The sequence below is a fragment of the Sebastes umbrosus genome, chromosome 14, assembly GCF_015220745.1.
Source record: "Sebastes umbrosus isolate fSebUmb1 chromosome 14, fSebUmb1.pri, whole genome shotgun sequence".
In the NCBI taxonomy this organism is placed as follows: Eukaryota; Metazoa; Chordata; class Actinopteri; order Perciformes; family Sebastidae; genus Sebastes; species Sebastes umbrosus.
The window spans coordinates 13,148,620-13,292,302 of NC_051282.1; the positions used below are offsets into that span (position 1 = coordinate 13,148,620).

The following is a 143,683-nucleotide window of genomic DNA, read 5'->3' on the forward strand; positions in this document are numbered from 1 at the left end:
GCGGAGACAGGAAGAGGCAGGGCTGTGTACCCCCGCTGCACAGTTCCCGTGTTATTTATCTCATTGTTTTTTCCCCTCCCGGCCCATAGTCCAGCTGGGGCAGCCACAGCACAAAAGGGGCTGGCGCTCAGTCAAGCCCCCCAAAACCTGGCCTCCAGTCAAGGGTCTGCTACCTCTGACAACCTCTTACACAACACATTAGTTATTGAAACATTAGTAGATACAGGCATGCTCTTCATTGTGTTTCATGTACAGTCAGATTGCACCGAAGTCTCCTGCTAGTCAGCCAAACCACACAAGAAAGCACTGGGAGACACACCCATCACATCAGACACTCAGTCGCCATCTTTTTCAAGAGGTATTCACTAATCGAACCCCTCTCAGCACAATTGGCTTCTAAAAGCATGAGAGATATTACTACTTCACACTCTAATGCCGCAAATATTAGTATAATAAATCAATTAATTTATAAATGTTGTGTGTGTGTGTGTGTGTGTGTGTGAATGAATGCCAGGCAGACACAGGTTAGCACACGCGGGCGCAGCTGCTGCTCTCTGTGCACAGCGTGGACTCCCTAAAGAGCGCAACGTGCCAGCACAGCATGTCATTAACATGCAGCATGCTACAGCGCTCACCGACAGGCAACACATGAAGAAGAGGAACGATGCACAGGCAACATAGAAGAGCCTGAGCAATACATTTATCAGTACATCATGTGTGTTCTCCTGCAGTGTGTGGGCTCAGGCACTGTATACATACGATGATGATCTTAATGCAAATGCAGATAAAGAAACAAGGATCAATCAGGGATGTTTCTGATCTCTCCTAAAGGGGTCTGAGGGCGCCGCAAAGCTGGGCCAAAGCGGGCTCAGTTTTAATGGTAGTGATGATCCTCATATCATATGAAACTAGAAAACCTGAGGAATCCATCGGTACCAACCATGTCATACTAGCTTGTTGCAAAGTAGGTTAAATATCGCTCCAGCTGAAGTTTGGGAAGGAAAACCTGTCATGGCCATTTACAAAGGGGTCCCTTGACCTCTGACCTCCAGATATGTGAATGAAAATGGGTTCTATGGGTACCCACGAGTCTCCCCTTTACAGACATGCCCACTTTATGATAATCACATGCAGTTTGGGGCAAGTCATAGTCAAGTCAGCACACTGACACACTGACAGCTGTTGTTGCTTGTTTGACTTGGGTTTCCATTGTTATGATTTGAGCATATTTTTTATGCTAAATGCAGTACCTGTGAGGGTTTCTGGACAATATTAGTCATTGTTTTGTGTTGTTAGTTGATTTTCAATAACAAATATATACATACATTTGTATAAAGCAGCATATTTGCCCACTCCCATGTTGATAAGATTATTAAATACTTGACAAATCTCCTTAGGTAAAGAATAGAATTCGAACAGATAAAAAAGATTAATTTGCGATTAATTTGCGATTAATCATGGACAATCATGCAATTACTCGCATTAAATATTTTAATCAATTGACAGCAATTATATATATATATATATATATATATATATATATGGAGAGCGAAAGAGAGAGAGAGAAAGAGAATGAATAATTGCATAAATACAATTTCATATCCATAACTACAAAATGAAACGATGACCCTGCTGACCCATTCTGGAGGTCCCTGACGGTGCTCCGGTTATGCTTCGCTGCCAGTGGACAGGGCGACGCCCTCCCTTGACTTTAAAATTATTATTACTGTTATTATTATTATAATTGTTGCTATTGTTATAATTGTTGTTATTGCTATAATTATTATTATATTATTTATCTCATTTATTTATTAAGTTATTCCTTCCCAATGCTTTCCCATATAAATGCAGTTAACCAGGATGGGAAACCAGCAGCCAGCCTCTGTCCTACTGTAGTTTATGTATGTTTTCTCTATGAGCCTGTTTAATCATCTTTACCCTGAAGGAAGGCCAGTTCCTGTCAGTCTGATTCTAAGTGCTTCGTCTCAGCCCCGGTTGCATCCTTGAGTAAATAATGCATGCAGGTACTGAGGATATTGGACAGCTCTTCTGCACTAAGAGGAGTGAGTGTGCACGTATCTGCCTTGATCTTTGTCCATCCCATATTCTCTCTCATTTCTGTCCATCTCCAGTGTGTTTTTCTCTGGCTGGTACAGCCTGACCCTGACTCTACGCCCATTTACCTTGTGTTGAGAAAATGAAGTTGGTGGTAATGGTAGACTTAAAGGTTAAGCACTTTACTTCTACAGTCAGCATTATTTATCTTTAATGAAGGCAACAAACCGCTCCCTTTCTTAATGTTTCATTCACCCTCATCTCCTCCTTAAGTATCTGTGTTTTTTATCTTCCTATCCTATTTCTTCTCTGGCTCTGCTGGATTGTATTGATTTCCTGTGACTGGTTGCTTGGTGACTGCAGACAGAGCCTGCTCTCTCCCTCTAGTGGTGCCAGACCACCACGACACACTAAGGGCTCATCAGCTTCATGCAATCCAAGCTTTGTATCATATCTATTATTTTCTATAGCAGCCTATCTCAGCACACAGTGCAGAGTACACCTTAGAGCACACCTTTGGCAGATCTTATGTATTAAATTTCAATAGCATTATCACTGTGAGCATGTTTGCGTTCCTATATTAGTTTTTTGTTTAAAACACAACTGTGTTTTAACTTCCTTTAAAGTTGACCTTTGACCTTTGGCCTACAGATTCTCTCATTACTGCTTACATTGCTGAAACAGTGAGGTTTTTCTGGGTATTTTTGGTGGCAACGGTGTAAATAATAAAAGTATTTTAAGCAAACATGATGCTTATCTCAATAACACTATGACATATCATTGTGGTGATAATATTTTAGATGATTGAATATCATATAAACAGCTGGTCCTTTTATTAATTATCTTGAACACACAGACTTGGAAAGTGAATTTAGAGATGGTTGATATGCTCTTCTACTAGGAGCAGGATGGAAGCCTTGTTACCTCGCTTTATGTTGACTATGGTGGAATGAAGTTGGACATTGGTGATTACTAGATGTCGGAGAAACATTTTTTAAATGTATTATTAAATGTATTTATTATTTTTGTATATATTTTTATTGATTTATTGTTTTATTTCTATTTATTTAATAATTAATATATTTTTTGTTTTGTTTTACATTTGTCTTGTGTATGTTTTTGTATTGATATAGTTATGTATTGTTTGTGTCTTTAAAATCAAAATGTTATATATAATATATATATTTTTATTAATTAATTTAGTTTTATTTCTATTTATTAAATTTTAATGTATTCTTATTTAATTGTTTCTTTGTCATGTGTATGTTTGTATATTGATATAGCTATGTCTTGTTTGTTTATTTAAAATCAAATATTTATATATATGTATATATATAAATATATATTATTCATTTATTTTGTTTTATTTCTATTTATTTAATTTAATGTATTCTTATTTTATTTTTTTCTTTGTCTTGTGTATATTGATATAGTTATGTCTCATTTAAATCTAATGAAGTATAAAAAAAAAAGAAAAAAAAAAAAGAATTTGAGCAGCTGACTGTTAAAATGGACACAAAATGTGTCTGCTGTGTTGATACCATAACACTGGCCTTGGGTTACTTATCTCAACAATATTGACACAATTTCAGAGTCTTTCCAGTTTATTTGCGTGACGTGTACTTCAGAACTTCAGTACTTCATTCAGAAGGCAGCATCGTCACAGAAAAAATTCAATACAAATGAGGTTCCTCCTATACAGAAACGTAGAAACTTCCTTTCAGCCATTACTTGCTTCTTTATCAGAACGAGGTAAAAATAATTAAGACAGCATAAAATATAAGGAAACAACTGTAAAGAAAAACACCGTTAAATCAAAGTGCCATTGAAGAACCTTCCCATAAGTGTCAGGAAAACACCAACAGATGCACATTACTTACAGTATATAGTGCTTTGCTCCCATGTGACACATTTAAATCAAGTGAAGCTGTACATCAGTCTCCATTAAGTGCAAATAAGTAAGTGTGAATAAACATTCATTAAAAGTAAACACATGTTGTCGTGACTGTAAACAATATTCATTCATTTAAGGTAGCATGTCAGTGAAGTGAACAATATAAAAAAGTACCCTTTAGTCCTGAAACACATTTTGTCCATTGAGCAGTGCCCTTCATGTGCCTCCACGCAGCGTGCTGGAACGACATTACTGCTTCAGTAAATTTCTATAATAAGATATTCTGAATATAATTTTTCTTTTAAAAGGGTGAATGAAGAAGTGCTGGGTTGCAGAGATGCCCTATAGATAATAAAAAAAGAGTTATTACCCTTTTACACATGGCCTCAAAGTCTGACACATTATATAAAATATAGACAACTCTCTAAGCTGCATACGCACTAACCTAAAAAGCCAAAACACTTTAACTACATATTTGGTCAAAATGTATGTAAAACTGCATCTGACTTTCTGACATTTTACCGTACCATAAAAATGCATGAAAAATTCACAAGAACTAAAAAAATGTAAGAGGTAAAAACCAATTTGCAGTGACTGCACTCCAGCGAGCCTTAACTTCAAATAATTCACCCTCTTGTTCCAGGAAACTCCTTTTCTCTTTCTGCCAAAACGTAACACCAGATAAACTAAGCTTAGCAGAGTAGCAGTAACTAGCACCTCTGCAGCGTCTGACTCTAGTGGAATTTGTGTGATTTCATGTGGTTAAACTACAGTTTAATCATGTATTTACAGGTATTTTAGTTACAGATTAATTATTAAAGGTGCTAAATGCCAGATTGGGAGCATTTGTATTGCCTTTGCATGGCTCTCAACATGGCGACGACTGAGCCAGGTGCTCGTAGCTAACAGCGCAAACAGTGAAAACAAAGGCAACAGCCGGCCCGGCTATGTCAACAAAGCACAGAGAAGCTCTGATTAAAACACACACAGAGAGAGAGAGAGACTTCATTCTCTGTTCAGATAGACATTACTCCTCTATAGAGAGGCAAAGTCTTGCCCCTTCCGGTGGACCCCATGGGACCTTATTATACGGAAGAAATATGAACGGTACTCAACGACGAGAGACAAGTAATTTTTTTAACCTGAATTGTGCCATGAATCAGACATACGACGTTTGTCAATTTAACAGATTACTTTGCAAGTCAAGAAAGACGCAGTTTGTTGTAAAACTGTTGAAGTGTCAGACTGTGAAAATACATAATTAGAATAAGACTACACACCCAAAAGTCGTGTGTAAGTGACATCTCTCTCTCTGAAGCTACGATGTCTGTGTGTTTCGTACTGGGATGTACTCACACCAGCAACAGGTCTTACTCTTTCTTTCTCTTTCCGGCTGATAAAAATACCAGGAGTTGCTGGATAAAACCAATCAGATAAGATAATGTTTCATCTGTGCGTGAAACATCGCTAAATTAGCTAGCTAGCTAGTGTTGGTGACGTATATTGTTTGAGACGAGAGATGTAGTTCACTGAGCGGTTTCACACAAAGCTAAATGGTACTACGACAAACTGGGACTTTCTTGACTTACAAAATGATCTTTTAAATTGACAAACATCATATGTGTGATTCATGGCGCAATTCAAACGGGACCAAAAAAATATTTGTCTCTCGCCGTTGACTACCGTTCATATTCTTTCCGAAACGAGGTCCCCTGGGGTCCACCGGAAGAGGAGTGACTTCACCTCTCTATATCTTAACATACCAAATAGTTGTTTGATGCTATATTAATGCTCTGGATATTATATAGAGCACCTTTAAAGTAGCTCATTGGTTCAAATGGACAAGACAGCTGAAGAAGAATCAAGAACATATCTTGTTTGTAGATGTGTTTTCCCTGCGTCTTCTCGAAGCGTGTGATGATGACTAATAATCAGCATAAAATTAAAAGTTTTATCATTTATATATATATCTTTTACCCTCTTTTCTCAGCTTCACTGTTTCTGTAGTTACTGCTCTCTGCCTTTAGAAGGCTGTATATAGTCTAGCACAATGTGCAGCTCATTGTTTGAATCCTAAATTTTCTATAGGAATATTATTTTGCAGCACTTAAAACCAAACAGTAAAGAGTCTCTGTCTTGATGTGCATTAGTCACCTGGCTCTGAAACAGTTCATACATATTGATGACTAACTGGTTGGCTGAGGGGCTCGTCCTTCCTCGTGCAGCCATCCTCTCCCTCAGGTCAGAGGTGGATGTGAACAAAGCAAAGAATGAAAACTGGAGTGGAGGAACGAAGCTAATGCATACGCACGGCGGTTAATGATCCTTCTTTTTTTTCAAGCCATCTCGTGTCTATTCTACCTCTGCTATGAAGATTCAGAGGATGTACACATATTTACATAATCAAGAGGCAACAAAAATCCTGTAACCTAGGTAGCCATGTGGACACTAAAATGATAATAAATACCCTGTGTGTATAGTGGATCATTCAAGTGAAAATGCGCATCCATTTTACTTGGTGGACCTTGTGTCCAGTCTAAAGCAATGAATACGTTTACTGGCATCTACTCGTCATCAAAGCTCTAACAAACTGACATCTCAGGAAGAGACGATAAATTATTCATACAGTACAAAAAGCCGAAGCAGGTAATTGGGCTTGAGACTGTGCGGTGCGCTCGGCCGTTCCACTACAAATCTAAATGCAAAATTCAAACAGAGGACAACCTGGTCCAAGGTCAGTCTGTTCACCCTCAAGGCATTTATCGTCCCTGCTGGGTATTTGGAAAAAGAAGCGCAATTGCAGACAGCTGTCACTAGAGTGGAAATATAGTGCTTTAAAGAGAGACAAAAATCCCACTGCTTACTCCCTCTGTGCATCCACTTCTTCTTCTTCTTCTTCCTCCTTCTTCCTCCTTCTTCCTCCTTCTTCCTCCTCCTCCTCCTCACCACTCACAGCAGCAGAGGAAGGAGCACGACGACCCTTCGGGCCCGCGGAACTTGCCAGAGCTGGGTGTGTCCGCGCACTCCGCAATGAACGCGTGCAGATCGGAGACTCGTACCTGCTCCTGTGTTTGAGCCTGTAGGAAGACAACGTAAAGATGAACATTTTCTACAAACTAATGATTCACAACCATGTTGCTGAGTTTAATTTGGACTGATGACGGCCGCTGGCATAACGGCTGAAAATTAAGGCCGTCAAAGTTAACGCGATAATAACTCAAATTGTTTTTTAACGCCACTAATTTCTTTAACACTTGTGATTTTTAGGTTGTCATATGAAACTACAAAACCTAAGGAATCCATTGGTACCAACCATGTCATACTAGCTTGTCGGGAAGGAAGTTAAATAAATCTGTCATGGCCATTTTCAAAGTGGTCCCTTGACCTCTGACTTCAAGATATGTGAATGAAAATGGGTTCTATGGGTACCCATGAGTCTCCCCTTTACAGACATGCCCACTTTATGATAATCACATGCAGTTTGGGGCAAGTCATAGTCAAGTCAGCACACTGACACACTGACAGTGTGTGAGTGTGAGTTTGCCATGTTATTATTTGAGCATATTTTTATGCTAAATGAAGTACCTGTGAGGGTTTATGGACAATATATGCCATTGTTTTCTGTTATTAATTGATTTCCGATAATAAATATTATCTCCCTTTAAGGTACATTTTGAACAGATAAAAAACGTGTGATTAATTTGCGATTAATTGCAATTAACTATGGACAACCACGTGATTAATCGCAATTAAATATTTTAGTTGATTGTCAGCCCCACAAAAAAAGCTCAGAAACGAGAGTGCAACCAAAGGAAACTGTACCATAATGGTGTCGTAGGCTCCTGTGATGAGTGCGATGAAGAGGGACAGCACCATGTAGATGAAGAGGGAGATGAAGGTGTAAAGGTAGACCTGGCTGAAGATCCACACCAGCGTGCCGCTGCTCTCCATCTCAGCGAACGTCACAAACATGTCGTCCCCGTTGATCAGAGAAAACAGGCACTCTGACACCTTGGACAGGGAGCGAAACTGTACGCAAGCAACACAATACACATTGATGGAATTAAGGCAAGTTATATTATATATTATATTATATAATACAGTGTTTAAATGAGGATATTACACTGAGGTGAGAGGACAAAGCTTTTTCAGTATGTTAAAGGAACAGTTGTACATTTTGGGAATACGCTTATTCACATTCTTGCCAAAAGTTGGATGAGAAGATCGATACCACTTTCATAGAAATACAATAGAAATATAGAGTGCTGCAGGAGTGAGTCCTAAAACCCGGAAATGAGTTAGCATTTTAGCACTTCCAGTTCCCTCGTCTGGAAGTCAATGGGTTTTTAGTTAGATGCCTGAAATAAGATCTTTGTTTAACACAAGCTTAAGAGATTTTAAAGTTTTGTTCTACAATATAAAATACATCAGTAAATATCCCACTCGTGAATTTTGAAGCTTTTACGTGTCTTAAAAAAGGCGGTTGCTAACAAGTGGTTAAATGAGACTACTAAACGTCATCACCCCGACTCGTCCGCCGTTTACCTCAAGCACCCCTTTAATTTGTAGAAACGCCACAAACTGCCACTTTTAGCACGATTCTTTATGGAATTTAACTTGTACAAAGGGTGTGGATGTGTTTAACTGCACCTTTTCAATTGTATCATCTCACGTGAAGTTTCATTAGTTTTGTAGGGTTGTTTGATTGCTCTCTTTTTGCCAGAACACATTACACCAAGCAAAACCAATCTATCCACAAAATGTTGTCATGATTCATATTTAATAAATGTCAATTTTTCTTTCTCTCATTAATAATACACAGCAAAAAAGATGATATGCTAGAGGGCAGTTGAAGATAATTAGGCTGTTGTGACTGACTGTCTGAATGACTCATGCTTGCTCATTCCTGGTTAGAGCCACCACAGTGTGTGTATGTGTGTGTGTATGTGTACAGTACCTTGGTATGATAGGGCCCCAGCACGATCCATCCACAGAAGCAATATCCCAAATAAATGGCAGCTGCACAGAGGCAGAAGCGGATGACGTTAGGAAAAGCAGCTCTTAGAGTCACGATCAAGATCTGTGAGACAAAGAGAGAGGGAGGGATGGAGGGAGGGAATGACCAAAATATATTCACACAAAGAGCAGTGATGCAGACACACAAGACAAAGAGGATAAAAAGATTATCTTTATGTGTGTGTGTGTTGTTCACCTACATTGTATTTCTGAAAGAAGCTGAGGTAGCGGATGACTCCCACCCACACCAGCAGAGTGGAGGTTCCCAGCAGGATCCCGCATATGTCATATGATGACAAATTCTGCAACAGTGACGTCATTAATTACCAGAAACCGAGCACTGTACTGCAAAGCTGAACATTTTAATTAATTAAGATAATAATTTTTCTGTGACAGCATGCGTCACCTTACCTTGGACTCGATCCCGATTTTGATGAAGCTGCCGATGATGGTGAACATGTCGCTGACGATGAGCAGAATGTACCAGCCGTTGATGAACTCCATTCTCTCTCCCCAGCTCACACAGCGGCCAAGTTTGTGTTTGAAAAACTGCACGTACTCCTGGTTAGGGAGATGGAAGATGATCAATAAGATGAGAAGCTGTTTTTGTTTAAATCTACCTGAATATGTAATGGATACAAACAATTTAATGCTATATCCTGTTTTTTTTAAGTTCATAAAAAATGGCAGTTTAAAAAGGAGAAGCTGTGGTTTCACCAGGGGTTTATGAGCTGGAGCATAGACTGTGTATAAAGATGGACGACGCGTCTCCACTTCCTCCCACTGTACAGAAGTGAAGCCAAAATATCCCGGATGTCTGTCCAAAATGTCAGCACTTCATCTTTTTCTCGTATTACACATTGTTGAAATTGTTACATTGTGAAATTGTCATAATAAGCATATGAATTCTTGAGGTATGACCAAAAACATACGGATGGACGGAACACCAAAACATAGAGTCAATAATCTTTTATGAGGAAGGAAACTCATTAATTTTTTTCTAAAAGAAAACTCCACGGAGCACCTTTACTTTCTGTGTATTTAAATCAACAAAATATATTGTGCAGTCTGATTGAACTTAGAAAAGTGCATGTAAATGGTATGTACAAGATCTCAATGTTCCTGTCAAGGTTCATTTATTGTAAGTGTACAACACAGGTTTGCACAAAGAAATGGAGTTGTAGTCCCTTTATGCTACACAAGAAAAAAACAAAACAAAACCTATTTTTTATGGTGAAGTAAGGAGGATGAGTTGATGAGTCTCACAGCCTAAGGAGAGAAGCCGCTCTGTGCGGTGGTACGACAGCGGATACTTCTGTACCGTTTGCCTGACGGCAGCAGGGGTGGGTGTTGTCTTTTAATATACTTCGGGCTCTGCGCAGGTGCCTCACCTCACCGATATCTTTGATGCTCAGTAGATAGGTACAAACGACTAAGTAAAACAGTGTTTTCACAACATAAACACATAAATGTTGCTTTCTTACGTGTTGCAGGAGGATGCCTCTGAGGATGGAGCGCCCACACAGCAGCAGGGACAGCAGGCAGACGAACGCCACCAGCACATCGAAGAACTCCCGAGCGTAGCTCTCCGCTGACAGAAAAAGAGGAGTGGAATTAGAAAATCACAGAGACAGAGAGTGAATATCTGCACAAATCATGTGTCCATTGCAACTCACCGTGTCCAGACACGTTGGGGTCTTTACACTCCTTTATGGTGGCCTGGTTCTGCAGACTGATCTTAACTTTGCCACTATGCGCCTTGTTATCCATGACGATCTGATTACAACCAGATAAGAACCACAGTAAATATACAACCTCTGGGCCTGGAAATGTTCACACATCTCCATCAGTTTATCTCAACTCTCATCTCAAAAGTTATTTGTCATTTAACATACAACTTGCAAATACACAATTGTGATTAACTAGGCCAGATTTCTATCTGTACTGTACTGTAATGCCGGGTGTTTATTTAAATAGAAATAACAGAAGAGATAGCTCACCGTGATAGCAAAGGTGTAGCAGTCAGGGATTTCATTGTTTATAATCGTCTGAATGTTGATGGCCTTCAGCTGGAAGTCAATTGTTACATTGATCAGCCTGGAAATAAATATGGGAAAGAGAGATAAAATTCAATGTGAATAGTCAACACTGTAAAGAAAAATAACACCTTTTTTTTTTAGGGCTGCAAAAATGTTTTAACGCAACTGATTTCTTTAATGCATTAACGCAACTTACAATTTTTAGGTTGTAGCGGGCTCAGTTTTAAAGCTAGAGTGAAGAGGCATCATATGAAACTAGAAAACCTAAAGAATCAATTGGTACAAACCATGTCATACTAGCTTGACAATAAAGGAGGCTAAATGGCGTGGCCATTTTCAAAGGGGTCCCTTGACCTCTGACCTCAAGATATGTGAATTAAAATGGGTTCTATGGGTACCCACGAGTCTCCTCTTTACAGACATGCCCACTTTATGATAATCACATGCAGTTTGGGGCAAGTCATAGTCAAGTCAGCACACTGACACACTGACAGCTGTTGTTGCCTGTTGGGCTTGAATTTGCCATGTTATGATTTGAGCATATTGTTTATGTTAAATGCAGTACCTGTGAGGGTTTCTGGACAATATTTGTCATTGTTTTGTGTTGTTAATTGATTTCCAATAATAAATATATACATACATTTGCATAAAGCAGCATATTTGCCCACTCCCGTGTTGACAAGAGTATTAAATACTTGACAAATCTCCCTTTAAGGTACATTTTGAACAGATAAAAAATGTGTGATTAATATGCAATTAATAACGATTAACTATGGACAGTCATGCGATTAATTGCAATTAAATATTTTAATCAATTGACAGCCCTATTTTTGTAATTTCCATGTAAACAAAAAAACAAACATAATATCATCTGACTTGTAAAACTTGAGAGTGAAATTCTTGTAGTCACTGTTTCCTGGAGCAGGAATGTAAGTCAGTGGATTCACTCCAACGCATTCTGGAAAACAAATATCAGGAAATAGCATTAGAGGAACTAATAAAACAAATGGGGAATTTTTAAAACCACCTTTTTCCTCATCACATGAAACACAAACCGCACTTCCTCATGGCATTTAAAAGCAGAATCGTCTCCTTGGAAATCTTTTATTTGTCTTACTTTATTTTTGTCACAAGATTTATCATGAAATGCCAGAAGTCATCTCTGCCAAATCAGCAGCTGTATGCAAATAACTCCTTTCCCAAGGCTACTAAAGTCTATGGAAAAAGCTTTTGTGTTGCGTTTTTGGTGATAGGAACTATTTCAAGCCTTTGAAAGTAGGGCAGAGTTGCAGGGCAACTCTTGACATATGTGGAGCAGCAACACAATGACTCACTCACACAGTCATTTCCTCAAGGGCCGAGAAAATACTGGCACTGAGTAAATAACAAGGCTGCCTGGTTTTAATGTCAAATACCCGGGGACACATTCAACGAACACTAAAGAGAGAAAAGCTGGAAGATAAAGGTCATCCTACCGGTGCGAACATGGGGATCAATGTCAAAGGTGTCGTTGACGGGGTCGATGGTGCCCTTCCTGTAGTACCTCTGGCAGAGGGAGAGCGCACTTCCGTTTTCACCCAACCCGTATGCATACAGCCCCAGTGAGATCTGAGGTAGAGCCAAGTACTGAAGCGGACAAGAGAAGCAGAGAATTAAACCTGAACTTGAGACATGTTAACAAAAAAGAACAGAAGCTTAATAATGGTGCTCTTCTTGGGTATCATATCTTCTTTTCAAGGTGAAAAAAACATGTGACACTGAAACTCTCTCTTTAAAAGGTACCTTGTAGTAGTAGTTTTGATTTTATATCCTCCAGATTTTGGGATGTTTCTGCGTCCACCTCAATATAATGGAGGTGAATTTCTTCTATGGTGCCCTCAGCCTTTCAAAATGACATTTAAAGGTACAGTGTGTAGGATTTGGCGGCTTCTAGTGGTGTGGTTGCAGATTGCAACCAACCAAGTACCCCTATCCACTCACTCCTCTTTCCAAGACTGCGTCGTAACCCACTTTACCATAATATATTACTTTAGGAGCAACGGTCAGACGGCAGTACCACGGTTTTGCACTCTGCGGCTCACGTTAAGGGCAGTTTCACAAGCGTATCGGAGAACTACGGTGGCCTTCAGGTAACGTAAAAACGCAAAAGTCTCTCTCTAGAGCCAGTGTTTGGTTTGTCTGCTCTGGGCTACTGTAGAAACATGGCGGACTCCGTGAAGAGGACCCGCTCCCTATGTAGATACGAAGGGCTCATTCTAGGCTAACGATTCTTAGTTTCAGGTGATTATACACTAATGAAAACATAGTTATGAATATTATATTCCATTTCTGCTAATAGATCCCCCGAAATCCTACACACTGCTCCTTTAAACTAACAGCAATGACTCTTTCCAGAACTGTGTCCCTGTTACTCTGGGATCCACTTCTGTGGATTATCCAAAGTTTTCTGTCTGACATGAAACATCTAAACATCCACTACATCATCAGGTCAATGTTTAAATGTGTCTGAATATTTTGGTTTATGACTAAAACTAATAACATTCCCATCAGCCTCAGCTGTATTTTGTGTTTAGTGCTAGTCAGCAAATGTTAGTATGCTACGAAGCTGGTTTTATTGTAGCACATATGCATTATTATATATGTGTACAATTGGTATGAATAGCTACATAAAAAGTGTCTATTAACCAAATATACATTTATGTACAAACTGTGTTAATGTCTGTCGTATAGGTCTAATGTATGTAATGTAATGCATAAAAAAATACATTTGAAGTGGGGATATATTACCAAGATATACGTATAAATATATCCAAGACACATGTGATGATCATGTCTTGCAACTGCTGAAATAGGCTACTGACACCTTTTTTGGTCCAATTCAGGCACTGCTCAGTGTAGGTCAAGTTTGCATAAATAAAAACTGTCCAGAGTGAAGTATGTGGTTAAAAGTGTGTGTCAGGTAAGAGAGAAAATGTGTTTTTTTTTATAGTCTGGGTAAATCCGCCCTTTAAGGCAGTACTATAAAACTCTGAAATGACTCCTCGTAGTTATTATTCGGCTACCTGCTCTATGGCGAAGTCGATGCGGCTGTACAGTTCCTTCTGCGTGTGGACGGCCTGAGGAACGCTGTCCTGATAACCTTTCAGGAAAAGGTGTTTGAATGCAGCCGTGTTCTCCTCTTTAAATGTCACCACCATCTGGTTGCTCAGTCCAAACAGCACCAGCTAAGACAGCAGAGGCAGGGGATGAAACAAATCAGCTTCAAACAACAAACTGGCACAGATCTACACAAACAGACAGACAGCATTCATTCATTGTATTCTGAAGTAATCAACTCATAGCTTAAAGCTTCATCCACCTGCACGGTCACGATGATGATTTTGAGCAGCTGCAGGCCCAGTTTGAAAGGCTTGCGTCCCTTGGCGTGATACTTGTCACAAGGGCTCATGAAGAAGTACTTGAGCTGCCTCCTCAGGGCCTCCTCCTCCTCTTCCTCCTCTTCCTTCTCTTCCTCCTGCTTCTCAGGGGGCTCACAGTCCACCAGAGCGGTGGGTCGAGGTCTCCCATAGCTGGTCACGGGGGACAGGAGCCGGTCCTTCTCTGGTGGGAAATACAAAGAAATCCACGGTTTCAGATAATTAACCTTAAACATCATCCGCATTAATCAAATATTTAAAGAGGCACTCAAGAGATCTAGTATAGAACTTTTTATAACGTTGGGGGACTCACAAGAGACTAAATCAGTCAAAACTGAAGCAGAAGAGGAAGACATATCAGGACTTTTTGTCCCTGTATGAATCAAGTTCAAAAAACACTTCCTATAATACAACTGGATATCATCTTTCATTCAGAGCTGCAACAGGTAGTTGAATAATTGGTTTGTTGATCGACAGAAAATTAATCTGTAACTATTTTGATAATCGATTAATAATTTAAGTCAGTGGTTCCCAACCTGAGGGGGCCAAAGATCACCTGATTGTTGGTGTTTTGGTGTTTAGCTGGCGAGTTGTATTCATTAAAGAAAGTTGATTTAATAAAAAAAAAAAGACTTGTTTAATACAGTGAAATACCTTATTCAAATTGAGGGTATTGTTTAAGGATTTGTAAATTTTGGGTGATGACGTCATAAAATTTGGGGGTGGTGGGGCCCAATGATGCCAAAATCTTTCTGCCTATTGAAGCTTTAATGGTAAAAAAGAATCCGCCTCCCACAAACCCACTTCTTTTGCCCCGTTCTGACTTGGTATTAACATGTGTCCACAGTGATCGGATCACAAGTGGACAGCTTTAAGTACAGGTGTGAACGAACTCAAGACGCATTGGGATCGTGTCTTTCAGACCACATTCAGAGGTGGTCTGGGCCACATATATCCATATTCTGTTAGCAGTGTGTACACCAATGCGTCCTGGGCCACATTAAGGACCACCTACTCATCTGATGTCCAGCTGGGATCTGCACCGCGCCCCTCAGGTGAATAAACAGGCAGACGCGGGCGCTTGTCAGCATGGAAACAGCCTCTGTGCTCTACTGTATTCTGTCGGTACAACTGTATTTTATTAAAATATATCTTGTTTATACTGACACCCGACCGCCCGACCGCCCGCCCGCCCGCCCGCCCGCCCGCGTGTTCTCTTTCCTCCCAGCTCTCTGAGCTCTGTACTCCGCTGTTGTCTGGCAAAAGCAGCGGTGCCGGCGGCGCGGAGGTCCCCGGGGACCGCCGGTACAATAACCTTTTATTTTGATGTTAGTACAATGTACCAGAATTCACGAATATGTAGGATATTACTACTGACATTCATGTAATATTACGTCACAACGTTTGCTGTATTAGCCACGTGTTTACTACGTGTTTATTTGCATATGGAGCGGGGAAGTGAGATCGGATCACAAAGTGGTCACTGGAGACGCATGTGGAGACGCATTCTAATGCCAGGTGTGAACAGACATACTTAAAGCTGTCCACTTGTGATCCGATCACTGAGGACGCATTTTAATAATACCAAGTCTGAACAGGGCCTTTAAAATTTTAGGTTTCAAATCCAATCCGAGATAACCCTGATGACATCATCAGGGTTATCTCGGATTGTATTTGATGACATCATCAGGGTTACTTCCTCCTTCCAGAGCCTCATAAGACCATACAACCATTTTCACCGGCTGGGAAGTAGCCTATAAACTCATGACAACACAAATGTGTAAAATCAGTGTGAGTGTCCCTTTAAGCTTTGACACACCTGTGTCTTTAAATCACTCATTGAATAAATGACATGAGACTTAGGATTGTTGCTTTAACTGGGTAAACGGAGAGATGCAGCAGGAGCATCAATTTAACGTTGATTTTAAGTATTTTCCTTCCGATCACTGAGGACGCATGTTAATGCCAGGTGTGAACAGGTCCTTTAAAACTTTAGGTTTAAAATCCAATCCGAGATAACACCTGATGACATCATCAGGTGTTACTTCCTCCTTTCGGAGCCTCATAAAACAGTACAACCATGTTCACCGGCTGGGAAGTAGCCTATAAACTCATGACAACATGAATGTGTAAAATCAGTGGAGTGTCCCTTTAAGCTTTGACACACCTGTGTTTTTAAATCACTCATTGTATAAATGACCTGAGATTGAGGATTGTTGCTTTAACTGGGTAAACAGAGATGCAGCAGGAGCATCAATTTAACATTGATATTAAGTATTTTCCTTTCATAAGACAGATACATATCAATCACACCAATCGAGACATGAACAGACGTGATTCGACCTGAGCAGGTGAGAGTTTGCGGTGCATTTGGAGCAACCATGAAGCAGAGAAACACAGATCAATTGACGCCAGAGAGATATTAAAGAGAGGAGACGAACCTGTGGCGCTGTCGTGGATGCAAGTGTAACTAGAAGCTGCCATGGTGATGGTGACGGTCACAAGGGGGTGATGGAGGAGGACATTATCAGCACGGATATCGAGTAGTGATTGAATTCATCACATATATAAAGGATGCTCGGTGTCGCAGTGAATGGATGACACCTCTAGGTAAACAGATCTCAGCTTCCTGATAGCCACGTGACTCCACCACCACGTGACTAGTGTGTGTTGCTGTTGCTCTGGTCGCTCCTTGGAAAACATGAGTGGTACCATGACATCATAAGTTTAATATGAGGTGTGGGAATGACTCAGACTCACATGCAACTTTTTCTATTATTACTGTTTTATTCAAGACAAATAAACAATTCAAACTTTATTTCAGACACACAGGAGGGTCCATAGCAATAAAGGAAAAGAAAAGAGAAACAAAAAACATACAAGATAAGACCACAGCAGTTCATCATTCAATTTATATGGAGGCTAAACAGTGCCATCGATGATATCATTAAGCACAAGAAAGCATTATGAGCAGGGCCGTAGCAGCCAGGGTTGGAGATCAACTGAGGTCATCATGAAGTCATCCCAACACTACCCCAAACTAAAGGAATAGTTCAACATTTTTGGGAAATACGCCTATTTGCTTTGAAGAGAGTTAAAGGAGCAGTGTGTGTAACATTTCAGGGGATCTATAAGCAGAAATGGAATATTCCTTGCTATGTTTTCATTAGTGTATAATCACCTGAAACTAATGGTCCCTTCAAATGGGGTCGTGTTCACCGTGTTTTCATGAGAAGAGTCCGTATGAATGCCCCCCCTCTTCTGGTATTCACGACTGATTTCACGAGGTTTTGGCCATGGAAGTTAATTTCTCGGTGCATAATAAGTGAATATATTGTAATTTTAGTCGTATATTGTTTTATATTATATTGTTTATTGTTGATATTCCCAACGCCCTCATTTTTTCCTGTCATTATGCCTTTCCATTTCCTGCATTATGTTACCCGCTTGCTAAATTGTTAGCCTTTATGGCTTCTAGACGCCGAGAGTAACATTAATATTGCCGTTTGTCAGCAGCGGTGTTCTCACGGCTTAACCACTTGAACGCCAAGCATATTATGTACACGTCTTCCCATGTTGTGAACACGAGCTCACGAGTTTCGTTTGAAGGCAGCATAAGAATCGTTGTGTTTCGTTAGCTTAGAATGAGATGTTCATATCTACATAGGGAGCGGGTCCTCTTCATAGAGTCCATCATGTTGCTCCACCATGTTTCTACAGTAGCCCAGAACGGACATACCACCCCTGGCTCTAGAGAGAGCCTTTAACATTTTTACGTTACCTGAAGGCCGTAGTTCTCAAACACGCTTGTGAAACTGTGTTAAAGTGAGCCGCAGAGTGCAAAACTGTGGTACCGCCAGCCGCCGTCTGACTTCCGTTGCTCCTAAAGTAGTATATTATGGTAAGGATGGTCTCTGAGCGAGGAGAACGGCGTTACCCCAGTTTTGCAATCTGTACCTCCCGTTACCGCAGTCTTGGAAAGGGAGGAGTGAGCAGAGGGGAACTCAGTTGGTTGCAAACTGCAGCCACACCACTAGAGGCCACCAAATCCTGTAGTGTCCTGACACTGTACCTTTAGATGAGGATATTGATACCACTCTCATGTCTGTAAGGTAAATATGAATCTAAAACCACATGTTGTTTTTACACAGATCAACACACTATATATTACATTTTAATTAGTGAGCTTGGGAGCTGTTGGTAGGCAGATTTTGTTACCTTTGGACAGAGTCGGGCTAGCTGTTTCCCCTTGTTTCCAGTCTTTGTGCTAAGCTAACTGACTGCAGCTTCTTACTGTACAGACAGAGTGGTGTCAATCTTCTCATCTAACATTGACCACATTTTGGAAAATGCAAATGAGCATATTTCCCAAAATGTCAAACTATTCTTTTTGGGGGGACAGTATAGAGACAGACAGGAAATGAGGAGAGAGGGAGAGGGGTATGTCATGCAACAAAAATCCCCCAGCTGGAATTAAACTGGACACATTGCATTTACATGGTAATGCATCTTAACCACTTGGTCAGCAGGATGCCCCCACCCTCACATACTTTTTATCAGAAACCAAAAAGTTGTGTATTTTAATATCCATTTGGATTTTTTGGATTTTATTCATTCATATTCTCTTTAAATTTCCCAACCTGCAGGTCTAAACTGTGTTTCAATGCCTTCATCATGCTGTCAGGAATAAAATCCTGGGGGGAGATGTGCTGAAGCCTTTCTTCATTTATTATTTTGTTGGCTTAAAAGTATTCAAATTGGTCAAGATACAGTCTACAGATATTGGAGTCATCTAATAAAACACCATGTATAAGTTTTGTTTTTATTTTAGAATCTAAACTCCCATGTTACCAATACCCCCCAAAGTCACACACACAAATTAAAAATAACATAATAAAATAAAATGACCTGTGTCCTCAACGGTAGCTACGGCCCTGATTATGAATCTATGTTACAGTGATGAAACATGCAGCTGGAGTTGAACTGGAATGACACAGAGAAAGAAAACCTTGAGTCTGGTCCTCTGTCTGTTACATAAAACATTTTGTAGCATTAAAAGAGTTGTTGTGAAACTCATTTTTATTAACATCTATTTAGTTGGCCACCATTTAGTGGGTTGTTTTTCTTCAGTTTAACTTTCATCCTATGGCTGCACATCCCAATTACTTTCATTATCAAATAATCTGTTGAGTATTTTTCTGATTCATTGTTTAGTCTATAAAAAGTGTAAATGGGCCATCACGATTTCCCAGAACCCAAGGTGACATTATTTAATTACAATACGTTGACCTGTTGGATTTAAAAATCAGAGCATTACTAATGAAAATACCAACATGATGTGGTGAAAGTATTGTCCAATATGTTCAATCTTTTATGAATATCTGTGGCGTAAAAATGTGACGTGAAACTACAAATTAAAAGTGATCTTCAGTAAACAATTTCGTGCGCACTTCATGAGGTATAACAGGAGTGAGATGATCCACAAAAACATGGAGGAATGAACCAACTAGCTGCATGTTTTCTGCTCTAGACGTGGCTCAGTGTGGTGCAGTCATCCATTCATCCGTCCATCCATAAAGTCTCATAAGTTACCACAAAGAAATTCAGTCAGCAACAAACACCAGCCTGGACCTGGATGATTTAACTTCATCCTGTATTGATTAACATAAACCACCCTCTCCCTCCAGTCCTCCTTATCTGCCATCCAAAGCCTTGTCCCTGGCTATGACTGACTCGTTGAACTTTATCATGAGCGTGGTGCCTTTGTGCCAGTGGGCGGTGACCTTGGCGGGGAAGCCGCTGTGTGTGAGGATGGCCTCCACGATGCCTGCGGTGAAGGCGGCGCAGTTCAAGCTGCTGTTCTCCTTGGGCACGGAGATGTACGCGTTGATAAGTGGCTCCTTCTCTATGATGTAATACGTCTTGTCATCATCGTTGGCCTGCTCCAGCTTGTCAGCCTCCTTCCCAAACAAAGACTTCCAGACATTAACCTAAAGGAAAGAAAACTGTTAGAGTTCAAAAGCCACTTTAAAATCATCAGCTGTGTTTTACCTTTGCATACCTTGATGAAGAGCAGCATATTCAGCACTTTGGTCTCCCTCTTCCCGTTCTTCTCCCGCAGCACCAGCACGTCCAGCAGGCTGGCTCCCACGCTCTGGCCCATGTCTGCCAGGCGAGTCTGCAGCTCAGACACGGAGTACACGCGGCTCTGACAGTACTGGACCATCTCGGAGAACAGGAGGGCAAAAGCGCTCACGCTGACCTCAGTCTTGGGTCGGGTCAGGGGGCGCTCCAGAATGTTGGATTTCCCTCGAGTGAACCGCGTGTCCATTTTCTGTTGGAAGGTGATGATAGTCCACAGCACAGGTTAATATCTACTGACACACATTTGCATATCATTCAGAACTAGTTAGTGTTGTTATCTAGCAGGGGAGAACTGGATACATGTTCTTTTTTAAATGAGCTGAGAGTTTTAAAACATGATCTCTGGCACATGTTTCTGCACATTAGGGCTGCCCCGAATACCATTTTTTGGCCTTTGAAGCTTCGGTGAGAAAAACTCGAATGTATTCGAAGTTTAGTGGAGCAGCGCAGCTGACATGTTCTTCTGACTGTCTGTCTCCATATCCCCTGTTTCAGTCCTGCTGCACTACTGTAAGCACACGCACCTCTGTACACAACAAACAGAGATATCCGTCTGAGAATAACCAATAATAATGAATGTTGAATATAAATAATGAATATTGTTGTGGGATTATTCCTTATTTCATGGACTATTTTGAGATTTTAACATTTTTATATATATATATATATATATATATATATATATATATATATATATATATATACGTATATATAAAAAAATTCAAAAAAAGCATTTGAATGGCAGTTTGGAGGTTGAATACCATGGCAACGGTCGAAGCTTTGAAGCATTCGGGTCAGACCAACTGCACAAATACACGTATTGGCACAAATATCAGCACAATTCATGTATATGACCATTGGCAGTGACTCCCAACCCGGAGTCCTGATATAATGATGCTAACGGACCTCCCACCATAACTGCAAGAACCTGTAAGTTACCCGTGGACACGGTGATCTCTGCTATGTAATGTTAAAAAAATACAATTTAAGGGTTTAACTTTGCCACACTAGTCAAAATATAAATTAAAGCAGTCAGTGATCCTCTGGCTTCCAGGCATCACATTTAACCCTACATGCATCACATTGAACTGTTTCATACCAATATTAGATCTGCAGTTGTAAGATTATAAGGTCTTTTGTAGGCTATCTAAACTAACATAGGGCTGCAACCAGTTTTTATTTTTTTACTTTTTTGTCTACCTGTCACAGTGGCTGGTGGATTCCACATTTTACCAGCCACTTAATAGATTACCACTACTTTTTTTGGCTGGTGAGTGAAGGATAATCCAGCAGCCACTTGCATATTTTACCAGCATTTGGCTGGTAGCTGGAGCTTTATGGCTGGATATACATGACTGGCTTTTCCCAAAAGTTTCTCATCTGGGAAACTTCCATCAAAAGGGCATTGTTTATGGACTTGTCATGGACAATAACAAAGATGACTTTCTCGTGAATAACATTCTCATTCTTGGAAAATGTTATTTGCACAAATCCAAGTATATGAAAGTGAAACCTAGGTGTTTCATTCTGAGTTTCTTTCTTACATAAAAGCCCTTAAAGACATGAAAAACAAAAATGCATTGAAACTTCTTAGCATAACTTAGCATAATAATGAATTACAGCTACAGCCCTATAGCCCTTAATTTCATTTATTATTATTTTCATGTATAATTTTACACATCTTATCTGTTCTTGTTCTGTATGCACCTTTTACTCTAATGCATTGATCTATGAGCCATGTTGTTTGTAAAATTTAATTTGTTCAATAAAAAAAACTTCTTATCGACAGTTCTCCCTACATCACATACACGGGTTGTTTTCATAACAAACACATATTACATGAGCTTTTACCAATACAGCGAGGCGTGCTGAACTCTCTGTGCTGCTACTGAAGCTCAGTTTGAGTCTCAAACACAACAAACAGCTGAGCACCTCCAGATACTAGCAGCTAGCTACCTAGCCAAACATGCTAGCTGCTACTTCCTGTTAAGTAAACTGCCCTCGAGCGCTCCCAGCAGTGGAAACATTTACGTTTTAAAACTGCAAATACAAAGTCAATAACTTGTGATATATTATACGTATTTCGTTGAAGATAAACGAACCTTGTTGGAGAATAAACGAGCGACTGTCCAGCTAATCTTCTTCCTTCTGCTTTACGTCTTCTTCCTCCTGCTTTACGTCTTCTTCCTCCTGCTTTACGTTTGGTTTAAACTGCCCACCGCCACCTACCGTACCGGAGCGTCATTGTCATAGCAACAGAATTATAGTCAACGTGTAAACAAAGACAATAGACTGTATAGAGTATGTATGGTCTATACAGGCTAGAAACACTATATAAATAAGTACATATACTGTTTTTACTAACCCATACACCTATATTTTATTTATTTATTATTTATTTTGTTGTGTATTGTACTTATTTATTTTGTTGTGTATTGTACTTATATAAATAAGTACATATACTGTTTTTACTAACCCATACACCTACATTTTATTTATTTTATTGTGTATTGTACTTATTTATTTTGTTGTGTATTGTACTTATATAAATAAGTATATATACTGTTTTTACTAACCCATACACCTAGATTTTATTTATTTTTTATTTATTTTGTTGTGTATTGTACTTATATAAATAAGTATATATACTGTTTTTACTAACCCATACACCTAGATTTTATTTATTTATTATTTATTTTGTTGTGTATTGTACTTATATAAATAAGTACATATACTGTTTTTACTAACCCATACACCTACATTTTATTTATTTTTAATTTGTTTTGTTGTTTATTGTACTTATTTATTGTGTTGTGTATTGTACTTATATAAATAAGTACATATACTGTTTTTACTAACCCATACACCTACATTTTATTTATTTGTATTTATTTTGTTGTGTATTTGAGAGGATGTCTATTGATTAGCAGGGGAAAAGAACTGCAAATGAGCCAGAGTTAGCCTACTGGGTCACCTTTAGCTCTTGTACCTGGCAAAATGTCACCCTAAAATAGAATGAATGATATAAACAACATAATAAATATGCACAAAAAGTGTAAATTCACTAATAAATGATGCCAAAGTATGTGTTTTCCAAATTTCCTTTTTTTTCCCCCCTTTGGATGATGGAAAAAAAGGTCATGCCCCCTCAACATGTAAACTGATTGCATTTTTATGAACTGGTAGCAATGTTGGGGAAACATAGTCGCAAAAATAGTCCAGTACCAAAACTGCTAGAGTTGTCACATACAAAACCCCAAAGTGGCCTGAATCTGCCACTGAAAAGCTTCATCATATTTTGGCCGCATCATACTGATGTGTGTTGCTTGATGAGCATCACTTGTGGTTCCTGAGTAAAAATCTGTCTTCATTTTTACACTTAACATGCTGTTTGACTTCGAATAAATCTTGCTAACACGAGACTTGGTAATGCTAGTATCAGAGCATCCTTGTGTCTATGCTGTTTCCAAAAGAATCAGATTAACAGACCATTTTCACAGCAGGTATTGTGACTTGTCACTCCAGGAAAATCCCAGATGAAACTCCCAATCTTAACGATGGCTCAGTTCCAGGAAACAGTGCAACGCAGCAGTTATTAATGTTATTATTCACACCAGTGCTTGACAGGCCATTTTAGTCCTGTTGTGAACATACCTTATCTTTCTTGTTCCTCTCTCTAAAGGTCTTTATTATTACAGATTGATATCTTTGACCTTTGTTATTTGCATCCCAGACCTTCTGCAATGTGTTTTCCAGTTCAGCAGGGCACTACATCCACTTCCTGTTCCTGTCCTCGCATGACTGCTGCAGCCTAAAGCACTGATCTGTGTCTTTTGGTCTCAACAGTTTGTGCTCCTCTACAGAGCTGCATTTCCAATATAAACCTGACATGAAATCAATGATGAATAAACCAGTGAGCAGATATAATTTTTCACTGTTACCCAGCAGCACACATGTGATTCACGGTTCTGGGAGTTCCTCAATTTTGCATCATGGCTTTGTGTTCTCTGGTACTTATTGCCTCAGAGAGGACTGCCAAGGATTTGCACAGTAGCGAACAGTTTGCTACTGGCTGATTTTATTCCCAGTAGGTTTGTTTCACAAGCACCAGCCACATTAACAAGATGACTATGATTTATTAGGGAACTTGTGAATTCCTTGAAAATGCCCATGTCCGTCACATCTACGGTGTGTGTTGTACATAGTTTGACCTTGAGCGGTAAGGACAAACGACTTTACACTTACAACACTGCAGGTGCCAGTTTCCCACATTGCTTAGTGGGCCACACCAACAGCCGGAACGCACGCAGGCGTATCTACAGTATGTCCACAACAGTTGCATAATCACCCACTTACTCGGCACGGGAACTTGTATAAATAAGAGAGCGAGACAACAAGGTAGCAGACATTTGGAGCTGTTCACGCCTCAGGATGGATAAAGGCTGCTGGAAAGGGACCCTGGTCCTTGTTGTGGTGCTGGTCAGCACGTATGCAGAAGGTAATGACATTTGTTTTCACCAGTTTTGTGAGATGCACTGGATGTAATGGTAGTACATGTATTCTGATTATTTGGAGTGACAGAAACTGTATTGACTATAGTACATTTTTTCTGTTTCTTTCTTCAGATAAATATTCAGCTGAGATTGTGTACCTACTTGACAAATTTTACTCATTGTTATTCAAGCACGAGCAATAGCTAAAATATTTACTTTTTGTCTATGTATGACCTCATAGAGCCGCATACTTCGCCCACAGCTGAAAGGTCAGCCTGTATGCATCTAGTCATTCCTCTTATCAGCGTAGTGACAACCAGCCTCTGTGAGCCCCTTCCCCTTTTAAAGGGATAGTTCAGGTGTTTTGAAGTGGGGTTGTATGAGGTACTTATCCATAGTCAGTGTATTACCTACAGTAGAATGCGGTCGGCACGCCCCCAGTTTGGAGGAGCAGACAGGAGTACCAGCACGGGAGCTAAGCAATCTACTGCTGTGGATGGGAGCAGCAGCAAAACGCATTTTAGACACCTAAAAGAAAGGCCCACCTAAAAAAAATCAATATCAGTTTAAGTGTACACTATATTTAGAATATTTTCGCTGGTTTACTTTGCCATGAGACAGCTATTCAGTCTATGTTTCCAATGGATCATAGTTGCCAAAGCAACCAGACTCCATTGAAAAAAACAGAATTTTACCACACAGAACACGGGAATTGCTGGTCTACCGTTGCCTTGATCGATTAGTTTCTTTGTGTGACTTTGGTGTTTTTAAAGGGTTAGTTTGGATTCACCAAAGTCACGCAGTAACACAAACAGACTAACCGATCAAGGCAACGGTAACCCAGAAATTCCCGTGTTCTGTGTGGTAAAATTACTGTTTTTTTCATTGGAGTCTGGTTGCTTCGGCAACTATGATCCGTATATAGGTCCTGTTTGTGCAAGTGTGTGTATTTCGGGCCTGTGTAAAAAAAATACTGTGTGTATAAAATAACAGAGTGAAAAAATTGAATTTCCCCTTGGGGATAAATAAAGTGCCTTTCTTCTTTTTCTTCTTCTTCTGCACAATCTGACATCAGCATAAATCAGCCCTCTTTTTCAGCATACTGTAATTACTGTGTGAAGTTTTACTTTAATAGTTTTAGAACATTATTTCTGTCACAGTTTTTATTATACCCTGAGTTTAAATGTAAGGTTGTGCAGGGCTGAAGAGTTTTGATTTTTTTTGGAGAGTTTTTATCTGAAAGATGAAGACATTTATCATGTGTTTTCTGTTGTCGTCTCCAGCTTCATCTTCCTGGCACATGGATGACTTCATCAAGGCGGTGAAGCAGGTGGAGAATGGGGATCCTGGGTCAGAGCCAGTAGCCGTGTTGAGGAGGCTGCGCCGGGCAGCTGGCCTTAATGATGCATTCATTCAGCACTTCCTCGGTAATGCCGACTCCAGTGGTCCTGAAATGAACTCGAACCTCTCAGTTTACATTAACAGGGCTGTGCATCACAGGGTGACTGAAGATGCCAAAGAAGAAGGTGTGGTTCTCACTCCTGATGGCACCACCGTTGCCCTGGCGCCCCTCCTCCTGGGCATCGAGGCTGGTCTCCTCTCCAAGACGACAGGCCGTGTGCGGGGCCTGTACCAGCTCACCCTGGCCAAAGACCTGCACAGCTCTCCTCTCACCCAGCATCTGGGACCGGACGGCTGCTGGGACAGCATCACCTCCCCTCGAGTCTTCACCCTCCTGGACAGGCCCTCTATGCTCACCACCGCTCAGGTCAACGGGGTCATGGATGGCGTGGTTCTAGGTATGGAGGTCTCTGCCAAATCCAGACGTCCTGTCAAGCTCAGCGACCTGCTGACAGAGTATTACTGCCACCAGCTGGAGAGCAAAGGACTGGACGCTGCCCCGCGCCTCACCAGCCGACGTCGCAGGGAGAACTTCGGAGGGCTGGTCGCCCTTCCGGTGCTGGCCAGGCAGGTGGTGAAGTCAGTAGAGCTGTGGCGGACACTGAAGGGGCGCTCCAAGATGGACGCGAAGAAGAGGAAGCAGCTGATGGCGGTGGTGAAAGAGGGAATGAAAGAGTTCACCCATAAGTACATGGGTAAGTGAAAGAATTCTGAAAACAATTGTGGTCTTTCAAATTTAGAATAATAAAGGATCCCTTGACTTAAAGAGGACATATTATGCTTATTTTCAGGTGCATACCTGTATTTGGGGTTTTCTTATAGAACATGTTTACATGCTTTAATGTTTAAAAAACGCTTAATTTTTTTCTCATACCGGATGTGCTGCAGCACCTCTTTTCACCCTCTGTCTGAAACGCTCTGTTTGAGCTCCTGCCCCGCCCTCTCAAAAAGCCCAGTCTGCTCTGATTGGTCAGCTGGCCCACTGTTGTGATTGATCAACCGAACCAAACTCTTCGGACTCCGCTCCAGCTCCGCTCTAACTAAATTTGTTTGAGGGCGTGCCAAACTAGCTTCTAGGCAGGTATTATGCAAATGTGTTACTTGGTGACATCACCATGTTACAGAAGAAAAGGCGGGACTTCAAGCAAGGCTTTTTAGGCAGTTCAGGAGCAGTGTTTCTGTGGGGGAGAGTAACTCTCTTTGGCGATGATTTTGGGCTTTGTCACTTTGCAGACCTTTTACATGCACAAAAACGATATAACACACTACAGGAAAGGGGAAAATAACAAAAGCATAATAGGTCCCCTCTAATTCCAATAACATACACAGACCAGCTCCGGTCATCCATTATTAATCTGTTTCAGATTGCCCTCCCTTCATACCTCGCTGTATGTGGGGTGCAGAGCCGTACAGAGGGACCCCCACCAACCTGTCTCTCCCTCTCTCCTTCATGTTCATCCACCACACTCACTCGCCGGGCAAGCCCTGTCTGACCTTCCAGCAGTGCTCTGCAGACATGCGCTCCATGCAGCGCTTCCACCAGGAGGACAGAGGCTGGGACGACATAGGATACAGGTACAAGCAGATCTCTTGTCAGATATACTGCACATATGTGGCACCAAACTTACAAATGACTCTGTGTTCCCAAAGCTTCGTCGCAGGTTCCGACGGTAACATCTACGAGGGCCGAGGCTGGCACTGGCAAGGGGCCCACACCCTCGGACACAACTCCGTAGGCTTCGGGGTTTCCTTCATCGGAAACTACGCCGCCAGCCTGCCTTCCCAGCATTCCATGGGGTTGGTGAGAGATCAGCTGGCATCCTGCGCCATCGGCGGTGGGAGACTGGTAGCCAACTTCACCCTGCAGGGGCACAGACAGGTGGTGAACACTTCCTGTCCTGGTGACGCTCTCTATAATGAGATCAGAGGCTGGGAACACTATGGGGTACGTACATAGAAAAGAAGACATTGGTGAGCTGATTTCTGATAGGAAACAAAGCTTGATTATCCAGACTAGAACAGGTGTAGCATGCTCCAATGATGCAAATCTCTGCGGCCTTTTTCCATCAGGGCGCGCCGTCCCTCATTATGTCTCTTAAGCCTTAAGACATGTCAGGACAGACAGGGCATGTCTGATGATTGTGACACCTAGGTATTTGGAGTGTTTGTAGTTGCACTCTTTTCTGTTTTCCAAATTACCACAACTGATAGTTCCTACTGTATTTTTGGTGTACAGTTCAGGTGGATAGTACCTTACTTTTAAGTAATGTTCTTACGTATGATGTTGAGGTACTTGTACCTTATTTGAGCATTTCATTTTGGTGTTACTTTATACTTCTACTCCACCACAATTCAGATGGAAATATTGTACTTTTTACTTCACTACATTTATCTGACAGCTATAGTTAGTAGTGATTTTCTCAACCTTTTTTTTGGTTTTGTGTGGTTGGGGCTCCTTGTCTCGTTTCAGATGTCTGTGAGTTGTTAGCAGTTTCACCAAAGAGACATTTCCCCTCTCAACCTCTCAGATAGATTCATTTATATAACTGTTTGAGGGTCAGAGGTCAAATTCTCCAATATTGATTAAAAAAAGGGAAAAGATCAGAGAAAAGTCCAAAAAACAAATATAAATTTGCCTACCCAAACTTTGTTGTTCTTCTTTTTAATACCATCGTTTCATGACCCCTCAGATTTCTCTTGAGACCCTTGTGGAGGGGCCTGACCCATAGGTTGAGAACCAATGGACTAAACTACCAATAACTGTATATAAAGTAGTTCAAACTAGCTCCACCTCGAGCAGCTATACAGTAAAATGATGTTTACACGTTGTATAATAATATCAAAGGGGCTATCTTGCTGCAGAATAAGGAAGTTTGATACTTTAAGTTACTTTTGCTGATAAATACTGTACTTTACTTTTACTGGATTTTTACATTACTTTGATGTATTGTTACTTTTACTTTCGTAAAAGATCTAAATACTTCTTCCACCACTGCATAACTGTTTCACTTATCTTATCTCATATTTCATATTCCCTTCCTTTTAGGAGGTCGAGAAATGAAAACGATCTGCATGACAAGAGGAAGAGCCTTGAATAAACCAAAAGTCAACACAATACATATTTGTCTTATTCTTGTGTTCTGATTGTTGCCATTTTCTTGTTAACACTATGATTTGTGTTGCATGAAATCTTGTATGATTTTACATACAAAGCATATCTGCATCTAAAATATGATGATTTGTTAGAAACAACACAGCAATATATAAAATAGCTCCAATTCAAGCAGCTTTAAAATGATGCTTAAATGTTAATGCATCAGTAGGACCAGGTGACATGATTCAAATAAATATTATGATTTATATTACTGTTTTTTTACAGTAATGATACTGTATATGTCACAATATAGCAAATGTATGCAAAAGCACTTATGAAATAATGAAATTGATGTTCAGTGTAATGCGCTACTGTTCCAGTAGTTTTATTTTTGATACTTTAAGTACACTTTGCTGATAATACTAATGTACTTTTACTTGTAATGAAGTGCCTTTATAGTGTGGTATATTAACTTTTACTTCAGTAAAGGATCGGAATACTCCTTCCCAGTGGTGGAAAGTAACTAAATACATTTACTCCTCTGTACTTAAGTACAATTTTGAGGTACTTTATACTTTTACTCCATTACAATTCAGAGGGGAATATTGCACTTTTTACTCTGCTACATTTATTTGATAACTTTAATTACTTTGCAGATTCAGGCTATTTATATATATATAAAAAAAGTAATCAACAAATTAATTCTGATGTATTATTATATGTATATACTTATAGGTTAAGGTACTTTATTGATTTCTGTGGGATAATTCACGAGCTACCCAGCGGTATATAAAGTAATTAAAATTAGCTCCACCTTAATTAGCTGCAATGCATCAATAATTCAAATCCAATTACATATAGCAATGCATTATAATAATCATAATAATAATAATATGTTTATAAAACGCTTTTCATAATACACAAAGACACTTTACACAAGTTAAATGATCATATAAAACAACACACTAACAATATACAACACACAACATTATTATTCTGAAATGGGCCAGTCTGCATAATGACTTTATATATATATATATATATATATATATATATAGACTTATATAACATATATATACATATATATATATATACATATATATATAAATACATACATATATATATATATACATATATATATATATATATGTATATATATATATATATATATATATAAATACATACACATATATACATATACATATATATATTTATATATATATAATACTTTGTACTTTTACTTCAGTAAAAATTGCAATGCAGGGCATTTACTTGCAACATAGTATATTTCTACACTGTTGTATTACTACTGTTACTTTTTAAAGAAAGAATGTGAGTACTTGGAAAGTGTCATTGATGGCCAGTAGAGGGTGCCACATGACCATGTAATAACCAGTAATAAGGCGTTTATTGATTTCCAACATTTAGGGACATTTTATTACACAAACTAATTGACAAACTCATTCCAGCTGTGCTATTACCTCATAGCGAGGAGACACATCTGTAATAAGGTTTATAAACATGTGTATTACCACAATGGTGGACCAAACTAACTATTAACTGACACTAAATTGGCACAATTAATAATTAATACTGTACCTGTTTCTATAAAAAATGACGCCTGACATGAATAAAGGTCATCAGTGTGACATGTTAGTTCAGTCTCGTTAGAATGAAGTGTATTCATGATTAAAACGCGTCAGAACAGACGCACAAGAGAGCATGCATTAGTGTAAAGGTGATGAAATGAGAATAAAAGCAAAGCAAAGGTAAAAGTTGAACTTATTCAACTTGACTCTGGTGTGTTTTCTACTCGGTAAACTCTTCTCGTCGCCCTCCCTCGTCGACGTTTCTTACGTACGCAGCCGTGGCGTGCCCGCAAGCCAAATAACATGGAGTCCTCTAGTCTGGCATCTTCCAGAGATCCATGAAACGGACCTGAACCTGAGCAGCGACGACACGGAGCGACCTCCTCCTCCAACATGGGAGCAGTCCGAGCCGCCGGAGAGCATCGTCGAGATGCGTAAAAAGCTTCAGCTCCCCCGGCCTCAAACTATGAGAATGAGCGGTGCTTAACCAGCAGCAAGCAGCAGCAGCTCAGCCTTCCTCTGACTGCGACCAGCACACCAAAACCAGGCCGAATTCAGTGAGTATTTATGCACTAAACCTGCAGCTTTCTGGGCGTTTTGTGGGGGGGATGAAATGCATCGTGCACGGATGCATTGTTGTTCTAGTCACCTGACAGCGACTGGATCGATACCAGCACACGTCCTCTAAGGTAAAAGAGAGGCCAGCTCCGTGGGACACCTTGATGTACCCGGGCATTTTCCTGCTGTTTAGAGGGGCCAGCAGGAGAGGACATGGGCCTGAGTGGAAAGGCCACTTATTTATGGAACCATTTGGGCTCCCTATTTCATTCTTTAAAGGTCCCATATTATAAAAAAGTGAGATTTTCATGTTTTTTTTTATTATAAAGCCGGCTTAAGTCCTATATAAATACTGTGAAAGTATCGAAACACTCAATCCACAGGGAAACACACACAGCCCGTATTCAGAAACTCTGCATTTGAAACAAGCTTTCAGGATTTCTGCCCATTTGTGATGTCACAAATATACAATACTAGACCCTTTACACAGATTTTAATGTAAACATTCTAAATGTTTCCCAGTTTATTCCTGGTTGCAGTGTATGTGAATGTCATTAGCTGACAGGAAGTACACATGGACCCAAGCTGTTGCCTAGCAACGCAATTCTGTCGCAATTCCGTTGCAATTCCGTCAAAATGCGCCAAAACGGAGCGTTTCAGACAGATTGTGAATACAGGCGTATTCAGGCCGACAGTATGAGAAAAATTAAGTTGTTTTTTTTAACATTACAGCATGTAAACATATTCTAGTAGAAACACAATATATAAGTATGAACTTGAAAATGAGCACAATATGGGACCTTTAACACCACTACATGCTGAGAAAATAGGCCAAAAACCTGCTGCTGGCAAAAAAAAAATACAGCCAAAAACACAGATTCTGCAGATCTGACACTTTCATATAGTCTAATATGCTTTGTGATTCTTCCTTACAATGTGTAATATATAAGTTACTATAAGTTTGAAGCTGTGAGAAACTTTTATTTTGGTTATATATGACACTTTCATAGAGTTCAATATGCTTTGTGATTCTTCCTTACAATGTGTAATATGTAAGTTACAACAGTATAAGTTTGAAGCTGTGAGAAACTTTTATGGAATCATTTAGGCGCCCTATTTCATTCTTTAAAGGTCCCATATTATAAAAAAGTGAGATTTTCATGTTTTTTTATTATAAAGCAGGCTTATATAAATACTGTGACAGTATCGAAACACTCAATTCACAGGGAAATACACACAGCCCGTATTCAGAAACTCTGCATTTGAAACAAGCTGTCAGGATTTCTGCCCATTCGTGATGTCACAAATATACAATATTTAGACCTTTGACATAATTTTAAATGTAAACATTCTAAATGTGTCCCAGTTTATTCCTGGTTGCAGTGTATGTGAATTTCATCAGCTGACAGGAAGTACACATGGACCCAAGCTGTTGCCTAGTAACGCAATTCTGTTGCAATTCCGTCAAAATGCGCTAAAACGGAGCGTTTCAGACAGAGGGTAAATACAGGCATATTCAGGCAGACAGTATGAGGAAAATAAAGTTTTTTTTTAACATTACAGCATGTAAACATGTTCTAGTAGAAACACAAAATATAAGTATGAACTTGAAAATGAGCACGATATGGGACCTTTAACAACACTACATGCTGAGAAAATAGGCTTAAAACCTGCAGCTGACAAAAAAAAATACAGCCAAAAACACACAGATTCTGCAGATCTGACACTTTCATATAGTCTTATATGCTTTGTGATTCTTCCTTACAATGTGTAATGTGTAAGTTACAACAGTATAAGTTTAAAGCTGTGAGAAACTTTTATTTTGGTTATATCTGACACTTTCATATAGTCTAATATGCTTTGTGATTCTTCCTTTACAATATGCAATGTGTAAGTTACAACAGTATACGTTTGAAGCTGTGAGAAACTTTTTATTTTTGGTTAGTGTTTGTTCATGTTTTCCAGAAGAAGAGGAGGCTGCACAATGTAGGACGGCTGGTCACCAGTGGGACTCCATACTGCTCTCTGGGGGGGCACCATGGAGCCAGAAGGGCGACCCCTAACCCCAGGGACCAGTTATGGGCCCTCACCCTTCAACTCAGCACAAAACCCCGTCACCCCCACCTTCCTCAACTGCACCTTACAGGTAAGACATCATCAAACTACTCATCGTTCGTTGCTGTCATTTCCATCATCTGACAATAAGGCGACCAGGTGTCCCACTTTACTTGGGACTCCTCAGCATTTTTTATCCCTTGTCCCACTTCCCTCAAAATGAGACGATGTCCCACATTTCTAGTTTTCAAAAGTCAAACCACTGGAGGGCAGACGCTTTTTTAAAAATCTGGCTTTTATCCAATGGCTGTGAAGAAAGCAGGGAAGGCTGTCGTCACGGCGCTGTTTGCTCACAAACTTCACAAATGTGGGTCAAGTGCAGGCTGACCTTTCACCGTCTTTGCTACGCTACGCCCAACGGAGAAAATTGCGAGTCACCGTAAAGTCACAATCTATGCAGATTTAGGTGGAATATGATTGAAACTACCACAAAGAAAAAGGAAGAGCAGCTACAACAAAGACTGTGAAACTACTTTTAAGTACTTATAAGCCGGTGGAAAGAGATTCTCAGAGTTTTTTGTGAAATATGCCAGTTATTTTTCAATTTCACACGAGACTCCGGGACATGAAGCGACACGTGAGTCTCACAAGAAACATGCGGCTCAAAAAGAGATGTGATCTATGGATGCATTCGGGAAAGCATAGAGATGTTACAAGATAAGGGGCAGAGTAGAAATGTTTATTATTTAAGTTAGATAAACATTATATCAAAATTGTAGACTACCTTCCAGCCTTGGTAACGTGTCCCACACAAACATACTCTTTGTCCCACATTTGGTTTGGTTGGATCTGGTCTCCCTATCTGACAATAAGATGTGTGTGTTTTCTTTTTATTATTGCCTCTAGTCCTCATGCTCTCCAAATGTGAGAGACGACTTGATGTCTGCCAAACGCTCGTGGGGCCACGCTGGAGATGAGGAGGGCCCAGAGCAGACTGAAGGCACTCAGCCACCCAGTGCAGAGCCAGGGAGGAGCGCACAGAGGAGATTCAGGTCCTCAGCCTTTCCTTCCTCCCTAAGCTGGGACTCTGACTCTGAGAAAGAAACTCTAGATGGTAACACACGGCTTAATATCTACTGGAAACCTGCTGCTCAGTAGTGGTTAGAACTAGTAGTGAATCTAGCTAATACATGATGCCATCAGTGTACCTATCATTGTTGTCCCCCTTATTGTTCTCAATGTTATTCAGTCTGCATGTAGTCAGAAGTCTCTCAGTATGCACTGTATCTTTGTAACCGTTGAGCTGTGAAGTGATGTTCCTGTGGTTCCTGTGTGTTTTGTGTGCTGTTGCGTGTCAGAGGAGGAGCTACAGCACTTTTCTAACCCTCATGGTCTGGCTGCTCACAGCCCAGGATCTCCTTCTTCTGGACTCAGGTGAGAAGGAGGTGCAGGAGGAAGGCTAGCGAGTTGTTTGGTGGTGATGTCAGAAAGGCAGATCATCAGGATTTGAGAAGTATTGAGGTCATGAGTCATAGTGCCTCTTGTTTCCAGCCGCTGTGCCAAGCTAAGCTAAGCTACCTGTGAGACAGCCAGCAAGAATTAAAGAGGACCTATTATGTTTTTGTGCTTTTTCCCTTTCCTTTAGTGTGTTATATAGTTTTTTATGCATGTAAAAGGTCTGCAAAGTTACAAAATACACGCCAAAGGAGTTACTCTCCCCCACAGAAACACTGCTCTTGAACTGCCTGAAACACCTTGCTTGAAGTCCCGCCTTTTCTTCCGTAACATGGTGATGTCACCAAGTAACACATTTGCATAATACCTGCCTAGCAGCTAGTTTGGCACGCCCTCAAACAAAGAGCAGATCAGGCTGGGCTTTTCTTGGGGGTTTTGAACATTAAAGCATGTAAACATGTTATAGTAGAAACCGAAAATACAATATGAACCTGAAAATGAGCATAATAGGTCCTCCTTAACGCTTCTTTACTGACTTTCAGCAAGAAAGTGAATAAACATAATTCCCAAAATGTCAAGTTACTGCTTTACTAACTAAAACACTATTAATACTGCTAAAGTCCAGACTATATAGTTATTTCCAGGAAACCTCCTATGTACTCTTGTATTCAGACCCATAAAATATATCGTTACTTTTTTACTTCCCAACTTGAAGGTCTAAATGCTGCATTGAGGCCTTTTCCTCACTGCAGTGATTGTAATAAGGGGGGATAAATACTTCATCCTATGTTTGTTTTTTTATTTAGTTGGCTTAAAGCTGCAGTAGGTAACTTTGAGCAAATATGATAAAGAGTTATTTTTATAAAATGGTCACTATATCCTGACAGTAGTGCATGAGACAAGTAATCTGTGAAAAAAAATCATGTTCCTCTGTGTGTGTGTGTGGCATTTGCAAGATTTCATTGCAGCTGTCAATCACTGCTCGCGAAACTCGTGAACTCTGATCAAACTGTCAACCTAGGCAGCACTGATCAAATATGAATCAAGATTCTGTTACTGTAATGCCTATTTGTTGCCTGCCAGAAACATATTTTAGTGTGCTGTTTAGCTGTAAAATGAGAAAGTTTGTGACCCGGTCGCCATATTGAAAACAGTCGAGCCAAAACCAAGCACCGCCCACCAGTCGGAGCAAACTTTCAGTAATATATATAAACTCGGAAAAAAAAGTTTGGAAATTTGTGTTTGGTGGATTTTTTATTTCTCTGTTGCTAATTGGCATTGTATTTTACATCGTTGGAAAGCCTTTTTATTTACCTTCACAATGATGTCCAACATGTAAGGATCATGCATTTGTGGGATGAGCAGCACAGCTGATTATGTGGGTAGCGCCCAAGAAAAATTTGCCAAAATGCTCTGCCAATGGTAAACAGTGTATTCTCCTGTTGGTGTTGACTCTTGTTTTGAGTTGTTTGGTGGATTGGATGATTGAACTCTCTATCAGTAACAAGGAACAAACAAGACATATTGGCTATTTTACACTTTATTCATCTAATACACCGTCAGGAGCCTCAGTAGCGGGTGGAAGATCCATACGCAGCCACAACAGCCTGGCACCTCCTCCTCATGCTGGTCACCAACCTGGTTACACATTGCTGTGGGATGGCGTTCCATTCCTCAACCAGGATTCGGTCAGCCAGCGTGGTTGTGTTGGTCACTCTAACACGTACAGCACGCCCAAGCTGATCCCACAAGTGTTGAATTGGGTTGAGGTCTGGACTCTTGGCAGGCCGTTCCATTCTCTCTACTCCCACATTGTGGAGGTAGTCTGTGATAACCCTGGCTCTGTGGGGGTGAGCGTTGTTCCTTGGAGGAGGAAGTTAGGTGCCAGATTGTGGAGATATGGGATCGCCACTAGCTGCAGAATCTCATCCCGATATCGCACTGCATTAAGATGGCCTTCAATGATGACAAGCCTTGTTTTGCCAGTGACATCATTTAGGGAACACACAACCATGCTGGCTGACCTGCAATGAATCCTGGTTGAGGAATGGAACGCCATCTCACAGCAACGTCTGACCAGGTTGGTGACATGAGGAGGAGGTGCCAGGCTGTTGTGGCTGCGTATGGATCTTTCACCGCTACTGAGGCTCCTGACTGTGTATTAAATGAATAAAGTGTAAAATAGCCAATATGTCTTGTTTGTTCCTTGTTATTGATAGAGAGTTCAATCATCCAATCCACCAAACAACTCAAAACAAGAGTCAACACCAACAGGAGAAAACACTGTTTACCATTGGTAGAGCATTTTGACACATTTTTCTTGGGCGCTACCTACATAATCAGCTGTGCTGCTCATCCCACAAATGCATGATCCTTACAAGTTGGACATCATTGTGAAGGTAAATAAACAGGCTTCCAAACGATGTAAAATACAATGCCAATTAGCATTGTAACAACAATGAAATAATCCACCAAACACAAATTTCCAAACTTTATTTTCCGAGTTTATTTTTTTATCAACTGCAGCTTTAAAAGTCATCAAATTGAAATATACGGAGTCTACAAATACTGGAATCAGCATGACAAATCCTCACTATGTGTTCGATTTTGACTGAACACCCCCAGTTTGCTAAAACCCACATCATTTTCAGAAAAATGGACACAACCTCAATGTAAGAATAAGAAATAAGAGCTCACACTTCGTCTGTAATTTTGACTTGTTTCAGGCAGAGATGCTGCTTTCACTTGTTACAAATCTCATGTGATGCCTTTTCTTTCCGATGCTCTCCAGACTTGATAGCGAAGATGACCGAGAACCTGAAAAACTGCAGCACTTGCATAGCAAGACTGACTCGTCTCCCGCTGTGGAGGGGCATGATGACAACAATGAGAGCACAAAGACAGGAGAGCCAAATACGTCTCAGCTTGGCCCAACAGACTGTGAGTACCATAAGGAAGACACCAAATCTGCCTGCACTCGTTATCTATCCATTCATAATTCCTCTGTTTTCTCTTCACAGTGGCAGACAGCAACGTGTGGAATGTATCTGAGGGAGCTGAGCTGTTTCTGTCCAAAGTAAAACCAAAGGAAGGCTGCCAAATGGAGGAGGAGGAGGCGGACCACAGCGAGGGAGAGAAGAGGCCCAAGGGAAAAGAAACCAAGGAGCCTGAGAGGGATGTGTACACCTTCCCTGGAGACTCAGACCCCGAGAGTCCCCCTCCTGCCCCTTGGGCTCATTGCACATTCATTCAGCGGTGCAGAAAGAAGAGGGTGCTGCTCAGGCCCTTCTCCGGACTTGGCACCTTGAAGCGCACATCGCCTGAAACTGGCAAGCGGGCGAGAGGGAGTCCTCAAAAATCCAAAAGCATTGAGACGGCACAGCTGAATCAAGGCGGACGGGTGTATGATTTTGAGGAAGTCGGCTTCGAAGAGGCAGCAGTGGAGGAACAGATGAAGTTCGGAGAGACAGGAGGGAAAAGAGATAAAGAAGAAGAAGAAGAAGAAAGGGGGGGAGAGCCAGGTAAAGAAATCTTCACCTGCGTGGAATGTAGCATTTACTTCAAAAAGCAGGTCCACCTGCAGGAGCACATAGTCGAGCACTGTCAGAGTGGGGGCAGGCGTTTAGGAAAGGGCAGCCGTTTTCGGTGCATTGAGTGTGGCTGGAACCTGTCGAATCGGCTCGCGTTGGCAGACCACCACAGGAGGCACCAGGAGTCCCGTCTAAAGATCTTGGAGGAGATTGAGAAACTGAATGAAAACGGGAATGCTAGAGAGATCCAGAAACTGGACAGTAAGACAGTGAAGCAGATAAGCTCAGACTCGGCTATTATGCAAGATGCAAGCCCAGCCTCGATTCCAGGCAAAATGTCAGACCCAGAAATAGTCGCATCTCCACCTCTTTCCCCAGCCCCAGTTTCAACACCAGACTCAGCAGTTCTCTGCTCAACTCCTCCGAATTCAGTTCGAACTCCAGCTCAGGCCCGAGCTGTTTCCGCCTGCCGCCGCCGTTTCATCTGCACCAAGTGTAACTTCAGCACAAGAACCTCCCAGGCACTGGCTAATCATACCAAGACCCACAATAGAAAGAAACCCGCCCTCCAGGCTGACTCCCCGTCCCCTGGCTCACCATCATGTTCCCTGGCCTGTGGTCACTGTGCCTTCCTGACCTCCAGTCAAACTGTAATGAGGGAACACCAGAAACTTGTTCACCCAGGACAGGCCACCATCAGCGGGGCGAAGGCTGATGAGACTGGCCGGCATTCAAGGTCTAAAGTGGGCGCTCGAATTTCAAAACCCACTTTAGATTCTGACCATCTCTCTGGGTCTGGATCCTCGCCGGATGCAACTCGAGGCGAAAGCCAGCAGGGAGTCACTGCCTCTGAGGACTGCACAACGCCAGACAGCGCTGCAGCTCGGCCCACAAGCCAGGCAGTCTTCAAGCGTGTTGGGAACAGGAGATTCAGCAGAAGAGTGAAGACATGGACTGATCCGGCCAAGTTTCTGGATGATGGCAAGCTGACCGGGAGTGAAGAAGAAGAGCAGGACAAAGATCAGAGCACAGAGCTCGACACAGAGCGTTCCCAACAACACGCCAACTCTCCTGTTGGAGTGAAACCGCACACAAGAGCACGATCCAACACAGGTGAGACTCAGTGTATGACTAAGGACTAGTGCTCAAGTTAGACTAAGTCACCTTTAGACAAGTTATTATGTCACCCAAGACCAGATTATCGTGAGAGTATCAGGTTTGAGCATATGGATAAGACATCAGTCTGATTTCTGATTTCTGCTTGCTCATAGCTTTGTTTTGTAATTGTACTGAAAACCTGATCAAACAAAAAATATTAAAGCTGCACTCATCAATATTTTTTATTATAAATAGGGCTGTCAATCTATTAAAATATTTAATCGCAAATTAATCACACATTTTTTATCTGTTCAAAAAGTATGTTACAGGGAGATTCGTCAAGTATTTAATACATATACTAATATGATGCTTTATGCAAATGTATGTATATATTTGTTATTGGAAATCAATTAACAACACAAAATAATGACAAATATTGTCCAGAGACCTTCACAGGTACTGCATTTAGCGTAAAAAATATGCTCAAATCATAACATGGCAAACTCAGGCCCAACAGGCAGCAACAGCTGTCAGTGTGTCAGTGTTCTTGAGGTCAGAGGTCAAGGGACCCCTTTGAAAATGGCCATGCTAGTTTTTGGAGCGTCATTTAGCCTCCTTTGCGGCAAGCTAGTATGACATGGTTGGTACCAATTTCATATGATGCCTGTTTCTTCACTCTAGTTTTTAAACTGAGCCCGCTACAACCTAAAAATCGCAAGTTGCATTAATGCGTTAAAGAAATTAGTGGCGTTAAAACGAATATGCGTTAACGCATTATCACTTTAACTTTGAAACCCTATTTATAAAAAATGGATTAAATGACTATGAGTAATGTGAAAAGTTTTGCTAGAATTGACAAAATCACAGAGATTTATCACCTGACTCCGCAGTTCCCTTCAGCACTAAGTAGCATTTTAGCATCTTTAAGCGAATTGTTTTCACTTAATGGCCCTGAACTTTACTGTTTAGGCTCACTTAGTGTTGTTTCTATTTTCAGCGAAACAGCTATGAAAACTTACTGTACGCTACCTGCCCAGTACCAAACAGCTGACAGTAAAAGCTAGCAACTAGCTGGTGAACATAACGCAGCATTTAGAAGCTAAAAAGCCAGATCTTTTTTTTCAGGATCTGGTGGAGACCAAAAACAGAGCTAAAAGTAGAGTGAATATTGGACTTACTGTACATTCGCTAGGTGGACTGAACACGACTATATATGAATGCTAATGTTGCTCTGTGACAGCTGGATGTGTAAACAGGCAACTGTTTGCTAACACTTTAGCCATTAACAACTTAAAAGGCAAAAGTATGCCAGTATAATGCATTCCTTCAGCAACATTACAGTCCAATGGTTCAAAACTTTCATTCTGCAGGGTTTTCATGTATTCAAACCCTTTAAGAAAACTGGTTAAAGGTGCTCTATACGATATTAAGAGCATTTCATTACTGCGCTCATACGGCGGTTACAGCTGATAACGGCGTCCTGACCGATGGCGCCGTTGTGGAAGCACAGCACCCACCTTCCAGTTCCCCTTCAGGTTAACACTGTTAGCTCTGTCAGCACTGTTGCCATTGTTTTCACTGTTAGCGCTGTTCCGACTCGGTCATGTCTAGAAGGTAACCCGTAAACTGCGAATACTGATTTGAGATCTGCAAAAACTTGTAAAAAGTCTTGCAAAACTCGCTGCCCGACGACTTATCGTAACCTTAACTATTCAAGATCAATGCCTAACCTAAACCATCTCGCGAGAGTTTCCCCAACTTGCGAGTTCCCTTCTAGACACTACCCGCCGGCTCAGCTGTCGCTATGTTGAGAGCTGTGCGGAGGCAATAGAAATGCTGCCAAGCTCACATTTAGCACCTTTATAAGGGTTTGTATGAGTTATCAAATTTCTGTAGCGAAAATCTAGCCGTGTTGGCATGGTCATTTTTAATCCCTTTACCTGAAAGATAAATTAAATTAATGCAAAAAACAGGGCAATAATCAGATTACTACACTGCATGTAAACAAATTTATATTAGTTCTTGCCGTATTGCACGTCTTTGTAGTGATGTTGTTGCTTTCCAAGATGTCAGCGATTAACTTTATGATTGAAATGTGATTATTATAATTAGGAATGATATGGTTAATGGTCAAATCTATGAAATTAAAACCCAGTAAAAAAACCCTAATAAACCAGAATTATCCTTTAAAGTGTTGAGACATTGTTGAGGTCAAACTAAATATTTTTGACACATTTTAAGAAATGATTTAGGTCAGAAAGACAATAAGAACTTCTCAAAGGAGCCCTACCGGAGCTCTCACCCCAAACCCAATATGCACATGTAGTAGTTAAGGTACGCATACTGTTTCAGTTTAAATAGGATTTGTCTGTTTATTCAGAATTGATTTTTTTTTCTTTATAGAGGACTGCTCGGCACAGCGGACTGCTACATTATCGCTCCCCTCTGAGAAGTGTCTGAAGGACGAAGACAAGCTGGAAGTGGAGAAAGATGGAAAGGTTTTCTTTTTGAGGAGGAGCAACCGGGTTACTGCTGCTACCGCAGAAAATGACAGTGATGATGATGACGAGGACATTGACGAGGAAAGCGTGCGACGTTTCCTGTCAGAGGGCATCTTGGATGAAGACCCGGATGAGATTGATGAGGACTCGGAGGCGCTCAAGAGTGTGGAGAGGAAATGCCCCTACTGCCCTGATCGATTTCATAATGGCATTGGGCTTGCCAATCACGTGAGAGGCCACCTGAACCGAGTGGGCGTCAGCTACAATGTGCGTCACTTCATATCCCCTGAGGAAGTCAATGCGATTGAGAAGAAGTTTTCCTATCAGAAGAAGAAGAAAAAAGGTCAGCCGCTTGTTGCATGTATTTCTTTAGGCTGTGTAGATCTTGTCTGAGCAGATTCTAAAGCCCAGACAGACTGTTTTTGTTGTCTTTGTTTTTAATATATGCTTGACATAATCACCCTGACATGAGCCAGAGGGTATATTAGCTATACCATAATACTAATAATGAATGCCTGTTTCAGCCACAGTAGAACACATTCTGTAAATTTAGATTGTCTTTGCTTTGTGGACTAACTCTGAGGTTCATACTTGTATTTTGGGTTCTACTAGAACATGTTTACATGCTTTAATGTTCAAAAAAACACTTTATTTTTCTCATACCAGTTACTGAAGAAAAGGCGGGGCTTCAAGCAAGGTGTTTCAGGCAGTACAGGAGCAGTGTTTCTGTGGTGGAGAGTAACTCCCTTTGGTGTGGACTTTGTAACTTTGCAGACCTTTAACAGGCACAAAAAAAAACAAACAAACTAAACTAAAACTAAATAACACACTCAAGGAAAGGGAAAAAAGCACAAAAGCATGATAGGTCCTCTTCAAATTTCTGGTGACCAGCTGGGAACACTTGATGTGAACTGCTTTTAGAGGTGGTTACTATAACATAAAGCAGTGGTTCCATCCCTGGGGAAGCAAGGGTCATAACTCTGAGGGACAGCAAGATGATTAGCAGAATAAGAAAATAAAAAAAATGTTTACCATGTTCATCATTTTAGCTGAGCATGCTAACATTTGCTAATTAGCATTAAACACAAAGTACAGCGGGTGATGGGAATGTCTTTAATTTTGCTATTAGGTCATAAATCACAGTTATCTAGCCTAGATCAAGAGTTAAAGGGGACCTTTTTATGCTTTTCCCCTTTCCTTTAGTGTGTCATACAGTTCTTATATAGCCTAAAGTCCACACCAAAGGGAGTTACTCTCCCCGACAGAAACACTGCTCCTGAACTGCCTGAAACACCCTACTTCATGCCCCGCCTTTTCTTCCGTAACATGGTGATGTCACCATGTAACACATTTGCATAATACCTGCCTAGCAGCTAGTTTGGTACGCCCTCAAACAAAGCTAGTTAGAGTGGAGCTGGAGCAGAGTTTGGTTTGGTTGACAAAACAACACAACAGAATGGGCCAGGTGACCAATCAGAGCAGACTGGGCTTTTTGGGAGGGGGAAGCTCAAACAGAGCGTGTCAGACAGACAGTGAAAAGAGGTGCTGCAGCACAGCTGGTATGAGAAAAATAAAGCGTTTTTTGAACATTAAAGCATGTAAACATGTTCTAGTACAAAGCCAAAATACAAGTATGAACCTGAAAATGAGCATAATAGGTCCTCTTTAAGTGGTCATCAAAGTGATTACAATTAATCCGGAGGGGAACATGAATGTATGCACCAAAGTTAATGGCGATCCATCCAATATTTGTCGAGACATTTCACTTAAAATCAAAAATGTTAACCTCCTGGTGGAGCTAGAGGTAAAGTCAGGCGATCACCAAAGACAGTAGGATTCACCCTCAGGGGGCCATGATTGTCTGCAATAGTTGTTGAGATAATTCAGTGTGGACCAAAGTGGTGATCAAAGACATGGCTGTGATTCAAGGGGTCATAGGCCAAACAGGTTGGGACCACAGCACAGCTGTTGTTCACAGCTGTAAAGTATAAACAGTATCAGTATCACATTCAGTCACATGTCTAAACTTCCACTTGTATTGCCTGTCCTCTCCCGCAGTTGCCAACTTTGACCCCGACACATTCAGCGTGATGCACTGCGAGTTCTGCAGCGCCGGCTTCGACACCCGGGCCGGCCTGTCCAGCCACGCCAGGGCCCACCTCCGCGACTTCGGCATCACCAACTGGGACGTCACCATCTCGCCCATCCACATCCTGAGGGAGCTGTTCTCCAGCAGGCCCGACCTCGTGATCCCCACGGCTCCCCCCCGGAGCCCCGGTTCCTCACCGGAGGAGGGAGAGGAGGAAGAGGAAGAGGAAGAGGAAGAGGAAGAGGAAGAGGAAAAGGAAGGGGAGGAGGAAGGGGAGGGAATCATCGAGGTAAAGCTAGAGAGGGAGACAAGTGAAAGGACGCCGAGCGCTGCTGTTTCTGACGCGCTGCCTTCAGCATCTCCTCAACGCTGCAAGAAGGAGGACGGTGGGGAAGAGTGTGAAGGTCAGTTTTGCATTATTGATCCATCCTTTAAAGGTAGTATTGGTTGTTATTGTGTTTGATGCTGACAGTTATTACCTGGTGATCTGGCACTTTGAACTTGGCACAGGTTATATAGTAGTGAGTAATGATGGAGGGATGGAGAAGATTGTAACAGATGCATAAAGCAGTGTGAAATATGAGTGTAGATGCTGTTACTGTTGTTTTAAGTGCTTTTTGCTTTTTTACTCTGAATAAAAATCCTTAAAAGTAGTATTGGTTGTTATTGTGTTTGATGCTGACAGTTATTACCTGGTGATCTGGCACTTTGAACTTGGCACAGGTTATATAGAAGTGAGTAATGATGGAGGGATGGAGAAGATTGTTACAGATGCATAAAAGCAGTGTGAAGTATGAGTTTACTGTTGTTTTAAGTGCCGTTTGCTTTTTTTTACTCTGAATAAAAAAAAAGTAGTATTGGTTTGTTATTGTGTTTGATGCTCATAGTTATTACCTGGTGATCTGGCACTTTGAACTTATTGGCACAGGTTATATAGAAGTGAGTAAAGAATGCCTGGAGGGATGGAGAAGATTGTTACAGATGGATAAAGCAGTGTGAAATATGAGTTTACTGTTGTTTTAAGTGCTTTTTGCTTTTTTACTCTGAATAAAAATCCTTAAAAGTAGTATTGGTTGTTATTGTGTTTGATGCTGACAGTTATTACCTGGTGATCTGGCACTTTGAACTTGGCACAGGTTATATAGAAGTGAGTAATGGTGCCTGGAGGGATGGAGGAGACTGTTACAGATGGATAAAGCAGGGTGAAATATGAGTTTAGATGCTGCTACTGTTGTTTTAAGTGCTTTTTGCTTTTTTTACTCTGAATAAAAATCCTTAAAAGTAGTATTGGTTGTTATTGTGTTTGATGCTGATAGTTATTACCTGGTGATCTGACACTTTGAACTTGGCACAGGTTATATAGAAGTGAGTACTGATGGAGGGATGGAGAAGATTGTTACAGATGTGTATAAGCAGTGTGAAATATGAGTTTAGATGCTGTTACTGTTGTTTTAAGTGCTTTTGCTTTTTTTTACTCTGAATAAAAATCCTTAAAAGTACTATTGGTTGTTATTGTGTTTGATAGTTATTACCTGGTGATCTGGCACTTTGAACTTGGCACAGGTTATATAGAAGTGAGTTATGATGCCTGGAGGGATGGCGAAGATTGTTACAGATGCATAAAAGCAGTGTGAAGTATGAGTTTACTGTTGTTTTAAGTGCTGTTTGCTTTTTTTTACTCTGAATAAAAAAAAAAAGTAGTATTGGTTTGTTATTGTGTTTGATGCTCATAGTTATTACCTGGTGATCTGGCACTTTGAACTTATTAGCACAGGTTATATAGAAGTGAGTAATGATGCCTGGAGGGATGGAGGAGATTGTTACAGATGGATAAAGCAGGGTGAAATATGAGTTTAGATGGTGTTACTGTTGTTTTAAGTGCTTTTTGCTTTTTTACTCTGAATAAAAATCCTTAAAAGTAGTATTAGTTGTTATTGTGTTTGATGCTGACAGTTATTACCTGGTGATCTGGCACTTTGAACCTGGCACAGGTTATATAGAAGTGAGTACTGATGGAGGGATGGAGAAGATTGTTACAGATGTGTACAAGCAGTGTGAAAAATGAGTTTAGATGCTGTTACTGTTGTTTTAAGTGCTTTTGCTTTTTTTTACTCTGAATCAAAAATGGGACTGTCTGACCTGTGCGACACCGCTGTAGGCTACAGTGTGTGAAGTGTTTGAATCAGTGATGTCTGACTGTGGAGAAAAGCAGAGAGAGAGTGTGTGAAAGAAAGAGTGAGTGAGACACACAGAGAGAGAGAGAGAGAGAGAGTCACCGATGCCCGCGGTTGATGTGGCACTCGGTGCATTTATCCTCCAACCTCCTCCGCCTCCACTCGATTGGTCACGCCTTAGCTTAGCGGTGCATATGGGGGCAAAATGGCTGCTTCCACCTCCCCGTAGACCCAAACAATAGCAGGGAAAAAACTGTCTGGGCTTTCAGCTGCCGGGGAGTCCGATGCACTGCGGTTGCGGACCGGTGAGTAACCGCGCGCTGGAATCATTCTCACCCCGTGCACCGCGTCCCATCCTCGGATCACACCGCCGCGTCTCTCCGGTCACCATCATCATCATCATCATCGTACATCCAGACAAGACGTTCAGCCATTAAAAAACTCCTCATCATGTGAGACTATGTATAGAAAATCAATGTCGCCATGCATGCAGGTATAGCCCAGTAGTGACACGCGTGTCAAAAAAGCTCACAAAGAGGCTCATTGTTATTGTTTCGGGTGGTTTTTACGCACGGATAAATAGTGCTGATTTAAGGCGGTTTTTGTTTTTTTATAGTTTTCTTTATTAGTGTTTTTTTTATTGTGCACGAATGGGATGACGTCCAGTATTTTCAATGCTGCAGGATCTCTCTATAAAATTACCTACAGTTGCCCAATCCTCGCCATTTTACTTTTGCTTTGATTTTTTTTGGATAGAGGACACGCTGTGCTTTCAAGTGCACGCATTTGTGCATGTTTAGAGGCGATATTAAAGTAAAAAGATGCTCAGGAAACATTGTAACTTTGTGCACTGAACAGCAGTGATGTTATTACAACTTATAGAAGTATAATCGAAGTATCACTTTTTACTTGGAAGTGTCGGGTTGCTGCTTTTTTTTTAGTGTCACTCCGCACTGAATGGAATGGAATGGAATGGAATGGAATGGAATATGGAATGGAAGTGGCGCTTTGCTACTTTTAGTCCCGTTTATTATAATAATAAATAAGCCGGCTGATTGTGATGTTGCCATTGTGTTCCCTTATAATAGACGGTGTTATAACGCTGCGCTCCCGAGGTGTCACATCGCTCTTTTACAGTCAAGAGATGAACTGACAAGCGCAGAGCCGCCCACCAGACAGAAAGCATTGTCTGTCTCCACGTCTCTTTTGATTTACGCGATTTGTCGCAGAAAATGGCACTTTTGTCCCAGGAAATGCCTGACTGCGGGGGAAACCAAAGACTGCCATGTTTGTTTCATACATACAGTATAGTGCAATTATTACTTTTTTTTTTTTTTTATGACAGGGATTCATTACTTGGATTATTTGGAGACGTTATATTAATGCGCCTGTTATTATAAGGAGTGATAAATTATATAGACAATGAGCTCACAAGACTGATTCTGCTTCTCAGCCTGCGGCTTTTTATTTATTATTCTCAAAGATGCATTCTTATGCTTTCAAAGACTGACTTATTTTAGAATTATGGAAATTAAAATCAGATTGATTTGTTAGACATTTTTTCATTTTTAAATGTAAATCAGCTTTTATTGTCACACATTGTATTGTGCACAGCACAGCACACAGAAGTGAAAATCATTCTCTGCATTTAACCCATCCTAGTAGTAGTAGTTACTCGAGGGCACCTCGGCAGTGTATCCAGGAGGTGAATTGGCACCTCTACAGCGTGCAGGGACTTGAACCGACAACCACACCGCTACTTGCCTGATTAATACCAGTTACTTAAACCTGCAGTACGCAGAATATTTTTGGCATCATTGGGCAAAAATTCCATAATAACCTTTCAGCATATTGTAATTCAAGTGTTCTGAGAGAAAACTAGACTTCTGCACCTCCTCATGGCTCTGTTTTTAGGCTTTAAAAAATCTGTGACGGGAGACTTTGGCCAATCAAAGGTCATTTCATTAAGAGAGAGCGTTCCTATTGGCTGTGCTCCAGCTTGGTATTTCCTCAACTGATCTCAACATGGCTGCCGGGTCACAAACTTTCTCATTTTACAGCTAAACAGTGCACATGATTTTTTTTTTTTCAGATTACCTGTCTCATGAAGTTTTATCAGGATATAGTGACCGTTTTATAAAAATAAGTTTTTTAATCATATTTGCTCCATTTCTACCCCGTGCAGCTTTAATAGGCCTAATTAACATGGCGTTTCTACTCTTATATGGGTTTCGTCTGTTATGTTTTTAGGTGAGGAGGAGGAAGCAGCCGAGGAAGAGGATGAGGAGGAGCTCCAGCTTCCAGCTCCGGACGGTCTGAGCTCGACACAGAAAGCAGGGCTGTGCAGCGTGGACTCAGACGGCGTCTCTCCCGGGGAGGATGCAGACTCCAAGGGTGAGGGGAGGAGAAAAATGGGAATGCTGACCCCCAGAGTGTTGACAGGGGATTGGATTTGCTACAGCGGAGCCTTATCAGGGCTGTCAGTGGGGGAAATTGTAAAACTGACCTTAGGTCGGCGTTGAGGAGTGGCGACAGTACATCAGAGAGGGTTGTTCCCGGGGGGAATCGTCAGAGGTAGACAAATGTGTTTAGGAGCTAATGAGAGCACCTCTTAACACTTGGCTAGTGTTCGTGCAGACTGGGTGAAGATGTAGACAGGGAGGGTAAGTGAGGTGACGTGTCCTCTGGGATATCGGTGGCCTCTGAAAGAACCCCAGCCACCTGCTGTTTCTCTGCAAACTTGATGTTAATGCTGCACTTGGTTAAAGTGGGGATCCATTATTTTATTTATTTTTAAGTTTTTATACCAGTATGTAGCTTCCTAGTGGTGATTCTTATGTATTCAATTCTGAACATTCAACTTTAGGTCAAAGTATGTATATTTTAGCATAAAAATGCTATTTTCCCAAGCCCTTCTAAAACCTTTTTTCCCACGTGACCTGACATAGGTTTCTGCATGATAACGCTGCTACATGTACAGTATATATACATCCTTACAGTTTAATGTTACATACAGTAACTTAGATGACAGTCGGCACGCTCCCAGTTGGGAGAAGCAGACAGGAGTACCGGCATGGAATCAAAGCAATATACTGCTGAGGACGCCACGTTAGTTCGGATCCGAAAGTCAAAAATTTAACACAAACAAACTAACCGATCGATTCAGCGGTAGATCAGCAACTCCCCTGTTCTGCGAGGTAAAATTACTGTTTTTATGAATGTAGGCTGGTGGCTTTGAAGACAGCGACATAACAGCTTCAGATCCCCGTCAGAAAGTGCTGTCTGATGGCGAGGTAAAGCGGTGAAAATATTCTAAACATAGCATACACTTAAACTGATATTGATTTTTTTTTTTTAAATACGTTTTTCTGCTGCTCCCGTCCACAGCTGCTTTACTTCGCTGTCAGACAGCTCTTTCCGACGGGGAACTGAAGCCGTCATATCGCTCTCTTCAAAGCCACCAGACTCCATTAACAAAAACAGTAATTTTACCTCGCAGAACGTGGGAGTACACATACAACCCCACTTCAAAAAATCCAAACTTACCCCTTGAGTTATTTCCAAACTTAGCACAGCTAACTTTGACTCAACTAGTGCTCAGCTAACTTCAATTAGCTTACTTTGGTAACCTACGTCACTGCTTTTTGCTTTGTGCATTTCCATTTGAAAAAACGCGACAGAACGCAGATGGACCTGCCCTTTAAGTTAATGTTGTAACTTTAAATCTTTATGAAATGTATAAGATAAGGCATATTTATAATGTCTCACCAGCTGTTCTCGCCTTTTTTTTGCCTCTGCAGTCCACAACTTGAAGTGCGAGGTGTGCGGAGCTCAGTTTGAGACGAGGCGTGGACTGTCCAGTCACGCCCGCTCTCACCTGCGTCAGCTGGGCATCAGCGTTTCGGAGAGCAGCGGGGCGCCCATCGACCTCCTCTACCAAATCGCCAAAGAGCGCGACATAGACGGCCAAATAAGCTCATCCCCTCTCCAGCCCCTTCCAGCCAAGAAGTCCTCGCCGTCTGTTCCTCGGAAAGATGAGGAGTTAGAAGACATGGACTTAGACGAGAAACCCATCCCTCTCTCCGTCCTGGCCAAAGCAGCGAAAGTGGCGCCGCCCTCGTCCTCCTCCACGCCTACTACGCCTTCTCCCGGTGCCTCTCCGGCTCCGCCTCATTCTGCCTCCCCCTCCTCAGTAGTGAGGAAAGCCCCCATTTCCTCTCTGCTGCCCGTGTCTTCCCCCTTGCGCTCCCCGGAGCACAAGGCCGGGGGAATGAAAGGATTGACCTCTAACCTCTCTGCCACCGTCACAACCAAACCCCTCTGGGCGCCGCAGGAGAATGACGCTCCTCTCAACCTCAGTAAGTGCCTCTGATAACACTGTAAAAAGTTACATTATTCTTATGAATCTTAGTTTAATGTCTTCTTCATGTGCAGCGCTGGAGGTGGACCCCAACAAGGACATCGTTTGCCAGCTGTGTGGCGCTTGGTTCGAGACTCGGAAAGGCTTATCCAGTCACGCGCGAGCCCACCTGCGGCACTTTGGGGTGGAGTACTCCGAATCCAAAGGCTCCCCCATCGACCTCCTGAACCAGCTCATCGACTCCGACGACTTCAAGCACAAAGCCAGTGCGCTGCAGCTCAACAGCCACGCGGAGCCGCGAGGCCTCGGGACCACGCTCTCCTCCCCGAAGCAGTCCCTGCTGAGCCTCTCTTCCTCTTCATCCCTCCTCTATAAGGTGACCACAGCCGGGGGCGGGTCCACATCCAAAGCTACCTCTTCATCTGCCTCGTCTTTACTCGGCCCACCCGCCAAGCGTCACAAGTCCTCTTCCATGAGGGTCTTCCGCCTGAGTAGTGGCGAGCTCATGGCCCTTCCACACAGTGAGTGCTGTTTCACAGGATTGATGGTACATTCCTGGCCTTCACGTGAAGTGGGCTTTATCTGTCATAAATTCTGTTCTGATAACGCTTTTTCAACACATCTTTTAGGTGAACCTCCAAAGGAAATAGGCTGCGAGTTCTGTGGGGAATATTTTGAGAACCGTAAAGGCCTCTCCAGCCACGCCCGCTCCCACCTGCGCCAGATGGGCATCACCGAGTGGACCGTCAACGGTTCCCCGATCGACACCCTGAGGGAGATCATCAACCGACGGGGCCTGCCTTGCGCTCTTCCTCTAAAACCTCTCAAAACTCCGCCTCCGTCCTCTCCGGGACCCCCTCGCTCGCCTCTGCCGACCTCCTCCTCTCCTTCAGCAACCCTCCTCAGCCGTCTGCCCTTCGCCTTCGCCCGCCCCTCCAGTCCTCCTCAGTCCGCGGCGTCTAAATCAAGCTCGTCTTCTAGTGGGCTGATCCTCAAGCTGAAGCCAGAGCCGGTGCAGCTGGAGGTCACCACGCCTGGAGCCGTGGGGAGATCTGCTGGCTTCTCCGGTGAAGCTCTCAACTGTAGTTGGAGCAGCTCTGACAGCGTGTTCCCCCTCAACCTGGGTAACTTGGATCCTGTGTTTGTCTCCAGGGTTTATTTAGCAATTTAAAGGAATCGTTATACATTTTGGGAAATACACTTATCTACCATCTTGTTGAGAGTGAAGGCCTTTACACACTGGGGGCGTTTTTTTCATGCAATTAATTCGTACGTCAATATATTTTATCAAACTGTTGTTTTTGCCATGAGTACTTTCACACAGAACGCAAATATTACTTTTTTGTCGTAACGGGTTGATTTTATGACCTTTCGCACCGCGAATAAAGGCATCAACCAATCATGTTCAATCAATCACATTTTACTTATAGAGCACATTTTATACGACAGACGTAGACTCCATGTGCTTCAAATAAAAACGTAAAAAGTAATGCTTGCTTGCACACTCATACCCTTCTTTTGATCTGAGCAGGCTCTCTATGATAATTACATTCTCTGTCATTGACTTTCTCCCTCTGGTCTTTCCGTAGCCATGGCCCATGAAGTGGAGCCTACGCGAGATATCCGCTGCGAGTTTTGCGGGGAGTATTTTGAGAACCGCAAAGGCCTCTCCAGCCACGCCCGCTCCCACCTGCGCCAGATGGGCATCACCGAGTGGACCGTCAACGGCTCGCCCATCGACACCCTGAGGGAGGTTATGCACAAGAGAGGGGTGGGCACCTCCTCCTCTCGCTCGGACCAGGGAGTGAAGAAGGAGTCGAGCCACGGAGCCAACAGCCCCCTGTGGGAGAACACGGGGGGCACCGGCACCTCAGAGGGTTTGGGCATTTCAGGCTACCATACCTCCAAATACCGCAAATCTCCGCTCAGTTTGCTGCAGTCGGGGTCGAGGCTCCACAAGCAAGGCCTGGGGGCCACATCTGCTACCCCACCCGCGGGGAAGTTTTTCAGGCTGTCCCCTCTGGGGAAGAGGCCTCTGTCTGCGGAGGCCCAGTCAGCGGAGACCGCCAACTCGCCGTCACATCAACTTAAGACTTTCTCACCTCTGCCACAGGATTTCTCCTTCAAAAGAAAACCCTCCCCAGACAAGCACGGGCACCAGGGTGAGTAGGTTTTTTGCCTATCTTGTACTAATCTTATTCTTTAAAAGGAGGTCTCTTGGGGCGTTGCTGTAGCTCAGCTGGTAGAGCGGGCGCCCCATGTACCAAGGCTGAGTCCTTACTGCAACGGCCCAGGGTTTGAATCTGACCTGTGGCTCTTTGCTGCATGTCATCCTCTCTCTCCCCCTTTCATAACTAATTCTCTCTTACTATCAATAAAGGCATTAAAAAGCCCCAAAAAATAATCTTAAAAAAAGGAGATCTCTCATCACTTTCCTGTGTTTTTCAGATCCTAGTTGCGAGCTGTGTGGCTTCTACTTTGAGAACCGTAAGGCTCTTGCCAGCCACGCGCGAGCCCACCTGAGGCAGTTCGGCGTGACTGAGTGGTGTGTAAATGGATCCCCCATCGAGACGCTAAGCGCCTGGATACGCAGCAGGCCGCAGAAGGTGTTGGAGATGCATCGTAGCTACATGCAGGGTAACCGCTCCACCCTCAAGAAGGTGAGGAGGAAGGTTCATTTTAGCGCGGTAACTCCGGTCAATACAGGTGTTCTTATTGGCTTTACTACAGTTCAGCGAAGTCTTTTGTTGTGAGTGTGAACACTGTTTTTTTATATATATCAGCAGAAGAACTTGTGCCTCCCACAAAGCTCAGCAGCCATACAATACAAGATCATAACCTACTGTGCTACTGTTTCTGACACGCTCTCTTTCCTCCCAGCGTCTTTGAATAGGCGTCATGCCTGGAGATCTAACATTCCTCAGCTGGTGGCTCGACAGACATTTTGTGTCTTGGAAAGCTTCAGAGACGTGTTGTCTAACAGCTTTGAGCCTTACTGTAGATCCTGTGTCTTTACACCCAGCAAAAAAAAAAATCACTGTGGGGACAGATGCCAGAACAACTCAGCTATTGACTTGATAGTTGCCATAGTAACCAGGGTGCCTGGCAGCTTATGTTTCATCCTCAGATAAATTATGGCATGCTGTTGATAGGAGAAAACGTACGCTTTTTTTTCTCTTTTCTTTCTTCGCCTCCTGAATTAGTTTCTGGTGCATTTGCGTCACTGTCACACCTTTTCTCTGAGCTGTGATGTGACACACATACAGAACGGATCACCTTTTAAATGTCCTTGTAATCAAGGGAGAAATGAACCCACCTAAGCTGCACATATTGTACCGTACTGTTGTTGGCATGATTTGAAAAAGACTTATCATATAGATCATGAATTGATAGTCAATTGACCGAAAATTAATTAGCAATTATTTTGATTTATATTTTAATTGATTAATCATTAATACATTTTTCAGGCAAAAAAAAGCTGAACATCCCCTAGTTACAGCGTCTCAGTGGAAAGGATACGCTGCTTTTCTTTGTGATAGTAAACTCAATATTTTGTGGGTTTGAACAGAACAATTAAACTGAAAACATTATATTGGGTGTCAGGAAATCGTGATGGGCATTTTTTCACCATTTTCTGACATTTAATAGACCAAACAATTAATTGAGAATATAACCGTTAGTTATAGGGCTGCAATTAAATGTCAGAAAAATGTGAAAAATGCCCATCATAATTTCCCAGAGTTCATTGGTGACCAACAATCCAAAGATATTACAGCTGAAGCAAGATAATGTTTGGCATTTTTGCCCGATAAAGGATTAATTAATTATTAAAATAGTTGACAGTTAATTTTACGGCTCTAGTGAGCAACACTGCCAGTCAAAGGTATTTGAGCTGTGTATAGTTTAGCATTCATAATTACATCTCAGGCAATTAGCATGTGTATTAATACCCAAATACTGGAAAGTAAAAATAAGAAATGATGAATAAGTGAACTGAACAATATTTGAAAAATGTTCATTTAATTTATATGCATAATGATTGTATAAGTCACAGTACTCACCCTCACAGGTGTTTTTAATTGCAGCTGATGAGACCTTAGGTCAGGCTGATATTGGGTGGAGCCAATGTTGGGAACTGTGTGATGTCACCAAACTGTAACGACCAATAGAAAGGATGAATAAAATAAACAGGAAAGGAGACACGTAATCAGGAAACACCTGTGTGGTTTGACTGTATGTGTGTAGGGTCTTTACAGAGGTTTCTCTGTAAAACTATCTTTTAGTCCTCAGAATTACAATTCCCTGCCTTTTCATTAATAAAAAGTATCTTAACTCAAGGTCAACTTGTTAGCTTTCTGTGGAGCTTTCAACCTCATATGTGCAAAATGTAGATAATAAAATAGTTAATAAAAAAATACCAATTAAACAAGTATGCACCCCTACTAAATATTTCTAAAAGTTCCTTTTTATAAATTACCTCGCTAATATTGGCAGTCAAAATCCTTTCTACATCAAATTAAAGGAATATTTTGACATTTACTGCCATTTACTTGCTTTCTTTTCGAAAGAGTGAGTGCCTTCAAATGAAACTCGTGAGCTCGTGTTTACAACATGGGAAGTCGTGTACTTGATATGCGTGGAGTTCAAGTGGTTAAGTCGTGAAGAACACCGCTGCTAAGCAACGGCAATATTACATTTACTGTCGGCGTCTAGAAGCCACAGAGGCTAACAATTTAGCAAGCTAGCAAGTAGGTAACATAATGCAGGAAATGCAAAGGAATAATGACAGAGGAAGTAATGAGGCCACTGGGAATATCAACATATATTCAGACATATGATAAAATTACAAAGAAAAACAATATACGACTACAAATTACAATATATGAACTTATTATGCGCCGAAAATTAACTTCCAAGGCCTCCGCCATTTCTCACAACATCAACAAACACGTCACAACTCGTGAACTCTGAGCTTTCAGAAACTTTCCACTTACAAGGTCGTGAATACGACATGAGGGGGGCGTTCATATGGACTCTTCTCGTGAACACGGTAAACACGACCCTGTTAGATGGGACGATTGATACCACTCTCAGCCGGATAGCTTAGCTTAGCAAGTAAGTCATCGCGCCAGCCAAGAAATAGTCCAGCACATAATCCCCTGTGAAACCACAACATGGAATTTCCACGCTGCTGGCAGTTGCTTCATATTTCCTGCAGAAATGAGAGTGGTATCAATCTGCTCATAAGAGTATGTCCCAAAATGTTGAACTACTCTGAGGATGAATAATGCTATCAATGTTATATGAAGAAGAGTATAGTTGATACAGATTTACTATTTTACGCATTATTTGTCCTTATAATGACAGTACAACTAGTTCTGTTTAATATAGTATTATGATATTAACACCAGGACAGGGCAGACCACGTGTCTCCTGTTGATGAAATACTGATTAGAAAACTCTCTCTCTCTGCCCTTCTTCCAGAAGAGCAGCTCGCCTCTCACTGCGCTGACGGATTCTGATCATATCCTCCCCATCTCATCGCGGAAGGCCTCCTCTTCCTCCTCCTCCTCCCAGTGGTCTTCTTCTTTGGCTGTAAGCCTGGTGCGGCCGCTGAGCCGCGACGTCAGCCAGGGCTCCTCCAAGACCGCCGAGGGGGAATCCGGTACCAACCTACACGCTCCGTTCAGGCCGGGCCGCGGCAGTCCCAGCCTCTCGCGACTCGCCGACGGCCTCCCGCTTCAAGCACAGGTGGCACGCAGTGAGCTTAACGTCCGCCTGCCCAGAGGTACGTCAGGATGCAGCATATGTTTTTTGCTCCCATGCGCTCAGTCAGGCACATATGCCTGCATGTATCATATACCCACTTCTGTACATTTTGTAAATTGTCTGTAGGGAACAAGGAATGTAGCAATGGGAAAGACAAATGCCCATATAAAGAGAAGCTGACAGAGGGAAAGTGGCTATATCAAGTTAGTCTATATCGATCCTTACAAACTAGGACAACCTTTCACAACCTTTCACCATCACTTTCACTGATATGTTTTGGCGTTAGCAAACACCTGTCAGCAGCTCAAAATATGTAAATCTTTCGAGACCGTTGTCCAATTTACAAACGTGTAGGAATATGACATCAAAATCTACAAGCCAAATGCCAACTACACAATCATCCGGACTAAGATAAGCAAGCTAGTGTTATGCTAACGGAAGACCAACAAAACCTTCGCCTAATACTGCATATTTAATATACCGGTATCTGGCAAAATGAAACCCTTAAAAATAGTTTACATTTGTCTTTGACTGTATACTATACTACAATTCAGCTTTTGAATCTTATTCACTGTGCAGTAGGGGTGTGACGATTCACTCAGCTCACGATACGATACGATACACGATATTGGGTTCACGATCTCGATGCGATACGATATTATAACGTGCTGTTAGCCGCCGAGCCAATGCGCGGTTAGCCGCGGCAGTGCGTTTATATTGATTGGTTCAATTTCGGCGAGGGCAGACCAGATTTTACTGTGCATGAGTTGTACCCTGAGAGGCTGCAGCTTCAGCCCTGGAGCCACATATGTACGTAGTACCTATTATGCCCTGATATCGCGATCCAGTTTTTTGTCTCGACGATGCATATCGTCACGTTTTTATATCGCGGTATTTCGTTACACAATATTTCGTCACACCTCTACTGTGCAGTGTTTTGTGTTAGTTTTTGACACTTACCAAACAGCCAGCAGATGGCAGTCTTAACATTTATCCTCCATAAATAAACGACTTCCCGTGGGTGACGTCCCATTCCCTATTGAATTTAATCTTGTTGAGTTGGTAGTGCTAGACTTGCTAAGCTTCTAAGAAAAACTTTTCAACCATTCGACTCTAAAAACGTTTCTACTATCGAAATACTGTAAATTGTCTGAGCTTGGTTGGCTGTTGTTAGCCGCGCTAATACCAGTAAAACGAATGACGTTCCCATCAACCTCAGCTGTACTTTGTGTTTAGTTCTAATTAGCAAATGTTGGCATGCTAACACACTACACTAAGACGGTCACCACGGTAAACATGGCAAACATTGTGCATGCTAAACATCAGTCTGTTAGCATACTGACATTATCATTTAGCTAGTACAGCCTCGCAGAGCAGCTAGCATGACTGTTTCTTTAAAAAAAACAGGTGACTGACTGCGGCTACACAATAACAGGGTTAACTGTGGGATACATTAGATGTAAGACAGATAAAAAAGAGTCTGTTATGCTACAAGAAAAACACTGAAAGCGAGGTGTTTCATCAGGGGAAATAAATGAAATGTTTGCCACAGAACTGCGCTAGCCTTTGTTTTCAGTGACAGTGCCTTTAATCTTTATTTTTTGACAGGTGAATTGGCTTGCATTATTTATTTTGTATTTATTTTTGAAGAGTAGAAAAAGGGCTACATTTTTACATCAGATGTATTGAAGAATATTTGTACAAAATTAACCTTGGAAGTCCAAAATTAACTAAAAGAGCAATACTGCACTGATATACAAGTGGCTCCGCTCCACTTTGCACCAACCCCGTTTGTCTCATCTTGCTAAGGTTTCGAGCGTCGGCCCTTGAAGCACCCGTCTTGCCCAGATGGAACAGAGAGCCCTCCGAAACCCCCCCGCACAGGCACCGTCCCCGCCCTGGTGCCCAAACCACCCTCCTACCCACTGGTCAAACTGGTGGGCAAGTTCTACACCCTGAAGTGCCGGTGAGTTTTGAGGCGGCAGCATTAATAGAACTGTCTGGCTATGTTTTAAATAGTCCCATAATCCCTCAGCAGCAATCCCCACCCCACCCCCTGCTGAGCACTACTCCACTTTTAGTGGCTGGTGCACTATATTGAGAATACTGAATCATTTGGGATTTTCAGCCAACACGAATGAGTGCTTAAGTTCTGATGTGACTGCAGTACAAAAGTTTGAACAGAATCGGCTGCTCCCTGGGGAGGCACTGAATTTAACACCGTCAGTTTGTATTTCATTTCTTTGTGCCGCAGCCACGGAATATGTAGATTACTGATGTAGTGTTGTTTTGCATAATTCCATCTTTAATATGTTTTTCTGTCTGCGTCAGGTTCTGTGAGGTGGAGTTTCACGGCCCGCTGTCGGTGCAGGAGGACTGGATCAGACACCTCCAGCAGCACATCCTCAAGATGAACTACAACAAGGCCGCTGCACCCAAAGCAGCCTCAACTGCCCCAGTTGATGACCCGGCCCCGGCCTCCACCTCTACCTCCAGTACCACCTCCACCACGCCTGCCCTCACCTCCACCGTGACCTGCGCCACAGCTCCCAGCAGCCGCTCCCCTACGCCTCCGGTGGCCGAGCGCGCTCAGCCCGTCACTGCCACAGAGATTGTAAAGGTCTCGGAGGAGCAGCAGCCCACCCTATCTCCAACATCTCTTCCCCTCCCCACCCAGACAGTGTAAGCTCACATTCATCACTGTCATTTAACCCCTTTTGTTTTCTCCTGCCTTTTTATATATCTTTTCGTCCATCCGTTTCTTTCCTTTGGCCTTCACAAAGTGTTGTTGAGGAGGAGTGTTTCCCCTCCAAAGAGCCCTCTGAGCCCCAAGCACCTTTTGATGCAGCTTTCTAGACTGTTACTAAGTCCCGTTACCAGGGGAACCAAGCTCTTCTGGCTTATCTGCGCACCGGGAACGGGCGATTGTGGGAAGTGTCGGAGAGATGAACTAATGTTTTGTGTTTGCCTTGTTTATATTGAATGTCCAGGTTGTTGACGTGGACCGTTGCTGTACCTCTCCTCCCATTCACGGGCGATTTAGGGGTTAATGTAGCCCTTTATCAAACTTCGATTCCACCGTTTTGCCCCTTTTTCCCTTTATGAACTGTGCGTTACTAAGACCGGTGAGACTTTGACCGTGTCTATTGGCACGCTGGTAGCGCTGGCCTCAGCCTCTCACCCGAAGGTCCTGACTGAGATTGAATGACATTTCTAATCATGCTATAGTCTCGTGGTTGAGACTTCAAACATGTGGTAACACTTGGTGTTAAAACAGGCACTTTTAACGGTGACATTGTCACTTAGCACTTAACTGAAACGCCCATTTAAATGGGCGAAATTTGACTTAATTGGAATTGGTTAAAGGAGCAAGAAGTGGAAGCACACCCAAAAAGGGAAAAATCCCCCTTGTTAACTTTATAATGTAACGCTTTTCCCCCAAAATATACATTTTGCTTGAATGTAGCTTAAAGCACCTATTAATACCTTTTTATATGCACACAATCAAACATATGCCCCATGTTACTACGCCATTGATAGTTTTCATGATGTTATTACTCCACAGTCTGCTGTTGTGTTGGAGGCACGATCGCCTTTTTAATCTGCATCGGAGAAGCAGGGCCATAGAAAACGTTCAAGGTTACAAGTTTTTTCCATTCACAGTGTTGCCATTTTCTTCCTGCCTTTTTTCCCCATTCAACCCAAGTTATTATTTATTTATTCTTATGCATCTGAATGTGGTAAGCTAGGTCATTTTAAAGCTAAAGTAGAACTCTGGAATGTTTGAAAATAGGTCAGCGGTGCACTTTTACACTAGTGCACAATGTGTGTGTGTGCGTGAGTGTTAGTTTGTATGTTTGTGTACATACATAGCAAATGTGCATTTGTTTCCCAATTTAAAGAGAACCTGCTGATAGGAAGTGGACTAAACGTGGGAACCTGTCTGCGTGCAGTCTTATCAGGACTTAAATGCATCCGTCATCGTGTTGGGATGTGCCAAAGAGTCTGTTTACTTCCTTGTCTTGCCTCTGTAAAAGCTGTTTACATTGGACCTGATTGGTGGAGGAAACTCTGCACAGCTATCGAATTCAAGTTCCTCCGCGCTGAACAATGGACTGAACCGGCGGCGATATGCATCCACTACATGCACGGCAGAGAAGAAGAAGACTTCGGAGCGGCTTCGTGGGACTCGTGTTGTTACTGTAGGGTTAGATTATTCCAATTAAACACGAACCAAACTTGATTTTGAACAGGGCTCTTGAGAACTGCCAGCCCCCTCAGTCCAAACACAGAAACACATCTGCGGTCTGTTTCTTCCTACGTTGCTTCAGAGTGCGTTCAACCCACGACTGAAGCAATAACTAAAGGGTCCACGTAGGCTGGCGACCTTTTCAAAGTTCCAGTGTTGCCCATGTTTGAAACATGACTGTTCGATCCAATCGACACCCAAACCCTTTTATGGAGTATAGATAACATACTATATAACTACATGTACTTAAGAAACTGTTGATGCTAGTAGAGCTATCAGCAGTTCTATTAGCGAGGTAGTTAAAAAAAATAAGTGATCTTAATTCCTCTATCGTGATTTGATTTCAACCTTTGATGCTATGTAATTTTTTATTGCTCTGTGCATTTCTGTATTTGCAGTCCTGCAAGGTGAATCTTTAGAGTATTTTTTATTTTTATCCGTTAGTCTCTCCAAGCTGAAACTTTTTGGTGCTGGTGAGAATGTCGCGGGTCGGGAGCCGGCGAGTGACTGAAGACGTTTTAATGTGATTGTCACGTCCTGATATCAAAGGACTCTAATACGCAGGCTTTAAAGGGGACCACTGTGCACGGCGAGATTTGATCCTCTCCTGCGTTCACAGAGTAAATAGATGCCGTGGCCTCTTGCAGGTGTTGTGGCGGTGTTATTGTGTGAGACGCAGGCTGGTGCATTAGAGTTCCCCTTTAAGATTACCTGAACAAGCCTCAGCTGGTGTAACCGGCTGTTTTTGTGCGTATGTGTGTGTGTTTGTGCGTACGAGTGTGTAAAAAGACTGATGATTAAGAAGAAAAAGATGCAGTTGAAGAAAGAACCGTACTGTACACAAAGGGTTAAGTTTTAAGTGAATCAACTCCAGAACAAACAATAAATGTGATTTCAATTTCAGACTCTGAATCGTTGCCTTTGTTGTAACATCACAGCACATCGCCCATCTTTTGGTACGATTGTTGGAGTTGGAGTTGGATGTGATGTTCAATGTTGTGTGGAAACTCTTCAGTTGTAATGTTCTTTGGCCACTAGGGGGAGGTACAGTGTCAGCTTAGTGATGGTTACATGGTTAATTCCAGGCAGACTTGAATACACTCTTAGATGGATGGGGAAAACAGAAGCTAGTCAGGAACTTAATTGGCCACAATGTAGAAATAGTCTTTGGCTTCAAAACATGGCATACATATAAACACAGAAAAATACAGTTAATTGAGTGACGTCATCTAGAACAAAACAACACATTATGACTGTAAAAGGCATAGATACAGAGTTTTAAACGTCACTTTTGCTGCTGGAAACACAGGTTGACAAAACAATCTAACACTATCCCAACATGGATGAGATATCCTTACTGTAAAGTGCTCAGAAAAAAAAACGGAAATTTAAACCTTTACAATTATAACTAAACTCAATTTGCTGATAAAGATGATGTGATATGACTGAAAGCTCCGGAACAGCTACTAAATAGACATTGTGAAGAGATTGTTTGTATCAAATTTGAGTTAGTAATAAGACACATTTTTGGTAGCTCTAACTTGTTTATAAACGAGGATCACTTACAATCAGGATCGGTTTTATTTGCAAAGTACATAAATACAAGGAATTTGACTCCGGCTTTTGTGCATCCCTCTAAACGTACTTACACAGAAATAGAAAAAGAACAGCTAGGGACAAGGACAACAAAGCTGGACAAATAGAGAACACTGTTATCTCAGGACTGTTATGTACACAAGTAGCGAAAAAAATGGGTGTATACACTTTCTATAAATATATATATATATAAAACAACAATGACCAACAATACAATTTAAAAAATAAAATAAAAAACGTCTTTATATATGAGTTAAGTTCTTCAAGTGTAGACAATACAAATAGTGCAAAGAAATCAGGGGAGAGCGCAGATGCAGTCCCTCACTACCATAAATCATGCAGTCGAGATTCCCACATTTGAGGAATTCGAACAGGTCAGCTCAAGCCTCAGTGCAATGGCTAAGCCTCGACATAGGTTAACCACCTTCATGATCATGGTATCTCCCCTGCTAGGTAAGATGTGAAAAGCATTCATATTTCTCACTTAGTTGCACCTATGTCATGCTTATATTTTTTTTTACCAGCTATTGTACTATCCATTCTTCTGTTTTTCTTTATTCCTAACATTCAGGTTTACTCACCATATGACCACTAAAACATTTTTCACCAGATTCTTATATATCATAATCTAACTATGCTTAATAACTCCAAAATTATTTAAAATTGCAATAAACAATATTTTTACATTGTATGTAAATGTGAAGGGGAGACTCGTGGGTACCCAAAGAACCCATTTTCATTCACATATCTTGAGGTCAGAGGTCAAGGGACCCCTTTGAAAAAGGCCATGCCAGTTTTTCCTCTGCAAAATTTCCTTCGTGACAAGCTAGTATGACATGGCTGGTAAAATGGATTCATTAGGTTTTTCTAGTTTCATACGATACCAGTATCTTCACTCTAGCTTCAAAACTGAGCCCGCTACAATCTAAAAAACACAAGTTGCGTTTATGCGTTAAAGAAATTAGTGGTGTTAAAACAAATTTGCGTTAATGCATCATTCTCGCATTAACTTTGACAGTCTTATTAACAATAGATCAGTCGACTATGCGTAATGTAAAAGTGTTGAACCCACAGAGAATTATCACCTGACTCTGCAGTTCCCCTCAGCTTTTTAGTGTCTTTTAACTCAATGTTTTGGTTTTGCGACCTGCAACTTGTTTTCAGCCAGTTAGACTGTTATCAGGTCAATAAATGGGCGTTATCAGTGGTTATAAGCCTGATAGATGTGGGTCAGTAGGTTCCTGCTACACCCACTAATAGGTTTTATCATCGATTCACGTGGGCGATCTTCGAAAGAAGGAATAAAAGAAGACGATAGCGACCGTAGTAATTATGACAGGAGCAAAAGCGGAATTCAGGCACTGTTGTATAGACAGTGTGAAACTTGATGTGGGGTGAAGGTTGGGGTTGATGGATGAACACAAAACATAGGGCTTTCACCCAGGAGGCTGGGGTTCGTTTAAGCCAATACATGATTCTTTTCACTAAACTTAGAGTGTTTTTGTTGCCTAAACCTAAAGAAGCCGTTTTCTTTGTGTTCAAAACGTAACGTTTCATTTAGTTTTTTGTGTTAGAAGGTGTTGCTTTTAAGTTTCCCTGTCACTTTTACAACGTAGTAGGCGTAGTAGGCCCCTAATGACCCACAACTATGGTGCTCATAGCAGCCAATAACGCACACTTTAATGGCCTAATAACATTCAAATTGGGTACACCCACATGCCTCAGAAAAAAAGCTAGAAAGCTGCTGATTTAATCTCAGGCAGAGCAGAAGAATATCTATACTGGCTACGCAGTATTCACTTCTCTTTTGATCTCAGCTAAACTATAAAATATCTGTCTCTTTAGCTGCTAAATGCTCCACTATGTTCACCGGCTAGTTGCTAATTGTGTCTATCTCTCAACAGTAAAGCTGCGGGACGGAAAACCACAACAAATGAGCTGAAAGATGCCAAACAGTGTTGTAAGGCTGATGGAAACTGCAGACTTGGATAATAATTATATTATTATAAGTAGTCATGCGATCAATTGTCAATATAAGAATATTGATTATAGCTGCTTTAAGTACAGATTTAATGTGGCGAAGCGAGCCTCCTTTAAGAGTGTTTCCTCATAAGCTCAGAGAGGAGACAAATAAACAGAATGACTTTAACGACATTCATGTTTTATGACAGCAATTCTCTCGACCTGAAACCCAGGATGCCACTTCCTAGATCAATTCTTATTAACCTCACTTGCGTCTTCAAGAAAAAGCAATAATTCTAATCAATGATGAAGTTAATGAGTTCTACTAAATTGACTGCACAGCGTTGTAAGTTTGTATGCTTTAGCAGTAAATTCCAAGACCTTGAAACTTTCAGTCCTTATTGACTGATGTCACCGGACAAACAATATACTGCATGAATACAATGGCTTATATCTTCTGTCAAAATACCCTTTAATCTGGTGTGCAGTGCGTAGACGATGGGACCTCTATGTTTTACTTCCCACACACATCCGAAAGGACAATGGTGTCTTTTGGTCCTGGAACCATGTGCGTGGATCACATTGTTTTTATTCCCTTTAGTTCATTCAGTGATGGGAAACTCACTGAGATAACAGTGTGGGGAAGAGCGAAGAGACCTGAACTACTGACACAGCTTGGAAACGTTTCATATTCAAATTATAAAAGGGGTCATTCACAATGTAATTAGATGTTTAGTTTGGACTTCAACAAAAAGAGAACGATCGCACCATGCTGGTGCAGCTGCAGATGTTACACCCCCAGACCGCCTGCCAATACACAAACACTTTGAGATCACAAATATCAAGGGGCTGCGTTCTGAGTCCAAATAAGAAACAAGGCTGCAATAAAAGAAAGTTTAATACAATTAAATATAATCTTTAACCACTGAGACGCAGATGGTATTAATAGGAGAACAGTTATTTGTTAAGTAAATAAATAACTCTCTTGGATTCCAATAAGAGGACAGTTTTATTTAACGTGTCAAAAATGGAATGTGAGGACGCATTTTAGTGAAACATTTATCTGATGACACATGCTGTAAACAGCAGCAACATAATGCATAAACAACTCAATCCCTAAGCAGAGCAGCAACTCTTTTGGGGAATTTTATCACTGCATGGTCACCAGTTCACGGCTCCAGCCATATGTTTGTTTGTAATGGATAAAAAATAAGATTGCACACACAAATTTAGATGAAAGCAGAACTTGTAAAAACCAAGAAAAAAGCTGCTTGAAGTCTTATCAGAAGATGTTCTGCTGGAGATCTTTTGATGGTCTACAGCTTCCTGACTATCATGATGTTAATCAAAGTGCGACAGAATAAATCGCTCCAGCTGTTTTCCCAGATACTTCAGTCTCTTATCGCGTGCCCAGCAGGCAGCGTTTGGATACACAAAGCCAGTTTTAGATCTGACTGGTAAAAGGCTAAAAATGAAGCAAAACCTGTGAAATGCGTCACAGTCTTAGGAGAATATCTTTCTTGCTTCTGCCTAACACGACTACATTTATATATTTATATATTGCGCTGTGTTATCACCTTTTTCTCCTTCTGCCACCTTCTCTTCCTCTTTCTGTCTGCCACCCAGGTGTTTTCCTTTGGTCCCTAACCCACCCCGGTGTTTACTTTCTTGGCTCTGCTCTCTAAAAATCCCTGCAGAGGATTTGCAGCGCTCTCATCTGCTGTCTAATACGCTTGTAAGATTGATAACACACAGCGCATTGATGCCAAAATAAACTGCACTTGACTCTACCCTTTTCCTGATATCATTCATCTATGGTATCAAATCTTTCTTTCTCTTCTTCTTCTTCTTCTCCTTCTTCTTCTTTTACACAATGTTTCAACATGTGGCAGTCGCAAGGCTTTTACAAGGACACCAACAATCTCAACACACTTTTTTAGCTGAGGATCCAACTCTACCTCAAAGTACCGAGCTACTGAAAACACGTGGTCTCTGTTTAGACACACCCGATTCGACTGTTATCAGGCCATTAAATAGGCGTTATTGGTTGCTATAAGCACCATAGATGTGGGTCATTAGGGGCCTACTACGCCTACTACATTAAACGTGAAAGTGAAGCTTAAAAGTAACATGTTCTATGCTGTAAAACTGAATGAAACGTCACGTTTGAACAAACAATAAGGCTTCTTCAGGTGTAAGCAATGAAACAACAACTTCTTTAGATTTAGGCAAAAAAAAACAAACAGTTAAGTTTAGGGAAAAACATTGTGTTTTGGGTTAAAATAACTACGAACACAAAGACAACTACACATTGTTGGTTTCACACGGGATGTGAACTCTGTTCTCCTGTGTGAAAGTCCTTTGTTTTGTGTCACATCCTTCTTCCCCGACCTCCAACTGATCTCCACCACTTATGGAGTTTCACACTGTCTATACTGCAGCACCTGACTTCCACTTCTGCTCCTGTCATAATTACTACGGTCGCTACAGACCCCTTGGCGTCACGTTATGGTTGCAGTAAACATGTGCTTGATGTTATGAATTCAAACAAAAACAGTAAGGTTTAGGCAACAAACCCACTTAATTAGGTTTAGGAAAAAACGTCATGGTTGGGCTTAACGCACAGGACACGAATACTGGTCTCTCGTAGCCCCGTACTTTGGCCATGGGACCTTTGTTGCATGACGGTCATAGTCAACCCTGCTGGAAAAACCAGTATAGACCGGCATATGTTGTGTGTTGGTGCCGGGATGCTGGTCACTGGCCTCACAGCACGTGAACTTCAAGTATCCTTGTCTGTCTGTGTCACTAGCTAATCAGCTACACCAACAACACAAACCAAAAATCCCCAGAGTTGATAACCAAAATTAGCAATTAGATCCCGGAGGAGCCCCCATAATGTTACGAGACTAATTGGGCGTTGGTATTAGTGTCTAGCCTACGGTTGTGAAAGAAAAAGTAATGACTAAAGGAAAGAAATTGTGGGTTGTTTGTTTGGGGTTTAACTGGAGGGGGCATCAGTGGCTAGCTTAGCAGCAGCCTCAATAGCAGCAAGCCCAAACAATGTTCATCAAAGAAGTTTTGTTCTTGTTTTGTTGTTTGTGGTTGGTCTACGAAGAAAAAAATCCAGATGTAGTTTAACAGTTCTCAGCTGAAGACAAATAGGCAAACAAGCTCTCTCTCTGTCCAACAGTAGCTCAACAGAAGAGCATTTAACACATGTTGGCCACTTAGTTAATTGGTGAGCCCTGCCCTGATGATCAGCATAAAATCAATTCATATGTAATCCACGTAATTGTGAACCAGGGAGTATATAAAGTGGCGAACGCCGCGTAGGAAGGATGTCGGGATGGATGGGTGAGCCAAAAAACACAGGACTTTGTCCAGGAGTCTGGTGTTTGTTTCCCGTGTGAAACCTAGTCAAAGTTGATTTATTGAGCACGTAACTTCCGTACTTACAATATGGCACTTCCAGAGTTATTTTAACGCAAACCACGATCTTTTTGTAAAGCTAACTAAGTTCTTATTGTCACGAAACTTCTGTACTTAAGTGACGGCACTTCCGGTGTTATTTGAACCCAAACTGCGATCTTTTCCTAAACCTAACTAAGTAGTTTTGTTGCCTAAGCCTAACCAAGTTGATATTTTCCTAAACCTAGCTAAGTAGATTTATTTTGAAAAGACTGGATTGGAAATTGACACGTGTTGTTGAAAGTTGTGCCGAGTGTCACAAAAAAAAGGGGGAAAAAATTGTGTCTATGTACACAAACTAAATAGATTAAACTTTGTGACTATTTCACGAACTGCTGTGAGACTGCATTCAACCAGACAGAAAGAAGGAAGCTGAAAAAGTGAGCCTACTAGTCTAACACTATGTAGACCTAGAGCAGTGGTTCTCAAACTGTGGGGTGCAGAGGCATGACATGGACAACAATAAACAAACTCTTTATCTATCTCTTTATCGATACATTCAAAACTGTTTTCTCACACCTTTAACGGGGCGGTCAAGCAGCAATCGTACAGCACCATAAATTACATTTATATAAATATAAATAGTAATGAAGGCGTTGGGAGATGAGGAGAGACCAGTGTGTATTTTATGTCTGAAAACTGTGGCAGCCGACAGAATGAGACCCAACAAATTAAGAAAACATTTAGAAACATCACATCCCAGTCACGTCAATAAAACCGGATGTTTGATAAGGTTTAACCCTCACCCTACCAACCTATTTAACATACTAAGTTACAACCATCATAGGAAAATGTTAACATATTTCTTCACAAAACATTATTAGTTATATATGAATGTCATCTGAAGAAAAACAGATTATTTTTATTTTAGGAAAGGCTATACAGTCATACGAAAATAGACCCGATCTGTGTCTGTCTCCTTCAAAATGACTGACAGAACTACATAGGTTGTAATTGGGTGCATTTGACTGGGATCCCCCCTGGACCCCAATAAATTGGTCTTTTTAAAAAGCACTAATCAAAACCAGGCTCCAAACCAGGGAGGGAATCCTCCCTCCAAAGGGGGAGATGACAGAAAAAGTTTGAGTACTTTGAGAACCACTGGCCCTAGAGGAAGTTTCTATTTTGAGAGTTTCGGTGATGTAATTTTGAGCTTGTTATACTGAATATAATCATATTTCAACCACATCCCTGTATTTGCAAAGTCTTTGAATCACACTATAATAATAATGATAATGTAAAACATACAGTGTTTTGATAGGATGCAGAATATTTTTCCAGGTCAAACTGCATTTAAGGCTATAAAAGTTGCATCAAATGTCAAATGCTGAGGAAAAAAAGTAGTGGGAAGTCCTTCGTAAGTCAATCTACTGTGATTAACTCTTTTCATTTCACATCCATTTTTGGTGCGAGTGAGAGATAATCCCACCTTTAAACTGTTTTCTGTTCGCACGCATCCAGTGAGCCACGTCGAGGGGATTAAGCGTCTGGACTGATGGATCTAAATATTTTAACAAGTTAATCTGTATCAGGATACACTCTGGCCCCTTTGGGCCTCCTTCATTTGGATACTTCAGTATTTTCTGCTTGACATTTGTTTTGAATCTTCAGACGCTAATTCAGAGGGGAACACTGGGAAACGAGGAAACAGGAAAAGTTCACGTATCTCCGTGGAGATTAGATCCTCGGACCCCTGAGGTGCCACATGAATGTCCAACGGGACCTATTGTTAGACTTCAAATTCACACGAACAACCCACAAATCACACCAAGTTGAGCAAAGGGCAGGAAACATCAGGATTTCAGACAAAGTAAACAGACTGAAAATAGCAGAACAATACTTTACTGGTCACACAATCACAAATACAATTGACTTATACGCTTCCGAGCAGTTTCCTCTTTCTTTGCAAAATACAGAAAACATAAAAGAACACTTGTTTAACAAGATCTGCCCCAGTTGTTGGGGATCCATCAGTCTGACGTGTCCGTTGAAACCTCCTCCACAAATTTATGAGGGGCCTGTTGACAGAGGAAAGTGATGGACGATGGTGGAGGAACAGTGCTGTCTCAGAGCTGCTCAGACCGCCATGCTAGCACACACCCTGGAATCTGAGTTCCATCATCCACGCCAGAATCTCCTCTCCCTGCTTAGGTCAGGGCGGTCAAGACTTTTGCCTGCAAAATGAATTATTGACTTGATTTACGAGACATAACTCAAAGAGCAGTGGTTCCCAACCTGGGGTCAAAGATCACAGGTGCGCGCCAGGATTTGTCTGCTTTGAAGTCAAAATTAGATTAGCACATGTGTAACTAAAATTATAATAACTAGGGCGGTCAATAGATTCAAATATTTAATCTCGATTAGTCGCAAATTTATCGCACATTTTTCATTAGTTCAAGGGAGATTTGTCAAGGATTTAATACTCTTATCAACATGGGAGTGGGCATACATGCTGCTTTATGCAAATTATGTATATATTTATTATTGGAAATCATTTAACAACACAAAACAATGACAGATATTGTCCAGAAACGCTCACAGGTACTGCATTTAGCATAAATAAATATGCTCAAATTATAACATGGCAAACTCAAGCCCAACAGGCAACAACAGCTGTCAGTGTGCTGACTTGACTATGACTTGCCCCAAACTGCATGTGATTATCATAAAGTGTGCATGTCTGTAAAGGGGAGACTCGTGGGTACTCATAGAACCCATTTTCATTCACATATCTTGAGGTCAGAGTCCAAGGGACCCATTTGAAAATGGCCATGACAGTTTTTCCAGAGCTGCAGCTAGTTGAGACAAACAGGCAGGCAGCAGGCAAGCAAGCAAACAAGAAACAAACTGGCAAGACCACTAGCACTAGCTGGAAGCTCAGCTGTTGGAGCAGGGTTTATGAAGTGAAGAGGAGCTGGCTTGATTGGTGGGCAGGTGTACTGATTGCAGGAGATTGGGAGGAGTGGTGATGGCAGATTATGTCCAGGTGAGTAGTGAGGAGAGAGAGGACAAGAGGGGGGAGAGGGAAACAAGCAAACAGACAGACAAAACCAAAACACACCAAACACACGTCACTCATTTCCTAAAAGGCTGAAAAATAATAAAAACACACTCACACCAGGCATGCAGGTGTCACGGAGGAAGGACCAGGACACATCCACTTTGGTCCAAACTGAAATATCTTAACAACTACTGGAAGAAGATGAATTGTTACCTTCTATATAACTTTTATGACCAAATACATGCAAAACTAATGACATTCCCATCAGCCAAACTAAGATGGTGAACATGCTTAACATAATTCCTGCTAAATATCAGCATGTTAGCATCGTCACTTTGAGCATGCTGACAGTATTTGTCTCAAAGCACCACCGTGTCTATAATTACAGCCCCACAGATCATTGAGCATGGCTGTAGCATTTACCATCCACCGATTTATTTGAATATCAGAGTTTGTACCCTATATAGTGTCCTAATAAATTCCCATAATGAAACAAAAAAAATTGCTCACTGTTAACAATCCCACAATGCTGTACGTCACATTTTATAAACCTATAGTACTATGGTAATAGTGGTGACGGATTCATACTTTTTTCCTTCCTTCTCTTATCAAGGTAAGTGTATATTTTATAGGCTACTGTGGTGAGTAGTGAATGAGTGAATGATTTTGGACACAGCCAAAGTCTTGGTGAAGTACAGTAAGCCTACCTTTATTTTGTTTTACCATTTTAATTGCAGTGAACTTGAACATATTCATTGCATCACTCGTTTTATTCTCGGTTGGGTGGAAAAGCCTATAAAACACCCTTTGGGCTATTATGTTGCACCAAAACTCTAGATCATTAAAATTATGCTGTAACACTTCGTGCTCCACCATCCAGAGCCTCTAGAAGGAGAAAGTCTGTATTGGAACATACATTACTGGTTTCATACTGTATGTGTACTGCTTTCCAGAAACACAACAGCGTAAAATACATACACATTTTGGAAGTAATATCAAAAGGCGTTGGAGGGAGTTTTTACATGTGGTCAACCTCCATCATATTTACCGTCTGCTCACTGGTGTCTGATTTTCTTTCTTACACTTATAATGTAGTTTTAGTTTTTCCCTCATGCTAAGTCTGCCTCAAACCGCTGATGAATATTTCCAAACAGATACATGTTATGGTGCATTTCTTCACACAGAACATTTGTATTGCAAGGTTCATTTCGGTGGTATGTTCACACAGTTTTGATGAAGTGATGATGAAAAAATGTTGTGGCTGTGCCCCTTTCTTGACTTATTTATTCCGCATATAAAAACAGTGCTTGAGTTGAACTGTAAGTCTGGTACAACTGTGTGCCAGGAAAACTTGTTTTTATTAATCTGTCAACATTTGGGCACCATGTGGATGGTAGTTTAGTCTACATGGAAGATACTGTGGGCTTGATGGAGGAAAAGAAATAGACATTTCCAGTTTTTTTTCTTCAGTTATTCCATCTCTCTGTGTGCTGTTTTGGGACATAGTTCAACAGACATTCACCCATGTTTAATGCGTTGAAGCCCAGCAGGTTATTGTGTGCCTGTGTGGGAATGTTGAATGTGATATAGAGGTTACTTACTGGATAATTAAACAAAAGTCTGTACATAACACTATTTTAGTAGTTATATTTTTTTTCTCTACTTAGTAGGTTGTATTCTGTTTGAACCTGGTATTTTGCACAGTTGCAGATAAAGTAGTATTAGTATTATACTTTAATTTGTAGAATTAGATTCCAGTGGTGGCTGTGTAGGTTTATTTTTGACTCATGTTATCCACACATTTCCAATAACCCCAGAGCGTTGTCAAGTCCAAAAGTCCAAATTTATTGAAAAGGGTTAGATGTAATCATTCCAGAAATTCACAACATTTTTTAACTAACGAAATATTCTGCTTCAATCCATATTTGTTGGCGTTTAGCATTTCAAAAACATAATTTTTTTCACTGTGCTAAAAAAAACGATTTGCTCTCCCGCTTGCCGCACACAAAAGGATAACCGGCACCTGTATTAACAAGGTGGTCTAGCAGCAATCTAACAAATATTACATAGACCATAAAGCAGGGTATACTTTGGGTCGTGGCTACCTTGTGATTGACAGGTCGCTAACATGGCGTTGTCCGGTCTGGGAGTTTTCCGTGTTTTCGTCTTAGATCTTTGACCCTTTCAAAGTGTGTTTTCAATTCATAAAAATGTATTATAACCATTTATTACACGGCGTTGCTGAATACTTGTTTCTGATTGGTCAACCACTGCATTTTACAATCTGCTATTTCTTTATAGCAGACCGTTGCTATGTATAAAAGACCGTTGCTATGTATAAAAAAACGTTGCTGTGGTTGCAGTTCTGCTGTCGGACTCCGGCGGACCGTTTTGTGTCAAATTATTGATTTCTTTTGTAGTAGCCGAGTAATAAGCGGGATAATGTACAGCTAGTGGGTCATTGTTGTGAAAGACACCCCTTCAGGGCGATGTCGGGGTTTCTTTCACAACAATGACCGGCTCGCTGTACGTTATCCCTTACTTGGTCACCTGAAAATGTTTTATTCAGCATTTGGTTGTCCTTAGCTCCACCCTCTCGTGTCACTTCTGGTTGCAGAAAACCAAGATGGAGACGGCAAAAATGCTGAACACGAGGCTTCAAAATTATTGGATGGACTGCCATGAAATTTTGTACGGACTTTCATGGTTCCCAATGAATTTTTCCCTGAGTGTGATCCCCTGAGTTTCACTTACTTTGTATTTTCCAAAATGTCATCATCATCATCATCATGGAGATGCACTTACTGCTAGCAGGTCAAGGCGGGGTCAAAGAGTTCACCAGCTGCCTGCCTCACACTGAGTGAAGCTATTTCAGATAAACCGTAATTCAGGAAGAGACAGGATAGCTATTATTAGTCTTTTTAGCCCCATGCTATGACTTGATCTGTCATATTTTAAATTTACGGACTCAGAGGACAGTGAGACACTGAACAGAAAAGACTTAACAGTCTGGCACCGTTCCTCCTCATGACGCCTCCAGGATAACATTCATCATCCCGGGCTATGTAAGTGGGCCGGCCAGCATCCATCGAGCTGTAACCCTCAGCTTCTCTGTCCGTCCAACCTGACCGGCTGATAGCTCCCTGAGGCCACTTTCTCTCACATTCACAGTCCCATTTACATCACCACTTCTTGTAATATCCCTGTTTATATGTACTCAAAGCGAATAAGTCTTCTTCTAAAACCACTAAAGAAAGAACACCTCAGTCATAACCAGGCTGTGAGCTGTTATTTCTTATCTACAAGTTTATATCATACACTGTCTCCTCTCTATCTGTCTGTGTTTGGCGCTGTTTATTCTGTCACCATGCCGCATCCGTGACTGCTGCTGAAAACACCGCTTTTGCTCACAGAGAAACACGCTACTGTGAAATGTTTGTCTTTGACGTCCCTTGGGAGTAGATGTGTTTATAGTAGATATTTTGGAGTATTAAACAGACTTGACTGAGAAAATAGCCCTAAATTTACGCACTCAGCTTCCTCGCTTTGTCCAGAGTCTCATGTAAACAGAACAGAGTGCAGTATGGGACGAGTCTCCGGGTGCAGGTGCCTTGATTTTGTTGTGTAGGCTCCCTGGAGATGTATTTTGCGGAAATTAATTTGTACCATAAGAAATTGTCCAAACATTTGACAGTGAACTTCTGCTGAATTTCTATTTCTGAGGATTAACAGAATAAACAAGCATAGCTGGAAGGAAATGGACCGCATGACTCAAATAAGGGACTGACATATGAAACCTAGACATATACTATATGAGACATATACTGTAAGTTCTAACACATCTTGAAAAAAATAGCTCAATGTTAGAAACGACTGCAGAGCATCTGATTTTTCAACACAGTCTCATGGCAATTCGTGAAATAGTCACGAAATTGAATCAATTTGATTCGTGTACATAGACACGAATTTCCCTTTTTTTTCGTGACACTCAGCACAACTTTCAACAACGTATTTTTCATGCTTTTTAAGTCCAGGAACACCGCTCCAGTCTTTTCAAAATAAAACCACTTAGTTAGGTAGGTAGGTAGGTAGGTACTTTCAGCAAATGATAGATCAAGCACACAACAAGAATAAGAATAGAATACGAATAAATAGGCATTAGCAATAAATACTCTTAAAAGCTGGTTAGCAAGTGCCAGCACTAATGTCCAATTGTGATGCATGTATGACTGCCCTGGTTAATGGATGAGTAACAGTGTGTGTGTTTGTGTGTGTGTGTGTGTGTGTGAAGGGAGGTGTTGTTCAGTTAGTCCAGAGATGAGTTGTACAGTCTGATGGCAGTGTGTAGGAAGGAAGGACCTTCTGTGCCGCTTCATGGTACACCGAGGTAGATAGATAGATAGATAGATAGATAGATAGATAGACAGATAGATAGATACTATATTGATCCCGAAGGAAATTTAGGTAGGATAAGTCTTTTGCTGAATGTGCTCCTCTGTCTGGTGAAGTGGGTGGGTGGTGTTGTCCATAATAGCCAGCAGCTTAGCCAGCACTCTCTTGGGTCCAGGTTGACTCCAAACAGCTTGTCTATTCTGCCACCATCTGTGGCTTTAATGCCGTTGCCCCAACATACAACAGCAAAGAAGAGGGCACTTCCCACCACTGACTGATGGAACACACTCAGCATTGTCCTGAATACACCGAAGGACCTGAGCCTCCTGAGGAAGTGGAGTCGGCTCTGGCCCTTCTTGTATATGGCCTCAGTGTTCAGACTCCAGTCCAGCTTGCTGTCCAGGTGCACTCCTAGGTACTTTTAGGACTGCACCTGTTACACCTCCACCCCCCCCATGGAAACAGGGCTGATCGGTGTCTCAGTCCTCTTAAAATCCACCACCATCTCCTTTGTTTTTTCCACATTTAGCTGCATGTGGTTTTGGTTTCACCACACCACAAAGTCACGGATTAGTCCTCTGTACTCTTCCTCCTGCAACCCCCATAACACATCCGACGATTGCAGAGTCATCCGCAAATTTCTGTAGGTGGCATGATTCTGAGTTGTATCTGAAGTCGGATGTGTATAGAGTGAACAAGAAGGGAGCCAGGACAGTCCCCTGGGGGGCCTCTGTATTACTGACCACTGTGTCTGACACACAGCCCTGCAGCCTCACATACTGTGGTTGGCCAGTCAGGTAATCAGTAACCCAGGTAACCAGTGGAGCATCCACCTGCATTGTTCGTAGTTTGTCTCTCAGGCGTACAGGTTGGATGGTGTTAAAAGCACATGATTTCATGCTGCTCACGAAAAAAATGTGAAATTCGTGCCTGTGTACACGAATCATGACATTAAATTGTGTTACTATTTCACCAACTGCTGTGTAATTGGGCTGTATTTTTCTTCAGCACTCAGCAAGGCTGCACAGCCAGTATAGCAAAGTGCACATGACAGCCAATTGTGGAGGCATACATGCCCTAAATGTTGTCAATAGTTTATGTAAATGTGGATTTCCGTCTGCTCAGACCACCTAGCAAACAATTTTCATATCTTGTTGGTTGAGGCCAACACTACAAATTTGTCTTTTAAATTAACTTATTAAAACAAAAGTGCCGTCAACAGGCAGTAATAATGGGAACATGTTTTTCTCCTGGAATGTAAATCATCAACATCACCGCAGCACTGTCACATCTTGCCTGGGTCACCAATTAGGTTATAGCCGGCACATCGAGGAATGATGTTCCCCTTTAGTTAAGCTCAGCGGGTCTCTGCCAGGTTGCTGAGGTAATAACTACCATCTGGAGAGGTGAATGCTGATTGACCACAGCCCATAAAGATCCAAACGTCTGTGATCCCCAGAGCAGGATGACCAGGAAACACATTAGCATCTCATTGCCTGCTTTTTAATGGCTCCGTTAATGTCACTTGTTCCACAGAGAGCATCAAGAGGTATGCGGCTTTCTCGTAACTCTGACTCACCATGTGACCCTCTTTGCTCCCATGGATTGTCAGATGGAGATGTTCCGTCAATGACAGCTCTATTTCAAGCACCAGACCACTTTCTGGATTCAGGATTGGAAATTTTCAGTCATTATGTCCTCGGATGCCTCTTTGCCCAGCTGGGTTTCACTCACGTTGTTGTTAAGTTTCATTGTTTTGTCTGTGTTATTGTGACAGTGTGTCTGCTGAGCTGATTAACATATGATATTTAATAGAAGATCTATTATAACAAAAGGGCAGAATTTTAAACTCAAATCATACAAACCGTAGGGATCATTAGCACTGGGCTCTGACATTTTATAAATTGTGCTTACTGGACGCTGTAATTAAAGGTCAAAATATCACGCCATAACTGCTGTAGCACTGGTTCAATAACGATGAGGTAATGAGGTAGTGGATCTTATTACTTACAGGCCTCCATGATTATTTAGAAGCACACACACTTCTAAGTAATCTAATTATTACTTATCCATAAAAAGAGATACTGACGGCCCACCAGTGTCAGTGGGATAAGTCCCATCCTCATCTCCTAACAATAGAGAAATTCTCTGGAAGGTTCCAACACTGTTAAGAATTTCCCAGTAAAATAACAGCAAAGAACTGACAGCAGGGTTGTCTTCATGTTACTGTAAAATTAACATTATTATACTGTTGCTGAAAATTACAGCTTTGTACTGTTAATGAAAAATACAGTTTGAACTGTTGTTTTTTTTGTATTAATTTCACAGTATTTTACAGTTAATTTACTGTAAAGATACATTATATAGCTGTTTTTCACCTTTCTTTTATATTATCTTACTGATTAGTTTTAATGCACTATTTAGGTTGTAATTTTTACATACATTTGAATAAACATTATTTTTTTGCCTAGATGACTTAGCAGGTTACAGACATAGGAATAGTCACACTAAATACAATTAAAGGCACTTGTTAGGAAAAAGGCTATAATAGACTTGTTGACACTTTTCCCAAAATGTCTGTCTATAGCTGGCTACAAGCACAGAATGCAAACCAGAACAACATGTGAGTGAAGAACAGAGCCAATTCACTGATTTTACAATCATGTACAATGTACAAGCCTCACATGTGCAGATCAGGTCCCAGAATTAAAAAAGAACTGCATGAAACTGTTACTGATGATACTTTAGACAGTTGATCAGCAGTAAAGTGCTGTTTTTTAAGAATGCATTATAGTTCAGTTAAAAAACGGCCTATGAGCGTAATTTAACAGATTTTCTTTTGTATTAACAGTAAAGCACTGTTTTTAGCAATAACAGGTTAATACTGTTGAAATCCTGCTGAAAATGAACAGCAATTGTTTACAGTGTACATATCTCGTCTGCTATTCTTCACATCTTACTGGAAGTCTGTTATACACAGGCCGTTATTTTCTGCAAAACAGTCGGTGGAGCAAATGCTTTATCAGACACTATGAGAGCCATTTTACACTGATAAACTGGAGCCCGTCCAGTTTCAACAACGTGGGCGAAATGTGTGGGATGAAAGTCATTTCCGTGTTATTTACAGAACAGTATCTAACAACAAGCTTTCAGCTCTGCGAGCCAATATTGATCCGTGCCGATGCTCTCAGAAGTCTGGGGATGCATTAAGAAGAGGAGCGCTCCCGGAACCACTTCACAGATGAAAAAGCAAATACGGTGAAATGTTAATTAGGCACCCGGCTATAAGGAGGAAACAAAATAATCGGCTCATCAATTTCAGACGAATAGAGTGCATAATGATATCAGTGATACTCTCTTGAAACACTCAGTTTGGTTCACTTATGAACTTAGTGGTGTGAATTTTCCTGTTGGCCTCTGATTAATATTTAAATGGTTATTGTATGGCTACCATCATAGAACCAACAAATGGTTAGAAATGAGACTACTAACAAGCAACTACTTTCACTTTCCTTACAAAAAGTTAGCTGAGTCAAGCTTTGTAGAACATTTCAGAAACAATGGCATAAGTGAAAGGAATGGATAAAACCGTGCATTTGATCTACTCTAATGTAAGCTGAGACTAGTAGTAAATCTACTCTCTACTCTCTTGACAGCAGCAACTTAACCAAGGCTAGCGGCATTACATACCACATTATTTTGTGGGGTATAGGTTGTGTTAAAAACTATATATATACGTTCACGACGAGCACATACACTGTGTTGGATTTCTCCACACGTAGCAGCTCTAGCTCGCTGGCCCACTGTTATGATTGGTCAACCGGACCAAACTCTTTGGACTCCACTCCAGCTCCGCTCTAACTAGCTTTGTAAATGTGTTACCTAGTGACATCACCACGTTACGGAAGAAAAGGCGACACTTCAATCAAGGCGTTTCAGGCAGTTCAGGAGCAGTGTTTCTGTGGGGGAGAGGAACTCCCTTTGGTGTGGACTTTGTAAGACTTTGCAGACCTTACATACATAAAAACTATATAACACACTAAAGCAGTGATTCCCAAAAACTGTTCTGCAGGGACCCCTTTTTGTAGATAAAAAATATTTTGAGGTTGGCCTACAAAAATACGTCATCCCTGCACCACTCTATAAGCTATAGGTGGGTGATTTTAATATAACTGACCCAGGGAAACATACGTTGAACATTTGACGTAGGGAAAAAAAGCATTGCTGAGAACATAAAACCCATTGAAACCCATTCTCCTTAATGTGTCATATTGAGAGGATATTGAGTGTGAAACATATAGGACTCTGGGGACAAAGATGATACCATCATGCTCTGTTGAAGATCTTGGAAGCAGCCAGCCGAACACGTACATCTGAGGTAGTGTTACATTCGCTGAACGCATTGGTTGGTTTTAAGTTTCCTAAAAGCCTTTTCTCTTGTAACATCAAAAGTGAAACATGATTTTGATTGAAAATACGAACAATAAAGCATAAATCTAACACCTGTCTATCTTGTGATGATCTTACGTGGTTCCTTATAATAATACAAAGACTAACTACTCTGCAATAGAAGAACAATGCTGTCTCTTTATTTGCTTTCCCCGTCACCTGACTGCCACACCCATCTACACACCTGTTCCCACTTCCCTATACTCAGCTCTGCCTGTCCTTCCTTCCCAATCACTCACCTGCTTCGCATTCACTCTGATTTGATCCAGCTCCAGAGATCTTTCTGTACAGTGAATATGTACCCAGACACCAAACATGGTCCGATTATATCTGAAAAACAACAAATCGCCCTGCTGATTTCTTATTCTGGGAAAGCCTGAGACCCGATATGTTTCATTACTTGCCCAGTCGTGCGTCCTCCTCCGCTGCTTTCCTGTTTATTCTACTTTATGAGAACCCACTTTTCTGTGATTAGGAGTCAGTCCGCATAACATCATTCACACTTAGTTGAGATTTTATTTATTCACAGTATTTCATCAACGCCTTTAATCCAGTGAGCTAAAAAAAAGATATTTTAGCACCAATAGGGTTGATGAGCTCATCTCTACACAAATACTATGATATCTTAAAAGTGTTATTGATAACATTCAGCCAGATGTTACATTCTCCCTCCCCCGTTTCATTGCATTCACTTCACAACAAGTTGTTGCCAGGCACTGACCGTCAATCTCAGCCATTTATCTGTTTTTTCCACACTAACTGACGACCCAGAGATACCACGTGACACCAACCTCAGATATCTTCCACAGACATATTTGGCAACTTTCTAAAAACTCTGTGGATGTGTATATATTCGTCTACATAAAAATGACTTTAAATGTATTTCCAGTCACTGTTCTCTGAATGGTTTATTCTGTGTATATTCTTCCCTGAAAGGGTATTATTATAATGTTAATTGAAAGTGCATTTCAACCCAAAACAATGTCTAGTGAATGTGCTAGCTGTAAGTGTTTGTCCTCTTCTGTTTGAAAGAAAAAGGAAATAAATTCCCTGCTGCGTTCCTTTCCTCGCCTCACAGGCTTCATTTCTTTTACTGCATATTTATTTCCACGCACAAACTTTTTGGATTGGATTTTTAAGGTCACCGATGCCCGCGGCAAGAGAAAAAGGTGTTTGTTTTAAATGGGGCCAAGCATGTGCTCCGTGGGGGCAATTATTGAGGTGTTTCTATGCCAAATGAAAGGCCAGGTGTTGGAAATAAGATGGAGGCTGGTTAAACAGTTCCAAAGGAAAAGTATACTGGCAGTACTCATGGACATTGGTAAGTGTTGTATTATGTAATGCCGTAACCCCCGAAACTGTTGAGTGTCTGTCCGAATTTTTATTCTTTGATCGCAACACAGTCTAACCACAGTAAATCTGTTGGAGCAACATATGCTTTCCACTCTTTGACTCACATGTACCTGATCAATTAACGTGTAGTTTAGTCATTCTGGAGTGCGCTAGACTGTTTAGTCATCACGCTGGACACTTTTGAGTTTGAAATTGTTTTCTTTCAATGCCAAATTCCACACCATCATGCATCACGTCTGATTTAGCGTTGTTTGATCTAACTTTATTTAGATGTGATTCCAGCTTCCACATGTTTGTGTGTTTTGTCAGCGAGAGTAGTGAGTCATGCTCCCGGGGTTTCTCAACTCCCCTTCCCGCACTGCGGCTCCCTCCAGCCCCCTTCAAAGACCTGCGAGCAGTTAGCCCTCTTAAGGAAATAACATGTTATCCGCTCCCGACACCTCAGCCAACCTTCAGATTGGAAGGGAGGATATAATCAGTGCTTTCCCTAAACAACTTTAATTTTAATCACAAAAGGAATTTGGGGCCACTTTGATTGTTCCTGGGATGTAATATGGTAAACAAAGTAATATGGTAGACATATAATTAAAATAAACTTCTTTGTTTTTTTATTTAATGACTAGTTTAGACACAATATTTTCAGCATGTGCTGTGTTTAGCCCACCTGTTATCCTTGCCTGACCTGCAGTTTCTCCTCTCAGAGCGGAAGGGCTGAACAGAGGCGAGATTGTGAGGATTGCTGGGAATAACAAATTACGTAAACTAATGGCTCCGTAATGGATCCTCTCTACGTCGCAATGAGAGACGTAGCAAATGCCATAGATGTGACTTTGAACAGGACTGTTCAATTTTAAACATAGAGGGAGGTAAAAATAACAACCGAAGTGGTGGTGCTGCAATTGAGAGTATATTTTGGGGTTGTTTATATTTTTTGCGGCTGTAAAATGACACAAACATCTATCACACCCATACTCTGTTCTTATAACTGTTGCTTAGCAGCAGTGAAAGTTGCTCAAAGTTAAATGCAGTGGCTCATTAAACATTTATGACTAACACTTAACCATAATTTGTGCGGAAGCCCTGAGAGGCAAGTGAGAAAAGAAAATTCAGGTGATCTATCTTCCATCAAAGTCTGATCTAAATGATTTTGGTACAGTGCGTAGGATTTCGTGGCACCTATGTGGTGTGGTTGCAGATTGCACATGCGTGTCAGAGAACTATGGTGGCCTTCAGGTAATGTAAAAACTCTAAAGTCTCTCTCTAGAGCCAGTGTTTGGTTTGTCCATTCTGAGCTACTGTAGAAACATGGCAGAGCAACATGGCGGACTCTGTGAAGAGGACCCGCTCCCTATGTAGATATTAAGGGCTCAATCTAAGCAAACAAAAACACAACAATTCTTAGTTTCAGGTGATTATACACTAATGAAAACATAGTTATGAATATTATATTCATTTTCTGCTAATAGATCTCCCAAAATTACTCCCAAAATTACACTGTTTCTTTAAGAACAGCAGAAAAAAATATATTTTTATCTGTGAAAACAGGTGGAAAAATAAGTTTTGGCAGTTGAATTGGCAGGATCATTTTTCTAAGTGCTTGTTTTTGTAGGTGAATTTTAGTTTCTCCATGCTCTCTAAAAACAGTATTTTGTGTTGGCAGGTAAAAATGTGTGATCCTCACAAAAAAAGAAATTCACCTGCCAAAACTTTTTTTCACCTGTTTCACAGATATTTTAACGAACTTAAGTCATAAACACAGGAGAGAAAACTATTACGATCAGACAAAAGATATATATATATATAATACATAAATATACATAACCTTGGGCTTAATACTGTAGCAGAAGAAAAGCTTCACATAGAGATCTACTGTCGTGATTATTGTGAAGCTGTTGAGCGATAAGCTTGAGAATTCTTCAGATCCTGATAAGATCTTAAAACAAATATTGTCCATTCAGTATGACAATATAACAGAGCTGGAGTACATTGACATCAATTATGGGAGGAAGGCAATCAATTATATGGACATTCATTAGGAATACTCATAAACTCATCAACAAGCAAACCCACTTCAAATACAGCTCAACTCAAGGACAGTGTGTTGCCATGTAGGATTATGTCCCCACAGCGAAAACCCACTAATCCAACGTAATGAATAGGAAACTGAGATTGTGGTCAGTGATTCAATATTTTAATTCAAAAGAACTAATAAATATGAGTCTTTAGTAGCATCTACATTTAAAAGCCAAATGGAAAAGTACAAGAACATAAGCAAACATTGGTTAGAAAACTGTATGTACCCACTGTTGCAAAGTCTTACACTGGACATATCTCCACCCAAATGACTTGATGGTGATGGTGCCACATGAGCTAGCAGTTAAAGCACACCTCATATCTCAGTCAGCACATCTCATATTCATAATTTCCCATTGCAATTATTTGATTATTCTACATTCAAAGTAGGGCGATAACGCGTTAACGCAAATTTGTTTTAACGCCACTAATTTCTTTAACGCATTAACACAACTTGCGATTTTTAGATTGTAGCGGGCTCAGTTTCAAGTCTAGAATGAAGATAATGGTATCATATACTAGAAAATGTGTCCATTGGTACCAACCATGTCATAGCTTTGTTAAATAACGCTTCAAACTTGTGCTAAATTTTGGCGAGGAAAAACTGGCATGGCCATATTCAATGGGGTCCCTTGACCTCTGACCTCAAGATATGTGAATGAAAATGGGTTCTATGGGTACCCACGAGTCTCCCCTTTACAGACATGCCCACTTTATGATAATCACATGCAGTTTGGGGCAAGTCATAGTCAAGTCAGCACACTGACACACTGACAGCTGTTGTTGTCTGTTGGGCTGCAGTTTGCCATGTTATGATTTGAGGATCCTTTTTTATGCTAAATGCAGTACCTGTGAGGGTTTCTGGACAATATTTGTCATTGTTTTGTGTTGTTAAGTGATTTCTAATAATAAATATATACATACATTTGTATAAAGCATATTTGTCCACTCCCATGTTGATAAGAGTATTAAATACTTGACAAATCTCCCTTTAAGGTACATTTTGAACACATAAAAAATGTCACGATTAACTATGGACACTCAACCATGTGAGACTATGGTTAGTCTACTTTGGTTGCTTATCTGTATACCAACTCCGCATTGTTAAAATTTCCCAAGCGCTCTCCAAATGTTGCACACATGGCGCTGGTGTTCGTTCTGTTTTTTACATACATGGTGGAAAGAGAAGGTCAGGGGTCATCGGCCTCCAGGTATGCTAGACTGTTTTAGACTTCTGTAATTAAACAAAGCACACGACGTACAGATCGTTTGCGGCCCCTAATTACTTGTAACCATCCTGTCATTCCTGATCCAGATCTGACCCAAACTATTACAGTGCGATGACAAGATACCTTCTAAAAAAGGGCAGAACAGGAAATACGAGACGCCAAGATCCAGTAATTCTTCTTTCCTCATTCCTCCACACTACAAGAGTCTGGTTTCATTAGATGCAGAACCCTTTGTCCTTCACTTCATGACAGTTTTAATGTGTTCACGGAGCAGAGGAGGCTTTCTTCAGTGAGGCTTCACAGCTGTGTGGATTAACAGGGGGTCCGAAGCCTGACCACAAAAGGAGAAATACAGCAGCGACTCACACAGTCGCACAGTAAGTTCAAGAGAGCGAGAGAGAAGATTATCACGGCAGAATGAAGTTAAACCTCTGTAATCAACACTGTAACGTGTGAGCTGTACAACTAGTCTTGTTGGGTTTCGGTAATCATATTCTTAACAACGTTAATGTATTACACACAACATGTATTCTTAAGTGCCTCACACTGAGCTCAGATGCATCAAAAAACTTTAGCATATCTATGCCTTATTTATTTGACCTTTTCCTTCCCTCAAATGCAGAAAAATGAGACATTTAGCCATTGATACCACAGCAAAGCCTCTGACCTTAGTAGGAGTCATTTTAATTTTTCATCATTCTAGGACTAAAAACGACATGGCATGCATTTGTAAGTTAAAGCTGCACTAATCAGAATTTTCTAAAATGATCAATGAATGAAATGACTGCATGTAATGTGAAAGAAGTCACTCGTACTGATAAACCAACAGAGAATTTACTTTTCTTTAAGTTTCTCCTACAGTACGCCTGTCACGCTTTCTGTTCGCTCAAAAGGCAAATGTGTAGTATACAATGATAATGGTGGCAGATTTACCACTCGCGATTTTTAGAGGTGGGCAGTGGGTAACCTCTTGGACTGAGAAGTGAAGCCAATGCGGAAGTGCCTCCAACTTGCATTCTTTCTAACAGCCAGCAGGGGGCGACTCCTCTGGTTGCAAAAAGAAGTCTGATTGTATAGAAGTCTATGAGAAAATGAGCCTACTTCTCACTTGATTTATTACCTCAGTAAACATTGTAAACATGAGTTTATGGTCTCAATCGCTAGTTTCAAGTCTTCTTCAATACAGCATGATGTTCATCTAGTAAATTACGGTCCCATTTAGAGTCAAATAGACCATAAAGCAGGGGATGCTTTAAGGCGTGGCTACGTTGTGATTGACAGGTAGTTGTCCGTGTTTTCGTTTCAGAACTTTACATTGTGTTTTCAGTTCATGAAAGTTAATTGTAACACTCTGGTCGCCTGAAAATGTCTTATTTAGCGTTCGGTTAGTCACCATTGTATTTGAACTTCATTTCCCCCCTCAAAAATATTCTTTCTTGACACACGTCCAAACTCGCTATGATCCTTGGCTTGAGGCTCTGGAGCATGTAGGCTATCCCTCATCATGCTCCATAGTACACAAAAGAGGAGTTGAGTGACAACTCCGACCCTCCCTTGTTTATCTCTTCATATCTGTGAGCGAGGCTCCCACTTGAAGTCCTGTTATTAACTCTGAGTTATTGTGCTGGAGTGAGCTGGCAGTATGGACTATTCAGTGTGTATCTGAAGTGGTCGTCCTCACATAATGACCATTGTGAGTAGCCAGCTCTTTTGCTCTGTTATCTGCTTCCCTTGGCGTCATACAACGAGGTTATACCACTTGAGAATGTGCAGCTCTTTTTCATGGTTATTGTTCTGTTTCTTATGTCTGTATGAAAAGCCCATGAGGGAGCGCTGGCTTTCTCAATTTAGAATCATGACGGAGATGTCTGGCTAAAAAACCCGGACTGGTACGACTGAAGAATGCAAAATACATCCATATTTCCGGCTTCTGGTTGGGCTTAATCCTGCAGGAAAAAGCTCAGCATTTGACTTTGTTTAGATTCCACTGTGTGAAGACCTCGATGGATAGAAATCTCCCTTCCACAACCTCTGAGTCTGGAGTGTGTTCTTCAAGTCAAGTTCTGTTTATGCTCCCAGTCGGACTGTGATTTAATGGATTGTTGATTGTGTTATTTCCCCCCCACACGTTACAGTCTTTTAGACTTCTCTCTGTTTAGTTTCTAGACAAAGGCCCGTAGATAGGAAAACACCCTGGTGTTTAAAATCATTACCTGAAAATTGTTTCCTCATACTTGACTCAGCTCTTTTTCTTCCCATCTTTTGGGTGGCGTAATCATGACAATCCTGTCTGAAAGCCATTTGCTTGATCAATAAACGATCATGATGGTGACAGTAACCATTACCTCATCGGGCAAATGAGCTCATTCACACCCTGATAGCCTCTTTGCCAGTTGGTGTATATGAGTGGAAGTGCTTATTTGTCAGTGGATGCCAAAACATCTGGAGGCTACAACCGATTCTCCTTTGGGACTGGAAGCAGCTGGTACCACGACACGTGTTTTTCAGACTGAGTTTGTCGCGGTTCACTGAAGGTCCACATTTTCTGCTGAAAATACACTAAACATGTGTTTTAACTGGGGGAGCCAATTTGACCAACATCCGGAAAGCTAAATTACACCCCATTGTCTCAAAAGAGTCACTAGTGGATATACAAATTGGATATTTAAAGAGATATCATGTTATTAGCCAAGCTAGTGGTGTGGCTCTATGGATTGCAACGACCACCACTTTGGTCCAGACTGCAATATCTCAACTAGTCTATACAACTAAATATAAAAAACTATGCATTGCCATGACATTTTGTACATTCATTGTCCCCAGAGGATGAATCCTCATGACTTTGTGACCCCTGATTGCCACCAGCATGCTGACATTTCCATTTTTTAGTGAAATGTCTCAAGAAAATATTGGATGAATTTTCATAAAATTTGGTTCAGACATTCATGTTCCCCTCAGGATGAATGTAAAACCTTTGGTGAGCACTTAAAGGTGCTAAATACAGGATAGGGAGCATTTCTATTGCCTCTTAATGGCAACGAGAGACAGCGAGCCGGAGGCTTGCAGCTAACGGTGAAAACAATAGCGAAGGTACTGACAGAGATAACAGTGTTTGCCTGGGGGGGGAACCGGAGTGTGGGTGCTACACTTCCGCAACAGCGCCATTGGTTGGGACATCATTATCAGCTGTAACCGCCGTATGAGCGCAGTGCAGAGCAGCGGCCGCGAGCTAGCCAGTGGGGCACGCTCACATGCATGAACATGCACTAAAAGCACGCACAGACGACCCGGCAATGTCGACAGAGCAAGGACACAAATCATGCAATCTGGGGCAAGTCATAGTGAAGTCAACGCACTGACACACTGACAGCTGTTGTTGCCTGTTGGGCTGCAGTTTGCCATGTTATGATATGAGCATATTTTTTATGCTCACAAATGCAGTACCTGTGAGGGTTTCTGGACAATATTTGTCATTTTTTTGTGTTCTAATAAATATATACATACTTTGCATAAAGCAGCATATTTGACCACTCCCATGTTGATAGGAGTATTAAATACTTGACAAATCTCCCTTTAAGGTACATTTTGAACAGATACAAAATGTTTGATTAATTTGCGATTAATCGGCATTAACTATGGACAATCATGCGATTAATCGCGATTAGATATTTTAATCGATTGATAGCCCTAATTCACTTATAAGAGCACATTTGTTAAATGGTTTTTAATTATCTTTATCTAGGTCAAAAATTGCCTTTAGTGAGGCAAGGGTACATATTCTGATACACACTATGTACTGTTGCTGTGCTAACGGGCTGAAGGGACCAGAGTTTAAAGGGTATCTGTGTGAAGTGCAGAGACAGCAGTAGCTGCCAAAAGGAAACAAATAGGAGATATTATCAGTGGATGGAATGCAATTATCTATCCTATATATATATACAAGGGCGGTGATGTACTGTACCGTTTATTTTCATCCTCACGCATACAACGCTGCTCCATTTTGTTATTCACATCTGCGCTGCAAGGTTCAAAAACTTAAAACATCATGAGTAACAAGTCCCTGCAGCTGCTGACAACCTTGTTTGCAAAAGCATCCTAAACTGGAACAGCAAGCACTCAGTCAGTGAATCAGTCAGTGAGCTCTGAGCTACTTTAAAAGCTGCTCAACAGAGACTAACAGCGACAGCAGAGCCAGGCTTTTCTGTCTTTACGCTCCTCCATGTTGGTAAGGAAGTTTAGCTCTTGGTCTTCTGTAAATAAAACTATAGGACATTCAGGAAGTGTCCCGAATTGTTGTGTGGACCACGGTGCTCAAATAAAAGAGCACTCCCCCGAGGAGAGTGCATTATATTTGGAGGTCAAGAGGAAGTGGCAGCAGGTGATTGGATGAATGCTATAGAAAATGAGAATGACTGTAAATCAAACAGTGTTTGACTTTTCAAGGAGAGGGATTGAAACAAGGAGAGATAGTATCTCTCAGTGGTGTTATTGTATTATTTTGTGCCAGCAGGGATTCTGAGCCAGATATGGACAAACAATGACTTCACGTCACAGGGGACTGCAGCTATTTGTCATGTGAGTTTCTACACAAACTGGCCTTCATAATTCACCCAATGTATACCATCATACATTTGACAAATAGGCTCTTTTCACAGCAGCCATTTTGACATGTCATAGCAGGTTGAACAGGTGTAATTGATCAAATTAATTACCCTGCCAACCTAAATGGAACAGGTAATTTTACCCTGCAATGACATGTCAAAAGGGCTGCTGTGAAAAGGGCTTTTTCCTACTTACATCAGCTGTCATGCACAAATATATGCATTGCAACACTTGATGATCTATGACCACAGGCCTGTGTTACTTTCAACAACGTATTTTTCGAGCGTTAGGCTTAGGAACAGATCGAGTTGGTTAAGTTTAGGCAACAAAACTACTTAGTTAGGTTTAGGAAAAGATTGTGGTTTGGGTTTAAATAACACCAGAAGTGGTGTAACTTAAGTACGGAAATTACGTGACAAATAAATCAACGTTGGCTTGTGGTTTCACACGGGACACGAACATCAGTCTCCTGGGTGAAAGTCCTGTGTTTTTTGACCCACACATCCACCCTGACTTCCTCCTACATGGCGTTCACCGCTCTTTATACTTCTTGGTTCACAATTACGTGGATTAGTTACAAATTGATTTCATGCTGACCATCATGAAAAAAATTTGAAATTCATGTCTATGTACACGAATCAATACATTACATTTCGTGCCAATTTCACGAACATGTGTTGTGGGTAAGTTAAATCCTTCAATATTATATTTAATTCATGCGGAGAAAAAATATTTGGATGGACCTCGATTTCAGCGGAATGAAATCCTTTGTTCCAACTGATCGCCATCATTCTGCATAATAATTACCGAGGCGGATTATTCGCACTGGACACTCATGTGAATGTTCCTGCATTTTCGCATCGCACTGGTGAGAAACAGCTTTACATCTGCTCGTTACTGTAAAATGAAGCCTATACGTGACGTGCAAGAACGGAAAGCTTGACAGGAGTATAGTGAAAGAGGAGCGTGGCTTAGCGAACGGTGAGTTTCACGAGTGGAGCAACTTATCAAGGCACTAGTATTAGCATTTTGTTCCAGCTTTAGGCCCTTTTCACAGCAGCCATTTTGACATGTAATTGCAGGGCAAACACAGGTGTAATTGATAAAATTAATTATGGTCCCGTTTTATTTAGTGTGTCACAGCCATTCCAGTGAGCCAGTATGCACAATACCAGGTTCCTGGCACACCTAAAAGGAACAGGGCCATAATTAATGTTATTTATTACACCTGTGTTTACCCTGCAATGACATACAGTATCAGAATGGCTGCTGTGAAAAGGGCCTGTCGGACTTTAAACCTTAACAAGTTGCAGCATTTTAATTGCTCACATAAATCTTGTTTTCATGCAGTGTCTGGATCGGTTTACAATGATTATTTAACCCAAGAAAGGTGAAATGCAAATATTAGTCCAGGAACAGGAAGTGATAGAAGAGATAGAGGTCTGCGTTGGGCCGATGTGCTGCAGAGGGAAGAATCTGCAGCATCTGGTCTCAATCTAGGAGGCCACAGGCAGGACCATTGCTCTCCGGCTGGCACTTTGTGAATGAGGCCTTTATGAGAGGTTTGGACACGACTCTGTGAACCAAAAACAGCCAGTTCAAGCCACACGCTGACATTTAAATTAGTTTTTGGCCATGAACATGTCACGCTGCCACACGAACATTTTTGGTAAGTGGGTGAGTGTGGCTCACATAACATTCCAGTGTGTATTTAGTGAAGAACTTACCATTCTTGCCTCAGATGGTCGTCCCTGTAAAATGAACATCCCATCGGTAAACATGCTAAATCAGCACAGGATGCTGCTGTTTTGCTTTACAATTTAGCTGAGAATGTGATTCTTTTGATCAGCCTGGCACTGAAACCCTCCTGAAATATGTGTAATTGCATTTAAGTACCAGCCATCCTGTTTTCTTTTCACACCTGTTGCTGCGTCAGCAAAGACTATCGGCTAAATGTTCACTTTTGAGACTTTGCATTCTGACAGTGCATATTAAAATAGTTATGTCGAAGAGAATGTCACAGATAAAATACATGTGTACTAGGAAGAGAAAAATAAATATAAAATAAAATTAAATAATAAAGTTAGAAAAGCTAGAGTGAAGATACAGGCATCAAACTAGAAAACCTGAGGAATCTACTGGTACCAATCATGCCATACTAGCTTGTTGTGAAGGAGATTAAATAACGCTCCAAACTAACACTAAGTTTTGGCGAGGGGAAACTGGCATGGTCATTTTCAAAGTGGTCCTTTGACCTCTGACCTCAAGATATGTGAATGAAAATGGGTTCTATGGGTACCCACGAGTCTCCCCTTTACAGACATGCCCACTTTATGATAATCACATGCAGTTTGGGGCAAGTCATAGTCAAGTCAGCACACTGACACACTGACAGCTGTTGTTGCCTGTTGGGCTGCAGTTTGCCATGTTATGATTTGAGCATATTTAATGCTAAATGCAGTACCTGTGAGGGTTTCTGGACAATATTTGTCATTGTTTTGTGTTGTTAATTGAGTTCCAATAATAAATATATACATACATTTGCATAAAGCAGCATATTTGTCCACTCCCATGTTGATAAGAGTATTAAATACTTGACAAATCTCCCTTTAAGGTACATTTTGAGCTAAAAAATGTGTGATGAATTTGCGATCAATCATGCGATTAATCGCAATTAAATATTTTAGTCCTATTTTCTAATCATAACTGTGATATCATTTAAAATAAACTATGCTATATTATAATTATGAGATAATAAATTACTTTTTAGGTCATAATTATAAGAAATTAAGTGACTTTGATGTCATAATTATGAGAAATTAGGTCAAACCTTTGACTTTTTGGTTAAAATGATTATGTGGTAGATGTGAGATAAAAATTCCATTGATTGATTTGTAAGTCATTATGAGAATAATTGAAAATTTTGACTTTTTAGTTACTAGTTATGAAATAATTCCACATTTTGACTTTTTAGGTCATAATTATGAGAAATTAAGTCAGAATTTTGAGTTATTAGGTTGAAATGATTTAATACTAGGTCGTTCTGTAAGGGATAATGTACAGAGAGCCGGTCATTCTTTCACAACAATGACCCGCTAGCTGTACATTTTGCCACTTATTATACGTTTTCTTACTTAAGAAATCATTAATTTGACACAAAAACGCTCCGCCAGAGTCCGACATCAGAGCTGCACCCATAGCAACGGTCTGTTACACATAGCAACGGTCTGTTATACAGAAATCACAGACCGCAGAATGCCGTGATTAACCAATCAGAATCGAGTATTCGACACAGCCGTGTAATAATATGAAATAATATTGCAAATTTTGACTTTTTAGGTTACAAAATTTTCAAGGTCAGAATTATGTAATAATTCCTGATTTTTACATTTTGGGTCATCATTTTCAAGTCAACATTATGATTTATTCACTAACTCATCAATTTTGATATGCTATGTCATAATTGTATCTTATCTCATCGTTTTGACTTAGTGACACACTCTCTCATGTTGACTCATCATACATTTTATCTATTATTTTCTGTTCCAGGCTGAAATGGCCTTCCATACAGGTGGTGCTGTCATATGATCTCATAAATGATTAAATGATTCACTAGAAGCTCTGTCTGTTGAAGAGATTTTACCGGTAGCTCTGCTCTGTAACAACGCAACCAAAATTGTTCCAGTAAATCATGCACGTCTCTGGGTGTGTGTGTGTTCTTGATTAGTGGGTTTTTTGAGGTGTGGTGTCTGAGTTCCTGTGTTGTGAGAATATTGTGAGGAAAATCCCTCAGGGTGAATACTGTAAATTGCTCACAAGATGAAAACTCTATATAACCATACATCATTTCAATGACGACACCAGCACACAATACCTGTGTAAAATGAAACCACGTTGCTGCCTGGGGGGGGGTGTGTACGCATGAAATTCACTGGATATTTCACATATAATGGAAGGGGCAGCATGAGCTAATAATATGGATTTTATAGACTAACTGTAAACTGGATAATTACACACAATTGACTTCATTAGCCTGATTTATGGTGCACTGTAGGGGTTTACTCTGGAGAAATGAGCAGCCGCTTCCCTGTTTCCAAACCACATATACATTATGTTACTGCTGCCTGTTGTCAAAATCACGCTGCACATTTATATATTGTGTTCCTCTTGACTTCCAAGCAGCAATTGTGGTATGAAAATCCACTTGAAAATGAATAGAAACCAAAGCCGACCTAGGAGGTACAGCAGGAATATTTTTCAAAAATCCAAAACACAGATAAGTTTGGAAAACGGCTGGCAGGATTTAAGTATTTGTGGCATATAAACATGAAAACAATGAGAAGAAATCCCGCACACTGTCTCGCTCGCTGCTGAAATATTTATTTAATTACAACGTTTCGGTCTGTCCGACCTTCATCAGGCTTTTCAAAGATCGTGGTCTATAAACATGCAAGAACACTGGAAAAAATATTACGGATGTGTTGTTGTAAAATTGTACATTTGCCCATTAAGTGTAATGATGTGGGGCGAAGAGGAGGCATGTTCTCATTTTGCAGTTTCCAAGCAGTTCTGATGTTTAGTCAAAACAAACAGTTTAAGAGTTGATAGCAGCTCTGTGCAAAAACTCTAGCATTTAACAAGTCTGTGAGCCCCAGTGTGCCCCCTCACTGGGCGAGGTTTACTGTACGGGACAAGCTAAGTGTGTTTCCGTCGTCTTATGAAAGACCAGATTGATGTCGAGGCCAGATTCCAACAATGGGACATTTAGCTCACTGCACTGAGAACATGTTGTCCAGGTCAGTGAATATTTGTGAAGGAGTTATGTACAGATTTTGCAACTGCACAAGTTTGTAAGGTGTGCACGAAACAGGGGCTCACACTATTACACACGTTTACAGTAACACAAGGTCAAAGATACCAAAATATGAGAAAAATGTAAACAAAATGACTTTTCTGAAACAGGATTTCTGTGTAGTGGTGGTGGTTCTAAGGGGGATGGTGTATGTAAGTTGTGCTTAAAGCTGGAGTAGGCAGATTGGAGCAAATATGTTATTTTTATGAAATGGTCACTATATTCTGACAGTAGTGCATGAGACAGGAAATCTGAAAAAAATCATGTGCCTCTGTGTCCTCAGGTGACCTAATGGCATCTGCAAGATTTCACCAAATCCAAAAACAACCAATCAGAGCCGAGCTGGAGCCTTGCCTTCTCTGAGCAGCTGTCAATCACTCACAAACTCCGATCGAACGGTCAAACTAGGCAGCGCTGATCAAATATGAATCAATATTCTGTTACTGTAATGTCTATTTCTCTCCTCAAATGTTTTCAGAAACATCTTGTAGTGTACTGTTTAGCTGTAAAATGTTAACGTTTGTGACGGGGCAGCCATGTTGAGATCAGTTGAGGAAATACCAAACACCGCCCACCAGCCGGAGCAAACTTTCTCAGCGCTGCCTAGTTTGACCGTTTGATCGGAGTTCGCGAGTGATTGAGAGCTGCCTCTGTTGAATGAACGGCCAATAGGAACGCTCTCTCTCTCTCTGAAATGACCTGTGATTGGCCAAAGTCTCCCGTCATGGGCTAGTTTTTCTAAAGCCTGAAAACAGAGCCATGAGGAGGTGCAGAAGTCTAGTTTTCTCTCAGAACACTTGAATTACAATATGCTGAAAGGTTATTATGGAATTTTCGCCCGATGACGCCAAAAATATTCTGTTTTAATGTATTTGCTGCCCCTAAAATCACATGAGGCCTCAGCCTGGGCTCCCCATTTGAAATGGTCTTGAACCACCACTGATGTATGGGTACCACAGAAGATGATTGGGTCTTACATAATGTAACACCTGGTCCAAAAAGAACTGATGACTAAACTTTCCCCTTAGCAGCTCTTAGCAGTCTTTCCTTTGCTAGCATGCATTGCTGTTATGTTTGACTTGTGTTGACAAGGTTTGGGGCTCTGCACACAGGAGTCCAGCAAGTGACTGGATTCCTTTGTGGAAAAACTGATGGCAGAGAAAAAACTATAATTGCACAGGACAGACAATTTGGATTTCACACTTGAGTGAAAGTCTTGCCATGATTTCCTAAAGGTCTCTTTTCAGCTGTGATGGTAAGCCTGATGACAAATGCCAGCATAATCAGAGGATGGAGGCTAATACTTTATATTGCTTGTTGTTTTGTAATCTGTTTTCCCCCATTTTACATAACATTAGGAATGAAGGCAAAAAAAAAACTTTCCAAACTGGAAAAAGTCAATTGTTTTGGAAGCAGCTTTGGGGCTAAACATGACCTTTGTCTATTAAAATCCAAATGTTTCTTTCAATCAGTTTAACTTGATTACAAGTTGTCAAAACTTTAAAGCTGCTGAATGGATCAAATGTTACGTGTAATGTTAAAGGGGTTGCAACAATTATCACCTGTCTCTGGAGTTCCCCTCAGCTCTACGTAGTGTTTTAGCATCTTTCAGCTCATAGTTTTGGTTTTCGGACCTACAACTTTCCTGTTTTGGTTCTCATCGCTCTCATCAGAATCGTTTCCAGCTAAAATTCTCTGATACACCAATTACATGCTACCTGCCCAACACCAAACGGCAGAACAGACACAGTTAGCGACCAACTGGTGAATATAGTGGCGCATTTAGCAGCTAAAAAGTCAGATATTTCCATCAAGAATCGGTGGAGACCAAACCAGAGCTACAAGTAGAGAGAATATTGGATTTATATTAATTTGTTGAACAAAGACCCAAATCCAAATTAATGTTGAAGTTGCTCCGTGTCTACTGGAAGTGTAAACTGTTTGCTAACACGTTTGTCATATAAACTTCATAAGATGATAATATGTCAGCTTGTTTTGCACTGCTCCCTAGTAGCCCAAAAAAATTTATCTATGCAGCTTTAATGAATTTGTAGGATTGTAGATAAATCAATTTGGTTTACTGTATCCACGCTTCAATCCAGTTGCATTATTGAGATGATAAAACAAGAAAAACATAATAAATTAAAGCTGCAAGCAGCGATGAACGGGCCATTGCACATTCACGCACATCGATGGGCCGCCAGTTGTCGCGGCCAGGCGCAGTGAAACCGGAACTCTGCTGAGTGCAATGATGCCTCCCTCAAATTTGAAATCGATCCAATGAATTTTTTAGGAGGAGTTTGTTAAAGTACACGGCCTGTAGAACGCTGAAAATGGGCAAAAATGGCACATTCAATTAAAAACGGCTGACTTCCTGTTGGGTTTTGGGTATACCTCCAAGAGGCTTTTTTGTGCGCCTTCACATGTTACATCTGCCTACCAAATTTCATACATGTAGGTGAAACCCGAACGAGGGGCTTAATTTTCCCAACTTTGTAGGGGTCACCAGCGAGACATGTTACCACACCCAAGCCCGAGACCCCAAAAATATCTAATTTTCCACCACATGTGATGAGTGTGCAAAGTTTAACCTCACCTCACCTCAAAACCCTCAAAAATGCGATTTATTTTAATAATAATAATAATAATTCCTTCAGTTTCAATAGGGCCTTCGCTGCCCAACGTTGTCGGTGCTCGGGCCCTAATAAAACAGCCAGTTAAATGTATTACACATTGGTATTTAACCTACTAAGTCATAATGTCCTATGACTTCATTTATTAGGAAAAAGCTCTGGTTATTAAAATGTTCTTTTCTTCTGTAGTCGACATCCATTCATACCAGAGGAGACAGAGAGCTAAGTGAATAACCATCCCGCGCCTACCATTCAGCACAATGTGAAGACAGTTAAGGGCAACGACAAGTAGGAACAAGATTAATGTTACAGCCTCGAGCTGAGACCAGCAGTGAAGATTAAAATAGCTCAGACTCACCACATGTCAGTGTGTTTTAGAATGGGAAAAGTAGCTGTGAGAAAAACCCAGCGTTTCCCTATGGAACAATGGTCTGTAAGAGTGAAAATACTGTGGAATAATGGCTCACTTTCCACCGAAGTTCATGCATTTTGAAACTTTGTAATAGCATGTAATGATAATAACAATGCCTTGAATAAATAAAAAAACACACATTAAGGAACTATTTTAAGAGCACTGACCGGTTCTCATTGAGCTTGAACTCTGTTTGTCAGAGCATTTATTCCCTTGATATTGCACATATCCGTCAGGCTAACCATTACATAATCACACACGTCACATTACCAGCCTCCCTAAACCAACATTATTTCTCACTGTCATGACTGCAGAACGTTGAGGCTCAAATTAGACCGTCTTATGCTACTGCAATGGCGACTTCTCTATTTCAGATGCAGTCTCTCTCACACACTGGAGAGAGAGAGCGATCATTTTTTTTTCACATTCATATCCAGTAATGGAGTTTTCATTTGATTTATACAGTAACTGAATGATAAGCGGCCTCTGCTCTTGTGCTGCAGCTATTTCACACTTCGGTGAGTCAAGGAAGCGGCCATTAATTACGTACGCTTGGTGAAAGACAGGAATGATAATGTGAGCGGCTCAGTGAACTGTTCATTCAAGCAGCGGAGGTTATATAGGCATAGCCAGGCATACATGATGGATGGGATGCAGAACAGATGTCACATGAGTGTGTTTGACATGTTTGACAGAGCTTTGACAACAAGTCAAATATGCCAATATTTACAATGTAAGTGCTTCACCATGAAATGATTAATGGAGGTTTAACTCTGCAATGGCAGCGATGACGTGCGGCACCCATACACTGTATTGTTTTACACACAGTGACGTCACGCTCTACCCGCGCCGCTGCCCGCTAGAATGCATATCATGCTCCTCCGCACCTCCAGCAAGGCTTATGGAAAGGAGGCTGGGTCACGGGCGGACATGGGTCTTGGGTTATAGGGTATAACACATGCGCAGTGTAACTGAAGCTGCGGTCGTGCGTTGCGATCGGCTCAATTTCGGCGAGTGCAGGCCAGATTTGACTGTGCATGTGTTATACCCCCAAAGACATGACGCGTTGATGACGCGTGACCCAGCCTCCTTTCTATAGGCCCTGACCTCCAGTGCTTGCACCTCCAACAACAATGTTGTTGTATGTGTGATTGCATAAAATATGGACGTAATCTCTGTGATGTCACCTATAGGTTTCTGAAGTGCGGTTGTGAAGCTCAAAGTGGCTCCGTCCGTCGCCATCTTGGCATTGACGAAATCCCGGCTAAACCAAAAATGGGCAAAGAGGTGGATCGTCGGTGGAGCTGAGGCGGGCCCGGGTGACGCATCAGAGCAGACAGTTAGCAGCTAGCGACCTGGTACGGCACTCAAATGTCACTCAAAGCTGCCACGGCCTCAATTATGCCAAATTTTAAACCTTAATATGTTTTAAACGGGTGAGTTATATAAAAAATCACATTAGCTATAGAGACCAAAAACAGTTTTTTTGTAAACATGTTTATTTCTGCCATAAAGTTGGGGGTTTATGGGGATTGACTCACTTTTAGCCAGCCTCAAGTGGCCATTCAAAGAACTTCAGTTTTGGCTTAATTTCTCAGCACTGGAGGTTGCTGCTTGGGGTGGCATCCTGAGGAGCCTAGAGAGAGATCAGCTGAGGCACTTTGCATCTTTTGGTGAGATTAGAAACAAGCAAACCAAATCTATGCCATAGCCTCACCAAAATAATGGCTGCACTTTTTTGACCAAGCACTGACTGAACAGAGATTAATGTCCTAAATTGGATAATGATGATGTACGTTTGTGTCAAAGAAAAGAACAACGATTGTTCCTTCTTGTGGTGCGGACACAATGAAACGGGGGGTTCTTAGAGCTATATGAAACTGTTCCTCCGGTCCAAAAATGCCTAATGTGCAATAAGATGCTATAAATCTCTGTATAGAGCTGAGGGAACTGCTGAGTCTGGAGATAATTCTCTGTGGATTCATCACTACAAGCAGCCCCCTCTCATATAAGACATAGTCATTGAATCCGTTGTTGATATAAAAACACTGATTAGTGCAGCTTTAAGGTAAAAAAATCATCTTCACACAATCATTTCACACTGACAAGATCGAAAAAGCTTTTGTCAACATTATCAACATATCGTGCGCAGAGTACGTGACAGACAAACAGTAGCAAGGCAGCTGCGGTTCATAGTCCCTTGTCGAGGGAGTCTTGAGTATCCCATGTGTCGTCTCTTCTTCAGAAAGGTCGTATTCCACAGGGACCCTCTTGTGTATGTTATTTTTGTACGTGCACAAATGCGTTTCAATGAAATTAGCAGGAATCCAGTGAAAGATTATTTCAGGATCAAACCAATAAATCATTAAGATAGTTTGACTTTTCTGAGAGAACTTGCAGGGTGAAGGGGTGTAGGTTTTGGTGGTTAAAATGTTTTTTTATTCTGAATTTATATTTATTTTAGCCCCTTTTTGATATGGTAGTTACACAAACACTAGTCTGACTCACTGGATGTAGACTGTGGGTATAAGCCTGCCATTGCCCACCTTTTTCATGCAGCATTCTCCTCCCCTCTGCTATCTGCTATCTATCTATTCAAAAATGGATAAGAGGAGCTGGAATATTCAACATTTTGTTATGTTTGCATTAATCTGGCCATTTCCCATTTCACCTCCAATGTGTGCTCTGGTGGCTATTATTATTGTTCCAAAGATATTGTGGTTTAACTTGAGGTTAATAGCTTTAGTTGTGGTATTACTGCAATGCCAAATAGTGCTACAAGGTGGTGCCTCCTTTTGTTTTGTTGTGATGTAGAGTAGAGAGTTGTGCACATGTTGCCGCTATACTACTCCGACCGACATCCACTAGAGAGAACTTTTGTAACGAGTTGATGCAGGTTATGCTGTTCACATGGTCTACTGCTTATGTGGATATAGGCCGTGGAAACCTGGCATTGTATGGTCGATGTTAAAGGTTCTCTTTACGATATCCAGAGCATTAATATAGCAGCAAACAACTGTTGTCTATGTAAAGATATAGAGGAGTAATGTCTACCTGAGCAGAGAATGAAGTCGCTCTCCCTCTTTGTGTGTTATAATCGGAGCTTTTCTGTGATTTGTTGGCATAACAGGGTTGGCCGCGTGTGTTTTTAGCTCATGTTCTTGCATATGAGCGTGCCCCACTGGATGGCTCACGATCACTGATCTGCACTATCAGCTGATAACGCCGTCCTGATCGTCGGCGCCGTTGCGGAAGCGTAGCACTACCCTCTGGTTCCCACCAAGGTTAACACTGTTAGCCCTGTCAGCAGTGATGCCGTTGTTCTCACTGTTAGCACCGTTAGCTATGTTGAGAGCTGTGTGGAGCCAATTGAAATGCAATCTTGCATTAAGCACCTTTAAGTACTGTAAAATAAAGTGACAGTGTGGAAATCTCCGCTGTGTTGTCTGTCGATTCTCTGAGCCAATCAGCTAACCCGGAGCTTCTGCTAACCAGCTCCACGCTGCTAGCTCAGAAAATAGAAAATATTAATAATGATGCGGAGGGTCTTGCTTTTTTAAAAAAAAAAAAAAAAAACATACGATCCAGCCCCCACTAATTTCCCCCCTTATTATCCCACAGAGATTTTTACTATTATTTTGTTTTAGTCACCTTAAAGCAGAAAATTGCAATTAATTAGATAGATTACCCCTCTCACCCAAAAAAAACATATTTGCCACAAAACTAAAGTTAACTGGAAGCATGGAAGTTTACTTTTGTTATCAGCCTGATATTCACTGTTGGAGTAGCCTACCAAAAAAGGCCAAACTTCAAGAGAAGGGATATTTAAAAAAATTAATAGGCACCAGTTCCAGTTAAATGACCGTTTGGCAAATCACATTGGTTTTTCAGACTTACATCTCTTTTTATCTGCTTGGAAATGTTCCTCAGAAACATAAATCTCCCTACTGTAAAATATCTCTTCTTTCAATAAGACCCCGCAATCCCACTGCCGGGAAGGACAAACATACTTTCACTTCTTCTGGTCAGTCGAGGGAAGGTGAGTCTTTGTCTCTTTGTCTCATGACTGTGTAAGCAGGAGGGGTGGCAGTGTTATTTGGATACATTACTTGTAAGCCCTGCTTTACATAAAGTATCCCCATCCAAATCTAAGAACAAGATTTTTTTCTGAGACACCCAAGTCTTAAAAATGTCACACAAATCCAGCTTGGCCTATAAAGATAGATAGTTTAAGACGAAGATGCCAGAGTCAACTCATTATGAAGACTAGCAACTACTCTATCAAAATGCTCTTTCCCTGAGACAGTGAACAATTGAATGTAAAAACCAACGAGCATGACATGCATAATTATACAAAAATGTCTGGACTAAAAGCCTGGTAATTATGAGGTTTTCAACAAATAAATCCTGGAATTTTTCGAGGCTGTTTTTTTTTTTTCTTTTACAGAAACGACAAACAAACTGCAGCTAACCGTGTCTGACCAAGCTGCCGTGTTCTTCTGCTGCTGTGGATTATATGAGGCTGTGACGCCGAGGAAGGTGTCACAAAAAGAGTCGAGACAAACAGTATAATGCAGTCAAATTGGAAATTTAGCGAACAGGACAATGGCTGTCAGGAAGACACAGCTTTTCCTGCAAGCCTGGTGTTTCTGTAAAACTCCGGGTGTTTTTACTGGGTCCGCTACCATCCAGCCAGCAGATTCCTGTGTAATGAAGTGAAGCATTCACAGTCCAAAACACAACCCGGGACAAGGTGGTGCTACTTGTGTCTGAGGCCTCTCAGTCAGGTTTTTGTTGAATTGATGTCCTACGTTGTGGTCCAGTGTGCAGTATACAACACCAAACCACTCGTAAGACTTTATTTACAGCTGTTTTGGCCGTGTGGTTTTTCTGTTTTATGGTCTGTCCCTTTGGTGCAAATAAAAATATGCAATTAACATGGCTGCACAAGTAAATAGCATCCATGTGGAGTTAAGATACAGCAGAAAAGTCTGAACATCTCAAAAGGACTCTGTGAGCTGGTGATCTTTCCATGATTATGTCAACATGGCACTCACAGAGGAGGGAAACGTTCTTCAAAGTCAAGTAAATCAGACGTTATAAAACCCTTTCCATAACAGTTTTTTCCAGGACTGTCAAAGTTAACGCGATAATAACATGTTTACTCAAATTCCTTTTAATGCCACTCATTTCTTTAATGCATTAACGCAATCGATCTTTCGGAGGTTGTAGCGGGTTCAGTTTTAAAGCTAGGGTGAAGATACATCACATGAAACTAGAAAAAAAAGGAATCCATTGGTACCAACTATGTCATAGTAGTTTGTCGAAAAGAAGGCTAAATAATGCTCCAAACAAAACTGTCATGGCCATTTTCAAAGGGGTCCCTTGACCTCTGACCTCAAGATATGTGAATGAAAATGGGTTCTATGGGTACCCACGAGTCTCCCCTTTACAGACATGCCCACTTTATGATAATCACATGCAGTTTGGGGCAAGTCATAGTCAAGTCAGCACACTGACACACTGACAGCTGTTGTTGTCTGTAGGGTTTGAGTTTGCCATGTTATGATTTGAGCATATTTTTACGCTAAATGCAGTACCTGTGAGGGTTTCAGGACAATATTTGTCATTGTTTTGTGTTGTTAAATGATTTCCAATAATAAATATATTCATACATTTGCATAAAGCAGCATATTTGTCCACTCCCATGTTGATAAGAGTATTAAACACTTGACAAATCTCCCTTTAAGGTACATTTTGAACAGATAAAAATGTGATTATTTTGCAATTAATCGCGATTAAATATTTTAATCGATTGACAGCCTTAGTTTTTTCACCTTTTACTTTCATTTAAAGCCATTGGTTTGCATTTTTACGGAAACGACCTATTTTTTCATCCAACCTGAAATGAACTCCTTTTGTGGTAACAGATTTTTACTATAAATATAGTGAGTTAGCAGGAAAACTCTTTTAGCCATAACGACAACATGAGCACATCTGTTGTTGCAGACTTGTGACAGCTTTTTGTGTCTCTACCAAAGAAAAGAAACAATGTTTAGCTCCTGTGTTAATATAAAATGGACCATGATAAGCAAACCTCCCTGTTTTGTTTTGCTCTTTTTCAGAGCAGCCTTGCTTCCTGCTTCCTGATCGTAATGGCCCGGCCTCTCAGTAGATCGCTCTCCTGTGTCGTCTCCTTTGTATTCATGGTGAGTTATTCTTGCGTTTAGCCATCACAAGTGTTAATCACAGCCCGGCTCCAGGTTTTATAGCGCAACAGACTGACATTAACCCCAGCAAATACAGCTGCACCTGTCTCTAATAGCATGCTGTATGAGTCTTTGGTAGACCTCACATACCTGCATGAACATGCAGACATGCACAGACAAATTCAGACTGTGTGCTTATGAAACACATTATTAAAACAACTATCTATTAAAATGTACAGAGGACATGCACAAATGTTCCAGTCCTCGCCTCAAAAGGACATTTTTCGACACAGCTGCAGAGAATATGAACAAAGAGCTGTATTGTGTACATTAGCACATCATTTTACAGCTGAGTCCTTCTACTGTTTTGACATAATAAGACGACAGTGAAAGAAGGTGGCCTCTCGCTGGAGGAGGAATTTCAGATGAGTGCAAAGATACACCCGACTGGTGATGATAGGGACCTGAGAGGCTCCAGATTCTTTTCATCATTTGACGCTGCGACCTTTAACCTCTGAGACCCACAGGGTCGACTTTACTGTCTTTCAGAGGCTGTAGCAGGTTCAGTTTTAGAGCCAGAGTGAAGGTACTGGTATGAAACTAGAAAACCTAAGGAATCCATTGGTACCAATGGACATTTTCAAAGGGGTTCCCTTGACCTTTAACCTTAAGATACGTGAAACGAAAATGAGTTCTATGGGTACCCACGAGTCTCCCCTTTATAGACATGCCCACTTTATGATAATCACATGCAGTTTTGGGTATAAACCATGCACTTAGCAGTTTCCAGAACAGAAGTGCTCACCGTCCAATCGCCAAAAAATGCAATTCTTGCAGAAATCTCAAGATGTCAAAGGTTTTTGATACCAAATCACATCATGGCTTTTTCTATGGTGTTCCTCAAGGTCTTGGTGTCTTTAAGGTCTTATTGATAACATTTTTAAGTATTTAGAGAAAAAAAAAAAAAAACCTCCACAGAGAAAGGTACTGAATAAAAGTATGACTTTTCCCGGAAAAAATTATCATGATTGTGATATAATCATTTAAAAAGTTTTGGCAGGTCCGAAATGAATGCTTTGTTTATTTCTGTGGAGGATATCTGACGTTTGGTTCCCACTTCTTCTTGTGAGCTAATGGTAAAACGACTTTGGTATCACGTGGTATCTCTTGGTCATCAGTTTGTGTGGAAAAAAAACGGATAAATGGCTGAGATTGACGGTAAGTGCCTGGCAATGACTTGTTGTGAAGTAAATGCAATGAAACTGGGGCGGGAGAATGCGACATGTAGTAGCTGAATGTTATCAATGTTATCAATAGCACCTTTAATGTGGTATTTTTTTTTCAATTCTCAAGTGGTGAAGTTGTTAAATTTAGCACCAAATCTGTGTAACAAATGGTATCAACCCAAAATTTGCTACAACAACTTATGAGACATAATAGAACTTGGGAATGGACATCATATACTTCTTAAAAACTTAATGCTGCCATATGTTGAATTGGAGCAAGGAAAGAAAGTTATTTTTATAAAACTGTCACTATATCCTGACAGTAGTACACGAGCTTTCAGATGATGTACACCACTTCCATGTGATGTGATCTACTGTTGACCTGCTACCTCCCCCTAGAGACCCCTTACAACCCCCTAAAAAAGACAAAAACGTGGGTCTCAGAGGATTAGATGTTTGCATCTTCATTCTGCGTGGCTATCACAAATAAATACTGGGATTTTTCCTCACCGAGGTGAGGACTGCCTGGAGCATTACATCCTAACGTCCCCAGCAACGGTCTGACCAGTCTTCTGGAGAACTAGGAAACCATTTGCAGTCACAGCTGTGTTTGTAGAGGCAGGAGCACAGCTGGTTTGCATTGGTGAGCTGACCACAGGGATGTTGAGGTTGTTCAGATGAGGCTCAGTAGAGCAGGGGAGTGTTTTAATATCTGTAGAATGAGCAAACAAGGGACAAGCAGTAAGAGCGAGTATAAAACGCAGGAGTCTAATCTGGCATTAATCAGTATAAAACGAACACTAATTTTTGTTTAAGCTGCTGTGATCTGAGGTCATGCTTATTTTAGTTAGGAACTACATCACTGCTTGTAAAATTGACTTGAAAGGAGCTTTTTTCCTGCAGCCTCAGGCAGGTCTACAATCCTACAGGTTGTTGCCGTTATAGGCTTAATATTTAAGCCCCATCATCTCATAATTGTTTGGTGAGGTAGAGTTAGGAGTGAGTCAGCTGGATTTTAAACATTAGATATACAGTATAGTGGCTCATTTATTCTGTCTCTGCTGGGAGGAGGTTACTGACCGACTGAGACACCCAGAGGCAGTGTGAGCGTGGTGCAGCTCCGGCGTATAAAAGCAGCCAGCAGCAGTTGGAGTGACAGAGGACATGATTGTGCAACGTTACAGAGAGGCTGCCTGTTCTGAGAGCAGAGTTACTACTTGGTCTCAGAATGAGGAAACACTTCAGGTGAAGAAGTCTGCTGACTTTGGAACAGCACGAGAGGATATCAAGAACAGCCTGGATTAATTTATTGGAAGTTTATCTTCAGTTATGAGTAATTGTCAAGATCAGAGTGATCCTGATCATCTCCATGGATTTATTATTTCAACGGTAGGTTACATATCTTTAATGTAAAGGACTTAATAGTATGCCCTGAGGCTTTCTTTCTTTCATTCCAAGTTCAGTTTGTTTTACTGTGTTAATGTTAAGTCAAAAAAATACTCAAATTTTACTGTAACATTTACATTTTGGATTTATTGAAACTAAGTGGAGAACGTCCACTTTAAATCATAAAAACATTTAACAGAAAAAGAAATGAAACGCCCTCAAATCAAATGCAAAAATGGAGTGAAATGTTTCTTTAAACTGTATGGGACTACAAAGGAAATGTTTGGCTGTCATTAATATGTGTGTCATGATGTATTATCATCATTATGTGCTTTTTTTTTGTCATTTTCATGAAGTTTCTATTTATTATGTTTGTAACATTATATTAATACATTTTATAGTAGATAGGCACGGACATAGTATTTTTTTTGCATTTTAAGAAATTATATAATTACAGAATTACGACAAAACTGAATAAAATACAAATAAAATAAGATAAAGCACAGCATGTAAGCAAATAAAATACATGTTCCACATAATAAAAACCATGTGAGTAAAAATAGAGATTAGAATGAAAAAATTAAGAAAATAAAAAAGGCAATGAAAATCATGTTTGGTTAAAGAAAAAATAAATAAAATGCATACAAAGAAAAGGAAAACATTAAACACAATCGCTTATATAATCACTTTGAAAGAAAACAGTTCTAGCTATATTAGTGGTCCTCAACCTTTTTCGTGTCAAGGTACCCTAAATTGATACACATTATGTCACGGACCCACATTTGATAAGATTTTGCTTCAGGGACGTCTGAAAATATGTTAGTTGTTAGATATGATTAAGACCAGGATTCTATATTTGACAACTATAACCGTGGAGGAAGTGAAACCTATGATCAGAATAGTCACTGTTATGACTCCTACTCACATTGGGCTCACTAATATAGTGAATAAAATAGTGAAAACAAACAATTCACCATTTTCCTGGGGACCCCCTTAAACTCCCTCCGACCCCTGGTTGAGAACCACGGAGCTAAATAATATACAGTATATTGAGGAATATGTTTCACCTATCATTATGCACAACCATCTGTATGTAAATCTTGCATGTTTGCATGTATGACTTGTTCTTAGCTGCACGCAGTATGGATGTAATGATTTAACGTACAGTGACAATACTGCTGCTTTATGGTAACAGCACGTTTCAAGGAATGTGCGCAGGAGTTTTCAGTGTAAACAAAAACTGTCAGAACTTGTTCAGACTTCCCCTGTTGCCTCATAAAGAGAAAAATGAGGCTCTCAGAGAGGGCTGACAACTAATTTGTTGCGTTTTAAAGTTGAGTCACGTCGCTCTGAGGATCTTTGCTTGCCCGCAGAGACGACAGTAATGAAATGCCTTATTTGAAGTGATCCCCCGGTGTGATGTTGATATAATATTTGAAAACCTGTTAGGGACTGTGTGAAAATGATTAGGGTGTGAAAGGGGAGCATTAAAGGGAGAGGTTTTTATATGTTTCAACATTCTTGTTTTTCTTTTCAGTATCTTCTCAACCAGAGGAACCCCATCATGCCCGGAGCCCGGCGGTGATGCTGGCCATGCAGCGCTACAACTCCTCAGGCATTATCGCCTCCCTCCCCTCCTGCAACCACACCCCCGTGGTGCAGGAGGCCGTAGTGGTATATAATGCCACCCGTCCAGCGAAGAACCCCATGTCCGCTGGCCTCACCATGACTCTGGGCATCCTCTTCAACGTGGTGGCCCTCATCATCCTCGCCAAGGCTTACAACCGCTTCCGGCGGCGGTCAAAGGCCACTTTCCTGCTCTTCGCCAGCTCCCTGGTGGCGACAGATCTGGTCGGACATGTTATCCCCGGAGCTCTCGTACTGAGCATATACACAGCAGGCACAGCTGATGCCGTTCGAGGCGATCCCGCTAACCCGGACGCGTCTTGTTTGTTTCTGGGAGGTTGCATGGTGTTCTTTGGCCTTTGCCCTCTCTTCCTGGGCTGCGCCATGGCCGCCGAGCGCTGCCTGGGCGTCACCAAGCCTCTGCTGCACGCTCGCCTGGTGACCACAGCACGGACAAAGATGGCGCTGGCCCTGATCTGGCTGCTGGCTTTATGTGTGGCCCTTCTGCCCTTCTTCAGCCTGGGTGCCTACACGTACCAGTACCCGGGGACGTGGTGCTTTATCAGGGTGATGGAGGGCACCGAAACGACAGATCTGGTCTTCGTCATGCTGTTCTCTGGACTGGCTTTGAGCTCCCTGGCCTCGGCCTTCGTGTGCAACACCATCAGCGGGATCACGCTGGTGAGGGCCCGGCTAAAGAAAAGGTCCTGCTCCCGCCACCGCTCAGCCAGGTCCCACGACACTGAGATGGTGGTCCAGCTGGTGGGCATCATGGTCACCTCCTGCATCTGCTGGAGCCCTCTGCTGGTGAGAATGGACAGTTTACTACTTTGCATCACTACACAGCAAGCTGTTGAGAACAGCAAGAAACAGGAAGTTTTGAATTTTACGGTCATTCCAACTGAGTAGCACCACTGTTTTTAAAAATGTAGTCATTCCAGTCTATCAGGAAATGATCTGTAATTCACATTAATGAGCACTAACAGATCTTTGTTCATGACAGTATTAAAGGTCCCTATTATAAAGCAGGCTTAAGTCCTATATAAATACTGTGAAAGTATCGAAACACTCAATCCACAGGGAAATACACACAGCCTGTATTCAGAAACTATGCATTTGAAACAAGCTGTCAGGATTTCTGCCCATTTGTGATGTCACAAATATACAATATTCAGACCCTTGACACAATTTTAAACGTAAAAGCATTCTAAATGTGTCCCAGTTTATTCCTGGTTGCAGTGTGTGTGAATGTCATCAGCTGACAGGAAGTACACATGGACCCAAGCTGTTGCCTAGCAACACAAATCTGTTGCAATTCTGTCAAAATGCACTAAAACGGAGCGTTTCAGACAAAGGGAAAATACAGGTATATTCAGGCGGACGGTATGAGGAAAATACATTTTTTTTTAACATTACAGCATGTAAACATGTTCTAGTAGAAACACAAAATACAAGTATGAACCTGAAAATGAGCATAATATGTGACCTTTAACACAGAAAAGTTTGTTGCCTTGCCTTAACATTCCTGTTGCAGCTGAAATGTAATTTTCTTAAATACTGTCAAACAATAGTTTAAATCCCCTTAACATACACCCTTTCTATTCCTGTATAGCATATGTAAAGCTGCAGTTGGTAACTTTGAGCAAATATGGTAAAATATTATTTAATAAAACTGTCACTATATCCTGACGAGGTGCATGACACAGATAATCTGTGAAAAAAAAATCATGTTCTTCTTTGTCCTCCGGTGCTCCTAATGGCATTTGCAAGATTTCACAGACCGGAGGAAAACAACCAATCAGAGCCGAGCTGTCTCTAATGCAGCTGTCAATCACTGGCCACAAAACTCTTGAACTCCGAGCAAAATATTAGGGATGCACCAAGATATATATAATATACTGGAATTTGAATTCATGTGTAAGTTTAACACTTGAATTGTAATTCCTGTTAATTAAAAAGAAAAATTACCAAGTTGCTGGTGCACGATTTATTACTTTAATAATTAATAACAATTCAGTAAATTTACATCTCTGTATTTATTTGTTACATTTTGTTTTACAAAGTTAGTAAAGCAATGTTTAAGTCAAGCCTGATGTTGCCTTACACATAACAGAATGATCCCAGTCACTTCCACACAGTGAGGCATACAGCTTATTAATTAAACACGGGTATTGGATCAGTACTCGGTACTCGGCTGCTCGGTTCTGATTGGTTGTTTTCCTTCGGACACTTTGAATTCAAATGCCATTAGGAGGAGGAGGCAGATGAACCTGATTTTTTTCCCACAGATAACCTGTCTCATGCACTTCTGTCAGGATATAGTGACAGATTTATAAAAAATAACTTATTATCATATTTGCTCAAGGTTATCAACTGCAGCTTTGATTCACATTAATGAGTACTGGCAGATATATGACAGTATTAACATTGAGAAGAGTTCGTTGCCTTGCCTTAACATTACACCTTAACATCTTTTTGAAAATTTAGCATCTCCACCAAATTAAAAAAAAACTTCTGTGGGTTTGAACAACGTTAGGCTGCACTGTATGAGCTTGCAATGAATGATGAGTGAGGTTTAAGGGGTTATTAGATGGTACAAGATGAGCTAAACTTGTCTAATTTTTCTTTAGGTCTTTGGACTGATGTCAGCCACACAGTCCTACAGTGGCTTCCTGGGCAATGACAGAGAGACTTACAGGGGGCTGATGATAACAGGTGTCAGGATGGCAACCTGCAACCAGATCCTGGACCCGTGGGTCTACATCCTGCTGCGACGCGCCGTCCTCAGGAAAATCTACCGCATCACCAAAAGACAGGCCAGCTTCAAGGGGAGCACGTTCCGCTCTGTTCGCTCTGAGGTCAGCTCTTTTCACACCTCGGAGAAAAAAAGTGTTAATAATAAGATTTAAATGGACTTATGGAGGAAGAAAAGGGACGTGGCATCTATCGCTATCTTTTAGGGATGCCCTGTTTCTTGCCAGCGGGATCACCACTGAGCCCAGCAGTCCATCATGGACTTAAACTCAGTGTTAAAAGGTCCCAATGAAAAGAGCTGTCTCTCTTGGCTGGTGGGAATGAGACCCCTGGTTTATGTGTATGAAGTATATGTGTTGGGATCCAAAGTGGTTAAAAAGTGGAAGATTTGAAATATCACTGACCAGCTAATGATAACCTCTTGGGTTGTTGTATGAGCCAGTGTTAGACTACAAACTGAATTATAAACTGCTAATGTTCGCATGGCAGTCCGTCCTCTACGAGAGCAGATGTAAATAAAAAAAAAGATGTTGTCGGTTGGAGTATAATGTGTTAACTTTTTGCTGAAGTGAAGACTGTATCTATTCATAAAAAAAAAAAACATCTCAACTCAAAGTTCTCATTTTGTTCTCTGACACAATGTAAAAGTCAATGACTTCTTTAAATGCTCACATGAGGGAGCCAAAGAAAAGGCTGTGTGGTGTTACCTCAGCTTGAAGATGTGAAGAACACCATGTGTGTGTCCAAATGTTGTGCTGTGACATGAATGTGAATGTGTGTCTGTTATTGTGTGTCTGTAAATGTGTCTACAGTATTTTACCCCCCCCCCGAGTGTGTCTGGGGGATCGAAGTGAAGATGCAAAAAAAGCTAATTGAATGTGATATTGTCAACAAAGGGGAATGTAAGATTTGATAATAAATGCTTATCTGTTGATGTTTCATCTTATTGTGGTTCATAATTGATGTCCCTTTGTCAAAATTGTATCCACCAATCATTGTGTTCATACACTCACAATGGTATTTAATAGGCGACATAGTTATGTTGTTGTGTACTTTTTGGGTAATATTTTGAATTAATAGTAGTAAAATATTATCAGTAAAAAATAGTAAAAGTTATAGATATTTTTTTCTCCCCTCATTTGGGGCGCCCCTATGGACGGATGGCGCCCCTATGCCTAGGGCCGGCTCTGCTTAATGGCAGCATGTATAGACTGAATAGAAAAGGGGCCAAGTATTGATCTTTGTGGAACTCCACAGGTCACGCTAACCTGCTTGGAAGTAAGATTGCCAACACAGATACAAAATGATTGCTCTCTTACCTGAACCAGTGGAAGTGAATGGTGGCCGTGATTTACACGTTACATAATATGACAAAAACACACAATGTATTTGCTGATCACCAAAGAAATTGTCCCAGGATGACCTGCAATTTTTTGTTCCAGCACCTGCAGTTGCACTTAATTTTGAGTCAACATACAAACATGACTGATGTGTTTCCCTAGATCAGGAGTCAGCAACCTTTACTATCAAAAGAGCCATTTTAGGCAAAAAAAACAAACATTTGAGCATTGTGATGAAGGTAACGTAGTTTATAGTATATAGTAGTAAGTATGTAGTATATAAGTCTAATGCAGTGAGGGCCAAAGAGCAAATGTACTACAGAGTATTAGGGCCACATTGAGGGAAAAAACATCTGAGATTTCGAGAATAAAGCCATAACTTTACGAGAAAAAAAATTAATAACACGTAAAATGACTACTTTATAATATCATGACTTTATTCTCATAATACTAGGTCTCTTTATCTCGTAAACCTATGTCTTTATTCTCTTAATATTATGACCTCATTCTCGAAATCTCAGACTTAGTTTTTTTCCTCAATGTGGCCCTAATGCCCCGTCGTACCATCGTACATTAGACCTACAACAATGATAAATAAAAAAGAAAATGTAAACAAAAAAACAGTTATTCATTTCAACTTGTTTTTTTTTTTTAAATCCACAGGGAGCCACTGGAGAGGAGCTAAAGAGTGGCTCCGGAGCCGCAGGTTGCTGACCCCTGGTCTAGATGATCATTTCAAGTGTTATTTATTCAGATTTGTGTTAGTTATTTGTAGCTCCCTCAAAACAAAACAAAGGCCATGACATGCCACCATATTATGCCTTTATCTTCTGATCAGGATAAGAATGTCTTTTTATCAATTTCATAACAAGACACTGTGGTGGCAGTTTTCTGTTAAAACAAGACACAAACCAACGTAACAACTTGTCTTTCAGTGAATTTAATAAAAAGGCATACATTAATAACTAAAGCATCTGCAGATGGACTCACGAGCACAGCCACCTGTTGTGGACTATGGCAAGTGAGCCCCGAATACAAAGAGTAGTCAGTATTTATACATTTAAAGCATAACACGAAGATAAGTGCAAAGAAGAAAAGAAGAGAAGGATAGAAAGTGTATCATTACGTCAGCACACAGCAGACAACAGAGCATCACAAGACATAACAAGTATTTCAGCAATCTGTTGTTTGCAGTTACAGAGACCTAAAATGTCAGGTCACTGTCCTATGGTGACGAAGTTGAACATGTGAGGCCCTGAGATTATTTAAAGGTACAGTGTTAAACTGCAGATATGAAAATTGCCATTACAACACACACTACATTTATGTATTACGGTTTTATTATTATTTCTATGTGTATGTATACATATTTACAGTACATGGGTGTATATAGGTGTGTGTAGGTATATATACTCCTTTCCGATCTATTTATCATTATTATTGTTATTTCTTTTATCCATTTATTTATTTATTTATTTATTTTTTGTTTTCCCTTCTCTGGGATTATTTAATGCAAATCCATGTGTACATTGCCAAACTTTCCGTGTGCACCACATTATCTCCATCTCTACAAAGAGGAACAGGGGGGAATACAGGTCTAGGATAACACTGTTTCAAGCATGTTTAAAAAATTTGAATATATATATATATTAAAAAAATATAAAAAAAGACACACTCCAGCTGTGTGATTACATTTCACAAGATTTTCAGAGGCAAAGCAAGTGGTTTTAGCTATAATATATATAGTCACTTATTATATATATATATATATATATATATATGTGGTTTATCTAAATCATAAACCACAAAGATCGGATCAAAGATTATAAAGACATTTTAGTGAAGTGTCTCCACAGGTTGGGATTAATCTGAAATAAAGTGCAAGTGAAATGTCCACTGATAAAATGCAAAAGTTCTCCTCAAGGATGGCTGATATATATATATATATATGTATATAATATTCTTGGGGGTCAAACTGGAGAATTCCCACAGTAATACGAAATAAGAATAGAGTGATACAATACGATGGTTACACCAGTGTCATGATGGTGTTTTAATTGATATATGATCATAAAGACAGGCCCCTAAAGCACACTGGATGAATCAGACAGCTGTTGTGCGCACACAATTCAATTCACTCCATCATCACTAGCCACGCCCCCTTTTCTGTACCCCCCTCTTTCCTATTGGCTACAACTATAGTCACGTGTGTCCTCTATCCAATCAGCGAAGCCGTTTTCAGATCGTGGGTGTTTCCTTCTACCGTCGTGCTGCTGTAGACCGGGAGCAGAGCTAGCGAGCTGCAGCAGCCGTCCATCAGCAGTGATTCACACCACGGTGAGTACCAACAAAACATAATATATTAACCTTTAATGTAAACGTGATTAGATATATGAAGTAGTCGCTGAAGGTGAAGATATCTAACAAAGCTTGATAGCGTGTTATAAGATGTTAAAACCGCTTTAGAAATTGATGGCGATGGCTTTGTTCGGCTAAGCTAACATGCTAAGAAGCTAACATGCTAACTGTGGTGAGCATTCAATGGGGTCTCTTGTCTCCTCGACCATTTTGGTGTCTGGCAGCACCGACTAATATCCAAACACAACTCCCTTTTAAAGGGTTTGTATTTCCACTTAGTTATTCAGTTGATTAATGTGACGCTAGGTGGTGTTTTGCATGTGTTTTAGGCGCTGCTCGTAACCATGGTGATCCGTTTTATTGTGGGGGTTGTTAGCTTGTTAGCCGTTGAGCTAGCTGCCGTTACCAGTTAGTTAAAATGGCGTCTGTTTTTAAATTCCCCTGATGGAGCTGCAGGTCTGGGTCCACATGTTGCTGGGCTGCTTCTTCATAACTCACTCTGACACCTGATGTGAAGGTTATTAGTCAATGTAGGTTTAACAGGTGTGTGTTTGTAGGTCTGGGCACCACGCCTCACTAACTTGTTGATTGATATATATATATATATATATATATATATAAAAAATAGGGGCAATATTTATGCATGTTATAGCTTAATTTGTCATTACTGCAATTGGAAACGGAGGCATCCATGTGATGCTTTAAATTATCCTAAAGAGTTTGTGCATCACATGGATGCCTCACCTTCCAATTATTGCAGTAGTACACACATGTGTCACTGGATGTGTCACCATAAATGAATAAGATGTCCTGTCTGCCCACTTAAGCCCTCTATTTCACCCTGATCACATCATTATGTGATGATGGGCGGCTGTGGCTCAGAGGGTAGGTTGGTGGTTCGATCCCCGGCTGCTCCAGGTCACATGTCGATGTGTCCTTGAGCAAGACACTTAACCCCAAATTGCTCCCGAAGGCATAACAATCGGTGTATGAATGAGTATTTAGATTAGATCCTGATGGGCAAAGTTGGCACCTTAGTAGCCTCTGTCATCAGTGTATGAATGTGTGTGTGAATGGGTGAATACTGACATGTAGTGTAAAGCGCTTTGAGTGGTCGGAAGACTAGAAAAGCGCTATATAAGTCCAAGTCCATTATATTGCCTCCATCATTATGTTGCCTACATCGTTTGCCTGTAGGTGTAACAGGTGTGTGTTGTAGGTATTGGCACCACGCCTCACTAACTTGTTGATTGATAAATAGGGGCAATATTTATGCAGGTTATAGTTTAACCTCATTTGTCATTACTGCAACTGAGTCATCCATGTAATGCTGTAAATTATCCCTAAAGAGTTTGTGCCTGTTAGCACTGGATGTGTCTACTATAAATGAATATGATGTCCTGTCTACCCACTTTTAAGCCCTCTATTTCACCCTGATCACATCATCATTATGTTGTTGCAGCAGGAATCACAATCACATCATTTGAGGCATCACAGATGAATAAGCCGGTCATGCATGAAGGAGATAGGGTTGACCTCTATATTCAGAGATCAATCATTTCAACTAGCACAGCCCTTACTTATCTATTTAACTAAGTTTTAATAAAACATAACATTTTAAGATCACGCGTTTGCCTGTAGGTTCAACAGGTGTTTGTTGTAGGTCTTGGCACCGCGCCTCACTAACTTGTTGATTTGATATATATAAAAAATAGGGGGCAATATTTATGCACATTGTAGTTTAACCTCATTTGTCATTACTGCAATAATTGGAAACCGAGTCATCCATGTAATGCTGTAAATTATCCTTTGTGCCAGAGCGTGTTAGCACTGGATGTGTCACTATAAATGAATAAGTAAGTAAGTAAATAAAGCTTTATTTATATAGCACCTTTAAAACACACTGTTACAAAGTGCTTCACACACAAATGAAACATCAAACAATGATGGAAACAAGGAAAAATTACAATATGAAACAATGAGAAACAGATCAAACAAAAAAAAAACAAACACACATATAGAAAGGCTTGCCTATAGAGATGTGTTTTTAGAAGCTGTTTAAAACAGTCCAGAGATTCATCAGCTCTAATAGATTGGGGGAGGTGAATAAGTTGCCCTGTCTACCCACTTAAAGCCCTCTATTTCACCCTGATCACATCCATTATGTTGTTGTTACGCAGCAGGAATCACAATCACATCATTTGAGGCATCACAGATGAATAAGCCGGTCATGCATGAAGGAGATAGGGTTGACCTCTATATTCAGAGATCAATCATTTCAACTAGCACTGCCCTTACTTGTCTGTTTAACTGAGTTTAATAACAATTTTAAGATCACGCGGTTGCCTGCTAGAAATATGAATGTACACGCCTTGCGCACATGAAGTAGCCTGTGCGCCTAAAGTATGATTTATTACTATGAGCTGCATTTCTGCCTGGGAAAGCATTTAATCCCTGAGGCATGTGTTGCTGTGCCAACATACAATCCTCCTCTGTTTCTACAGCTGGTAACAACTTTGTTTCACGGATAGATAAGAGAGTGGGACGTGTTCAGTCAGTGTTACTGGCCTTTGTTATGTACATACATGTCTTTAAATCAATTATGTTATAAATCCATCCATCCCTTACGGCTCTTAATGTTTAGTTGGCTCTATATTTTCCCACAGTGACATTTGAACTCTGCCTTACTATTATGTTAAAATGTGTGCATGTTTTCCCCCCTGTACAGACGGCCTGCTACATTGTCATCTGCTGCCAAGAAGACATTTTTTAACGCTGTCATTCACTGGATATAGGAGTCACCACGGCCTCTAGAACAATGGTAACGACTTAATTCAGTCTTTATTTGATATGAAGCTATGCATCTCTGCATCATGTGTCTATATGTCTGACAAAAGGCTGGCAGCCAAAGCACAGGATCCACTGGCCTTTTTGTGAAATATCACTGTTAACGTGACAAGTGAATGTGTCACATCTAATTAAAGTCACAGGACTCTGGTGCTGGCGTTTTGTCGCTCCAGTCTGCCTGGGGCTTTAGGAACACATGCTGGTGCTTCCACATCACTGCTCGCCTCTAAATTAGCTTTGGCTGCCTGTGTATACACTAGGCTTGTGTAATCACTGGTGTTACAAGCTTGGCTTAGACGGGAGACCTTGTTACTTTAATTAATCAAAGACAAGAGACTGACAGAGAAAGTAGGTCCTTTTAATCTTGATAAATGCCTTTTGTAGGTGGACCATAAGCCTGTCCTATAAAGCAGGATTAATGAAGTTGGTTGAATAACTGTTCTGAATAAAACCTGGAACATTTTTCAAATCTGCAACATGGACTGAGGTTGAACGAGTTGCTCTCGGTTTTATTCTGTCCAGTTATCCAGGTACCTCAGTTAGGGATGTCACGATACCAGAAATTTAGTATTCAATACCAGTGAAATTCCACGATTCTCAATACCTATTTCAATACCATGGTAAAAAACAAAATGTACTTCAACGTACACAGCTAGTACCGTTCGCATACTGTTTTTTCCAAATGTATTATCCATCCCTCATGATCCGCCTTAAGTTTCTTACCAAAAACATTTTATAAGATTACATTTGATAACGTTATAATTTACCTTCCCCCAATACTTATTTTTACTGAATAAGCTTGGACGCATCATAATGTAACTCAGTGCAACCACCGTACGTTAGCTGTCAACTCCGTTATTTAACCAAGCAGAACTGTGCTGCAGCTTACTGGCTGCTAACAGCAAATTACTAGCTCTCCTCCTGCCGATTTCAACACACATTTGTTGTAGCAGAAAAACGAGCACCGCCACATTTTCAGAACTTTGGCATCGACTTGGTACAGAAGTGTCGGTTCTCATGACATCCCATAACTCAGTAATCGAGGTCTCTGTTGTTTGTAAATAGTAATGACCTGTTGTTTTAATTCTCACAGCACAGTTAGGTGTTCATGTATTAGCAAAAGTAGATGTCAAGGTTTTGCTGTGCACCATAACAGAGTTAACAGCATCTCTCCTGGATGCTTCCAGACCATGATGTCATAATTTAGGGTTTGTTTATATCTGTTTGTTCTTGTCTCCAGAGTCTTTGCTAACCCGTCACAGCACAAACCTCTCTGGTATTTCTTCTTTATCAATGATCGTGTGTCTTCCCACCCCTAGCCTCCTCCGATGCGCCACCGCTCCATGCGTGTCTTCATGAACGACGACCGCCATGTTATGGCCAAACACTCTGTCATCTACCCAACTCAGGAGGAGCTGGAAAGCGTACAGAACATGGTGTCCCACACAGAGCGGGCCCTCAAGGCCGTCTCTGACTGGCTGGATAAGCAGGAGAAGGGAACTTCCAAGTCCGACTCTGATAGCGCAGACACCGATAAGGAAAGGTGAGGAGGTGTCAGAGGTTTCCTTCCTCTTGTTCAGTTGGAAGAGAATGAGTCAGTTAGTAAAAAATCATGTATCTGCTGTGTGTTTTTGGTAGTGAGCACAGAGATCAGGCCACCCGCTCTCTGCGTGGCGTAATGAGGGTGGGCCTGGTTGCCAAGGGCCTGCTACTAAAGGGGGACCTGGACCTGGAGCTAGTGCTCCTCTGTAAGGAAAAGCCTACCATCAATCTGCTGAAGAAAGTGTCTGAAAACCTGGTTACGCAGCTCAAGGTGAGAACATGGCTTAGCTAATTCAGTGCACCAAATACTGTGATAACATTTTTATTAGAGCCCAACCGACTGGATTTCTGAGGTCGATACAGATATTAATATTTGAGAGTATAAAAAATAGTATATGTGCAGATATCCATACTTTGTATTTTTATATATTTTATTACAATGTTACACAGCTCTAGATCTTTTCTTATTGTATGTACATTTTTTGTTTTTATTTCATACTCGTTTTGACAATGTAAACGTATGTTTCCCATGCCAATAAAGCCTTTTTGAATTTTAAATTATATAGACATTAAGTTATTATTATTATTAATACATGAAAATGTCAACTTTGGCCCTTGGAAACCATGAAGGGAATTTTCCACAATTATTTGCAAAAAAAAACTGGTTATATGTCCAAAGATGATCGCTTTTAATTGAGAAAATAAACGTCTTATCTTCTAATAGTCTGATCTTGAACACAAACGTTACTCTTTCACAGTCGATCACAGAAGACAAGTACGTGGTGACCCAGCACATCCGCGAGGCCAGTATTGTCATCAAGAACACCAAGGAGCCCCCTCTCACCCTCACCATCCACCTGACATCCCCTTTGGTCCGTGAGGATATTGAGAGGGCTGCTTCTGGAGGTAAGCTCCTACCCGAGGGCCTCAGTGTTTTTTCTTTTAGTGCCGCCCCTCCTCCAGCAGGGAGGCCAGGCTGGCAAACCAGGCTAGACAGATATTGTTTATTGGGCCTTCAATGGAGCTAGGGGACACAAATGCACCGTCACATAATGAAACTGTGCTATGCTTATAGCTCTCTAGACTCTCTCGTAGTTCCATGTGATGTAATTGTACATTTTTGATGGCCCAATATACAGTATAGGGCAGGTAGCTTACTGACTGCTGAAGACATGGCTTTCTCTCCACCCCCTTAATGATCAAGGTCACCAACGAAATGAAGGCTTACTGAGAATTTAACCAAAAAGAGAGACCACTTTGTTTGCATGTGTTTTTATCATTGATGATGAACGGTTTGCATTGCAGCAAAAATGAGTAGCAAAATGTGGTGAAACTGTCCTTGGTTGTAAGACCCAACAGTGGGCTATTGACTGTCTCTGATGTTCATTAGCAGGGAATGCTCGGGGTTACAGATAACGACAAGGGAAACTGCATGCATGTCCAACGACGCTCAAAATCCAGCGGATCGGCCCCAGTTAATTGTAGCTATACAAGAACAACGTAAGATTTCCAGTAGTTGACCTTCTTTTTCAGAGCACCCAACAGTAGTGAGGATGTCCGTTTGAGCAGGTGTTGAACCTTGACCTTATCTGTAGCCCCGTGCTAACAGTGATGCCCAGTTTGGGTCTCGTTTTTTTCTTTAAGCCATCAGTTTTGCTGCAGTGTGGACTTGTTTTGATACCCACTTTTTGTGCATCTGATAACTTCTGCCTGTGGTTCCAATTCTGATTGTCTCTGTCAAGCCTTCTAGTTTGTCAATTTTTAGGGACGCTGGACCTTTGACCAACTGGCCGCTCTCTGTCTCGGAAGGGGCAAAGTGCAGTGTACCCAGTATAGGGGCAAAGGGGAGGGGCTCTGCCTCCTGTTGACGCCAGAAAAGAAAAGCAGACCATGAAGCATCCATTTAAGTTGGAGAGACAACCTCCCATTTAATACAAGCCCTTACTAAATGCACATTTATTTTTATGACAGGGATTTTTTTTAAATGATTTTTATTTTTTTCTAAGTCAGGTTATAACCCACTTAACAATACTGTCGTCCTGTTGGGTTTTAAGTCTAATCACTGTGCGCCGGGCTGTACAAAACCGTATTAACTGGGAGGTTGAGTGTTTGGTGGCTCTGCAGTGGAGGGGTCCCCCTCCCCTTCCCCCTCCTGCCTGTGGTTTGGGAAGGCTGCCTGTGTTCCCCCTGGCCGGCTGACAGAACTCCCCTTGGTCAAACTGTACCTTGTCTTCTTATTCCACCTGCCAATAGAATCGCTTTCAGTCAACGATCCCCCGGATGTTCTGGACAGGCAGAAATGCCTAACTGCCTTGGCTTCTCTCCGCCACGCTAAGTGGTTCCAGGTTTGGATCTTGTCTTTATTTGTCTCTAAAACAGAAGTAGTTTTGAGTTTGGTTTTATGCTGTTTGTTCTTTTTGTCTTTTATTTGGGCGTTCCATGTGTTTTTTCTTTCTTTTCTTTTTTTACTCTTTTGAAGTGTACCTCCTGTAGTAATACTTGATGATCTGGATGTTTGTTTCTTAGGAAACCTTTGTCATTACACTGTGGTAGAGTTGCTTTGCTCACTTAACAGGTTCTACTGCAGTGCCTTTTTTAAAAGAAGTTCAATGCTGCTTTTTAGTCCCTTAGTCTCCCTCACAGCTGCTCACTCAATCAGTAAACAAATCTGGGACTAATGCAACATGTATTCAGGTGCAATATTTCTATAACGTCAGTGTTGGTGTGAGTGAGTTGTTGCTGACCCATTCTGTAGTTTTGAAGAGATGTTTTTTGTAGTAAACCGTATTAATAATAACTCATTATAGCACTGTCGCGTGTCATCTTTGGCTTTCACACTATAACAATCAGCGCTCCATCTCTGCAGCATTTGTAGAGTATGTGGCCCCAACTTTTCCCGCTCTCTGGCTTTTCTGTCACTCTGTGTGCCAAAATCAACAGGAATATTGCACCTTGAGTAGTTTTTTATTTTTTTGTATTTTTGACTGTCACTGACTTAACCATCACACCTTTCCAATGACACCACACACAAGCACACGCTTTTTAAAATAGCTCACTTGGTTCTCACATTAAAACTGGTATTAAGTTTGAAGTGGCTATATTTACATTTTCTTCATAAGCATGTTTTCAACACAAACCGAAATGTCTTACGCCTGATGACTACACCACCAATCATGTTGGCTTTCTACTTACAGATGAATGTCAATGATCATAAGTAGGGTCTTCAAACATTATTCTATCATCCAATATTTACATAATGACAAAGCTAAGCTATTATAGTCTGTGTGGCTTCATTTTTTTAATTTACTTTTATTTATTTGGATGTTTGTGTTGCTTCATGCCTCACATAGTCTTCCTTTTTGACTAAGGCTGCTTGTCCTCCTCGTGCCCCATCCCTCCCCCCTCCCTGCTTGTGTCCCCAGGCCAGAGCTAACGGGCTGCGCTCTTGCGTCATCGTCATTCGGATCTTAAGGGACCTCTGCGCTCGCGTCCCAACATGGGCCCCGCTTCGTGGCTGGGTGAGTGAAAGTCTACTCTTAACAGCTCAGTGGGCAAACCTCCTGGTCTGAGAAGTGAAACCAATGCAGAAGTGCCTTAAACTTGCATTCTTTCTAATAGCCAGCAGGGGGCGACTCCTCTGGTTGCACAAAGAAGTCAGATTGTGTAGAAGTCTGTGAGAAAATGAGCCTACTTCTCACTTGATTTATTACCTCAGTAAACATTGTAAACATGAGTTTATGTTCTCAATCGCTAGTTTCAATTATTCTTCAATACAGCATGATGTTTATTTAGTAAATTATGGTCCCATTTAGAGTCAAATAGACCATAAAGCAGATTATGCTTTAGGGCATGGCTACCTTGTGATTGACAGGTTGCTACCATGGTGTCGTCCGCATTTTTGTTTTACAACTTTAACCCTTTCACAGTGTGCTTTCAGTTCATGAAAGTTAATTGTAAGATTATGGTCGCCTAAAAATGTCTTATTCAGAGTTTGGTTGTCCTCAGCTCCACCCTCCCGTGTCACTACTGGTTGCAAAAAACCAAGATGGCGACGGCCATATTGCCGAACTCGAAGCTTCAAAACAGCAGTCCACAAACCAATGGGTGACTTCATTGTGTCTACGTCCACTTTTTATATACAGTCTATCTTACAGCCTTAATATACCAAAGTCTTTTTGAAGCACCAGCGATTATGGCTTCTGAGAACTGTTATATATGTAGGAAGTAGTTTTCATAAGACCAAGCTGGCTGATCAAAACCCCAAAGCTCTTATTATTATTATTATTATTATTATTATTATTATTATTATATCATGATTTACATTTCTTTTGATAAAGTCCTGTCTGCTAGAATACAAAAAAAGACCCCACCATCACAGTTCTTAACTTGCAGAGTTCCTATCCAACGCAGTGACCTAAAATCTCTCCGTGTTAGTGGCCGAGCTTAAAAATAGCCTCCTCTCACAACGAGTCTCTCTCTCCTGCTTCGCAGCCACTGGAGCTGATCTGTGAGAAAGCCATTGGCACAGGGAACCGGCCCATGGGGGCAGGAGAAGCTCTGCGGAGAGTCTTAGAGTGTCTGGCTTCGGGAATCCTCATGGCAGGTACATGTATGTATAGGCGTCTTCTCCAAATGTTATTCAATTAAAGAGTTTTAATTGCACTTTTTCATTTTTTAAGTGTTGAGCCATGTCTCCTCCTTGCGTTGTAGATGCTGCTGGAATCTCTGATCCGTGTGAGAAGGAGCCCACAGATGCTATCGGCCACTTGGACCAGCAGCAGAGAGAAGACATCACAGCGAGCGCACAGGTGAGTACGATAAAATTGTTTGTAAGCATATAAACAGTTTCAGTAGATGTGTAATTCACACTGCGTCTCTTGTATCTTTAGCATGCCTTAAGGCTGTCTGCTTTCGGACAGCTTCACAAAGTGCTTGGAATGGACCCCCTTCCCTCAAAGATGCCCAAGAAGCCTCGTAGTGAGACTCCTATTGATTACACAGGTAAACAAGGCTGGCTCACCTGTGACATTCAAGCTATCCACAGTAGAGACTGTTGGTTATTTTTTGGGGGGGGATTTATGGTATAGATGCAATGCAATAAGGGCCCTTGCATGTTTTTATGGTATAATTTTGTGCATGTGATACAGTGCAAATCCCACCCAGTACGGCGTACGCCCCACCAATGAAAAGGCCCATTGAGGAAGAGGAGGGAATTGATGACAAGAGTCCAAATAAGAAGAAGAAAAAGCTTCAGAAGAAATGTAAGTGCTCTTTTAGCTCCTGTATTTGTTGAAACTTAAAACACAGGTTATCAATAACTCTTACTAGGGATGTCACAATATAAATCAATGGCACCTACCGTGTTGAAGTCGGCAGGACGAGAGCTATTTAACATTACTTCGGTGCAAGACTGTGCTGCTTACCGGCTGCTAACTGCTAACGTTAACTAGCTCTCGTCCTGTAGTTCTCAACACAGATTTGTTGTTCATAATATGGCATTATCAGGGGGGAAATACGGTGCGTCCCATGGACACGTCATCGACTTGGTACCGAAGTATCGGTTCTTGCGACATCCCTAATTCCTAAATCAAAATAACCTTATAATGGCCTTGTTGCTGTTGGTAAAGGAAAATGATTAGTCTGTCAATCAGTTAGTGAATTAACAGAAAATAATAAACAACAATTGTTTAAATGGATTCATAATTATAAATTGAATACCTTTTTGGTTTTGGACAAAACAAGCAATTTGAAAGTGTCACTTCACAATGATTTGACTTGATTAATCAACTGATTGAGAAAAAAATGAATGGATTATAATGTTTCTTACTGTATGTCGTGCTGTTTATCCAGCTCCAGAGGAGAAGGCTGAGCCTCCCCAGGCTATGAACGCTCTGATGAGGCTCAATCAGCTGAAGCCAGGTCTCCAGTACAAACTGGTCTCTCAGACCGGCCCAATTCATGTCCCTGTCTTCACTATGGCTGTCGAAGTAGATGGGAAGAGCTTTGAGGCTTCTGGTCCATCCAAACGCACTGCCAAGCTGCACGTAGCTGTAAAGGTGAGCACAGCATTCACAGCAAACATCTTAAGTAAATGATACATTTTGATGTCATCTCAAACCCCACTGTTTTCCCCTGCAATTGAGTTTTTATTTGTGTTTTTTTTAATGAATCTGTTTTGACAATTGCAGGTCCTCCAGGACATGGGCCTGCCCACAGGAGTGGAACTAAAGACCGCTGAGTCGGTGAAATCAGAGGAGGCGGTTGTAGCTGTCACCGTGGAAGAACTGAAGCCAATCGTAACACCCATAGAAACTACCACTGCTGCCACAGGAGCAGCCAACGCAGACACCACTGATGCTGTAGAGGTACACAGCTCCTCTGTGTTTGTGTGCGTGTGTGTGTGTCAGCAAGTGATGATTGTGTGGATGAAGTTTGGGTGCGCTAATTTTACTTACCGTGTTTCTGAACTGTCAGGCTGCTCGCCAACAGGGACCAATCCTGACAAAGCACGGCAAGAACCCCGTAATGGAGCTGAATGAGAAGCGCCGCGGCCTGAAGTACGAGCTCATCTCGGAGACCGGTGGCAGCCACGACAAGCGCTTCGTCATGGAGGTGGAGATTGACGGTCAGAAGTTTCAAGGGACAGGATCCAATAAGAAGGTGGCAAAGGCTTACGCTGCCCTGGCTGCTCTGGAGCGCCTCTTCCCTGAAGGCTCTATGGCTGATGCTGCTAAAAAGAAGAAAGGACCACCCATGGTAAGCTGCCAGTACAACAGAATTTAATCTCAAAGGTTGATTTTTTTTTTGTTAGGGTAAGATTGAAATTATTTTAATATGATATCATGTTGAAACGGTATTTATCAAGTATGATGCAGTAGGTTATTTAAGTAGGGGAGAGTAAACAATAACTAGAAAAACCATATCATAGATTGTAAAGCTGTAAATGGAGCAATGTTCTTGGCCAGTGTACATAAATCTTCTCTGTGTGCATTAGTGAAGAAGATGTGATAGATATAATAGTATGGAGTACAATATATAGTAATGTAATGGAGGACAATAAACTATGATAAAATAACACAAATCAATAAAAACAGTCAACGATTATTTCAAATATACATGTTTATTTCTGTATATATGTATAATATACATTATATGTTAAGTTTAGTGTATATATACTTATAATATACCGCATATCAAATGTAAGATAGATTTAAAAAATACTAAATAAATGCACTCAAAATGTGATTTTGGTTTCTGAAGATAAAAAAAATCAGTAGATACATAAATTGCCACAAATGCTGAATGTAGAACAGCTGATGCAAACAGAAAAATTATGAAACTGCCTTAAAAGGGTTTTCTTTGTCAAAAACTCCAAAAAGCACTTGCTGTTAATCAATAATAATCAATAACTGTTCAGCATTGATGAAAAGTACAAATAAAATGTTTGTTTCGTCTTCAGCACTCACCAGGCTTTGGCATGATGGGAGCCTCCGGACCTGGAGATGCGGCTTCACCCAGGGGCAGAGGGAGAGGAGGACGAGGTCGTGGAAGAGGCAGGGGCTTCAATAACGGAGGAGGCTACGGCCAAGGAGGTAAAAAACATACTTTTACTGTAGCAGACATACTGTATGTACTAGGGATGTCATGATACCAGAAATGTAATAGTCTATACCAGTTTTTAGTAGTAGTCTATACCAAAAAAAACAATAAGTCCCATGTATTTCAACATCCACTCCTTTATCCCCGTTTGTATACTGGTGTTTGTTAGGAAGTTAAACAGGTCATATTTCCCTCTCTATTATCTATTTTATATTGCTGTGAAAACATCTCCTTCAAACAACTGGATTTATTCAGGTTTCTCACCAAAAACAACATTTTACAAGATTACATTTGAGCACATCATGATAACGTTAGAATTTACCATCACCCAATACTCATCTTTACTGGCTAGAGCCTGAACGCATCATAATGTAAATAAATGACAAATCCAGTTTAAGTTAGGTGTTAGCTCCGTGCAGGACTGTGCTGCTTACCGGCTGCTAACGTTAACTAGCTCTCGTCCTGCCAATTTCAACACGGCTTTGTTATTCACAATGTAGCATGATCAGGGAAAAAGTAGGGTGCATCCCCTGGACGCATCGATATTGAGTTTACTGCGTCCCCAACATATTAACTATCATCCCCAGGACAACGAGACGCCGTTCGTCTCAAGCCCTGACAGTACTTAAGGTACCTACGGTACTGTAGAAAAACCACTATCGTCACGTTATTAGAATTTTGGCATCGACTTGGTACCGAAGTATCAGTTCTCATGACATCCCTTGTATGTACTGGTGAAGAATTAGTAGACATTATTAACATGATGGACAGGGTGTCAAATCAGCATATTAAATGTGTTTCATCCTGCCAGGTGGGTTCGGAACATACGGTTACGGGAACAATGCTAACTCCGGATACAGTGAGTATTCATTTCACCCATTATAATCCTGGTTTTACTGGATAGGTACTTTGTCTGGGCTGCAGTTAGGCTTTCATGTACCATGTAAGAAATAGATGTTGTGTCCGGGGTCAGGTGCGTCTGGCCAGGACTGTTACCTGTTATACCTACCCATAGACTGTATATAGATGGACAACACATCTCCATTTCGTACCACTGTTCAAAAGTGAAGCCATAATATTCCAGATACGGGAGCTGCCGTCTTGAGATTTTGACATCAGTTGGAGCCATAGTCTGTGCAGTAGTGATCGGGGGGGCTGAAGCCGCGTTATCGAGGTCCCGTCCACAAATCTGCCTGAGCGATTCACGACCCGAGCACAGCTGCAGCTTGTTAGCGTGAGCCACCTAGCTGCCATGTTGGCACCCCGATAGCTGTTTGGCTAGAAATACACAACTAACCATAATATCTCTATAAATACATTTAAGATCAAATTGAGACATGTTGTATTACACAGACTCGTGAGGGTTATGGAAAGTTAAAGTTACATCTCCTTCTCCGCGACTACTTCACTCAGAGCAGCTGTCAATCATGATGTCTCGCCCCCTTTTTATAGCATCAAATAACTAATTAAAACCAAATTTGTTAGAAAAATTCACATTTGAACATACATCAGCGCGATACGACCTACCTGAAATGACAGAAACCATCTTTTGAAAAAAAACATTTGACATGTACTTTGACTCTTTAGTTTGGCCCATGTCCCATCCCATTTATGACCTATATTGCAGCCGGCCACCAGGGGGTGATCGAGGTATTTTGGCTTCACTTTTGGGGAGTTGTCATGTCGTCCATCTTTATATACAGTCTGTGTATCTACCAAACAAGGGAATGTAAAATATTATAGAAAACGGTTTCACTACAGAGCAAACGTCAAACATATTGGGATATTCCCAGTTCAATGATTTTACATTTCTCTGCTTTAAGCCACAGGATTGAATCTGTTTTTGACAAACCCCCTCTTATGAGAACCCCTTTTCTTCCCTCTGGCAGCCTGTTCTGAGGACTGACCTACCTGAGCGTGACAGGAGCAGAGAAATCTAAAAAAAACAAACAAAAAAACAAAACTGTTTGAATGCAATCTGACCAAATGAGTCATTAAACTGCCTCTTTTACGGCAGAAAAAAAATCCAAATAAATCTAATTTTGATTTTTTTTTTCCTTTCTCTGCCCTGTCTCACTCTTTAGGTGACTTTGTCTCAGACTGCTATGGCTACCACGAGTTTGCGACATAGATCTCCCCCCCCCCAGTCTTATAAAATCAAAAACAGTCCTGTAGAGAGGATTATAAAAAATGGACAAAATTCTCAGTAGTGTTCCAGCAGCATCATGAACTCCCTTCACCACCAACCTTGGAAATAAAGTGACAACAACCCCTCCGCCCTGTCTTGCCAGTCCACTTGTCATGTCCTGACACCCCGGGGAGACGATCTGCCACTGCATGCATGTAGCCATAAGTCACCTTCTGTGGATGTTGCCTGAACGCCTGGACCTCCCCCCCACAAACCGCAGGGCTGATTTATTGTTGATTGCCTCCATGTGTCGGACCGGGGACGGGGCTTTGTTTCCGTTTATTTGGATTCATGATTAAGTGGAGGCCTGTGGGAGCTGGACAACAATACTGCCTTTTGGATTATTGTCAAGACTGCAACAGCCTGCTCTCTCTCTCTGTCTCCATACTGTTTACTTAGATTAGAGAACATTGAGAACATCTTAATACAAATTTTTTTTCATTCTAATACGTTTCTGTCACCTGAAGTTGCTCTGTTTTTTTTATTTCTGTTTTGCTTTTGAAAAATGGCCACATTGTTCCTGTAGAATCTGCTGTTTCTGTATCATATCAGCAACACTGTTAAGTCCTGGCTACACTGAATGCATGATGGTCTAACTTTGGCAGTGTTTTGGTAGTTGTAACAGCATTAGGCATTGATAAAACTGAGGCTGTTGGCACCAAGTTTGCACACGCAGACTTGGTGAATTAGGAAATCCGATGAATGTTTGGGAAGGGAAGACTTCTTGCTCCAGCTGTTTTTATATGTTTTGTTCTTTTTTTAAATAAATGTGACGTCACCATTCATTACTCCGTTACTCCACGGTCTGAGTTAATTTCTGAGTATATGACAGTGTGTTGCACAGAGCCTATATGCAATATCTGTTCAAATATATCAAGTTATGCCCACTTTAAGATTGTGCCATGCCGTTATTTCCCAGATTACTACAACAACGGTGGCACAAACGGAGGAGGCGGGGCTTCAAGCAGCCCATCACCCGGCCCCCCAGCCAGCACAGCACCAGGATCAGCTCAGGGCTCCTACAGTTCATACTACCAGAACGACGGAGCTTACACTGCCACTTCTGCCGCGAAAAACGCCAAAAAGAAACCCCCCATGCACAAGGGAGGGAAGACGCCCTTTGCAGGTTCCCCAGGAGCCAACAGTGGATCTGCAGGGGGGTACCAGTCCAGCAGCCCCCCGGGGCAGGGCTCCTATAACCAGTACGGCCAGGGCTACGGTCAGGCAAAGAAGAGCTTCAACCAGAACCAGAACCAGAACCAGGGGGGGACAGGAGGATACTCGTACAGCACTGCCTATCCAAGCCAGGTGACGGGGGGTGCTGGAGGTAGCCAAGACTACAGTTATGAAGGTGAGTTAAGGGGATTTTTTTAAGATCAGTTCTGAAACCGTTTTGATACAGAATTTGATTTTACATCTCATGTACCAATTTTGGTATTAACGTATTGCTGCTTCCATTACAAAAAAGTATTCACTTCAGTTTTTTGTTATGAGGAAATCATTTTCACTTTATAACAAGAGATTTTTCTCATTATTACACAATGTATCTCGATAAAACATGACAAGCGGGTATGATGTCTCACAAAACTTCCATTGTGTTAAAATCAGAAATCCATTCAATGCCTAAAGAAAAGACACGATACTGGTTTACATGGTATGGTTAAGGGTTTTTATGTTTTTTTATTTTCATGCATTTTCATTTATTTTCAAAGCATACCCTGCTTTATGGTCTATTTGACTCTAAATGGGACCATAATTTACTAAATGAACATCATGCTGTATTGAAGAAGACTTGTAACTAGTGATTGAGAACATAAACTCATGTTTACAATGTTTACTGAGGTAATAAATCAAGTGAGAAGTAGGCTCATTTTCTCATAGACTTCTATACAATCAGACTTTTTTGTGCAACCAGAGGAGTCGCCCCCTGCTGGCTGTTAGAAAAGAATGCAAGTTTAAGGCACTTCAGCATTGGCTTCACTTTTTAGAACCGGAGGTTGACCAATGGTTATAATGAGAAAAATATTCTTGTTTTTAACAAGATCCTTTTCATGTCAGGATATCTTCCATATGACATTTTCTTGGTATTACTACACACCAAATTATTCTGTCTTAGCTTCTCTTGTTATAAAGACATATCACTTTAGGTTGCTATGTCAGTGTTGTGTTCAACGCTTGGTTCCGCTGCCCACAAGTGGCCAAAAAAATGTATTGCCGTTTTCAGCTTTATAAGATAGAACTTTATTTATCTATTTATAATACCTATTCATTTGGAAAATAGTTTCACTAACTATCACACACTTTCCTTGTAGGTTTCAACAACCAGTCCAATTACAACTCCCAGGGAGGAGGTGGTGGAGGAGGTGGAGGCGGCGCAGGAGGCAACAACCAGGGCTTTGGCTCCAACAACTCTCAGTACCACAACCCAGTGGGCTACGGCAGGGGAGACGGCAGCATGAATTACCAGTACAGATAAACTCTCTATCACTCCGTCTGTGATTCATCGGCACCCTGCGTCAGTGTCTCGAGCCTTCTCCAAAGAAAGCGATGGACGGCTTGCCTGTGCTCTCGGCCTTTTCCATGTTTGCTTCTTATGTGCTTTTGGGTTTATATGTAGCACATGTGGGCACAAATTGAGTGACTTTGTAAGAGTCGGAGCTGAGTTGCGGCTGAATTTAGTGGTCTGTTTCAGTGGTCTGGTCAGTGCTTAGTCTTGTGTTTTTAGATTATTCTTATTTTTTTTCCTTTTTATTTTTTAAATATATGCTACCAGTCCTCATCCTCATCACTAAATAATAAGGATGATTCTACAAATTACTCTCACTAGCTCTGACTTGGTTTCCTTTCTTATAAAGAGTTGTGTGAAGACAGCCGTTTCGTTTTCTCATGTGAAACTAGTAAAATCTCGTAGTTTTAAACTACAAAGGTTGATGTATTTTTTGTAATAATTCTATAGACCCGAATAGCTTGTTCTTTTCTGCATTGCTTGTAATTTCGGCTTATTTTGTAATTTACCTAATGTGATGTAGTTATTTTAATAAATGGTTTTGGAGGTTACTGGAAAATACACTTACATTCTGATGTTAGACCCACATTTCTGCTCAATGTAGCTTTCTCATTGGGTTGGATTTGTTCCTGTTGATGTAAAACAAAAAGTGTGTTTGTATTAATAAATGATTTTTATTTTGAATTGAGGCCTTTATTACGGTTATGACTTAAAGTGTCAAGTATTTGTGCGATTGATGATGTTTATATAAAGTGGGAAATACATGACCTATTAATTACTTAATAAAAGACATAGTTAAGTAGTTATTAACATAGTTATTAATTACGTCACTACTAACGGCTCACTAGCTAGAGATTCTTCACAACCTGGCAACCCACAACTGGTATTTATTAATGGCTAATAACTTATCTATAAAGCATGGGTTTTTAACCATTAATAAATCCATTAGTTGCAACTTATACAGAATATCTTATTAGAAAGTGACAAAACTATTATGAATTATATTTTATATCCAAGAAAGATAAATTATGAAATAACATATTTCCAGGCTTCAGAGGCTCCATATATTCGTGACGGAATACTGTTTAAAAAAGGGAAGAGTTACATTTCATATAAAGACATAAAACAAAATGCAAATTTCTGACTTTCACATACAAAAATGAAATGAATCGAGTCAAAGTTCTGTTTGACCCTTCATAAATGTAATTAGGCTTTAAGATTCAAGCCCTTTATTGTCATCGTGTAGTACAACGAAATTAGATTGTGACAATCCCATAGTTGCTAATGAAAAGATAATACAATAAAAAAAGAGAGTGCAATATAAATATAAAGAAATATAAAAGATAATACAATATAAAATATAAAAATACAATATATTGATGAGATGACAGTTTTGCCAGATTATTGCACAAAGTGTCCATCAGATAATTATATAATTATTGCACAATTGCACAATTATTTACATGTGTTTTTTGCATTTATAAATAAAATGTTTTGCTAATGGAATGGAAAGATTATAAATATATAGCTGCAAACTGAAATTATAATAATATTAATGCCTTTATTTTACATGGCAATAATTGTTTAAAATGACCAACACGTTGCGACCAACATAGGTCTTCATCAGGGTCACTGAATTTCACACGAATTTCTATGACTTTCACATACAAAAATGAAATGAATCCAGTCAAAGTCCTGTTTGACCTTTGTAAATACCATTTAATTAGGCTTTACGTGTACATTTGCATTTATAAATAAAAAGTTTTGCTAATGGAATGGAAAGATTATAAATATATAGCTGAAAACTGAAATTATTATATTCTAAAATTCAAAAAAGTTGTTTCAAAATAAGACTAAAAGGGCACATTAACTATGGTATTTACGGTAATCCACTTCCACCTGTTTCTGTGGTCTCGTTTACTACAGTACATTCGGCCTTTTGGTAGTACGCGACGTCACATCCGGTCTCTCTCGTTGCTTCGCAGAGCTCCAGCATGGCGGATACCGGCGTGTTGGAGACGCTCCTCCGGCGGATTGAGAAGGTGGACGACGGTGTGGACAGCGTCGAAGTGGCGACCAGCCTCGGGGTGGACCACCAGGTCATCGTCGGAGCCGTGAAGAGTCTGCAGGCTCTGGGAGACGTGAGTTTATCTGAGCTGAGCGTCACCGGAAGTCAGACTGTCACCGTCAACACTGTTCATTCAGTGTGACTGATGCAACATTAAACAGTCAGAGCTGTGTGGACGGACAGGTTTACTTAACTCCACTATGTGTGACATGCAGTAAAGTCCATTTAGCCAGCTAGTATGAATATTAAAGGTCACCTATTATGCACTATAATGCACTTTTCCATGTCTTTTAAACATCAATATCTGATATTGACACTGTGTGTATGTGATGGCAGAGATTGCATTGTTATTGTCCTGCTTTTCCTTTGATACCAACAGGGACACATGGGACCTGCAAGTATAAATAAGTAGCATGTTGCAGATCCATCAAGAGGGAATCCCACAACAGTGTCTGTTGCTCTGTTATATAACTGAAAACTCATTTTTGACAAAACCAATGCAGTGTACTTTATGTCTTAATGTCTAATGAACCATGCTGGTGGTGTCTCATGAACAGCTGACCCACTCTGTTGTGATTGGTCAACCGAACCAAACTCTTCGGACTCTGCTCCAGCTCCGCTCTAACTATTTTTGTTTTTGAGGAAACTAGCCGCTAGGCAGGTGTTATGCACCTGTGTTACTTGGTGACATCACCACGTTACGAAAGAGAAGGCGAGACTTTGATCAAGGCGTTTCAGGCAGTTCAAGAGCAGTGTTTCTGTGGGGGAAAGTAACTCCCTTTGCCGTTGACTTTGGGCTTTGAAACTTTGCAGACATTTTACATGCAAAAAAAACTATGTAACACACTAAAGGAAAGGGGAAAAAGCATAATAGGTCCTCTTTAATGGTCTTATTTTTTAATTTGTCTTTATCCTGTGCCGTCTCAAATCGGTTCTTTATTTGTTGTTGTCTTATTAATGGCTTCTTCAGTCATCTGTAAAGCATATTGAATTGCACTAACCTGTATGAAAGGTGCTAGAAAAATAAAGTTTGATAGATTGATTGATTATAACGACTATGAGCAAATAGGATGTTGTGAGGAACTTGCATTTCAGTTCAGGAGCAGTGTTTCTGTGGGGGAGAGTAACTTCCTTTGGCGTGGACTTTGGGCTTTGAAACTTTGCAGAAACTACATAACACACTAAAGGAAAAGGAAAAAGCGCCAAAAAGCTTAAAAGGTCCTTCTTAAATTCAAAGCCAGGGGCTAAAATAATTAGCATTTTTGTTGAACAAAACTCCCTGAGTGACCAAATCGACCTTCAATTTCTCCCCCACTGCTACAGTCTTTGATGCAAACATTTTCAAATGAACTTAACACTGTTGAAGTCTCAGTCAAACGAGCTGACAGTCATGTTTTGTTCCTTCGGTGTCCAGTTAATCTCAGCCGAGCAGCGCTCCTCCAAGCACTGGGAGCTGTCGGATGAGGGCACGGAGATAGCCGAGCAGGGCAGCCAAGAAGCCCGGGTCTTCAGCTCCATCCCGCTGGAGGGTCTGGCTCAGAGCGAGCTCATGGTGAGTGTTACAGGTGGGACAGGTCAGGTCGACCACACACATACATCACCTGTAGGGCTGGAATGGTAAAAAGAAACAGGTGGGAACATTCAGCCTGGTTTTGGTTCAGGTGTAAACATAAAGGGGAAGGATAGCTGCTCTTAAAATAGCTCTATATACAGTATTATATTTATATTGTATTTAACAGGCGTCTTATGAAGCCTGATGGAGAATGGCAGCATGAAGGTTTATGGGACTGAAACATAGCCTAGATATATAAAATGTCAGGTTATCATTCTACTGTTTTGTTTATGCACTTCTAAATCCCGCACTTTAGGAAGGTTTCCTAAACTTGCATCTCAAAAGCTGAGCTCAAAAGGTTTAAACCTGAATTGTATTGTGTGATAAAACTGCACATTTTAGGCCTTTTATTGTGACCAGCCCAAGACACATCTGTGTAATAATCATGCTGTTTAATCAGCACCTTGATATGCCACATTTGTCAGGTGGATGATGATCTTGGCAAAGGAGAAACGCTCACTACCGCTAGAAATAAGCCTTTTGTGTGCAAAGAAAAAAACTTTTATTTCAAAACAAAAGTGCAAAAGTGGTGCATTCATATTTTTGTTCAGTATACTTACATATAAACACATAATAGACTGCACATACTGTTGCAATCCTAAATGTTTGATATACTCAGTGACATTGTTGTGCCTCTGTGTTTGTCCCCGTGCAGAAACTGTCCTTTGGGAAGATCGGCTTCAGCAAGGCCATGTCCAACAAGTGGATCAGAGTGGACAAGGCACACGAGGGCGGCCCACGGATATTCAGGACTGTACGTGTTAACTTTATATCAACTCTTATGAAGGCCTTTATGTGATCCCCATTCTGAATAATGTGTGGTTATGTGTGGGCCCCCAGGTGGAGAGCATAGAGGACCAGGTCAGAGAGAAGCTGCTGCTGGTACAGAAAGGCAGCACCTCTCAGCTGGAAGAGAAAGAGAAGAACGAGCTGAAGAAGAGGAAGCTGCTCTCTGAAGTGTAAGTCCACACACCTTTATACACTAGTGGTGATTGTGTTCCCGTGTCTACCAGTAGGTGGCAGTAGAAGGTTTGTTGTGGCTCTGTGGTTGTCTTCCACAAGTCAGCATGAGGCTGGGATCATACAATTACACTACCACCAGTCTGTTGGTGGAACAGAGAAGTGATTGTAATTGTTCTGATACATCCTGCTTCTGCTACCAGCATTCATTATGTAACTCCTCATGAGACCTGAGTGTGCCAGGAATATGGGATTGCTTCTTGGCTTCTGTGAGTGCTGTGGATGAACAACATTTCATCAGATGCTGGCAGACGCTTTGTGAATGGGATTTAGATCGGAATCCTTCCATTTCTGTATTTTACTGAAACAGTTAAATTGTTCCAGTAAAGTGGATAGTAGATAAACCGTGACAATGCAGAGAGTAAAATGATTAACTGGATAAATGTTTGGAATATGGTGCCATTTCATATTAGAATAATGATTAAAGCTGCATGTGATATGCTTCCGTCATCCCAAAAACCTTAAGGAGACGGTAAATGCAGGTTCTATAATTACATTTTTACTATAAGAGTCTGTAGCAACTCATAATGTAATAACAATGCGTAATGTAATAATTAATTTAATAACTAGTGAGAGTTCAAAAATGTGACAATACATTTAATTTGCATGCACACTTTGAACAGATTAACGTTACTGTAATGTCAAACGGCAATATTAGGCCATCTTGGCTTAATTGTTGAGAGTGTATGGGATCAAATAACATGATCATGATCCCATAGACATCCAGGAAATGAGCGAAACTAAACAAGTAAACTAAGAGGGGGTGAGGAGGCGCCTTTTTTGAAAGCTTTGTCTGAGGGGGGAAACAAAGTTCAGTTGTTTTAAATTAAGGACTCAACTTGTGTCATGTAAAACTAGAAGGGTTCCTCTGCTTCAAGAAGACAAGGAGAGTACTCTTTTTATGCCTCCACGCCAGCGTCAGCCGCCTGTAGTCAGAGGCATTATGTTTTCGGGTTGTCCGTCCCGTTCTCGTGAACGCAATATCTCATGAGTGTCTCTTGGGAATTTCTTCAAATTCAGCACAAACATCCACTTGGACTCAAGAATTCATATGACAATTATGACAATTTTACACAAATGTCTAACAGGATAAAATGAAGTGATGACAGTTTTGAACAGACATGGATGTAAACTGCAACTTGACTGGTTGGTGGAGAAGTACAACCGCAAGGCGGTAATTCTTAGTTTTCAATTATTTCACATTGTGCTGAATTTATTACATTATTATTTTTACTTAGTTTATAGTGTAATAATTTTCTCATTATTACATTATGCACAAAACTGTTATTACATTATGCGCTCATGGTTTTCATACATTATTTGCTGATTATTACATTATCAGTTGCTACAGGGTTTTGCTCAAGAATGTACCGTGTGGTTTCGTGAGGTACGGGGAAGATCTCTTAGCTCAACGTAGAGCTAGTCAGGCTAGAAGGCCAGTATGTGTTTACACTTTAACCCGTTTCTTTATTACGACTCTAGACTTGTGTAGAAGTCTCTTCTACGTAGGTTGAACCGTATTAACTACAACACCCATTTATTTGCTTTGTTCTCAGTTTTGAAGACAATTTGCAGATGTGAAGAAGCTGATGCATAAAATGTAGTGAAAAGACTTTCAATCTGCTGTCGCTGATATCTAAATATTCAAAATACTTTTGTTTTGGTGTTAACCTACTAAAATATAGTCTGGATTGATAGCAGGGATCATTTTCTTCCAAAATCCTCTTACTCAGAAAGTAATCTCTCATAAACTGGCAGCCAGACTACAGATGTACTAAGCTGATATAACTAAGCATCCTGATGGAAGATATTATCAGGAAATATTGACCAATGAGAATAAAAAACAAGGAACCAAATACGTCATTCTCATGACCTATATTCATAATGACATGAGGCTCTATAGAAAAACAGTTGGGATCAGATTTGTTATTAGGTTTCACGGAAAAAAATATTAGAAACGTTGTCGTCATGCAGTTTCAATACAGCGCCAGCAAACACTACCATACAGTTGAATCTGTTTCACATAACAATTAAAACATCCATCTGGTCCCTCGCTCTGTAACATATATCATATGTTATATTCATGCAGGGGATCACCTCTAACAATAAGCCACTCACAGTATCTTTATGGTTGTTTGAAGTGATTTTAACTTGTGTGTTTAGGACGGTGAAGTCGTACTGGATCACTAAGGGCAGCTCCTTCAGCACCACCATCACCAAACAGGAGACGGAGCTCACGCCTGAGATGATTGCCAAGTGAGTACAGCTGCTACTTATTTAGTCTAATTTAAAATATTTTGCTGTTGTCTGCTTAAAGGGATAATTCGGGTGTCTTGAAGTGGGGTTGTATGTGGTACTTATCCATAGTCAGTGTATTATTTACAGTCGATGGGAGTCGGCATGCCCCCGTTTTGGAGAAGCACACAGGAGTTACCGCACGGGAGCAAAGTAATGTACTTCTGTGGACGGGGGCAGCAGCAAAACATATTGTAACCACCTAAAAAAATCAATATCAGTTTAAGTGTACACTATATTTAGAATATTTTCACTGTTTTACCTTGCCGTCACAGCCCTTTCCAATGGAGAACTGAAGCCGTTGTATCCCTCTGTGCTCTCTTCAAAGCCACCAGACTCCATTGAAAACACCTGTAATTTTACCTCGCAGAACACAGGAATTCCTGGTCTACCGCTGCCTCAATCGCGTAGTTTGTTTGTGTTATTGTGTGACTTTGGTTAGTTCGGATTCACCAAAGTCACACAATAACACAAACAAACTAACCAATCGATGCAGCAGTTGACCAGTAACACCTGTGAAAACCAGTAAAAAATTACAGTTTTTTTCAATGGAGTCTGGTTGCTTTGGCGAGAGCATAGGTAACGGCTTCAGTTCCCCGTCGGAAACATAGACTGTATAGCTGTCTCACAGCAAAGTAAAGCTGAGAAAATATTCTAAATATAGCGTAGAGTTAAACTGATATTGATTTATTTTAGGTGAGCCTTTCTTTTAGGTGTCTAAAATACGTTTTGCTGCTGCCCCCATCCACAGCAGTACATTGCTTTGCTCCCTTGATGGTACTCCTGTCTGTTTCTCCAAACTGGAGGCGTGCCGACCGCCATCTACTGTAGGTAATACACCGACTATGGATAAGTACCTCATACAAGCCCACTTTAAAACACCCGAACTATTCCTTTAATACTACTATAAAATGTGTCCCGTCTGCCCTCCTCTGTCTGTCAGTGACGGAGTGCAGGACCTCAGACAGAGGACACAGAGAAACCTCCGCCCATAAAAGGGGACGAGTCCAAAGATGGGGACTTTGTCCTAAAGGCAGGGCAGGACAAAATGATTGTGACATAATGTTGATTTATATTAAACGTTCTTAATGCTCTTGAGATTATGAGATTATTATTATTATTCTCTCTTTTGTGCTGCTTTTCTGATGAGAAATTAAACCAGCCATGCAAACCTACACCTTTTCATTGACAAAGCCTTATTTAACATGTTAAATTGGCAACCCCAGTAATAGTCACTGTTATTGTGAGATACTTTGAAATAGGAAACAAGGATAAATAATTAATCTTATATTTTCGTTTTATAATTTTATATATATATTTTCAGGATGAAGCATTAAAATGCAAACAGAATGAAACGGTTTGCATGAAATCATATTATAGAGGGGATTTAGCTAAAAGCAGCATCCAGATGTTCCTGGCCAAATATTCAAATGATACTGCTTTTACTTCTTTGTGCTGACTGTGCACGTCATAGATCTGATGCTCATGTCAGCTCAGATTAAACATGCTTAAATGAATTTGGAGAGATTGGGAGATTATGTATTGTGGAAACCTGACTATAAAGAAGCAGGGATGCTGTAGTTTATTGAAACAGCAGAAGTCGAAGCTGCAGTCAGTCTTTTCTCTTCTTTAACCTTGCTTGTGTTTTGTTGCAGTGGCAGCTGGAAGGAGAAGAAATTTAAGCCGTACAACTTCGAGGCCATGGGCGTGGCCCCTGACTGTGGTCACTTGCACCCGCTGCTGAAGGTGCGAACACAGTTCAGGCAGATCTTCCTGGAGATGGGGTGAGTGGCTGCAAATAGACGAGTGAAACAAAAAAAACATTTCACACATAAAAAAGAAACACAGAAAATGAAGTGTGTGCCTCCTGTAGCTTCACAGAGATGCCGACCAACAACTTCATAGAGAGCTCTTTCTGGAACTTTGACTCCCTGTTCCAGCCCCAGCAGCACCCGGCCAGAGACCAGCACGACACCTTCTTCCTGTCTGGTGAGGCCCTGTGTGTGTCGGCATTTCTCTCTCTTGAGTCACGCTCTAGTTGTATCCGAGTGTCTTATGATGATCATTTACTCCTAACATCTTATTTCAGACCCGGCACTCGCCCATGAGTTCCCCCAGGACTACCTGGAGAGAGTGAAGAAGGTCCACACGGAGGGAGGCTATGGCTCACAAGGGTGAGACACAATCACAAGGAAAATTAAAGGCAAAACTTTGGCAGCTTTTATATGGATGTCCAATCAGTGTTGATAGTAAATGTAGTCGATTTGAAGCAATAACTTCCTCAGTGCGTGCTTTATAGACCCAGAAAGCTGAGCTCTCGTGCTCACGGAGCCGTACCAGCAGTGCCTACATTTACCATGATGCATTGCACATGAGCTTCTGACCCCCAAGGTCCCCGCCGGCCATATCGTCTTGCACGGCTAATACAGACTCTGCCTCTCTCCGCTGCATCTCTTTGGCCGTATACTCTGACTCCAATGAATACGGCTGAATATCAGAGTCAGCCAAAACACCGTTAAATGTATCCTCGTCCATAACATCCTCTCCACTCATATTTTGGGATGCCATTTTTGCCGTTGGAAATACAGTTTTGCTAGTTTGCAATACAAGCAAAGAGAACAGGGAAGTTCTGTTTATGAGCAAACGCGTCCCCTAGAGGCGGAGACTAGAAATCGAAGGCAAAAATAGTCTGTAGTTTATCCTTGCATCCAACTACGTCACTGTGATGTCAAATGACGGTGCCGGAACAGGAAGAACAACAGATTTTGCAGCAGGAGAACTCAGCTTTCTCACTCAATTTAGCAGCACTTAGGAATTTATTGCTTCAATTAACTACATTTAACATCAACACTGATTGGACATCCACATAAAAGGAGACAGATTTTCCCGTTTAATCAGCTTTCAACAAAGCCTGTGACATTATCCTCTAACATGCTGCTGCTGTTCTTCAGGTACAAATATGACTGGAAGATAGAGGAGGCTCAGAAGAACATCCTCCGCACCCACACTACAGCAGTCAGCGCACGCATGTTGTATAAACTGGCACAACAGGTGAGTTGCACATAAAGCACACACTAGTTGAAATGTTCTGGAACGATACGATCTTATTTTGATTTTAAACATTTTGCATTATGCGATGAGATATATTGTGATTTATTACCTTTTATCAACTGTTTGTCAACATCTGTTTTATCTAATAAAATATAGTTTTCACTCCGTTAATTTCAGAGTTTTCATTCACATATCTTGAGGTCAGAGGTCAAGGGACCCCATTGAAAATGGCCATGCTAGTTTTTCCTTGCCAGAATTTAGGGGACGTTTGGAGCGTTATTTAGTGTTCTTCCCGACAAGCTAGTATGACGTGGTTGGTACCAATGGATTCCTTATTTTTTCTAGATTCATATGATGCCAGTATCACTTTAGCTTTAAAACCCGCTACAACCTCTGAAAGACAGAATAGCGGCGGATTAAGAGGTTACTAGTTTATATACCGGTAATAAAAGATCGATACTTGACATCCGTGTATCGTGATAATATGCTGTATGGATTTTTTCCCCCGCCCCTAATACCTACCTCACATACATTGTTTGGCAAGTTCACAAAATAAATACAAAGAGGATTGAGAATATGTTTTCAAACATGTCCTTAAAAATGTGCCTGCACAGAGCCCAAAGGATATTAAAAGACAATAACCACCCAGCAACACCCTGGGTACCCTGCTGCACCCTGGGTACCCTGCTGCTGTCTGGCAGGAGATACAGAAGTATTTGCTGTCGTACCAGCAGACCAGAGAGCAGCTTCTTTCCTCTGGCTGTGAGACTCCTCAACTTCAGACACTCACAGCAGCAGGAATAGAGGTTTTCTTTTTTGTAGCTGTTTGAAGGTTTCATCCCTTTTTTTTCTTTCTTCAAGAAACACCAGCATCTGTTTTTTTAACCACATATTAAGTCGTACCCTGCAAGCACTCCACCACCGTCTTTTTCGGACTCACCTCAGGGATGAACTGGGACGCCATGACTGCGCGCCAGGCAATATGCCCGACCTCACTAATGAGGAGCAAATCCCTGCAGACAGGTTCCAAACCCTGGTGAAAAGCCGTCCCAGAAGAGTTGAGGCTGTTAGAGATTGCTCACCAATCACATGGGTGTATCATTCAGGCGTCCACATACTTTTGACCATGTAGCGGTGTGTTGTCATTAACCATAGACCTCTTCTCTCTATCTCCATCTCACACCCTCATGTCCACCTATCCACCAGGAGAAGTTCACCCCCGCCAAGTACTTCTCCATCGACCGGGTGTTCAGGAACGAGACCTTGGATGCCACCCATCTGGCCGAGTTCCACCAGATAGAGGGCGTGGTGGCCGACTACGGACTCACACTGGGTGACCTCATGGGCATCCTGCATGAGTTCTTCACTAAACTAGGTCAGCAGACACTGTGAATGAAAAATAACGGTCAAGAACTCAGTTAAATGGCCTTATAAGGGCTATAAATATGTTCCTGAGGGGTTATTATGCACGAAAGAAGAAAATAGACACAATCATAACACCTCAGTATTACTGCAAACTAGATTGTTTAACCAAATGCATGAAACACAGACAAGATAATAACACTTTGACAAGTTTTGTTGATTGTTGTTTGTGTTCTTCAGATGTTTATTTCTAGCCCCACTAATCCAGCCTTTCTTGTTTCCTTTCTAGGAATGACCAAGCTCCGCTTCAAGCCTGCTTACAACCCGTACACAGAGCCCAGCATGGAGGTGTTTAGCTTCCATGAAGGTATAGTACAAACCCTCTAAATAGATAATCTACTACCATCGGTGCTCTATTAGATTAACTGGCTGCTGTTTTCCATCTATCACTACAGAGTTTCCTAAAATGATGGTATTGCAACTGTTCTATCTGTTAGTTTGCCAGCAAGCCTTAAAACGTGTAATCCTATATTCTCAACCTATGTCTGGTGCTGTTTTTTGTGGTTTTGGTTGTTCCACCAACTGTGTATAATTTGTCTGGATACAGGACTGAAAAAGTGGGTGGAAATAGGGAACTCTGGGGTCTTCAGACCGGAGATGCTGCTGCCAATGGGTCTCCCTGAGGACGTGTCTGTCATTGCCTGGGGACTGTCTCTGGAAAGGTGAACACACAGGACTGAATACTGAATCTATTACTACATACACAGAGATTACTGAATCTGTGTTCAGTGGCTCACTAGTTTTGAAATATCATAACTGACCTGCATTTTATTTTTACAGCCATGTCGGCGTTTGATAACGGGAGCACAGCTGTATGTCTGTGCAAACTATACCTTGTTGTTAATCTATTTTCCATTTAAGGATTAAAGGTGTGTGATTCAGTCTGTCTGTAGACGTCATCAGTCCTGAGCTCACATCTGACCTGCATCTCAGATACTTAGCTTTATGGTTTTGAAGAGGATTATTCCTGTTTAGATTTAAATTTACTATTAACATTATTTATTGGAATTATTTCATGTTAGATTATAAACTATATGTCATTGTATTGGCTTTATACAGCCAGTCAAAATCCCATTGCTACAATGCATAGACATTGTTTAGATATATTTATTCACCATGACATTTTTTAATTTGATTCCACAAAACGCCCTGTTTTGTTCTTAGTTTTCTGTATTAAACCTCACCATACGAGTCATTTGGTGGTCACACACATACTGCTTATGGTAGAGAGAATACTTTGGGTTTTAAATCTTGAGTTTTAACTGTGGGAAACTGTCATGGCTAACGACTACGGAGCGAGTAAACTGCTTTATAATCCACACTGAGTAATCCTCCCTGTTCCACCTAACTCTGTGTTTCTGCTCTGACCTGTCAGACCTGGAAATAGACGCAACACAGCACACTCTGTCACGTTATGCTCACTCAGCCTTCTTCTCTGACCCGCAGGCCCACCATGATTAAATACGGCATCAACAACATCAGGGAGCTGGTGGGACACAAGGTGAACCTACAGATGGTCTACGACAGCCCCATATGTCGACTGGAGTCCTGAAGTTCACCCAACCTTCATCATTCACCTTACCTTTACCACGGGGCACCTCATTTCTACATCTCACTCTAGTTGTTCCAG

The 143,683-nt window shown here is 41.0% G+C and overlaps 7 protein-coding genes and 1 non-coding gene across 21 annotated transcripts in view; 5 read left to right on the forward strand and 3 right to left on the reverse strand.

The window, feature by feature from the left end:
• Positions 1-3,641: 3,641 nt before the first annotated feature.
• On the reverse strand, positions 3,642-17,109 carry mcoln1b (mucolipin TRP cation channel 1b). 2 transcript variants are annotated; one of them, XR_005209735.1, is made up of 14 exons: positions 16,862-17,109; positions 14,363-14,604; positions 14,067-14,228; positions 12,480-12,630; positions 11,881-11,962; positions 10,966-11,062; positions 10,642-10,741; positions 10,450-10,556; positions 9,377-9,526; positions 9,166-9,267; positions 8,907-9,029; positions 7,772-7,978; positions 6,814-7,026; positions 3,642-4,291 (listed from the first exon to the last, which is right to left on the reverse strand). XR_005209735.1 is itself a non-coding variant. In XM_037791021.1 (13 exons), exons 1-13 carry the CDS (start codon positions 16,902-16,904, stop codon positions 6,892-6,894), a joined length of 1,701 nt encoding a protein of 566 aa, XP_037646949.1. In that variant the 5' UTR covers positions 16,905-17,109; the 3' UTR covers positions 3,642-6,891. The 2 variants fall into 2 exon arrangements, 1 of the variants encoding a protein (XP_037646949.1); XM_037791021.1 differs by having other exon boundaries at positions 3,642-7,026.
• A 2,021-nt stretch (positions 17,110-19,130) lies between these two features.
• Positions 19,131-22,776, reverse strand: trappc5 (trafficking protein particle complex 5). 3 transcript variants are annotated; one of them, XM_037791036.1, is made up of 3 exons: positions 22,667-22,776; positions 20,482-20,754; positions 19,131-20,410 (listed from the first exon to the last, which is right to left on the reverse strand). In XM_037791036.1, the coding sequence occupies exons 2-3, from the start codon at positions 20,749-20,751 to the stop codon at positions 20,114-20,116; spliced, it is 567 nt and encodes a 188-aa protein (XP_037646964.1). In that variant the 5' UTR covers positions 20,752-20,754; positions 22,667-22,776; the 3' UTR covers positions 19,131-20,113. The 3 variants fall into 3 exon arrangements, with proteins under 3 accessions (XP_037646964.1, XP_037646966.1, XP_037646965.1); XM_037791038.1 differs by having other exon boundaries at positions 20,482-20,794; positions 22,667-22,684; XM_037791037.1 differs by lacking the exon at positions 22,667-22,776 and adding an exon at positions 22,416-22,602.
• A 2,131-nt stretch (positions 22,777-24,907) lies between these two features.
• pglyrp6 (peptidoglycan recognition protein 6) lies at positions 24,908-29,590 on the forward strand. The gene is made up of 5 exons (XM_037791023.1): positions 24,908-25,062; positions 26,341-27,153; positions 27,823-28,033; positions 28,109-28,403; positions 29,505-29,590. Exons 1-5 carry the CDS (start codon positions 24,996-24,998, stop codon positions 29,517-29,519), a joined length of 1,401 nt encoding a protein of 466 aa, XP_037646951.1. The 5' UTR covers positions 24,908-24,995; the 3' UTR covers positions 29,520-29,590.
• Positions 29,591-31,201: 1,611 nt separating this feature from the next.
• Positions 31,202-61,884, forward strand: si:ch211-194b1.1 (protein Wiz). 3 transcript variants are annotated; one of them, XM_037791001.1, is made up of 17 exons: positions 31,202-31,698; positions 33,645-33,845; positions 34,661-34,868; positions 35,113-35,188; positions 38,001-38,149; positions 38,230-39,852; positions 42,241-42,681; positions 44,397-44,831; positions 48,852-48,995; positions 50,402-50,959; positions 51,036-51,482; positions 51,591-52,085; positions 52,551-53,123; positions 53,410-53,621; positions 56,446-56,749; positions 58,540-58,696; positions 59,062-61,884. In XM_037791001.1, the coding sequence occupies exons 2-17, from the start codon at positions 33,738-33,740 to the stop codon at positions 59,414-59,416; spliced, it is 6,285 nt and encodes a 2,094-aa protein (XP_037646929.1). In that variant the 5' UTR covers positions 31,202-31,698; positions 33,645-33,737; the 3' UTR covers positions 59,417-61,884. The 3 variants fall into 3 exon arrangements, with proteins under 3 accessions (XP_037646929.1, XP_037646927.1, XP_037646928.1); XM_037790999.1 differs by having other exon boundaries at positions 33,665-33,845; XM_037791000.1 differs by having other exon boundaries at positions 33,668-33,845.
• A 987-nt stretch (positions 61,885-62,871) lies between these two features.
• Positions 62,872-63,036, reverse strand: LOC119502580. The gene has a single exon (XR_005210103.1). It is a non-coding gene; the product is annotated as a U1 spliceosomal RNA (small nuclear RNA).
• Positions 63,037-103,188: 40,152 nt separating this feature from the next.
• On the forward strand, positions 103,189-111,144 carry LOC119501008 (prostaglandin E2 receptor EP1 subtype-like). 2 transcript variants are annotated; one of them, XM_037791082.1, is made up of 3 exons: positions 103,189-103,213; positions 107,363-108,258; positions 110,082-111,144. In XM_037791082.1, the coding sequence occupies exons 2-3, from the start codon at positions 107,410-107,412 to the stop codon at positions 110,358-110,360; spliced, it is 1,128 nt and encodes a 375-aa protein (XP_037647010.1). In that variant the 5' UTR covers positions 103,189-103,213; positions 107,363-107,409; the 3' UTR covers positions 110,361-111,144. The 2 variants fall into 2 exon arrangements, with proteins under 2 accessions (XP_037647010.1, XP_037647009.1); XM_037791081.1 differs by lacking the exon at positions 103,189-103,213 and adding an exon at positions 105,504-105,828.
• Positions 111,145-113,736: 2,592 nt separating this feature from the next.
• Positions 113,737-131,269, forward strand: LOC119501467 (interleukin enhancer-binding factor 3 homolog). 8 transcript variants are annotated; one of them, XM_037791841.1, is made up of 19 exons: positions 113,737-113,882; positions 116,632-116,724; positions 118,070-118,293; positions 118,389-118,563; positions 119,051-119,198; positions 120,546-120,637; positions 121,715-121,810; positions 122,298-122,396; positions 122,784-122,901; positions 123,003-123,100; positions 123,182-123,293; positions 123,440-123,553; positions 124,143-124,348; positions 124,481-124,657; positions 124,767-125,048; positions 125,752-125,884; positions 126,703-126,750; positions 128,999-129,430; positions 130,392-131,269. In XM_037791841.1, the coding sequence occupies exons 2-19, from the start codon at positions 116,722-116,724 to the stop codon at positions 130,553-130,555; spliced, it is 2,721 nt and encodes a 906-aa protein (XP_037647769.1). In that variant the 5' UTR covers positions 113,737-113,882; positions 116,632-116,721; the 3' UTR covers positions 130,556-131,269. The 8 variants fall into 8 exon arrangements, with proteins under 8 accessions (XP_037647769.1, XP_037647771.1, XP_037647770.1 ...); XM_037791843.1 differs by having other exon boundaries at positions 124,782-125,048; XM_037791842.1 differs by having other exon boundaries at positions 122,784-122,895.
• Positions 131,270-132,513: 1,244 nt separating this feature from the next.
• Positions 132,514-143,683, forward strand: part of farsa (phenylalanyl-tRNA synthetase subunit alpha) — an 11,486-nt gene continuing 316 nt past the window's right edge. The window contains exons 1-13 of the mRNA XM_037792904.1: positions 132,514-132,726; positions 134,068-134,205; positions 134,921-135,019; positions 135,106-135,224; positions 137,449-137,541; positions 139,236-139,364; positions 139,454-139,569; positions 139,670-139,754; positions 140,532-140,631; positions 141,838-142,006; positions 142,283-142,360; positions 142,601-142,715; positions 143,500-143,683. The exon at positions 143,500-143,683 is cut by the window's right edge and continues 316 nt beyond it. Of these exons, the coding sequence (XP_037648832.1) occupies positions 132,580-132,726; positions 134,068-134,205; positions 134,921-135,019; positions 135,106-135,224; positions 137,449-137,541; positions 139,236-139,364; positions 139,454-139,569; positions 139,670-139,754; positions 140,532-140,631; positions 141,838-142,006; positions 142,283-142,360; positions 142,601-142,715; positions 143,500-143,605 (1,494 nt within the window). The 5' untranslated portion in view covers positions 132,514-132,579 and the 3' untranslated portion in view covers positions 143,606-143,683. The remainder of the gene's footprint in view (positions 132,727-134,067; positions 134,206-134,920; positions 135,020-135,105; positions 135,225-137,448; positions 137,542-139,235; positions 139,365-139,453; positions 139,570-139,669; positions 139,755-140,531; positions 140,632-141,837; positions 142,007-142,282; positions 142,361-142,600; positions 142,716-143,499) is intronic.

Bases quoted from the DNA above. Each gene is read 5' to 3' on its own strand.
- mcoln1b (XM_037791021.1), bottom strand. From the start codon at position 16,904: ATGGCAGCTTCTAGTTACACTTGCATCCACGACAGCGCCACAG. The intron at 10,557-10,641 runs GTGAGTTGCAAT...TTTTTCTGTCAG, and splicing joins CCCCAACGTGTCTGGACACG to CGGAGAGCTACGCTCGGGAG. The intron at 9,030-9,165 runs GTAGGTGAACAA...TTTGTCTCACAG, and splicing joins GCTTCTTTCAGAAATACAAT to ATCTTGATCGTGACTCTAAG.
- si:ch211-194b1.1 (XM_037791001.1), top strand. From the start codon at position 33,738: ATGGAGCCAGAAGGGCGACCCCTAACCCCAGGGACCAGTTATGGGCCC. The intron at 34,869-35,112 runs GTAACACACGGC...GTTGCGTGTCAG, and splicing joins TGAGAAAGAAACTCTAGATG to AGGAGGAGCTACAGCACTTT. The intron at 58,697-59,061 runs GTGAGTTTTGAG...TGTCTGCGTCAG, and splicing joins TTCTACACCCTGAAGTGCCG to GTTCTGTGAGGTGGAGTTTC.
- trappc5 (XM_037791036.1), bottom strand. From the start codon at position 20,751: ATGGACACGCGGTTCACTCGAGGGAAATCCAACATTCTGGAGCGCCCC. The intron at 20,411-20,481 runs GTATGCAAAGGT...TCTTTCCTTTAG, and splicing joins ATATGCTGCTCTTCATCAAG to GTTAATGTCTGGAAGTCTTT.
- LOC119501467 (XM_037791841.1), top strand. The intron at 124,349-124,480 runs GTGAGCACAGCA...TGACAATTGCAG, and splicing joins AGCTGCACGTAGCTGTAAAG to GTCCTCCAGGACATGGGCCT. The intron at 125,049-125,751 runs GTAAGCTGCCAG...TTTCGTCTTCAG, and splicing joins AGAAGAAAGGACCACCCATG to CACTCACCAGGCTTTGGCAT.
- LOC119501008 (XM_037791082.1), top strand. From the start codon at position 107,410: ATGCTGGCCATGCAGCGCTACAACTCCTCAGGCATTATCGCCTCCCTC. The intron at 108,259-110,081 runs GTGAGAATGGAC...ATTTTTCTTTAG, and splicing joins TCTGCTGGAGCCCTCTGCTG to GTCTTTGGACTGATGTCAGC.
- pglyrp6 (XM_037791023.1), top strand. From the start codon at position 24,996: ATGGATAAAGGCTGCTGGAAAGGGACCCTGGTCCTTGTTGTGGTGCTG. The intron at 25,063-26,340 runs GTAATGACATTT...TGTCGTCTCCAG, and splicing joins GGTCAGCACGTATGCAGAAG to CTTCATCTTCCTGGCACATG. The intron at 28,034-28,108 runs GTACAAGCAGAT...GTGTTCCCAAAG, and splicing joins TGGGACGACATAGGATACAG to CTTCGTCGCAGGTTCCGACG.